The 123,158-nt window shown below is 44.2% G+C and overlaps 1 protein-coding gene across 4 annotated transcripts; it reads right to left on the bottom strand.

The window, feature by feature from the left end:
* Nucleotides 1-8,367: 8,367 nt before the first annotated feature.
* Nucleotides 8,368-71,045, bottom strand: AFAP1 (actin filament associated protein 1). 4 transcript variants are annotated; one of them, XM_056862246.1, is made up of 17 exons: nucleotides 70,919-71,045; nucleotides 63,223-63,320; nucleotides 58,343-58,451; nucleotides 56,782-56,993; nucleotides 54,980-55,159; nucleotides 38,398-38,490; nucleotides 27,439-27,523; nucleotides 24,113-24,262; nucleotides 21,719-21,930; nucleotides 18,810-18,955; nucleotides 16,543-16,678; nucleotides 15,448-15,702; nucleotides 13,730-13,844; nucleotides 12,721-12,885; nucleotides 11,582-11,772; nucleotides 11,077-11,238; nucleotides 8,368-8,497 (listed from the first exon to the last, which is right to left on the bottom strand). In XM_056862246.1, the coding sequence occupies exons 1-17, from the start codon at nucleotides 71,043-71,045 to the stop codon at nucleotides 8,471-8,473; spliced, it is 2,463 nt and encodes an 820-aa protein (XP_056718224.1). In that variant the 3' UTR covers nucleotides 8,368-8,470. The 4 variants fall into 4 exon arrangements, with proteins under 4 accessions (XP_056718224.1, XP_056718225.1, XP_056718226.1 ...); XM_056862247.1 differs by having other exon boundaries at nucleotides 16,561-16,678; XM_056862248.1 differs by lacking the exon at nucleotides 15,448-15,702.
* Between the last annotated feature and the right edge of the window lie 52,113 nt (nucleotides 71,046-123,158).

Raw genomic sequence — 123,158 nt, 5'->3', positions numbered from 1 at the left:
AGATGGGCCCCAACAGAAGCAGGCCTGCACAATATAAGAACCAATGCAGTCCCCTCTCTATTTATAGTCTAGGGTTGCCAACCTCCAGGTGGTGGCTGGAGATCTCCCACTATTACAACTCAACTCCAGGTGACAGAGAGCAGTTCACCTGGAGAAAATGGCCATTTTGGAATATAGACTGTATGGTCTTTTATGCATGGGGGTTTTACCTTGGGTTTGTCGCTCTCTTGACCCACACTTTTCAGGTCTGAATTCTAAAAATGTTATGCATGGGGTCGTTTGTCCTGAAAAAAGTCCTGGAGTATCATGAGCCGTACAGAATCACCAGCAAAAATCTGGAAGCATCTGAGTCCTCGCCCCTTCAAAATGTTGCTTTGTAATTGGCAGTAATACTTGCTGTGGTAAAAAGTCACCACCACCACCCTAGTCCCCTCTCCCACAAGAGAGTGGCCATTTTACAACCCAAGCTCTTTAAAGGGGATGGGGTGAGTGGGAGAGCCCCCCCCCCAGGTAACTCATCACCCAAATGCTGGGGGAGTGTCCAATCTAGCCTCGGCTGCCTCTCTTCAATTTTGTTTATATATTTTTATTATAAATCGATATATCATCATACGAGGAGGGGGGAAACCGGCGGAGGGTGCCAGAAAAGGAGGCAACCAGAAGGGGGGGGAGCACTTGGGTTGTAAAATGGCTTGTGAGATGGGACTTGGGTTTCTCCTGCTCACCCCATTCCCTTTAATGAGCTCCAGTTTGTAAAATGGCATTCTACTCCATTGAAGACCCTCCCTTTCCCAAACCCCACTTTCCTCAGGCTCCACCCCCAAAATCTCCAAATATTTTCCAGCATGGAGCTGGCAACCCTATTGTAGTCCCCAGGGGAATTCTAAACCTCAACTATTACAAGTACCTTTCCCCCCACCCTAGACCCACCAACGTTAAAGGACTGAGATCAGTGACAACCCGAATTAAATTCCTTCTCCCTGAACTTAAGAGGTGGGTGGTAGAGTCACATGATCACATCACATGATCACATGAAGCTGCCTTATACTGAATCGGACCCTTGGTCCATCAGTCAGTATTGTCTACTCAGACTACCAGCAGCTCTCCAGGGTCTCAGACGGAGGTCTTTTACATCACCTACCTGCCTAGTCCCTTTAACTGGAGATGTCGGGGATTGAACCGGAGACCTTCTGCATGCCAAGCAGATGCTCTACCACTGAGCTACGGCCCAACCTGTTGCTGACAACCCTGCTCTGCTGAGATACCCCCAGGTTTCCAGGAGAGTGGATGTTTTGTGTACTGTTGCCACTAAGCTCACAAAAAAAAGTCAAGATGGATAGAAAACTAAAGCAATGCAAAAAAATAGTCCTCCCCACCCCTCACTCTCATTTTACCCATATAGAGACATTTTACAGGTACACAATTGTTGCCTAGCAGGGGTAAAAACTGCTGGGTTTGATTCAGGGGTAAAGAGTGAGGGAACAGGTTTAACTATCCCACCCCCTTGATATTCAAGTCATGCCTCAGTAGCTTAATTGAATTAGGTTTTTGAGGCACACTGCACTATCAGGCTAATTCTGCCCTGTAATGCTGGCACTGCCCTGACCTGGATGGCCCAGGTTAGCCTGAGCTCATCAGTAGGGTTGCCAGGTCCCCACTTACCTTCGGCGGGAGGTTTCTGTTGTGTGTGTGCGGCTGGTCAGCGGCCAGAGGGGCACTTTACCGGGCATTTGCCTGTCACCAGCGGGCACCTGGCAACCCTATTCATCAGATCTCACAAGATAAGCAGGATTGGTCCTGGCTAGCATTTGGATGGGAGACCACCAAACAAGTTCAGGGTAGCTCTGCAGAGGAAGGTGATGGCAAACCACCTCTGTTAGTTCTTGCCTTGAAAACCCTATGGGGTCACTCACTATGAGTCATCTGCGACTTGACATCACTTTTTAGACACACAATGCTGGCACTGCCATAATGACCCACCTCTACACAAAGCCACCTGTGACTTGAGTTTTGGAGCTTGCATGACGTTGGCAACGGGGATAGTGCCAAAAATAGCCTCCCATCAGTAAGTTCACATTCTGGTAGTACTTACCACTGGGATAATTGCCATCATGTATTTATTAATTCAATCAGAGGATTGGACTAGGATCTAGGAGACCCAAGTTCAAATCCCCACACCGCCCTGGAAGTTTGCTGGGTGCCTGTGACAGCCTTTTCTGCCAACTGAGGGGACCCTCACAGCCTGTGATTTGGGGGAACCATTTTTTTAAACTGTGAACCTTCCTCTCAGTTACCAGATGTTCTTCAGGTAGCAAGTGTAAAAGTTCTGGGTTCGCTGCAAAGCTTAGTGCTGAGCAAGTGGGAACGGAAGCAGCCGTTGTATATATACAAGTAACAAAAATATTTATTTATTTACAGGTTGGTTTCCAGGGACAGATCAGCAGCACAGGTTTCCAGATAGTCAGAGGAGAAACCTAGTTGATGGATATAAATTTAAGCTGGTTATGGCTTCAGTGGTGTAAATTCTTTTGAATGCACACGCAGGATTCCACCCACACCAGCCTGCCCTTTCCCAAGTCAGACTACATGATACAAGGTCTGCTCAGCACCAGAGACAAGCCTAACAATCAGGTACTCTAGTTTCTCCCAGAGGCAGGGCTGATCCCATTGCCACGCTACCAGACAGAGCTACCCTTCAAACTGTTGCCTCTTTTGCTGCGGCAGACCCAAAACGATCCCTGCCCTCTCCTTGAGGTAGACCTGACCTGATCTATCTGCTGCGGCGCTTCCCTCCAACATCCCATTCCCCTTCTGAATTATTAGATGCTGGAGCAGCACTCCCATAGGCTCAGCTGAGTGGCTGTTTTCCCTTCAGGAGCAGAACCGTGACCTCGGACTAGTCACCCACTATTAGGCCAGCGTGGTGTAGTGGTTAAGAGTAGTGGGCTTTAATCTGGAGAACCAGCTTTGATTCCCCACTCCTCCACATAAGTGGCGGACTGAACCAGGTTGATTTCCCCACTCCTCCACATGAAGCCAGCTGGGTGACCTTGGGCTAGTCACTGCTCTCTTAAGAGCTCTCTCAGCCCCACCTACCTCACAGGATGTCTGTTGTGGGGAGGGGAAGAAAAGGTGATTGTAAGCTAGTTTGATTCTTCCTTAAGTGGTAGAGAAAGTCGGCATATAAAAGCCAACTCCTCTTCTTCTGCATGACTGTTCCCTCGCGGTCACCCCACCGACTACTTCAGGGCTTTGCTTTGATTATGCATGCATTTTCCGACCGTCAGAGGTCGCTTCACTCTCTCCGCGTGTTTTGCCCGGGTTTTCTGGGAGCTGGCTAAACACAACTCCAGAAAATGTGGGTAAAACACGCAGAAACGCAAGGGGAGTGTGAGGTGACCTCTGACAGTCGGGAAATGCAGGAATAATCAAGGCAAAGCCCTGAAGTAGATGGCGAGGTTACTGTGAGGAAACAGCCATGCATAAATGGTCTTAGCCTAACTTACCTCACAGGACATAAAATGGAGAAGGGGAGAATGTTGTGGGCCGTTTGCATCCCCATAGGGGAGAAATGGGGCGTGTGAATGAAAATAAATGAGGAAAGAAGTGGGTTGGGAGAGGCAGGAGGAGTAGGAACATCTTGTCTCTGGGTCTGTTTTACTGGGCCCACTGAAAGCTGACAGGTAGCCCAGCCACTTAAAAAGGCTTCTGGACAAAGGAATGTTTGAAGGTGACATGAGAAACACTCATACCAATCTGAACAGCAAATAATACAATGCAAAATCCATGTTTTCACACGTTATCTTTATTAATAATGTGAATTAATGTTACACCAACCAGGTGCCAGTCATATTTCACTCTCTTCAGGACTTTCTAGAGTAGAAAGGTGAAAAGTTAATCATGTGTCTTGTAGGATTAAAAAAAAAAATCATGAATGCCTTTCTAAGAATGTAAGAATTGCTGGACTGGCCAAAAATTAATCTAATCCAGCATTTTCTTTTGAACAGCAGCCATTATACTGAGAAATACAAAAGTTGTAAAATGAAACATTAAACACATGAAATAACATCAAAACATCATAAAGTAAAACAAAAGGGCTTTCTTGGGTTTGTGTCCCTTTTTCATAGCCAGTTTTAAATACAAAATTGTTTTGAAAAACAGTAAGAAAATAATTAATCTTAATATGAGAGTATTATTCAATGTCAGTTTCATTGATAAGTGCAGTAATAATGGAAGACTGATACAAAATTCTTAATACATTGCAGGTTTAAAAAAACACCACCAAAAACACCCTTTTTGTTCCCCAAATTAAAACCTGATATCTAAACAGTACCCTCAATGATATTGAGTACTTGTATAAAAATGTTTTAAAAAAGTAAAAATCGATTATTTTTTCCGGATGCTTAGACCTGTAAAAGTTTCTCACAAACATACACATTTGATGTATATAAAACAGTTTTAAAAGTAGCTGGGCGTGTAAATTATTTCATAAAAACCCTCGATTTTTACCCGAGACTTACTAAAGGCCTGAGACAGATGTGATGGGCAGGGGAAAGGGAGAGATGTTTACCCCAGCAATACTCAGTTCCACCCTACACACTTACTCCCACACAAAGTGAAGGTGCCCTGACTTTGCCCCCGATGCAGCTGGAGTGATAACGGGGTAAGGTAGAAGGTAAAGGGGGGTATAGCACACTGTGGATATCCCCTGCCCTGGTTTAGGAAGGCTCAGAGCTTAGAGATCACACCGGTCAGGAGAACTACATCTAGAAAAGTAGATGATGCCTAGAAATCCAAAGGAAAGGGTAACAGTTGCATTGCCAGAATGGTGTAGTGGTTATGAGCGGTGGTTCAGAGTGGCAGACTCTAATCTGGAGAACCGGGTTTGACAGGGTGTCTGTTATGGGGAGGGGAAAGGAAGGGGATTTAAGCCAGTTTGATTCTTCCTTAAGTGATAGAGAAAGTCGGCATATAAAAAACAACTCTTCTTCTCCGCCAAACCTTGCCTGTTCCCCTGAACCCAGGTCCTGGAAATCACTGCCTTCTCAAGCCAGAGGTTTTTCCCCCTTCCCAACTCTGCCTCCTGGATTATTGTTTAACCAGGTTCCAGGTGAATGAATGAACCAGAAAATATAACCCCCCTCCCTTCCAACTCTGGAGCTCCTTTCAGGAGGACACAGGGATGATTTTGCTTTGGCTCTCCTGGTTGGCAGTTACTGGACCACCCAAATTTTGCCCTGATTCCAGCATTGTTCCCAAATGCAGTCCTTGATTTCCCCCAATGAGTGAACAGCAGTAACTTACACAGGAGAAAGAAAAGGGTGCATTTAGGGACAAGGGTGGTGGGGTTCAGAGTCAACCTTTTCTCTGGCCCTGACTGACTCCAGTAATTGGGAACAAAGCCCGTACTTCATTTTCGGTTCTGTTTCTTGTCTGTGCTAACGGCTTTATGTGGGCAACTGCTTTATTTTTTTAATCTACATAAAAGTTTGTGCTAAGTTTCCATGACAAGCAAATCCTTCTCCTTGTGCTAAATCAATGAAGCCATTCCCCAAGGAGGTTTGTAAAACGTTTTTTATGGGATCTGGGCTGGATACTTTCATATCATGAGCCTTATACTGCCTCCTTAAAAGGGGGCGGGTGGGTGTATTTCGCAGGGTTGAATGTTATCGATAAACAGTTCACTTCTAGTTTTTTAAATCTCTGTATCCATGCCCAACAATGCAGTCAGCATTTAGCACAGACCCAGAGCGCTTAAATTGCTTTGGGAAAACCGAGTCACAGCCGAACCATCCAAAGAGTTCCGCAAGGGAAGAGACAGCAGGTGGGGTGTAGGTGTTTTGTTGCTGCGCCTGCTTTTGGCAAGTATCTTAATTAACTCTCCCACAGATCAACATGTTGTAATGCAGTGACAAAGAGGCTTGCTATGAAGTCACACAAGTAATCAGGATAACAGAAACACTGACCCCCCCACACACACACACAGTCTACGGTGTGTGTATGTGTGACTTCCCTCTTCATTTCGTGAAACTTGCCAATCTAGGCCAGGACGATGCAGCAACTGCAGCCTCAAATGCACCTCCCTCTTCTCAAAATATTTTTCATAAAGAAAAACTGAAATTGCACATCTCAGGAAAATTTCTTCCAATTAGCAAGTCTATTCAATAGTTACATGATGCGTTTAGAAGAGACTAGAGGAAGCGGCTTCCTCATTAAAATGGGGGGGGGGTTGTTGATCGGCATACATCATAAATAGGTACATATATAAATTAAAACATTTAATGAACTATACAAATAAATTAATTTAAAATAATTTGCCTAAACAAAAATAACCTTTTTTCATAAAAGTTCCTTGCAGTGAATTCATGGGATTTATCTGAGATTTCTGCACATTCCCATTGGCCCAACTACCATAAAACCCAAACAGCAAATGGAGGAAATATAAAGTCTTGATTAGGATGAGGAAAAGGCTGGTGTTCTCCCCCCATGTATGCCCTCAGGAAAAAAATTGGAAATTAACACAGCCACCTTAGTATACGACCAAGTTACGACAGATGTGTGTATAGCACTGTTTGATTTGCCGTACCAGAGAAAGCTACGCTGGGGACAGAGCTGCCCCCTACGACTCCCTGGACGAGAGATTTGGGTGCATCCTCTCCACAAACAGAAGATTCAAAACAGCTGGACAGTAGGGTGCCCCTCCACTAACAGACAGATTCCAGAGTCCAAAGTTAAGAGAAGCAAAACCAGCTAGATTTTTCTTGAAAGGTACAGAGACCTCTCTCGTACACACATACACACACAGTAGTTTCCATTGACAGAGTACAGTAGTGAACATTAGTGTGGCACACAAACCTGGCTGGGCCCATACCTTCTCTGGCTTCCCTCATGCATACTGTTCATGCAATGGGAAGCCACAATGACGCAGGGGAGAACATTTCTCTGCCGTAATCTGGGCATATCTGGATTTCAAGGTTACACAACTAAGCAATGGAGGATTCCAAGTTCTACCTGGTGGCTTTTGTCAGAGCTTGTTCAAAGATCAGGCTGCAGTTTTCAGTCCTGATGGGACTGTCTTCTCTGGTTGGGGTGGGGGGGACAGAGGTGGGCTACAGCTTGCGTTTGCGGAACGGAAGGTTCAAAACAGGAATGATGCACAAGGCATTTCCGTCTTAGAAAGACCAGGAGGCAGTTTTTCCACCCCAATTAGCACAATTCTAAGTACCTTATATCAATTTAGCTCTTCTGGACTCCGTGACAAAGATCCTGCCAGTACTGCAGATCATTCAATCATTCAAAGCACTTCACATATTGGTTGCCTCAGTAATCCTTACAACCCTGCAAGGTAGGCCATTTATTTCCAATGCTGCTGATTAGGCGCCGGAGCTGGCCTAGAGGCCACCTACTGAGTTAATGACAAGAGGTGAGATTCATAGCTCAGTTGCTTAGCCACTGTGCTACAGCGGAAAAGATAAACAAAAGAAAAAGACACTTTATAAAAAATTATAAAAATAAATGTTCCCTTAAAAAAAACACACACATGGGGAACTGTATATTTTACAGTACAGACCACTGACAATAATAGGTGCTTAGGAATAATAAAAATAAAAACTCAAATAGTCATTGCCGATTGGTAGAGCTCTGCCTTTCAGCCGTCAGAAAAAAGGCAGTGTTCTCAAAAAGTGGAAGGTCAGATGTTTTCAAGCAGATTTCAAACTTTTTTCAAATATATTTGAATACATTTGTTGTTTTAAGCTTGAGTCCCTTCAACTTCCAGAGTTAGGAAGGTGAGTTTGTAGTTGTTTGCCTTAATAAGTATGTATTTCCTGCAATTGTGTGGCATCTGTATCTATTGGTTAAAAAAAAAGAAGAAATACGTTTGGAAAAATAATAATAAATAATTTCTTTTAAAGTACAGTCAAAAACCATGGCAGCAACTGGAAGCTGCCTCGGTCCAAAGGCATTTCCCAGCTGCGTTTCCTCTTCCCTGGCTCGGAGGACAAGAGAAAGGTCCCCGACTTCGGCTGAGCATCATTCAGCATTTCAATCTTCTACCATGAAAAATGCACAAGCACTGAATGGAAGCTGCACACTTGTGAATCTCCACATCTATCCAGCAAGGCATGTAGGAGTTCCACATTATACGTCATACCAAATGATTAAAAGCTACCTAAAACTATTTCAAATGGGTACTGAAACATGCCAATTTCCATTTCCCATACAACCTCTAGTGCTAGTTTAACCCAATCCTGCTAAGAAATCATTTAAATTGCTCCCTTCATATTACTGATATTCCAGATGAAGACTCGTAATGAAAACATCACATTCTCTCGGATGCATTCTTTTGCATGGACCACTTGACTGAACGGGAATGACCAATCCTTAATATTGCTGTATAGATAAATCCAGTCCATCTTCAGCCACACCAGACAGAGCCATAAAGCAGAGGGCTAGAAATGATTCTGTTCCTTTATGTTCCGTTTTTCAACTCCCATTCCTGGAGGAAGGCATGAGAGAGAGACAGAGACAGAGAAATCAGATTTACAGAATACATTTAGAAGTGGGGACCTGCTCCAAAGCAAGAGATAGTAGCAAAGGTATTTGGCTGATACCAATCCTTGTCATAGCAAACATTTTATCTATGGCTTTTAATGATATTTTCTTTTATCTGTATATTCTGGATTTTGTATTTCTTTATGTTTGATTATCTCAGTATTACTGAGCTTATTGAATTTGTTTTGCTCGTGACCTGTTGGTCCGTGAGCATAAAGGACAGAAATAAAGAAAAATAAAAGATTAGATTTAATTATCTATTGAAAAAACTGGATTTCAGTATATCTCAACGCAATATTGTTTCAGTGTTTACTCTGACCCTCCCCCGCAACAATACAACAGTAAAAGAGTTGTGCTGCATTCTCCACCCTACCACCCGGTGTTCAACATATAAAATGCAGACGTTCCTTTTCCCATACCTGGAGAAAGTAAAATAACAAATCCTGGAAAGAAAACACTGCAACAGAGAAACACCTCTGCAACAGACAAAGGACTACATAAGCAGAAGGAAATTGTATGCTCCCATCAGTAGCTATTTTTTAAAAAATCAGAACATGTATCTAAAAGTAGAGTAAGAAGATTCATCATGAACTCCAAGCTATGTTAAGAACTAATTTTGAGCTAGAACCAGAATGTGTGCGTGTGTAAAGTGCCTTCTAGTCACAGCCGACTTATGGCGACCTCTTTTGGGGTTTTCAAGGCAAGAGACTAACAGAGGTGGTTTGCCAGTGCCTTCCTCTGCACAGCAACCCTGGTATTCCTTGGTGGTCTCCCATCTAAATACTAACCAGGGCTGACTCTGCTTAGCTTCTGAGATCTGACGAGATCAGGCTAACCTGGGCCATCCAGGTCAGGGCAGAACCAGAATAAATGTTGTTAAATATGATTCCACCTCAAATTGACAACTTACAGAAATAACTTTATCTACATGCAATTTCAGCTGCCAGAATTATCTTTGCCAGAAACTGGAAACTTTCAACAACACCAAAAATATCAGAGTGGAAGGACAAACTTTATGAATTTGCTTTAATGGCCAAACTTACAAATCAAGTAAACATGAAACCTTCTGATTTATTCCAAGAGAGATGGAAACTGTTCTATCAATATTATTGATTTCATTATGTTTATCTTAAAATGATATCAGAGCTTATAGTAATATACAGTAATATATCTAGTAAGTCATATCTTACATAAATTATATTGTAAATCTCCACTTGCAACTTTACATATATAGATATGTCTCACTGTGTTATTATGTTTATCACAATCTAATCTGGATCATAACTAAGTTTGTGTAATAAGAAATGAAGAGAAGAAGAGACAAAAAGAAGACAGGACAAGAAATGTTGAAAACATCTGATATTATTTTTCAGGCAGTTTTTAATGTATTAATGAATTTATTACAATATATTCTAGGTGCCAAGGAAGGGGAAAAAAACAAGAAGAAAATTTGAATGTATTGTATAAAATTATTTTTTATCTTTTCCTAATTTCCCCTTCCCCTTTTATTTTTGAATGATCTTTTAAAAAAATAAAAATATATATTAAAAAAAAAGTAGAGTAAAGGGGCAATCCCTGACTCATGTGAAGTCTATGAACAGCACCAGACACGTAAGCCAAGCTGGTTAGATTTATTAATGTTTTTTTAATTTGCTTTGTTTATACCCCACCTTTATGCCCAACGGGGGACCCCAAAGCAACTTGAATCGTTCTCCTCAACTCCGTTTTATCCTCACAACAACTCTGTAAAGTAGGTTGGGCTGAGTGTGAGGGTGACCGGCTTGGGTCACCCAACAAGCTTTCATGGCAGAACGGGGACCCGAACCAGGTGCTCCCAGATCCTGATTCGACACTCTAACCCAGGGGTCCCCAATGTGGTGCCCATGGGTGCCATGATGGTGCCCACTGAGACCTTTCCTGGTGCCCAGAAAGTGGGTGGGGTGAGGCTGGGCACTTGCCCAACGGGGATCCTGACTGGCCACTGGAGAGCCGATTGGCTGGGCAGATTAAAATGACGTTGTTTCAGGGGCAGCTGCCCCCACAGTGTTGCTTTTATTCTCTCTTACTCCTCTTTTCCAGTGTATTTTTAAATTATCTCCCTTTCCCCCTTCACTTGAGCTTCCTGTGTGTGTGGCTCTGCCTCCTGCAACACCCCTTTTCTGGTTTGCTCCACCCCCTGTGGCAGCCATTTTGTGGTTACGCCCACCGCCCTGTGTCAGAATTCCAAAGGTGCCTGCAAGTACAAATAGGCTGAGGACCCCTCCTCTAACCATGGGCACCCCTCTTTCCTCCTCTATATTTTAACTCTTGTTTTTAATCTTTGGTACTTATTTTAAACTTTGGTTTTAATTTGTTTTAATGGTGTATTTGTGTGTTGGTTTTAATGGCTTTTAAGATGATATTTTAATTTGTTAGCCGCATTGGTGGCCCTTTAGGGGCAGAAAGGTGAGGTAAAAATCTTAATTAATAAATAAAACACCCCACGCTGGCACCTTGCTGGCTAGGCCGAACATCAGATCTTACCTTGGCCTTCTGAAGTACGTGGCCTCTACAGGGGGATGTGCTGGAGGAAGAATGTCTTTTAAGGACCACCGCACTGTTCACAGGCACTGAACATTCAGTATCGCTTGTATCACAACTGGAGATTGGTGAGTTTTCCAGTGTCTGATGCTTAAGTACCGGAGACTGAATAAGAACACAGATAAAATAATGAAAATTCCAGCCCAGAGTGAAGCATGTACATTTATTCCCAACACATACCTTAAATTAAAGGAGATTCATCTCTTTTATGTTTTGTGACATCACCTTTTACCGGGGGGGGGGGGGATCTGGCCTCCCTAGCTGTATTCAAGAGAGGGGGTGGGTGGGATTTGTTAATGTCATTAAGGGCTCCCCTTCCCAATATTGCAAGCAATTCCTGCACATGGCGTCTCAAATCCCTCCTGGTTTATAAAGGGATGGAACTGTACAGCTTAAGTGACCCACCCATATTTGATAACAAGACCAAAAGCAGAATGGGTCGAAGTACCTGGGCGCTGGATGTCCCTGATTTAGGCTCTATTGCTAGTCCCAGTGTGATGCCTCCAGCCAAGGCCTTCTTCAGGTTTTCTTTCACCTCAGTCAACTCTAATTCCAGAGTAACACGTTCGGACTCCTTCAGCTTACACTCCTCTTCCAGCTTCTTTAATTTATCTTCAAGAATAACTAGGGTTTTCTTGCCTGAAATCCAGAAGCGAAAGTGTTTTTTTTTTTTAAGGCGGGGTAGACTTTGACATACCTATTTGACATCAATGGAGCTCCTGCTCCACAGTAGATAACTTCACCATTGCAACATTAGTTCAAAATAAGAGTCAGTGCAATTGGTGGCTGGGATGGGGCCATGGCTCAGTGGTAGAGCATATGCTTGCCATGCAGAAGATTCCAGACTCAATCCACAGCATCTCCAGTTAAAAGGGTCAGATGGTAGGTGATGTGAAAAATCTCAACCTGAGATCCTGGAGAGCTGCTGCCAGTCAGAGAAGAGAATACTGGCCTTAGCCCAAGAGTCTGATTCAGTAGACAGTAGCTTCATGTGACCCTAACTCGATTAGCTGCACCAGTAAATCGCTTACAGGAAAACCCATATATTGTGTGAAGTCTCCCCCATGCCAGCCTTCATTAATGTCTAGTCCAACTTCTCCCAGCATGATTTTACCTTGCAGTGCTTTTCACAGGGCGCACATCCTGAGGGGAGATATAAAACTATACCCCACCAACACAAAACAATTTATTTTTGCTGTATTTCCCCCCCCTCAATACGGCAGTTGGGATCTACAGCTCTGATGCTCAGCAGCACAAAAGGGGGTTTGTGGAGATCAGTCCCTGCCTGTCCCTTAAAATGCTGCCAGAACACTGCAGAAGCACCCGCCCAACTCCAACGTGGAGGAGGGATCAGAAAGGGTAGTGGAGGTACTGGCAGGTGACTGGTAACTCAGAGCCACCATTTTTGGTTTCTTGTAATGGAAGGTTCTGCCTTCTCCAAACTTCACAAAACCTCACACAGGAGCTGACTTCTGCTGTTGTGTGTCAGTTCTTGCTATAAATACCCGCACAAAAGCCTTCTCCTTCTGCTGGAAGTCACTTCCTTGGGATTTTGACCGTTCCAACACCTAAAGAAACCCAACATACCAGTGTTCACTTCAAGTGCTGCTCTGAGGTCTTTCCTTTCTTTTCGGAGCTGAGCCAGGCGATTCCGCAGGGCTTCTTTTCTCCTTAAGAGCTCCTCCTCTTTGGTCTGCAGCCTCTTTGCATCGGCTTCTACGCGGTTCTTGCCATACTTGTACTGATCAGCATCTGCACAGGAAGACTGACCATTAGATCAAAACACATTTGAGACGGGACTGTCACAGATCAGGAAGGGGAGGACTAGAGGGGACTTTTAACAGTTCAATCCTATCCAGTTACTCCAGTCTAAGCCACTTGGTTTCAGTGGAATAACTCTGCATAGGATGCCACTGCAAGGCATTCAGCAATTAATCAGTAGCAAAACGTAACTGTCCAATCTAAGAAATATCCCTGCTTAAATAATCATGTTGTTATATTAATAGAAATAACAATTCTGAAGGGAAACCAGTTATTACAACACCTCCAGAAAGAAAAAAAACACCTAAATCTCGTCTGAAATGAGGCACTGGCCTGAATATCTTTTCAGCATCAGAGTTAACATATTTTTTCCACACTGCAGGTGAACAAAGCACTATTTTTACAAGATAGTTTCAGAGGGCAGCCGTGTTGGTTTGCAGTAGAGCAGCTAGAAGAAGAGTTGGTTTTTATACCCCGATTTTGTCTACCTTAAGGAGTCTCAAACCAGCTTACAATCTCCTTCCCCTCCTCTCCCCACAACAGGCACCTTGTGAGGTAGGTGGGGCTGAGGGAGTTCGGAGAGAACTGTGACCGGCCCAAGGTCACCCAGCAGGCTTCATGTGGAGGAGTCGGGAAACCAACCTGGTTCACCAGATTAGAGTCCGCCTCTCTTAACCACTACACCATGCTGGCTCTAACAAAGGGAGCTCTTGACTCTCAAAAGCTTATACCCTGAAAACCTTGTTGGTCTCCAAGAAGTGCTACTGAACTCGAATCTAGCTATTTTTACAGACACTTCCAAAGGTATGGCCTTCCACAGATGGGGTACACTTACTGGAGGTATTACGTTTCACATTTGAAGCAAATTCTGATTTCTTTTGTGGACTGCCCAAAGTTCTCCCTTTCCCCACAATTCCATTTGCAGCCAGAGGAGCCTTCTTTCCTTTAAACTGACAAGAAAATCAAATATTTGTTTAGCTATTATTAGTAGGTGGCAGAAATTTCCTGTTTTGACTAGGTCAAAGCATCCACGACTGCCCAACTGAGAGCAGGTCATTTCTTACAAGTTGAAAAATTGTGATTCTTTTCAAGCAATGCAGATGGAATCAAAGTCTTTACAACTGCTTACCAAGAAACATGCAAAAGGGAGACCCACATATTGCTTGGGCCACAGGTTACTTCAAACAATATTTCAAAATAATGGCATGAAAATGCACTAGGCCTTGGGCAGCTGAGGCTGGCCCCTTAAACTAGGTGTTCACCTGCTCATATGACAGGAGCTGAGTATCTTTGACCACTACTAGACCTGTAAAATATTTAAAATGGATTTATAGTTTCAAACATGGATGGCTCAATATGAAATTTTGTAAAAAAACCAATGCCAAAAGCAGAGTATCAGCATTACTTTTGTTAGCCAGAAAATTTATGGGGTTTTGTAACCACCCAAGAACAGTGTTCAATGCATTTTGGTTTATATTTAACATTTAATCCCCAAACACTTATATTTGAAATGTTATATAATATTCAGCGGTACTTTATAACTCCTGCCAAACTAGTCGCCAGTGGAACTGCCTGAAAAATGGATCTACCAGCATCCTGCTTAGTGGTGTTGAGAAGAATTAACAAAAACATAAGAGTTGATGAAGCCACCACAAGGAAGACAGTTTTGAAGAGGTGTTGGTTGTCTGAATGCTCTTTCACATCCCAGCAATGTAGTGAGATGGGAGACTGAGGCTCAGTGGTAGAGCATCTGCTTGCCATGCAGGTGGTCCCAGGTTCAATCCCCGACATCTCCAGTTAAAGGGACGAGGCCGGTAGGTGATATGAAAGACGTCTGCCTGAGACTCTGGAGAGCAGCTGCCAGTCCGAGTAGGCAATACTGACTTTGATGGACCAAGGGCCTGATTCAGCATAAGGCAGCTCCATGTGTTCATGTGTGACATCCCATTTACCAAAGGTATTACTGAAGGTAGCAAGTGTAGACCTGAAATAGGTCGGCACAAACCAACAAGACCCCCCTCCCCAACCCATATTACCTGTAGGGGCTCGACCATCTCTTATGTTTGTCTTAAATGCTACGCATGGAGCTCAGAGCCCATTCTGAGCTTCTGAAAGGATAAGCATCCAGGAAAGCATGTGAAAAAAGGAGACTGAGGCACATTTGGCGATACAGCTGCCATATTCCTTATGTACAAACGAAGAATGCCTATAGTATAGTACACAATGGAAGGGTGCAGAGTAGCAACAATGACTCACGACAGCTACTAATAACTATTACTAATGCGTGTGTGTGCATGCTCTACCTTCAAATAAACAGATGCTGGGAGGTCAGTCCCAGCTATTGAGACAGCTGCAGAGACTTTACACTCTGCTAAAGTATTTCCCACTCCGAATCCATTGAAGAAACATTGCTGACAACCCCACTTTTTTGAGAATTAATAGTCCAAGAAACAGTACAGAATGTGGCCATGAGGATGTGAGTGGTCAGTGAATTCTCTTAGGACATACACAGCGACATGCAAAGAAAGCTTGATTAACAAAGCACTGCAGTACCTGTGGCACCGATCCCCTCCCCACAGCAGAGGTATTAGTGAGAGACGGAGCAGAAGATAGATTGGATGAGAGAGGATATTTATAATGGTTAGAGGACAGTTTGTCAGTAGATAACCTATTTGCTTTTCGGTCTGCTGGTGGGTAGCGTGCAAAGATTTTCGGAGACGGCAAGTTATCGTACAGGCCCATGTTATCATAAAGCCCATCTTCTGTGCTTCTGCTACGAGAGTTAGGAAAGCCGTCTTCTGGTTCCCACTGCAACACACATACTTAGTAAGTCAGCACAGAGTTCATGCATTGGAGGAAAAAAATGAAATCTTTAGAAAGTTAACAACAAGTAAGCCCTCTCAGAGTACACTGCTTCCTTAATGAACTTATTTTATTCTAAAAATCAAAATAGCCTGCTCTTATTTTACAGATATACATCATCCTTAGAGGAATTATATGAATTCTTGGGTTATGTCAGGAGGTCACAGTGGTCTAGACTGAAAGGAGAGAGCGTGGAGCTGCTGCCTTGGATATTTCCCCCACATATTTATAATACATGGATGTTTAACTTACAAAGGTTTCAATGAGCTGCACTCAAAAAATACATGAAACCATGCGAGAAACAAGCTAGATTATCTGGGTTTATTCTATACTAGGACTATGCTTCCACGTTTAAGATTGGCAAATGCTCAGCATATAACTATATGACAATAACTTTACCCTGGAGAATGAACTAAGAGGATCAAAGGCAACAGCCACAATTCGATAAAAGAAAAATATTAACATGAAGTTACAGACATTGCAGTTAACATAATTAGAAGTAATTTCTGCAACTCTTCCCTATCTGAGAACACCCTCAAAACTGCCTTCCTTATTCTGGACATTCTTATTTTTGAATCTCTCTCACAACATGTCTGGATAAATAAAAAGGTCTGTTGTCATGAACTCATTATTTGCAACCAAGAGCACTGGACTGCCTATATTCACATGCATTATACAGTAAGGAGATGTGTCCACAGACAATGCTCTAGAACTCTGCTCAGTGGCGCTCAATTAAAGGGTGTCCTAGGTTACGAGAGCTCGACATGTATAAATGATTTGACCTACACAAAAATCAATTCTTACTGATCCATTTATGCAAGGAACATCGTCATAATGAAGTGCCATTCCGCTGGGACACGCGTAGCCATTGGTAGGATTTCCTCGATACGGATTAGTAGAGAGAATCCGTCTGTTCATAAAGCTAAAACAATGGGGAAAACCAAAATCAATGCTTCGTTTACTAAGAAAGCACCAAAAGGGTGCATGCATGATTTTCCCATACTGACTTCTTTCTTGCATTAACCCCACCACCTTCTAAAGTGCTTTACATCATCAGTAGCAACAATAAAAAGAAACCACATCATGGTATTTCACTTTGAAGTTTCAATCAGAAAGCCAAAGGGAAATGTAACACTGGAAATAAAATTGCAATAAAAACGATTTACAGATTTTTATCATCACAAAGGAATTAACTAATTTCTTGAGCTATGGAAGAAGGTGAAGAATCTCTGCCCAGCACCCTGGCACTTCCAAAGTCTGCTTAATTCTGCAAGTGGGCACAGATCAGAAGGCACAGGATCATAGCCTCAGGATCCTTCTTCTCTCCCTCCCCCAACTTTTATTTTTTGCATCCAGCTTGAAGTGTTCTGGGTGATGTTGAAAGTTGTACGTGGCTTTACATCATTTGGTTGGTCTTAAAAAAAGGAATCACATTTTGTTCTTTGGACCAACATGGCAACCTGGAACTTCTATATCTTGTAAGAGGAAATTACTCATGAAGGACCAGGTGCTTTCTGGAAATGAATGCATGTTCTGGCAGGTAGCATAATAAACAAAAGCGCTCTCTACCTTTCCTGATCATATGCTGCAGATTCAAGAGAACAAGAGAAGGAGGAAATTGGCTTCAATTAATTAGGAAGCACAGAAACACGTTCTTTAATCATCCCTGTGCGGCCTGGTTTGTGACTGACACACCTAATTGTCTAGGTGAGAACACAAAAGCTACATTTGATCTGAGAGGGAGGGACGCCATGTGAAGTGGGCAGAAAGGAAGTTTGGGGCTGACTAGTAGGGGGTTGCAGGGCTGTTCTGTTGGTTCAGGACAGGCGCTGCCTCATCTGAGTGAGTACACACTACCCATAGAAAGAAGGAGAGGGCCAGAGTGGTGTAGTGGTTAAGGTGTCAGACTAGGATCTAGGAAACCCAGGTTTGAATCCCCACGCTGCCACGGAAACTTGCTGGGTGACCTTGGGCCAGTCACACTCTCTCAGCCTCAACCCTGGCGAGTATTTGGATGGGAGACCTCCACGGAATAACAGGGTTGTCATGTGGAGGCAGGCAATGGCAAACCACCTCTGAACGTCTCTTGCCTTGAAAACCCCACCAGGGGTCGCCATAAGTCAGCAGTGACTTGATGGCAAAAAAGAAGAAGAAAAAGAAGGATAAATTACACCTTAAATCAGAATCTTTCTCTTTTAGGATTGTCCTCCACTCAGAATCACAGTTCACTTTCTCATTTAATGCTGCTTTAGAGAAGTGTGGGGTATATTTGTACACAAGTTGTACAGCTGTACACAAGTTTGTTTTGAGTTATCTAGGAACGGGTCAGAGCTTCCAATACATCTGGGAGCAACTCTGGTAAGGACTACAAGGAATTCTGAACATGCTAAATACCAACTAGTAATTGTGAAGGGGGAAAATACTTATGCCGTTATTTAATAGCTAAAAAATCAGCAGTGACATCTTTTGGAGGCAAGCTTCCCAGAAGTTACTCTGGCATTAGTAATGATCTCAAATTATTCACGTAGCTTAATCCTAAAAGAGACAGAATATGTGTGTTTTGACAAAAGGCTTCCAAAGCATTCCTTATTTATACAGATTGTGCCGAGAGTTGCTAAATAGAACTCTTCGCATGATTACGCCTACACACGGCTTGAAAATTGCCACAAGAGATTACTATAGTTTGTTATTCAATACATTATGTTGAGAATTGGGAACAATATACCTCATCTGGTATTTCAGACTTTTAAAGAGGCAATGAGATGACAGTCATGGTTTGCAAACCATTGTGACAAACATAAGAGTTCAACGCGTAGGTGTTTTGTGAATTAGTGAGGGATACATTTTGCCCCCATTCACTACTTCGTGCTAATGCAGGCAATCCTAGGCCATTGAGTGCTGCCGGCTGAGAATTCCAGGAGCTTCCCCTGTCAAGATTTCACAGGTTTTCAGAGTAACGTTTAGTAAAGAGTGGGAGACAACAAAGCTTCTTTGACAGCAAAACTGAAAACCAGAGTTCCTGAAAATTGGCTCTGAATTGGCTGAGCACCTACCAGAAGGTCTGCTTTGCGGCCTGGATGACGCTTGCGGTCACGTCTACATCGATGTAGTCATAGTGCAAAGTGCCTGGATCAGCAGAGGAGCCGCTCTCAGCCAGCAAGATCCCAATCCACCGGCCCATGTCTTCAGAAGAGGATGCCTATGCAAAGCGGGGGGGAGGGGGGAGCAAATAACAGACACACATCTAGCTTTTATTTCAAATACGCCTATGTTGTAGATTTAACAAAACAAATAACTTTCTGAAATCGACAGTCTGTTTATTTATGTTAGTTGTTTAAACTTTGGGACTTATCACTTTTTCTTTAATAGCACTGGGGTCTTCATAAGACCATAAGAAAAGCCATGCTGGATCAGACCAAGGCCCATCAAGCCCAGCAGTCTGTCCTCACAGTGACCAACCAGGTCCCTCTAGGAAGCCCCACAAACAAGACGGCTGCAGCAGCACCATCCTGCCTGTGTTCCACAGCACCTCATATAATGGGCATGCTCCTCTGATACTGGAGAGAACAGATATGCATCACCTATGTCTTCAAAGCATGGAATCCTAGCCCAGTCGGGGTCACTTGCTGGTGAGCTCTGGTGGCATGTAAAAATGTTTTCAGTTCAACAAGCTGTACAAATTATATCTGTTTTTAATATTCTGAGGATTTCTCCTGCTGTTTCATTATTTTTGTTGTTTTTTTAGTCATTATTTTACATGTCTTTTAACTAGATACATTTTGTATACCACTTTGAGTGTTCTGGGTTTTTCCAGTTTTAACTAGACAGCAATTCAGAAATACACCAATTGAAATAGCAAGTATGAAAAAAACCTAAGCTAAGCAGGGTCAGCCCTGGTTAGAATTTGGATGGGCAAACTCCAAGGAATACCAGGGGCGTGACACAGAGGCAGGCAATGGCAAACCACCTCTGAACATCTCTTGACTTGAAAACCCTACGGGGTCTCTGTAAATAAGATGTGTCTTCACAGCACACACACACAAAAATCGAAGAAGCTGTTTGCTTTCATCGGCAGACATAAAGGAAGAAAATATACTCAGACAAACTCCTGGCTTAACTCAACTATGAATTTAATTAATTATGGTTTCTTCCTAATAGACATATCCCTGGTAGGAATATCTGCCTTTATTTCTGAAACTTCCAAGCAAGTCCAAGTTTACTGTTATTATAGAAGCACCTTTCCCTTTTGGGGAAATGATGGTGTGGGTGTGTATAAAGTGCTGTCAAATCACAGACAACTTATGGTAAGCCCAGCAAGGGGCTTTCAAGGCAAATGATTAAGCAGAGGTGGTTTGTCATGGCCTTCCTCTGCAGAGTCTTCCTAGGAGATCTTCCTTCCAAGTACTGACCCTGCTTAGCTTATGAGATCAGACGAGATCGGACTATACCATGCTGCCTTCCCCCCCGCTGCTTTAAGTACAAGGTTTTAATGAGCCCTCAACTTTTAAAACTCACACAATTTCATCTATTTAGGGGAATCCTATGTTGTATTCCAGGGGTGTCAAACATAAGGCCTGTGGGCCAGATCCGGTAACTTGAGAGCTCTTATCCGGCCTGCAAGACAGCCACCCCCATGCCCCAGTCCCAATCTGGACTGGCAAGGCATGGCCTGGCCCGACCAAGTGACATTTATGTTACATCTGGCTCTTGTAACAAATGAGTTCGACACCCCAGTTGTATATAACATGGTGGTTCTCAAACTGTGTGCCAAGATCCCAAAGTGGGCTGCAACTTTTTCACAGGTAGGTTGAGAGGCCAGGAGGGAGAAAGACCACGGGGAGCGGGGGGAGGGGAGAGGCTTGTCGGCAAATTTGGGTTTCCCTCTGCATGATGTGTGGAACGGCCATGAAATACAGCTTCTGGCCCAGTAATACTAACACATTTATAAATGTTAAAACTTGAAAAAGGGGAATGTACTCTGGATGAATGTTAACTGATACTCTGGATGAACGTTAACTGGATGTGAGTCCTGAAAGGTACAGCCAGTTTAGATGTGGATCCAAAAATCTGAGAACCATATAAAGAGAAATCCTTCATTTTGGGAAAAATATTTTTAAAGGAGTTCAGTAATTAAAGATATAATAAACATCTAGGACGTTTCATGAGTGCCAACAGGACAAAGGCTGCAATTTTAATCACACTTACCCAGAAGTAAAACCTGCTGAGCACATTGGTTATTTCTAAATAAAACATTCACAAGATTAGAGTCTGGGTTTCTGCTTCCAATACAGGGGATTAGGCAATGTGGGGCCTGAGCCATGCTCCCTTTCCAGAGGTTACCAGAAGAGGTTTTGGGGTGTGTGATCTTACTGACTGTGTGTGTCATTGGTGTAAGTTTTTTTAAAATGGATTGTGTGTGTGTTTTATTTGTGTTGATTTGCTTCTTTCTCATTTTTAATAATGTATCTTTCATAACCTTATGTTCTGTCCCATAGATATATTTAATCGCCGTAGGATTCGGTTTGGAGATTTTTCAGGGAGCTTTAAAAACCTGTGGCTTTCTATATGTTTGTACCTATAAAACATGTGTCATTTGTATTTTAACTTGTCCATTTTAGGATATTTTATTCAACTTTCTATCACTTCAGTTATTGGTGTGGGTGTGTGTGTGGGTGTGTGTGTGTGTACACACACACCTGTACTGTTTTGTAATTTTATGCTGGCCATTGGCCGTAACAAATAAACAAACAAATGTGTCGTTTGTAGCCCACTGAGTCACCAAACGTGCCTTCCCAAGCGCTGCTTCTGTTCAGCTGTCTTTGCCAACAGAGGCAGAAACAAAAGAAACACTCTGCTTTGAATAACAGAATCTGGTATTTTCTTAGGTATGGAAGCTATAGGGAATAGTGCGGATTCGGCTTTTGTCTGTCTCTGCGACACAGATGCTCACAAAGTGATGTACCTCTAACACAGCAACCTCCTGTGCATTTCGAAGCAGACGGAACGTCAAAGGATGCTTGGAATCCAACCCCGGAATAACTTCACAGCCATGCAGGGGAATAGAGACAATATGGTTCTTCAGGTCTGTTCTATCTTTGTGGAAAATGAGTTTATTATCTTTCACTCTGCACCAGCGCTCACGCCAACGGTTATTTGAGAGCACATTCAGATAGCCTGCAAACAGACCAAAAAAAACCACTGTCACTTTTTACTTCCAATGTTCTTTCAAGCCAAAAAATTTTTTTGCATCAAGTCACAGCTGACTTATGGCGACCGCCCTGGCATTTTCAAGGCAAGAGATGTTCAGAGTTGATTTGCCATTGCCTGCCTCTGCATAGCGACCCTGGTATTCCTTGGAGGTCTCCCATCCAAATACTTACCAGGGTCTACTCTGCTTAGCTTCTGATGTCTGACAAGATCAGGCTAGCCTGGGCCATCTAGGTCAGCTTGGTAGTTAGGGGACATGATTGCTCTTCTTTAAGTATTTGAAGGGCTGTCACTTAGAGGAGGGCAGGGAGCTGTTCCTGTTGGCAGCAGAGGATAGGGCAATAATGGGTTTAAATTACAGGAAGAAAGGTACCAGCTGGATATTACGAAAAAAATTAACAGTAAGAGTTGTTCAGCAGTGGAATTGGCTGCCTAGGGAGGTAGTGAGCTTCTCCTCTCTGGCAGTCTTCAAGCAGTGACTGGACAAACACTTGTTGGGGATGCTCTAGGCTGATCCTGCATTGAGCAGGGGGTTGGACTAGGAGGCCTGTGTGGCCCCTTCCAACTCTATGATTCTAAATGCCTGCACCTGAAGAATTAAGTCCTGAGCTAACCCATGAGTAGAAGTGTGTTTTTCTGAATATTTCTCAAGTGGTTCTTGGGAAAGGGGCACCAAACCAGGCCCAAGAGACACAGCCTTTGCCTCAGCCCTTCCCTTCCATGGTAGTGGTGGGGGGTGGGGGTTTTGTGGCTCCTACTTTGGTGCCACTTCTTCTTTCAAATCAGACCTTCTAGGAAGATGTAATGCTGGCAAGGATCCAATCAGATGTGACGACATGACAGCATGGCTAAACAGCCTCACTCTGATTGGGTTTGGACTGTGATAATGTCACTCTTAAGATAAGAGACACCTAGTCCAAAAAAAACCCACATCAAAAAACTTCTAATTGACTAGTAAGGGGTTTGAGGGGATTCTGAACCATGTCAGGGTCTCCTAACACCCTCTTTTTTTTTTTGCCACCAAGTCACATCTGATTTGTGCGATGGTGACTGTGTAGGGCTTTCGAGGCAAGAGAAGGGCAGAGGTGGTTTGCCACTGCCTGCCTTTGCGTCACACCCCTGGTATTCCTTGGAGGGCTCCCATCCAAATGCTTGCCAGGGTTGATACTGCTTAGCTTTTCAGATCTGACAAGATCAGGGTAGCCTACACCAAAATTGCTAGGCAGCGAACCATCAGCTCATAAAATACTTTTTAAAATACCCTGTTAAAGATAGTTAAATACATGAGGCTGCTTAAGTTTGAGAAAAAAGAAGGGGGAGAAACCTCTGACAGAAGACAGGGGGAAAATGTGCAAAGCACCAGAGGTTACAAGGTGTTTATCTAATAACTTGTAGCTACTCCAAAGTTTTACAAAATAGTAATAACAACAAAGATTCAAATAAATTACAAAACATGTATTACAGTATACAAATACTGAGCAAAGGCAAAAAGCTGAAGTCTTGTTAATATAACACAAAACCACAACAGTGACAGGTTTGCTGGCTAGTATCCCGTTTCAATATCCTTCTTCGGACTGTAACTGTAGCTATTATCAGAAATGAAGTAAGTAATATGAGACAATAAAGCCATAAATTCAATTAACGCGTGCAGCCTAGATGGCTATGGGATACTAGCTGGCAAACCTGTGTGCAACTCTCCATGTCTCAAGTGGAAAAGCATACAGATGTGTTTTGCGGCGCAAGGAGAGGGTGTTCATCAACCCAATCAATAGGAAACTGCATTGCTGGGAGGTGGGGGAGGGCTTAGGGATGGCTAATTGGCTGTTAATTGGCTGATTCATTAGTGCATGGTTGGATACACAGAAGCAGCAGCTGCAGTCATTGGTTTTGCTGGTCAGATCAGGAAAAAAAGATCCAGAAGTTTGAACAGAATTTCACACTGGGACGTGGATTGGGGGGGGGGGGATATTACGAAGGCAAAGAAATAATTGGAGTGTAAATTCAAGAGACAAAAGTTCCCAGCAGTATATAATAGTGGGCCAGGAAGATTTAGAATACCATGAAATCCAAATGTGGCTGATCTTTATCTAGCTGTTGCTTTATTAGTTTATTTGCAGGTAACAAGAGGAGAACGTGAGGGGCCACTCACCACATGTGGGGATGTCTTCTTCAGCTGATGAGGTTTGTTCATCTGTGGAGGGCTTCTTCTTCCCTAAACCAATAATCTTGGTGATCTTTTTCCCCGTCACTTTAGTCACCGTACCCTTGGAGTCTGTCTTCGTGCTCTTTTTTCTCTTTACTATCAAGGGAAACACAAGAAGAAATGGTTTTTTTTTTTTACTTAGATTACATAAAGTAGAGATCGTAATTCAGTAAAGAAGGGTGGCGGCATATCAGTGTATAATAGAACAGTAATATAAAGTGACAGTAATATAAAAACAGTAATAGAACAGTAATATAAAGACATTATAAAGACAGTAGATTTATTACATATATGAAATAGTTTAGCTGAAGCAATTGACAGAGAATAAAATTAAAGCACAGATTAAAAGAATTGGTGCAAATGTGAGATAAGGATTGTATTATGAACTGAATCGATAGACAGTTTGAAGGGCAGTGGGAATATAAAGGATTTAGCGATCATCAATTAAACAAATTTCCAGTAGGAAATGTAAGAATAGTTCAAAATGAGTCTCCTGGAAGATTGATTATACCGTATGTATGTGAAGGAATAAATATGTTGTGTTTTTATGGAAATTTTTAAATAAAAAATATTTGTTTAAAAAAGGGAAACACAAATTGTCAAGTTGCAGCCAATTTATGGCAACCCCAATAAGGGGTTTTCAAGACAAGTGAGAAGCAGAGGGGGTTTGCCACTGCCTTCCTCTGCAGAGCCTTCCTTGATGATCTCTCCCTTTCAAGTACCGACCCTGCTTAGCTTCCGAGAAATTCTGGCCATACTCTGCCACCTTCCTGCCCACACAAGTTTTACACCATTTCAAAAGACCTGGTTATGCAAGAGAATTAGTTGCACCACAGATGTTTTATCTTAATATAAGCAAGTGAGAAAGGTAAAGGAATGAAAGCCAAATATAGCTAAAAGAGGACCAATTAATTAATTAACTGAGGGATTTGTATGCCACCTCTCCTCAAAGAGGTTAAAAACAAAATAAGTAAAAACAGTAAAACAATGGAAAACTCTACCCCACAAGCAGTAAAACCATCCCAATCACACAGTCATAGAACTGCCATCCAGTGGAAAGAAGCATAAAAACCGCACACAAAAACATTCAGGCATAGTTGTGTGTGTGTGTAAAGTGCCGTCAAATCGCAGCCGACTTATAGCGACCCCTTTTTGGGGTTTTCATGGCAAGAGACTAACAGAGGTGGTTTGCCAGTGCCTTCCTCTGCACAAGGTGTAAAAGCAAAACAACTTAAAAATGGGGGATAAAACTTCAGTTGAAAGGCTAGGTTTAGCCTAAATGACAATAAGGCACGCCAGGTAAGCCTCAAGGGGGAAGGCATTTCAAAGCTGGGGTGCCACCAATGAAAAAGCCCTGTCTCTGGTTACCTCACCTCCACAGGCAGTAGGGCCAGAAGGTACTGGAGGAGGTGGTCCTTCAGGTCCACCAAGCTCCCAAAAGGTCTTAAAAGTAAGTATCAGAACTTTGAGCTGTGCCCAGAAACAAGATGGACAGCCAGTGCAGATCTTTCAACACAGGGGTGATACAACCCTGGTATCCAGCCCCCCACCCCAAATCGCTAGCTTGGTTGCTACCTTTTGTTCCAGTTGAAGTTTCTGCACAGTTTTCAAAGGCAGCCCCATGTAAAGTCCATTACAGTAATCTAATCTGGATGTGATCAGAGTATGGCTCACTGTGGCCAAAGATCTCTCTGATTGGATCCAAGTGAGGTTACTTCAACACAGTTTACAAAGCGATGCCTCTAAAAACCGTCCAAAAGCTACAAGGAATCCAAAATGCAGTGGCCAGATTGTTGGTAGAGGCTGGGCCCAAGCTGAAATCCCTCATGGTTACTGGATGGCTCTGAATATCACTCTTCTCCACATCCATTCCCAGACACACAATAAGAACCTCCCATAGCTGTTAGAATACAGATGGTTTTTAAAAAAGTAGAAATTATTACAGTTTACTTCAGCTTATGATGCTGGACTGCTGTGAATATTCTACTGCTGGTACATTTCCTCAGCAATTTGTCTGACATCACATCTCCACAGCCAAAGGATACCAGGCTATTATGGCCTAGGCTGAAAGAAGGAAAAGCCTAAAGTAGAGCAGAACTCTGATTCCTTCTTATATCTTTCCAGTCTTCCTCAGCAACTATGGCACCTTAGCCACTTAGAAGGCACAGATGCTGTCACCAATGGAAGGAGGGGGACAAGAAAAACCTGGTGCTATCATTGACCAAGTTAGTCTTCCATTCCCCTGCATCTTGGTCTTGCCCAAGCTTTTCCTTGTTTGGTTTCCTCAACAGCAAATTTGGCTGACTGATCCAAATTCACCTATGAACTGCATTGTCGGCTGACCTTGCCACCTTGAGGTTTCCAATGGAGCTCACAAGAATCAAGGGAGTTCAGAAAGACCTGTGGCTTGTTGTGCTGTGTTTAAAGGCACCTTGGTAAATGATGAGGAAAGGATAATTCACTGTTCTAGCTCAGCGGTGAGCACAGAATTGGCACACGGCAAGGGACTGGTGAGGAAGGTGATGCGGGGGTTGGGAGGCAGCTGCTGCCCACCCCCAAAATTTGCCACCTCAGGACACCACCTCACACCACTTCATTATAGAGCTGGTCCTATGGCCGGCAGTGATCACAATCACATCCTAATATTTCCCCACTCTCATTATTGTGTATGTGTGCTGTCAAGTCACAGCTGACTTATGGCAACCGTGTAGGGTTTTCATGACAAGAGATGTTCGGAGGTGGTTTGCCATTGCCTGCCTCCATGTGGGCTGAGAGAGTTCTGAGAGAACTGTGACTGGCCCAAGGTCACCCAGCAGGCTTCATGTGGAGGAGAGGGGAATTAAACCTGGTTCTCCAGATTAGAGTCTGCCACTCTTAACCACTACACCATGCTGGCTCTATTACCAAGTCCTGCCTTAACCTTTTAAAAAATTGTTCCTCATTGTCCTCTCCCCTCTCCTACTTCTTTGCCTGCCTTTCCCCCTTCTATCTAATTTTCCCTCAGGTTCCTGTATATCAGGCCTCTCTTACTCCCCCCCTTTTTGCTATCCTCTGAGCTCCTCGCCTCTTTACTTCCCTTCCCCCTGGGCCCTGGATAACACAGTTCATGCAGCCCTACTGAGAAATGTTTGCATCCAGTAAGACAGACTTTTCATTTCCCTTAGAGAAGAATGCTTGTAAAAATTGAGAGCTGCTTCTTTTCTCTCATTTTCCCAGAAGTTCTGTGAACATTCAACAGCACAGCTCAAGCGCCATTAACACAGTCCTCCTACCTTGTTCTTTTCCATTACAGATGGTGGCAGTTCCATTTTCTACAACACCCTCTCCATCAGAACTCGGCCTCTCTGAGGACAATTTCTGCAAGGACAAAAGAATCGCTATCAATGTGGTGACATTGGAAAATGAAGTGTCACAAATTAAATTATGTGCCGAACTCTCATATGTCCACAGAACAAATGCGAGGCTGCCGAGAATTAAGAGGAAAGATGAGACTGAGGGTGAAATCAGGGATCCTCATCTTTCATTGCGAAAAAGACTAATTTGTTCTCAAAGTTGTTCGGCAATCAAATATGCCCATTCAAAAAAATTCCACCGAAGTCCAAAAACATTTAAATTTGAATTTTTGGTTTTATATTTTTAATATATTTTATCTGATATGTTTTATCTTGTAAGGAAGAAAGGTGGCTGATACATGTTTTAAATAAATAAATAAATAAATAAATAAATAAATAAATAAATAAATAAATAAAAAGAATTCATTTTTTCAACCTCTTCACACAAGCATTACAAAACACATTACGTGCCTGTCTATCAGATGTCACAATTCCTCCACTTCACTGATTTTTCATATAGTGCTTCTTTTCCTGTCACCTAAGTGTTTTGGCTGTTTGGATATAATTCAGTCTGGTCTTTTAGCACTCAAACAGCACTTTCAGGACTGACAGTCCAGAGGTATTCTTTCCCCACAATCGTTTTTGGGTTTTCCACATGCTGTCAAACAAAGGAGAGTATTTAGGCCTTTCGGAAATCCAGTCAATTCAGCATCATCCCTCTCCACTAAGGATGCTCAACTGTCTGTACGGCCTCTTTGTCCAGTCTCCATTCTCATATTTCTGCTGTTCTCAAATATCATAATATCCAGAGCAAATTCCTTGACCTTATCTTTCAACCTCTTCAACATTCACTAACTCTTTCCATTTTACCTTTGTTGCTCATAATATCTCTAACTGTGACCTTCACGTGTCCATTTCAACCTCTCTTGGCCCATACTCCCTTGGTCCTCACACCTATGCCTGGAATGTTCACCCTGTATTTTCTGTCTCTCTCATTTCCTTCAAATTCCTTCTCCAAACCCTCCTTTCCCTCACACTCCTTGGTCCACACCCTTGAAAAGAATGCCCAAGTACATTCATTCCCATTCATCCTTCATTTGCCTCACCTCTCCAACCCCAACCTTCAAGTGCAGGCAGGATTTGCTGATGAAATTCAAAGATTGACAGTGTTATATAAAACAACAACCGTGAAATTCATTTCTCCACACACAAATCTAAAAGAGATCTCAACCTCCTCCAGAATCCAGTCTGGTCTCTCTCTTTTCAGTTCACTGCCTGGAAATGTATGTCTGCTTTTCCATCTTTGTTGCTTATCTTTCCCCCAATCCTTGATCTCTCCAGGCACCAAAATGTAAGCCCTCTTTCATTGTGCTGATGTTCCTGAAAATATTTGACCAATGAAGCTGGAATCCTGCCTGCTCTTGTAACTCTTGTGCTCACAAACAGCCAGAGCCCCTCTTAGCAAACACTGGGCCAGAAATAACATTCACTGCAGCGGCTGAGGGAGATGGCTTTTATTCCTGTCAAGAAAAACTTGGCTTGAGGCAGTTTTTGAGCACAGTTTTTTGCCCTCATGCATGAATGGAAAAATAAACCTGATGTGTAGCCAGCTTGAAGTGAGAGAAAATACCTCTCCAATTATAAATATATGACCAATGAATTAAAGCAGAAAGTAATTCCCTCTACCTGCAGAAATTGTGAATTTAGGGATGGGGGGGGAAGCCATACAATTTTAAAAAATTGAACAGGGATAACTAGAAAAGCAATACATCTTGACGAAAAAGTCACTTCAGCAGCTTAAAACAAAAAACAACAGCAACAAAGAACAGTACAGAAATGTAGAAGATGAAATAAGAAACTTTGGTTTGGCTCCTATGGTGTACACACATACAAACATGCTTTTTTCCCTTCACCTAGCAGCCTCCTGAGACCTCCAAAACACAGACGCTGGAAGTTGTAGGACTTGAGTGAACCAAAAGCCATGGGGCCTGTGGGGACAACAGCGAGGAGAAAAACCCAAGCAAAATCACCCTCCCCTTCCACTTCCATCAGCAGAAATTCCATCAGCAGAGGAGTTAGAGCCAGCCTGGCTCCCCTTCCTCTGTATAGCCTTGTGGACTTTCTGTTCTGCGGCTACCAGTACGATCATTTTGGAAGTTTTAGGTTGTTACTGATGGAAGGCAGGAAAGAATCACGTCATGCTCTGGAGGATCCAAGCCACTGAATGCTTGCCCACAGAATTACAGTCTCATTGGGCATTAACGCATGGGCAGAATGTTCCTGGTTCGCTCCTCTGTTATCCCACAATATTTTAATCCCACAATATTTAAGTCTGGATAATCAAACGCATGACGCCAGCCTATCCCACATTAAGTCTGAAACAAGTAGCTGCTGGAGGCTCCCCGTGCGTTTGAACCAACCATATAATGTGGGATAGTTCGCAATGCGGGATAGCAGGGGAGTGACATCGCCCAAGGATTGGCTGAGGAGTTATCCAATCAAAGGGCGATTCTCCCCCTTTTTTTTTTCTTTGAACGCCAGCGTTCCGGTATACCATCGTCTCAACCTGTCAATTAAAAAAAGGCGGGACGGGAGACCGGAAGCAGCAATTGCTCGCACAGGAAAGGGGGCGGGACGGGGGACGGGAAGCGGCAATTGCTCGCGCAGGGAAGGGGGCGGGACGGAGGAGACCGGTAAGGAGCATTAGTAGCGAGCTAGCCGAGTAATTACACGCACGTCGGCGTTCCGGTAATGTAGCGGAATTAAAAAAAAGTAGCGGATTAGAACCGAAAAGATCGCTATAAACCAGGGATTGATTAACCCGGGGTTTTTTGCCTTAATTCGCGACTAAGGTGGGTCCGATGCGCAGCCCTTGGACGGTCGTGCGTGTGGATCATGGAGATTCGCTACTATTAAGGCACAAAAGCGAGACAAATTGGCCGTGCGTTAAGCCCCATTGTGTGTGTGTGTAAAGTGCCTTCAAGTCGCAGCCGACTTATGGCGACCCCTTTTGGGGTTTTCATGGCAAGAGACTAACAGAGGTGGTTTGCCAGTGTCTTCCTCTGCACAGCAACCCTGGTATTCCTTGGTGGTCTCCCATCCAAATACTAACCAGGGCCAACCCTGCTTAGCTTCTGAGATCTGACGAGACCAGGCTAGCCTGGGCCATCCAGGTCAGGGCACAATCTCATTAAGTACATTCAATAAATGTGAGTTGATCAACTGTTTAAGTTTTGCTTGATTAATCAGTTGTATCTGCATACTGCTCTAAAGAAAAAAACATTCTTCCTTTGTTTAAATGCCCCATGACAGAGAGATAAAGGCATACCTCTTCTAACATGTAATGAAATCTGCTGGTCAATTTATTAACAGGCACCATTTTACTTCATTAAAATGAGTGCCAGCATGGTGCAGTGGTTAAGGTGCTGGCCTAGGATCTGGGAAACCCAGGTTCTTTTTTTTATATATAAATTTTATTGGGTTTTATGATAGAAATTTTCCATTGCATTAAACAACATCTATAACAATATCGAATTTCAATTCTAACCTAAAGTTGTTATAATTCCATATCATATAATAAAAAAGAGAAAAGAAAAAAGAAAAAAAAGAAATGGAAAATTTTTTGACTTCCCCATCACCTCTATCTGCCTCTTAATAAAAAGTTCCTCCCGTCATAGGTAATCTAATCTTGATAAAATATCAATACCATATATAAAAAACCATAATCTGTTAGTAAATATAATTATGCTTATTCAATATAAAAAAAAATCAAAAATAATCCTCTGGATCAGATTAGAAAATATTCTTCCATTCTTCCCAATTTTAACTCATATTCACAATAATGCATCCACGCCCCCCATTCCCCCAAAAACCGAACGTCATTTTCTTCATTTAGAATAGCTGTGAGTTTTGCCATTTCTGCCACTTCAAACATTTTAACAATCCAGTCTTTTTTCTCTGGAGTTTCTAGCCCTTTCCATTTCGCTGCATAAAGCAGTCTCGCAGCTGTTGTGGCATATATCAAAAAGGTCCTTTGTGTTGCTAAGTCGTCTGGAATCATACTCAATAACATCATTTCTGGTGTTTTGGATATATTCTTTTGTAGTATTAATCTCAGTTCGTTATAAATCATGTCCCAGAAGTCTTTGGCTTTGTCACAGGTCCACCACATGTGATAAAAGGAACCAATTTCTTTGTTACATTTCCAACAAGTAGGGGACATCGTTTTATAAATCTTTGCAATTTTCTTGGGTGTTAGATACCATCTATACATCATTTTATAGATGTTTTCTCGCACTGACTGTGCTTTTATTCCTTTTAAATCTTTAGACCATAATCTTTCCCATTTATTTAAAACAATATCATGTCCCACATTTTGAGCCCAATCGATCATAGTTGGTTTAATCGTGTCCTGCTCACAGTATATTGTTAAAAGGAGATTATACATTTTAGAAATCAGCTTTGTATTATTGTCTAGTAGAATCCTTTGAAAAGGAGATTTTTCTTTAGAGAAACCTTTTTTTGCATCTTGTACAAAAACTGATTTGATTTGGTAATATTGAAGCCATTGTAAATCATCCTTAAGCAGTTGAAAGTCTTTTAGTGAGCATTTCTTTCCTTCCCAATTAGTTAGATCTTGATAAGTAATAAATTTGTCTGGTCTAAGTGGGCGCAAAGTTAGCATTTCTTGGGGCGATATCCACATCGGTGTTTCTGGTTCCAAAATGTGTTTATATCTCATCCAAATACGAAGTAGAGAGGACCTGATTATATGATTACGGAATGTTGCTTGTAGTTTAATTTTATCATACCACAAATAACCATGCCATCCACTTAAGTTATTATAACCTTCCAAGTCTAGCAAACGTACATTTGACAAATTCATCCAGTCTTTTAGCCATACTAAAGCTACCGCTTCAGCATAGAGTTGAAAGTTAGGCAATGCTAAACCTCCTCTAGTTTTTAGATCCACCAAGTATTTATAAGCAGTCCTTGGTTTTTTTCCTTGCCAGATGAAGTTTGAAATGTCTTTCCTCCAAGTTTCAAAATATTTTGTTTGTGATATTATTGGTAAATTTTGGAATAAGAAGAGCATCCTCGGTAAGACATTCATTTGGATCGTTGAAATACGTCCCATTAATGACAATTTTTTGTTTGACCATATAATCATATCAGTTTTAATCTTACCCCATAACTTGAGGTAATTGTTGGTTAACAGATCTTTATTCTTTGCAGTGATCCAAATTCCCAGGTATTTAACTTTGTTAGCTTTCTCCCAGCCAGTATATGATATAAATTCCTGTTGTTGTATTTCCGATAAATTTTTAAATATTATCTTTGTTTTTTCTTGATTCACTTTAAAGCCTGATACTTTTCCAAAATCATCCAAAGTCTCCTGAAGTATATTCATTGACTGTGTTGGGTTTTCCAAAATTAGCAGTAGGTCATCCGCGAATGCTCTCAACTTAAATTCATGTTTTTTAATTCTTAGCCCGCGGATGTCCTCCATACTTCTTAGTTTCACACATAGCGGTTCCAACACCAACAAAAATAAAAGTGGAGACAAGGGACATCCCTGTCTAGTCCCTTTCGTGATTTGGCAGTTATCTGACATTGATTCATTAACCAAAATTTTAGCTTGTTGGGAGGTATAAATAGCCGATATACCTTTCTGAAAACGATCTCCAAAATTCAATTTATCCAAAATCCGTTTCAAAAAGTTCCAAGAGACCATATCAAAGGCTTTTTCTGCATCCAAAAATACAAAAGCCGCAGTTTGTTGAATATTATGGTCATAATATTCCAGTGAATCTAGTAAAATTCTTACATTGTCTTTTATTTGCCTTCCTGGTATAAAACCTGCTTGGTCCTCATGTATAAGATCCTTAATAAATTGCTTTATCCTACATGCCAAAACCGAAGCAAAAATTTTGTAATCCACATTTAAGAGCGATATAGGTCTGTAATTAGATGTTTTTTCTGGATCTCTTCCTTCTTTGGGTATCAGTGATATAAATGCGTGTGACCAAGTCTCCGGGGATGTTCCCTCGTCCAAAATTGCATTGTAAAGTGAACCAAAAAATCCAACTAAATTGTCACTAAAAGTTCTATAAAATAGTGCAGTAATTCCATCTGGTCCAGGTGTTTTATCCGTTTTTTGTCTCAGTATTGCTTCTTGTATTTCTTCCCTTGTTACTGGAGCTTCAATACATTCTCTCTGGGTCATTGACAAAGCTTTCATCTGTATTGAGTTTAGAAATTTGTCTATTTTCTGTTTTGGAGTATTTTCTTTCTGATATAACTTAGAGTAAAATGAAACAAATTCTTTCTGAATTTCTGAAGTTGAATAAACTGGTCCTTTAGCAGTTTGGATTTTTGTTATAATCTTCTTTTGAAATGAGTCCTTCAGTTGTGTTGCTAAAAATTTTCCTGGTTTATTTGCATATTCAAAATACTTTTGTTTAGCAAGTTTCAGATTTTTATTCATTTCCTCCATTATTACCAAATTTAATTGGTGTTTAGATGCAGAAATCTGTATTTGAATTTCTCTTCTCTCCTCTTCCTGTGTTACCATTACCAATTTCTGCTCCAAATTTTGTAAATTCCAAAGTATGTTGTTTGTAAATTGCAATTGAGTCTTCTTCCAGGCCGAGTGTTTCTGTATCATAAAACCTCTCAGAACAGCTTTGAATGCGTCCCAAACTGTATTTAAAGAAGTTTCCCCATTAAGGTTAATTTCAAAAAAGTCTTTCATTAAAACCTGTAATTCCTTTTGTATCTTGTTGTCTTTTAAAAGTTTATCGTTCATTCGCCATCTAAATGCTTGTTTATTGTTCCAATCAAAGGTAACAGGATTGTGATCAGAAAAAGTTCTAGGTAAAATATGAATTTTACGTAGTTGCGTGAAAATTGATTTACTGGCCCATATCATATCGATTCTGGAGTGTGAATCGTGTCTTGCTGAATAAAAGGTGTATTCTTTAGCTGTTGTATTCATCGTTCTCCAAATGTCTTGTAATTCTAATTCTGAAGCCATGGCAAAGAAAGTTTTAGGCAAGCATCCATCATTGATATCTTTTGCTTTTGATTTTTTGTCCAGAGATGGGAGAATAATTCCATTGAAGTCGCCCATCAATAAAATTTGGTCTTGTGCGTACTGGGTTATCAGGTCATGTAATTTTTCATAGAAGGATTTTTTCCCTTCATTGGGTGCATAGATTCCAACCACTATTGTCCTTTGTCCCAATATTTTAGTTCTGATAATTACAATTCTTCCTTCATTGTCTTTATATACTAGTTCTGGACAGAGACTGGGGTGGGCATAGATTACCACTCCCTTTGTTTTAGTTTTAGCAGAAGCAATAAATGCTTGTCCAAGCATCTGTTTCTCCAAGTATTTTTTATGCTTTGAAGCTATATGGGTTTCTTGTAGGCAGATTAGGGAGTATTTATATTTCTGTAGATATTTGAAGATTCTGGCCCTTTTAGTTTTCTCATTCAGTCCATTTACATTCCAAGAAATTGCTTTTGCCATAGTGTAGTATTTTTAACAAAATAAAAAGTCTATAATTTAGTACCACCTTCTGCACCCTGTACCTCTTCTTCTTCCTCTTCTTCTTCCTCCTTCTCTCCAGGTAATTCTTTAAGGTCCATTTTATATTTTCTCAAAAATTTCCCCACATCTGCTTGGGATAGAATTGTCGTTTTCACTTCCTTATAGGTGAAAGCCAAACCTTGTGGCATAATCCAACGATATTTGATGCCATTAGCTTTCAGTATAGACACAAAGTCTTTGTAGTTATTCCTCTGTGAAAGTAGATGCCTTGGAATATCCTTCAGTAGTATAAGAGAGGAGTCTCCTGCTGACACTGGATTTTCATAATGAATCTTCATAATCTTGTCTTTAACTCTGGTGTCATAGAACACTATCATCAAATCTCTTGGCTTAGATCTTCTCATTCTAGCAGGTAGTGGTATCCTGTATATTCTATTAATGGCTTGTTTTAATTCTTGTTCATCTATCTGAAATAAGTAGGCCAAATTTGGTATTGCAGATTCTTTATTATCTCCCATCATATCTGGAAAATTGCGTATACGAAGGTTGGTCTCTTTCACTCTCATCTCCATCATTGCCATTTGATTTTTTGCCGCCATCTGATCCGCTTGTATTGTTTCAATCTGTTTTTCTTGGCTTGTTAATTTTTTCTTTGTGTCCTTGTGCTCATCCATCACTTTCTTAATTGATACATCCATCGCTTGCATATCTGTCTTCATAACAATCATTTGAGTTTTTACTTCTTTCAAGTCTCCAGTGACCACATCCAACTTCTGATTAATAGCTTGGGATGCTTGACCAAGATTTGTCATCATAGAAGTCAACTGTGCCATCTGTGCAGACATCTGTTCAAACTGTTTATTTGTTGCCTCAGTTTGTTTAGTTAGCATATCCTGTAACTTTTTTTCCATGGTCGAGGTTTGTAAAGAGTCCCTTAGTTTAGTATAGGCAGGGCTATGTAGTGAGCCAGAGCGGGGTCGAGACATTTACATTCAAAAAAAAACTGGTAAAATACATGTCCATCGACAGGGCCTTTAAGGTGCTGGTTAAAAGATGATAGTTCAAAGATCAGCCTAGTAATTTTTTCGGGTTGAAAAGAGTCGAAATTGGCTTTAAAATTGCATTTTAAAGTTTTAAAATACCAGTGAGTTTTTTCGGTCGCTCTAGATCGGATTAATCAGGAAGTAAACAGGAAGTTACTAGTGCTGCAGACCTTCTATCGCCTCTTCTCGATGGTTATTCCTTCAGGGATGATTTGAAAGTAACTCGAGTGCGACGGATATTCAGTCCCGCGGCTACTTCCTGTTGTTTTAGTTCCAATGATAGAGAGGGTGTTATAGAGAGTCTTCCGTTCCAGGCACTCCCTTACTGCAAACGTGGCAGGAATTCACCGGAAAATCAGGAAGAGAAATCACCCTCCCCTTCCTTCGGACCTCTCATTGGTGATAATTCTTGTCAGTCTAAAAGGTATCCTTCCGACTCTTTGTTATGGTTTAGGCTGATCGATCCGATAAGGCTCCTGTCGCTAATCCCGATGACTAACTCAGATCAAACTTTTTCAGTTCGGATTATGGAGGGGTGGGGGTCCCAGAAATATTCTTATCAGCCTCCCGTCTGTTCAAATTTCTAGTAAGTAGACGAAGAGTTCTTTTGTACTCACTTGGGTGTCAAGAGGTGAGGTTCTTTTCTTTATGTAATCCTTATGTTGGTAAGGGAAACCCAGGTTCTAATCCCTGCTCTGCCATGGCAGCTTGCTGGGTGACCTTGGGCCAGTCACACACTCTCAGCCTCCACCCAGGCAAGTATTTGGATGGGAGACCTCCAAGGAATACCAGGGGAGTGACATGGAGGCAGGCAATGGCAAACCACCTCTGAACATCTCTTGCCTTGAAAACCCTACGTGGTCACATAAGTCAGCTGTGCCTTGATTGCAAAAAAAATAATAATCAATTAAATCTACTATAAGACTAGAAGGACAATCCTAAACTGATAGTGGGTAGCCGTGTGTAGTAGAAAAGAGCAAGAGTCCAGTAGTAGAAAAGAGCAAGAGTCCAGTATCAGGACTCTGAAGAAGTGAGCTGTGGCTCACTAAAGCTCATACCCTGCCAGAAAATATGTTTGTTAGTCTTTAAGGTGCTACTGGACTCTTGCTCTTTTCTAATCCTAAACTGAGTTACACCCTTCTAAAAACCACTGACTTCAGTGGGACTAAGAAGGGTATAATTCTGTTTATGACTGGATTGTAAATGTTGCAGCTGCTGTGACTACAAATGTACCAAGTGCTTCCTAATGACTGGGAGGGGCTAAGTCATAGCAATGACTTGGAAGGGAGGCCAATAAATTCCAGAGAAGGTGGTGCCAAAAAGGAAAGGAAATAAGAGGTGTAAGACAACAAATGTGATCTCTGCCTTAAGGAGAATGAAGAGAGACAGTCAGGAGCAAGCAGGAAAGCATTTAAATGAAAAAGATTTTAAAATCAATATAATAATGGAAGGAAATCAGTGAAAAGGAAAAAGAGGAGAAACTTGGTCATATTAAAGGGAAAGAAGATGAGATGAACTGCTGAATAAAGACCAGATATCTGTGTGTGTGCGCGCGTGTGTGTGTGGTGGTTGTGAGATAATGGAAAAACCTTTGTGAGATAAACAAAAAAGGCAAGGGACTAATCCAGCTTAGACAAATAAAGGAAGGAGCCAGAAATTTAGTAGCATCTTCAGACATACAAACAAGCCCACCTCCAAAGCTGAGGACTGGCAACTCTTGTGGTTAAGTGCTCTCTACAGTGCTCTATAGTGGAGCCCATGGACTTCAATGGACTTAGAAGGGCATAACTCTCTTTAGGATTGCACCAATGATCTTCTTCCTCAGAGTAGGAACATGAGCACAAAGACGCAGCCATGCTGCAAAGTCTCCTCTTGCCAAGTTACAAATCTGCATCATAGTAAACGAGACCAAATTCACAAGGTATCTAGTCCTTCTTTTTGTTTTGTATCAAATGTCTACTGTGTTTAGCATTTCTGGGAAAATACCAAGCCTACTCTTTTCTTCTAGAATCAGTGAACACTGGCCAATTTCATCATACAATTGTGGCAAATAACATGGAGGAAGACTACGACGGGTAGCCATGTTAGTCTTTCTGTAGCAGTAGAAAAGAGCAAGAGTCCAGTAGCACCTTAAAGACTAACGACATTTCTGGCAGGGTATGAGCTTTCATGAGCCACAGCTCTCTAAGTGCAGCGATAACTGAGAAATTCAACCAAATCTAGCATTTGACTGAATTACTAATTAAAGAAAAACAATCACATGAAACATTTCTCACTAGTCTTTTATGGTACAAGGATTACCTTTTCTAGTTCAGTCTTGTGTATAGGAGAATTAGATGGTGGCCCATCTGAATCTGCACCTCCAACATAGTTGTTGCAAACTTCCTTTATTACCTATAAAGAAATGGGGGGGGGGAGAGAATAAAAAATAAATTACCTCATTTTGTTTGAAGCTATGTAAATGGCACTGGAGAACGTATAAGAAATCAGCATTACGGGTAGCTCCTATCTTGAAAAATGAAAATCCTCAAAGTCAAGAAAACTCCCGAGGGATGGCCGTCACTTCAGATTGTCCATCTTCATGCATGAACTAGAGGAACTACAGTGTTAGGAGGTGAAATATTTAAGCTACGGTAGAATAGTTCAGGCCAAGCCTGAGACACACAGGCTACTGGATAGAGCACTGGTTCCCAACCAGGGGTCCATGGACCCCCAGGGGTCCGCGAGAACTAAATTAAGGTCCGCAAAACAAAGTTCTAAACCCATAATAAATTAATATTTTCAATTAAAAGTTCTCTATTATAAAAATATATATTCAAATATTATTCTAAGTTTAATGTTTAACTAACAGTTATGATTAAAGTTTATTTTCAAATTCTCTGAATTTTTATTTTGAACCTTGGGGTCCCTGCACCGAACAAAAAAGTCCTAGTGGTCCCTGGTCAAAAAAAGGTTGGGAACCACTGGGAGAAATGCTTGTAAAACAGGGCCAAAGTGTTATTTATCTGTCATGCAGAACTTGGAAGATAAAACTAATTTTAATCTAAAATTAAAGTCACAAATCTAAGGGAATGGTTAAGTCACTCAGTATGGGAAAAACATACTGCATATTCCTAAAGAAAGAGAAGCCAGGGCACGGCCTGAAAACCTGCTCTTCAATTTAATCCTAAATGACTAAAGAAAAGCACCCTTCAGAAGATAATGGAAGTGGGCACAGCAGCCATTGGTGTCCTTGTCGATGCCTCTGGAATGAGAAAATGGCGGAGGTGGTTGACACGATCACTCCCAGGCACTCTCTCTCTCTCAAGTGTTAGAGCCCAGGCTTGGTTTACTGAGGGGCTGTGGGCAATCAAAAGACAAGGGAGACGGCTAGAACAACAGTGGAAGAAGACTTGGAACAAATCTGCTAAGACATGGGAAAAAGCTCAATGTAAAGGGTACTCCATGGCAGTGCTGGCAGCAAACAAAACACTTTTCTGCCACCGTTGAGTCTGCACAGTGTAGGCCGATGGAGGTCTTCCAGGTGGTCAGAGGCCTGTTGGGATCTGGCCTGCAGGAGAAGATGGGTGGTTCGGTGGCCTTCTGTGACCATTTTGCTCAGCACTTTGCAGATAAAATCTCTCGCATCCGTTCTGACTTGGACTCTATGTTAGCAGTGACAGGGTCACTGTAAAAGGTGGAAAAGCAGCGTGGACTGCGGGGGGCGTGCCCTCTAGAGCAAAGGTGTCAAAGATAAGGCCCGTGGCCCAGATCTGGCCCATGGAGCATGGTTATCCGGACAGTGATCCAATCCAAAGCAGCAACACACACACACCCCGCTCCCGAGGGCTGCAGACTTTGTTTACCTCTGCAAATGAAGAAGCCTCCATCTAAACTAGATTACAGTCCTTTTCGGTGGTGGTTGAGGGTGTGTTTGTGTGGAAGGAGCGGGGCGATGCTGAACAGTGCCTATCAGGACAGACTATGCACAAGGCGAGTCACATTTAGCAAGAGAAGCTGGAGTAAAGTCCTCTACACTGTGAGAGTTCGGCCTGCTGGTCCCTGCCCCCCCTTCCTTCCCCACCAGTTGGAAAGCCTTCCTGCCGATCAGCTGTTTGACAGGTCAGCTGCTGGGCAGGGTATTGGGATCTGCGGAGGGAGGTCAATCTCCAGTTTTTGGCAGGCTCCTCTTGCTCTTCTCATATCTGTGGTGCTTGATACCCCCCCTTCCCCAAACTTCCACCAAGAGGATCAAGTTGGATGGGGTGCAAAGCTGTTTGGTTATCGACTTGAGTGGGAGGAGAATTGGAAAGCTGAGGAGCGACAGCCGTTGCTGAGGTCCTCAGCCGTTGCTGAGGTCCAGGATGCCATGGTAAGTGAATGAGTGGAGGAAATTGGATGCTGCAGCCCAGGAGACAGAGTCTAGCGCCAGCCTTTCCTAAGCGCCAGGCTGGGTCACTCTGCGTTTAGATCCATGCTGCCTGCAGGCTCGGACCTCCATGTGGTGGTCCAAGCTGACAAGCAGCACAGATCTGAATGCAGGGTGACCCTGCGTACATCTGCATTCAGATCCGTGCTGACTGCTGGCTTGGACCTTCTTTGGAGGTCTGAGCCAACATGCAGTGCAGATCTGAACGCATCTGGCCGGGCCCAACCAAGTGACATTTATGTCATATCCAGCCCTCCTAACAAATGAGGTCGACACCTCTGCTCTAGAGTTTTGGTGCTTCAAAATCTCTCTGTGGCAGGCCTGTGGGACCGCAGTAACCCACGTGAGGCAGCACACGTACCACAACAATGAACAATTTAAAACAACAACACAATAATAAAATACAATAAAAACAAAGGTAAGAATAGGGAAGATGGGCTTGTAAAAAATTTGTAACAAGTTATTTGCAGAGCTGAATTAAGCCCAGAATAACGTGGCTAACATACACCATCTCACACAGCTTTCTGCTAATACTACACAGACCAAATTTAATTTCCCCAGCATTTTAATTTCCATTGTGGATCAATGTCGTATTGGAGAGAAGGCAGCAACCTACCATAAAATTAAGTAAAATCCAAAGCCACAAACAACCTATCATGGATCCTACACAGCAGCAACACAGGTTTTTCTGGCAGAAAATCCAGGCCTCCGACGTCCTTCTTTTTATGAGGAAGCCTGAACTAGAATATTCTGGTCTAGCATGAACATCCCAGGCACCTTGTATACCTTCAGTAAAATCTTTCTAATAGCACATGAAGGAAATCTGGTGTTAAAACCAGAAAGACTGTTTGGGAGCCATCTGTTTCTTCGCCCTGTATAGATCTCATGAGGATGCAAGGAGAACAGCTGGCTCTGTCTGCCTGCACATAATCCCAATTAGGGCTCCCTCCGTCCCAGGAGAATTCGCCCTAAAGAGGCCCTAAACATCTCTCCCCACATATCCCTGTTTAGACAGGCACTGAAGAACACTGTCCCTTTCAAATCCGCTGTTTGAAATGGTAAGCGGGGGTGCCCAAGGACAGAGAAGTATGAGGAACAAATCGAACCAAAATGCAATGAAATTAGCTGTAACTGAGCAGGGCCTGGACTAGAAACCACCCTCTTCCCATCAGCACAGCGTAAAACCAGGCATCCCTGCCTCTCCGGCCAGCCGACGCTTCCCACTTGCTTTAGCAGGGCAGTCAGATGGTGGGCAGACAGCGGTTTGCACCAGCAGCTCTAGTGCCAAATGTGGCTCGTTACAGAACCTCATGTGGTTCTTCTCAAAAGGAAATGAAATCTCTGTGTTAAGGTACACGGGAGGAGTTGGTGGGATGCTAGAAGAGCCAGTCGGCAAAGGGAAGAGCAGGAAGATTTTTATGTGATTCAAGAGCCTCTTAGAGGTGCCTTAAAGAAAGGGAAATGATGAAAGTTGAACAGATGCCAGGAATTCAAGTGTGAACCATGCACAGATTTATGCCATTTTGCTAAAACAAACTGAGTGCTCCTGTGTGTATTTACACCTCACTGTGAGATCTCAGATGTACCCCTTCCTAATAAAGGACTCGCAACAGCAAGTGTTTGGGGCTGTAGATTAATCAACATGTCGATTATCAATAATGTATAATATAATAATGAATATTTTCAGTTATGCAAATACGCTCCTGTATACTGGCTCTTTCTTGATCCCTCGCTCTGAATTCTGAGGTAGTTTGGCTCTTTGATTCTAAAACGCTGCCAATTCCCGGCGCGTGGCTTTCCTCCTCTGCCCCACTGGAATACAAGCTGATGGACTTTTAACAACGTTCTCCTTTTCGTTTCCGCCTCCCACCTTAACCAGACCCTGAAAAAATTAACGTGTACCTTTGGAGGGAGCTTAAGAGGAAGAGCGGAAGCAAAATCCATACATCGTAGAACACAACAGGCCGCTTTAAAAAGTACAGTGCTTTGGTTTAGCGAGAACCTACTTAACATTGTACTTGAACGCTGCATTTCTGTTCCTGCCTCTTTGCTGACCTTGATAGAACAGCTCATATTTTCAGCCTCTGCTCATACCACAGTGGTAATTAGTTTTGGCCAGGCAGGACGGCTAAGGAAGTCAGACAGAGGTCAGGAGGAGGAATTTGGCACCGATCAGGGAGCTGGAGCTGTAAAGACCGATTTCATCACCACAGGAGGAGAGGATCCAGGCCTCCTTATGCCTGGCAAAGCTGTCTCTCTTTTATCTCCTAGGCGCAATTCAAGGCGCTGGTTTTGACTGATGAAGGCCTAGAAGACTTTCTGCGACCTACTTCTGCCAAACATTGCCTCATGATCCTTAAGAGCAGCCCACAACACCCTCTTGATGACAACATCTACCTCCAAAGGCAAAAAGAAAGACCCTGTCCCCTAGCTGCCCCACAGCTGTGGGCTATTTGGGTTCAAGGGTGCTGTGAGATAAGATATTCCATTTGTTTCTGGGAATACCCCTTGTTATGAAGAGAGCCTGGAGAAAGGAATATATGACTTGAATGGCAAAGCAAGCACCCACCAAATTCTTCAGTTCTCTCATGACTGCTCTGAGATCTTACAGCAATCCGTGAAGACCCTACTGAGTAGAAAGTGAGTGGGAAACATTAATGTCCGACTCAGCGCAGGGACAGAGTCAGAGGCTGTGGCGGCCTCCGGCATTCCCTTTCTCCCCAGAGGGGTCTTTGAAGAGCCTCTGCTGCCAATAGGAAGGGGGTTATTTTGCACCTGGTTCCCACTCTTCCAACTGCTACTGTTCTCTCCCATAACCTGGAGAGTGGCCTGGCGCTTCCTCCTGGCCCACCTCTCAAAGGGTTTCCTGGGGGGGGGGGCATTCCTGGACTCTCCCAGTCCTCTGGCCAGGGGTGAGACCTGACTCCCTGATAGCAGCCAGAGCCAAAAGGGCTTCCCATGGGGTTGCCACCCTTCTTGCCTCCTCATCCATCTATTCCCAGAGTCCTGCTTTCTTCCTGAGAAAGAACAGGGAAGCTGCAACCACCTTCCCTCCCTCCCTCCCTCCCTCCCTCCCTCCCTCCCTCCCGGAGGTGTATTTTGGACACGGGTGGGCTGCCCTTGGTCGGCCAGCTCACCCAACTCCTGACAGTCTCCCTCCCCTGGCCATGGGCCTGCCCAAGAGGACAGACACAACAGGATGGCTCCAGGAGAGCTCTGAGGGTCTCTCAAGCTTACCACTACCAGAAGACCTCCAAAAAGAGCCGTATTCAAAAGAGGGCTCCAACACACAAAAGTGGATGCATAGCAGGAGATCTCATCAAAGCAGGTTCCAGAAAGGACAAGGTGACCCAAGGTGAGGCAGACCTGAGAAGAAGGGCTGCTCCAGCCAGGTCTGTGGACAGATAAGGGAGAGCCTGCTTCTAGCTGAAGGGAGACATGGAGTAGAACCCGAGCCCATATAAAAGGGGAAGGGATGGAGCTATATTTGCACTGCAGCTTCCAAAGGGCAAGCACCTTGGTCCCTAAACGACCGCACTTCCATGAACATTAAGAAAAAGGTACCGTTCTTGCACCGGAAACAGCTCTCCCACAGAAGCTGAGTTAATGGAGGGAGAAAACAATACAAAACACATTTCCACGGAAGCTGGTTGTTTTCCCCCAGGGAGAGCGTAAATAACACACTTGTCCTTTCAGTACAGCTGCCACACTGTGCAAACTGGCATGAAACTAAGGCATCAACTTGCGAACAGAAAGGGCACACAAAAGCAAAGAAGAATTCTTTTTAAGATGCCTCATAAACTCCAACGAACCACTGGAGGAAGGTTATTCTGCCTGAGGAGAGCCATTCTGAAATAGATTAGGCTTCATCAGCTCTCCAAGGAAGTGATACTTTCAGCAAGATAACAGTGTTAGGACGTTGCAACCACAAAACACACAAAAACAGAAGTCGTGTGGGTTCTGTTCTAGCATAATCTTTCATTGAGGAGATCCCACTTAGTGCCAAATTAGATGATACAGCTTCCATGAGACTGCCCCAGGAATGTAGTGACATTTTAGAGCCTTTTTTTTTTTTTTTTTTTTTTTTTTTTTTACAAAAAAACCCTTTTAAAATGGCCAAGGGAACCCAATCCAGTTGGGGACTGTGGCACAGGGGATGAGGGGCTCCTCTCCCCCCACCCGAATACAAATACGAAGCCTTTATTGGCATTAGTTATACAACATCTATATAAACATGATAAAAACAATTTAGAATCATCGGCATAAAATTGACTCTAAAACAGGTTTAAATACATTAGAAGTTACTCACTTCACAGCCCTAAAATTACCTTATGAGTTGCACAAGCTTTCACGCACTTTAATTGCCCTCAGTAAAAATCTTGCCACCACATCAATTATTAATGGATCCTGTGCATTTATAACGAGGGCGACCTTAATGCTTACAGGTAGCCATTCTTTGTCCGCGAAGATTGGGTCTATCTCTTCCCCCACCCTGCACTGGCTGCTTCAGCTGTTAAAAAGGTCTGTGGGGAATGATCTGTCCTCAGCATGATCAGGTCTCACAGCAATTTTAAAAGTTAAAAAAAGGCTCTAAAATGGTCCTAGTTCTCTTTGACAGACTTGGGGATGTGGTATCATCTAGTCTGACCCTCAGTCAAATGCTTCTTACTGTTAGATAAGCTACTCCAGTTTGGTACACTGGCCATATAGACCATCTCGATAGTCTTCAAGTTAAATCTTTTGGAAGCTTGCTGGGTATTCCGCGATGTATCTCCTCCTCCACTATACGGTTAGAACTGGGGCTCCCAAACTTATCATCTATTATATATCAATCTGTCATTAAATTTTGATACTCCTTCTTTGAGGTAACAGCTCCTGACATGTTTCAGTTGTTAATCTCAGTATCTCTGTGTCCATCTGGACTAGTAGGTTAGACAAAAGATTTTCTCTTCCAATAGAGCAACTGAAAGCTGCAAGGAATAGTACTCGGAAAGCAAGCTATAAACAATTATAAAATAAGATCTTAAATGAGGACTGGTCCTTAGTGTTTAAGGACACAGATTGTAAATGTTCACCTCACTTCTTCCAGATACCCTTCAACTTTCTCCTTGCCAGACTATTTCTGCTGGCTAGAAATTCGTAAGTTTCGACGAGCTTTCTTATTGGTGAGATGTAATGCCCTAGACTCAGCCAAGACACAAGGGGGATACCATACAATAAAATTACTGCAGAAGAACGAAAATGCCAATTTTGTCTGGATCAAATAGACCCCCCTAGACCACAATGTTTTAGCATGTTCACAATATAATATTGCACAAAATAAATATATCACTCCCTGGATAAAACAGCTCAAGACACTTTCTGAGAAGGGGATACTGTGTTATCTGCTGTCAGATAGATTGGTCAATTGTGTGAAAGATGTGGCATTTTTTCTCTTTATAGTGTCAAGGAAATGCTTCTTATAGAGTGAGCTCTATTCTGGAAATAATCATAGAATCATAGAGTTGCAAGGGATCATCTAGTCCAACCTCCTGCACAATGCAGGAAATTCACAACTACCTCCCCTCACACTCCCAGTGACACCTACTCCATGCCCAAAAGATGGCAAAAAAACCCAAAAACCCTCCAGGATCCCTAGGCAATCTGGCCTGGAGGAAAATTGCTTCCTGGCGATCGGCACTAACCTGGACATGCAAGAAAGGGCCACGAGAGCCAAACATTGACACAACCCTTCCTGCCCTCCCTTCCATGATCTGCCTAAGTTCACAGAATTAGCATTACTGACAGACAGCCATTTAGCCTCCTGACGAAGCCTGTTCCACTGAGGAACCGCTCTGTCTGTCAGAAAGTTCTTCTTAATGTTTAACCGAAAACTCTTTTGATTTAATTTCAACCCATTGGTTCTGGTCTGACCTTCTGGGGCAACAGAAAACCACACTGAACCATCCTCTATACAACAGCCCTTCAAATACTTGAAGATAGTTATATCACCTCAGTTGTCTCCTCTCCAAGCTAAACATACCGAGCTCTTTCAATCTTTCCTCATAGGGCTTTGTCTCCAGACCCCTCACCATCTTCGTTGCCCTCCTCTGGACACGTTCCAGCTTATCTACGTACTTCTTAAATTGTGGTGCCCAAAACTGAACACAACACCCTAGGTGAGGTCTAACCAGAGCAAAGAGATACCATCACTTTGAGCAATCTGGACACAATACTTCCGTTGATACAGCCAAAAAGGTACATTGTTTACTCACCGAGAAGGTCCTTTCCACTCTGAAATAGAAGGGCATCTTGATTTTGGGGTGTTTCTCGCCCATTGCTAGGGGTAGGCAGGACTTAACTAACAACTTCCTGTCTCCTGGGCGAGGAATGCCTCCACTTCCAGTTATTCTACATCGAGCTCGAGAGACAGGGAAAGTGCACTCACAAACAAGGAGTACAACAAACAACAGTCAACTGAACAAGAAACATAGAACTAGTCAATGATGACTCTAGAATACTATGAGGTCAATCGGATCTGTATGTCAGACTGGTGTGCGTCCGTCCACCCTCGGAAGATGATGCTTCCATCTCTGGGTGGGCAAGATGCCCTTCTACTTCAGAGCGGAAAGGACCTTCTCGGTGAGTAAACAATGTACCTTTCCCACTCTGAAGGAAGGGCATTTTGATCTTTGGGATATCCAAGAGAAATGATGTTAACGGGTGGGAATTTAATCCTCATCATCTTCCACCATGTATTGTAGGACGCGTCTGCCAAATGCCGCCTCAGCAGAGGCCAAGGTGTTGATCCGATGTCTAATGAAGGTGGTCACATTGGACCAGGTGGCAGCCTTGAACATCTCTTCAGACGAGGCTTGTTTGAAAAAGGCAGCCGAGGTGGCTGTGCTCCGCAATGAATGGGCCGTGATACCATTCGGGACCTGGAGGCCACTGGCTAGGTAAGCCTCCCTGATACATAGTCTAATTGATGTACTTATGGCCTGTCGGGACATGCGAAGACCTTTGTTGGGTGCTGAAATGGATATAAACATAAATTCTGTTTTCCTAATAGATTCAGTTCTAGAAATATAAATGCGAATGGCCCTGCGCAAGTCCAATGAGTGCCAATTCCATTCCTTAGGAGTGGAAGGATTGGGACAAAAGGAAGGGAGGTGAATCTCCTGAGTCTGATGAAATCTAGAATTCACTTTGGGAACAAAGGAAGGGTCAGTCCGTAAAACAATCTTGTCCTTATGGAACACGCATAAATCCTTGCGGATAGAAAGGGCACTCAATTCGGATATCCTCCTGGCAGAGGTTATGGCAACTAAAAATAAGGTTTTCATCCTCACCATCCGTAAGGGGATTTCCCTCATAGGTTCAAAGGGACTTTTGGTTAGAGCCGACAGCACCGTGTTCAGTCTCCACGTGGGAAAACGGTGTAACACAGGATGGGTAGATTGAGCCACTCCTTTAATAAAGGCCTTAATCTGGGGGTGAGATGACAGGGGAGTCCCGTCAAATCTTGGGTAAAACGTGGCAATTGCTGACACCTGTTTCCATAAGGTAGCTGCTCTAAGACCCTGTTGTACACTATCCTGAAGAAACTCCAGCAACTGAGGGAGCTTGGGAGAGATGGGATTGATCGCCTTCCGGTGGCACCATCGGGCAAAAGTTTTCCAGGTATATTGATATATACGTACAGTGGAAGGACGTCTGGCTTTTAATATGGTTTCCACAGCCTCCTCGGAAAGGCCGAGGGCTAAGAGCCTTGTCCTCTCAACATCCATGCGGTCAATTGAAACCATCCTGAGTCTGGATGAGTCATCGGTCCCTGCTGAAGGAGATTGGAGGATACTGGGAGAGGCCAGGGCGTCCAAATGGAGAGTTCCAAGAGCGCCGGGAACCACGGCTGACGTGGCCAAATGGGAGCAATCAGAATTACCTCCACCCTCTCTGATCTGATCTTCCTGATTACCTTCGGAAGAATCGGAAGCGGTGGAAATGCATACATGAGCCCCTGAGGCCACTGAGTCAGAAGGGCATCCACTTGTTCTGCTTCCGGATGGTAAAATCGGAAGAAGAACCTCTCCACCTGTTAATTCTGGAACGAGGCGAACAGATCCACCAAGGGAGTTCTAAACTGGTTGGTGATGGCTTGGAGGACATGTGGATCCAGCATCCATTCCCCTTCCTGAAGAGTCTGCCGGCTTAGCCAGTCCACCTGGGTGTTGAGGATGCCCCTGACATGTTCTGCCCTCAGAGACAGAAGGTGTTTTTCAGCCCAGAGCAAAATGACCACAGACTCCTGATGTAGGCGAGAGGAGCGAGACCCACCCTGCTTATTGATGTGGGCCTTGGTCGCCACGTTGTCTGTCCTTATGAGGACATGTTTGTTTCGAAGCAGGTTGTGGAATTTGAAGAGAGCTAGGCACACTGCCCTGAGTTCGAGGAGATTGATGTGGAGGGAAGATTCTGGCTGATTCCATACCCCTTGAGTGAAGAAGCCTTTCACAGTGGCTCCCCAGCCCTCGAGACTGGCGTCTGTGAACACCTGAACTGGCTGATCGTGTAGACCTGCAGTTAGATTGATGATGTTGGTCCACCAGGAAAGACTCGCCCTGGCCATTGGGTCCAAGGAGAAGGTCTTGTCTATCTTGTGTGTGATGAACAGTTGAAAGTGATGCAGCGCTGCTTGAAGAGGTCGGGAGTGAAATCGCGCCCAGGTAATCAGGCCTAGACAAGACACCATAAGGCCTAGAAGCCTTGACAGAGTCATGAGTTGATGTCAAGATGATTTTATTGCAGATTTGGCTACGACTGCAATCTTGCGAGCCTTGTCTGTCGGAAGATACACTGAGTTGGTAGTGGAGTCTATGAGCACTCCCAGGTGCTTGATCCTCTGTGTCGGGATTAAAAGGCTTTTGGTCTGGTTTATAAGGTAACCATGCATCTCGAGTGTCGAGATGACCCGACTGGTGTGCTGTAGGGCCAATTTGTATGAGGGAGTACAGATGAGAAGATCGTCTAGGTAGGGATGCAATTGGATCCCCTCCTTTCTCAGCAACGCCACGATGGCCACCATTATTTTGGAAAACACTCTGGGGGTAGATGTCAGGCTGAAGGGCATTGCCCTGAACTGTAAATGAAAGTCCATATAACTGAAGCGCAGGAAGCTGCGGTGCGATGGATGAATGGGGATGTGCATGTAGGCCTCGGTAAGGTCTATGGAAGTCATAAAGGAGTTCAGACACAATGCCTCTACAATGGTTCTCAGAGTCTCCATATGGAAGTGTTTGGCCTGAACAAAGCGATTGAGGAATTTGAGGTCCAGGATCGCTCTCCAGTCCCCATTCTTTTTGGGGACCGTGAAAAAGGCGGAATAAACCCCTTGGAGACATTCCAGTACAGGAACTTCCTCTATGGCCCCAATTTGGAGCAGATAAGAGATGGCTTCCATAGTTCTTTGATGTTTCACGGTACTGCGGTAGCCTGGAGAGGCGATGAATCGATTTGGGGGCTTGCGATGAAATTCTATTAGATATCCCTGTTGAATCAGTTGTAGTACCCAGGCATCCGTCTGGGAGTGGCGCCATTGTGGAAGGAAAAGTTGTAATCTTCCTCCCACCACTGGGGCCCTGGCATCACTGTTTGTTCCCATTGGAGAACTTGTCGGATTTGTCTGCCCGAAAGGGCTGTGGTTGGGATGAGCGATTGAACCGGTTAAAGCATCGAAAGGACCCTCTCTGGGAAAACCAGTGTGGGTGTCTCTGATCCTGTCTGAATCTAGATGAGGTATGGTAGGATCGAAAGGGCTGAGAGTAATGACCAAAACGGGGTTCCTTTCTATGGGACTTAAGAATCACCTTATTCTTATCCTTAAGTTCAGAAAGCATCTTATTCAGCCTCTCTCCAAATAGCTTTCTGCCTTTGAAGGGATGAGCCATTAACATGGTCTTGGACCTGTACTCGGCCTTCCATGGTCTTACCCATAAGGCCCTGTGTATGGCTGTATTAGAGAGCAGTGCTCTAGCAGTGAAAATCACCGCGTCTAAAGATGCATCCGCCATGAAGGAAGACGCCTTTAACACCCAAGAGAGGCCCTCTGCTATTTTTTTTATCTGCAGTGGGGAGAAGCTGAGTGAGCTTCTTAATCCAAGCATTCGAAGCCCTAGCCATGAGAGCTAGAGAGGTTTTGGCCTGAATAGACAGTGCCGTTGCCTCATGCACCTTTTTGGAAAGAAACTCCATTTTCCTATCCAGTTGATCTTTAATAAATCCCACTCCATCCTCTGCTAGGAGGTCAGAGGATTGAAGGGCGGAGATAGGAGCATTTACCATGGGCAACTCCAGCATATCCATAGCATATGAAGCCATCTCATACAGTTTCTTGGCACTGCCAGATAACTGCTTATTATGGAGGGCTTTATCCCATTCCGCCCTAATAACCTTCTCAAAGTATTCCGGTAAGGGAATCTTAATAGTTTGAACATCACATTGGGGAAAGTATTCCTTAGAACCTTTGCGTCTGGATTTAGGTTTAGATTCTTCCGAAGCATCAGCTTCCTCAGATAAGTCTAACGCAAACAGAGCCTTGGCTAGAAGACCTTGAAAATCATCAGGACAGAACAGCCTGGGCTGCTGTTCCTGCATAACAGGGAGTTCTTCGTCTGACACGAATTCTCCCTCCTCTTTATCATCGGCTACAGAGGCCCTATCTGCAAGGGAGCAGTCATCCCTATTGAACTGCACTTGAGTAAATGGCCCTGCTTTCATGGCTGCCTTAGTAAGCCACTGCCTAGAGGGGGTGCTTTGGCTGCAGCCAGGCTCCTCCTGGATGGGTTCAGAAATGGTCAAGGACCTAGGGGAAGAAGCCAAACTGAGTGGGCACCCCTGTGAATAAGGTTGGAACAAGCCTTGATGAGGGTAACTCTGTTGGAGGGCAAGGATAAGAGCCTGCAGCCTCTGGAATTGCCTTTCCATGGATCCCTCAATCATATCATGCACTTGGCTCAAAGGTAGGGTTCTTAGAGGGCCCCCCTCTTCAGAAGGAGGAAATACGTTACCCTCCAACGACTTCTTGGGCTCCCCATTCGAAGGCGCCGCAGAGGATCCGGCGGGGACCTTAGAGGTCGAAGCGGAACTCTGCTTAAACGGGCGCTTGCGGCTGCCGTTTTTCTTCCCGCCATTAGTTTTATTTCTTAGACGTTTTTCCGGCTGTGCCAGAAGGCGGCAAAGTCTTCCCTGACTCCCTCTCCGATAGCCCGCCATGGCGGCTAGCGGCGGGAGCCGATTTAAGGGACAACTCTTGGTCTGCATCGGAAAGGAGCTCAATCTCCTCCGATGCATCTGTTCCGGCAGCCATTTTGTTTGCCACGGTTTCTCCCGCGTCTCAGCTGTTAGTCAGCCGAGCCGGGAGCTAAAAATAGCTACAAATGTACCCAGACAAGAGGGAGGGAAGGAGGGAGAACGGCTGGATATGAAAATAGGGTAAAGGAAAACCTAATCCACTTCTCTATCTATGCTAGATTGCAGCTATGGCTGCACGCGCTCTACCCCAGCGAAAGCAGGAGAAGAACTGGAAGTGGAGGCGTTCCTCGCCCAGAAGACAGGAAGTTGTTAGTTAAGTCCTGCCTACCCCTAGCAATGGGCGAGAAACACCCAAAGATCAAGATGCCCTTCCTTCAGAGCGGGAAATCGCATTTGTCTTTTTAGAAGAAAAAAACTGCTGGTGCCACAAGACTCCTGCTTAGTGAGAAACCAGTCTGAAGCGCAACCTTACCAATTAGCAGCAAACTGACTACAGCAGTGCAAAAAGAGCTTGAATGGATTAGAACCACAGACTTCATCCCTCCAAAATTCAGGTAAATTTCAAGTACCTGAAATTTAACTCCCAGTCCATTGTATTTGGTCAGCCTGGAACTGGTTTTCAGAATTTTGGACTCCACAGAGGACTGCCTGCATTAGGCAGGAACCAGCGTGGTGTCGTGGTCACACTGCTGAATTGGAACTAGAGAGACCTGAGTTCAAATCCCCACTCATCAAGATACTTACTGGGTGACCTGGGGCCAGTCATTCTCACTCACCCTAACCTACTTCACAGGACTCTTGTGAGGATACAATACAGGAGTGAAGAACCGCGGAGGAAAAGAGAACCATGTAAGCCGCTTCGGCTTCCCACTGGCGAGAAAGATGGAGGAGTACAAATGAAATAAATACAATAAATAAACCATGTCTACCACCCTGAGGTCCTTGGATGAAGGACATGATAAAAATGCAATAAATAATTAAATATAATGCCGGTGGGTACCACTGCCTCAGTACAGATGTATGAAGTACCAGACAACAGCACCGTACAACATATTGGTCCTGATGTAGTTGAACTTAGTCATGCATAAGTCCCACTGAAAGGAATGGATTAGTTGCCATGAAGTCTCCGTTGCTTTCAATGGGTCTCAAATGATTTATTCATTTATAGTATGTCTATGCTACCAATTCAGAGTGCCGCTCAAGGTGGCTTACAATTAAAAACCACAGTAATACAAGCCATTAAAAAAGCACAAGACATTAGAAATATGCAACATAAAAACTACCCATAAAACAGAGCAGACCATTAAAATGCTGATAAGATAAAAGTCCCTAATTAAAAGCCTGGGTGAACAGAAGCATTTTCGTCTGGTGCCTAAAAGAAAGCAACACAGGGACCAGGGGAGCCTCATGGGGAACACCATTCCACAAGCAAGGGGCCACTACAAAAAAAGCCCCATCACTGGTTGCCATCCACCTCTCCCCTGAAAGCAGAGGCACAGAGAGCAGGGCTTGTTAATCGGCAGCTGGGAGGAGACAGTCCTTCAGGTTTACTTTACTTTAGCTGAACTAGATTCACGGTGTTTACATTCATTGAAATACAAATAATTTTACCTTTTATTTTATAAAGAAACTTGTTTTACTTTAATGAAAAGATCTGAAAATGGGGGAGGAGGTGAAGCTGGAAACGAAAAGTAAATGAAAAGGAAGGAAAAAAGAAGATACAGGACCCAGAACCACCAGTGACATCTCATACCGCTTAGAAGAGCGGGGCTGATTAGAGGCCTAAATTCTGAAACATCGTTCTATGATTTGGGGGACAGTGATCAAAACTGCATACAAGTCATCAAAATTTAAGATTTCGTGGTCGTGCAAGAAGTTGAAAGAAATTCTAGAGTGAAGTCCATAATGAAATGCAAAAGATTCTAAAAATTAAATTTGCCATGGACTCAAAAACTATGCTGTTAGGAATTTTATCACCAGTTATTGAAAAATCCATGGAAGAATTGTTCAGGTATATTATTACGGCTGCAGGAGTGGTGACTGCCTCAAAATAGAAAACAGAAGATTGTCCAGACACTGAAGACTGGAAGGAAAATTTAGCAGAGTACGCAGTGATGGCCAAGTTGACAAATTATGTAAACAGACGACCCAGTGAAGAGTTTTTAAAAAACCCTGAAATTATATAGCGCATATATCTTTTAAAAATGAAATGAAAACGTTTAGTCACAAGGTTATATCAAGCAAAAAGAGTATATTGAAACTCAGTTATTGTTACTGATTAATTAATAATAGACTATAAATGAGACAGCATATTTAAGCTTAATTATTGTGTCAGAATAACAGCCCAATCCTAAGTCAAAAGGACGAAAGTCTTTAGGAGGCCAGGAAGGGGCTGTGCCAGTGTTTGGGTCCCCTGTACCAGCACCAGTGCCACTTACGCCGCCCAGGGTGGCATGGATAATGGCAGTGGAGAGCACATGCCATCCTCCTGGTGCTGCCGTGGCAGCGCCACCCAGGGACACTGACATAGCCTCACGCCAGTGTCCTCCCCAGGGGCGTTCCCGGGTTGGTCCAGGGGAGAAGCAGTGTTTAGGTGGCCTCCTAAGCCCTTTTGGCCCGGGAATGCCCTCTTTGCCCTTACCGGCACTTATGTCACCTTTTGCGGTGGTGTAGCCCAGTGGAACCCTATGGAGCAGTTCCACGGGTCATGCAAGTAAGGGCAAGGTTTTGGCTTCAGTGTGTGGGGGGGTGCGAAACCTCCTTTGGAGGCAGCGTGGCTGCGCTGCCTCCAGCCACGGGCCTAGAACTCCCCCTCAGGAATGGGCTGCCAGTTATATAATCATGTGAGTGAAGAATCTTATATTAAGCAGTATATGTATAATGTGACTAAACTAGTACAGTCAATTATATGGAAGACTATATGATGGGAACAAAATTGGTTACGTCCACCCAGAGAAAAGTCTATTATCAATTTGTTGTAGATTTCAAGTCTGCCTATGTAGTGTTTATGTATTGTATTATGTATACGTATTATGTGTTGTAATACGTTTTGGTTTGTATTGTACGTATGATTAAAATAAAAAATATTTTTTAAAATTTAAGGTTCCATTTTTTTAAAAAATCATTGTTTCCCCGATGGTAAGCAGGTTCAGAAAGGGCACCCAACCAGAACGGCAGGGGCTATACCTTCAGCCATTGGTCAGCCTGTTCTTTGCTTTGTACCGCGAGAACTAGAGCATCCTGGCCTTGGTGAGTGATTTTCAGCTCATGCTTCTTCTTTTTGCTGTCCTTGGGGATATATGTAATACTGCAGCCATTCAACAACAGTTCCATTTGGGGTTGCTGATCCTTGGAACTCTTATAGCACTAAAGGGAAAAAAAGTACAGACAGCTCTGAGAACCTTGAAGAAAATTTCCTAGTTTTAAACCAACAAAACCTACCTGTATCCATCATCATCATCATCACCTTTCTAGTGATCAAAAATCACTGGTGTTAGTGTTGATAAAACTGTGAGACGATATTACGGTATTTTAAAATAACAATACAATAACAAAAATGGAGGCTACAGACTTCATAATTAATTAATCAAACAGGACACTAACTTAGCCTCACACAAACCGAAACAGATGGGAAGCCTATCTTTCAATGATTCAGGGAGGAATTTTAATTTTTTGCACATAACATCTATTTCCCACAAAATATCTTATAGAGAAAACTAGAAGCAGCCATCATTTATTCCAAGGGGTGGTGTGAGGGATTGCTTGGTGGGGAAGAAGACATTGCTGACTCATGTAATTTGCTGTACCTATTTCCCATGATGATTCAGACAGAAAGGAAGTATTTCTTCACACAACGCATAGTTGAATTGTGGAACTCCGTGCCCCAGGATGTGATGATGACTACCAACTTGGAAGGCTTTAAGAGGGGAGTGGACATGGAGTGGTTCATGGAGGAGAGGTCTATCCATGGCTACACTAGTCAAAATGAATACTAGTCATGATGCTTACCTATTCTCTCCAGTATGAGAGGAGCATGCCTATTTTATTAGGTGCTGTGGAGCACAGGCAGGATAATGCTGCTGCAGTCGTCTTGTTTGTGGGCTTCCTAGAAGCACCTGGTTGGCCACTATGTGAACAGACTGCTGGACTTGATGGCCCTTGGTCTGATCCAAGAAAACTACAACATTCCTATTCCATTTCGCTGGGACTTGAACAGCCAGCTTACTTTCTGGTGAGTTCTAACCCTGTTGAGCTGTGAAAGCTGAGGCAAATCGGGGGGGGGGGGATTTTGGTAAGAACGTATTTCACAAATGTTTCCTCTATCAAACATAGGGGGGGGGGCATTGGAAAGAGGAAGAGGATGAACATATCTGAGTACAATTCCATTTTGAGCTGCCATTTGTTTAGCATCTACTCTGCCGCCAAAGAGCTACCTCTTCCCATACTGAGTACCTTCAGAGCAGTAGCAAAAACACTCTAAATTGAGCCTTTTTGCAGGTGAAATGGGTTGCTGAACTGACATCCTTTGTTGTTTCAAATCTTCTTTCCGTTGATTGGCAAAAACATACCCTTTTCACACCACCAATGAACCACTGGCTTCATATGCCTCAAGTGACATCAGCACACAGGCAAATCTTAGTGGCTCTGTGATGGGGGGGGGCACTTTTTGCCAGAACACCGGCAAGACCAACTATTTCAAACAAATAAGATGCTGATTCAACAGTCTACCAAGCCTATGATCCAGCACAAAAAGAACTAAGAATTGTGGGAGGGTTCAAAAAACATTTCAGCGCATCCCAGAGATGTTTGCTCTTGAACCTTCAGCGCAGACCATTCATGACCAGAAGCAAATCAACCCAGTCAAAATGCAGCAATTCAGCAAGACAGGTGGAGTGACTCAACCTCCACTGTGGTCTTCCAAGTGCAGATCTGGCCCTGATTAGGTTACGAACAGCATTACCATAAAAAGTATCGGAAAGAGCAGTTACCAGGAGTTTGTTTTCCTTGATCACACACAGAAGTTTAGTCCACTGTCCGAATCGCTTCTTTCTTAAAAGGAAGGCACAGATTTTCGCATCCTTCACCAGGTCCATAGATGCCTCCTCGGATGGCCATTGGTGTCTCATTTTTTTCCCTTTCCCATCCTCATCCTCTTCATCATAAGATTCGTAAGAGCTGCTCATAGCATCTGAATCATAATCTTGAGGCAAAACAAGATAAAAAGTACTATTAAGATACTAGGTCTTAGAGAACACACACACACCACAAAACTTTTTTTTGAAACAAAATGATTACACATGAAGCTGCCTTATCCTGAATCAGACCATCGGTCCATAAAGATCAGAATTGTTTACTCAGAATGGCAGCAGCTCTCCACATCACCTACTAACAGATCCTTTCAACAGGAGATGCTGGGGATTGAACCAGGAAACTTTCGCATACCAAATAGATGCTCCACCCCTAGGGTTGCCAGCTCTGGGCTGGGAAATACCTGGAGATTTTGGGGGCAAAGCCTGAGGAGGGCAGGGCTTGGAGAGGGGAGGGACTTCAATGCCATGGAGTCCAATTGCCAAAGCGGCCATTTTCTCAAGGGGAACTGATCCCCATCAGCTGGAGATCAGTTGTAATAGCAGGAGATCTCCAGCTACCACCTGGAGGTTGGCAACTCTATCATCCCCTGAGTTACAGCCCCTCCCTTATACGTGTTCTAAGTTATCCTATGTCTACTGGAAACAAAGGAATTACTTCCTAATTAATACCAGCAGACTAACTGATCAATAGCATTAACTCCATTAGTTCATTATATATTATAATACAGTATTACAAGTATTGCAGCAAATTTTTACACTACAAATAATCTAATATGATTCCATGGTCAGAAATAACAACTGAAGTCATGAACAAAAACCACAAAGCCACTTTGGCCTAAACACAAATCCCATTTACTCGGAAAAGAGTTGGTTCAAATGTTTAGATAGCCATCTGTCCTCACTAAAAATTGTAGCTTCCCAAAAAGTGTGCAGGAAACTGCTTGCTTGAAAGTATCCTGTGCCAAAATCATTCTGTACATGAAAAGGTGTGGCATGCCCAGGGTAAGGTACATTTAAAAAAAAATCTGTTTACCCAGCCTTACAACCCAAACCTGGGCATGTTTTTTGAGGATTAAGTCCCTAGTTCATTCCGTGATGCTTATTCCCAAGAACATGTGCATAGGACTCCATCCTAGATCTTACTAATTTAAACTATGCTGTACTTGTGTTTAGAATGCATCAGCCAATTTATAAAAGCAATAGATTTGCCCTTTTTCTTTTCAACGAGCAGAAATCTATCACTATTCCCACCAAGATCAATCTTAATTTCTCATTTTGTAAGAGTTCCGTGTTCTGTTACGACCAACCACAAATACATGACAGAGTCAACTTGGCAAGACCAAGACAGGCCTGAAGAAATAATTTGAGCCAAAGATTTAAACTTGTGATTTCCCAATTGTACTGTAAGAGCCATAAAAGTCAACTTTATTTGCACTCTCTTAATATATATTTAACTTACTGGATGTGATGTACTCAGGAGCCTTTCCCGGACTGAGGGGCACGGCCTCCTCATAGTAACCTTCAGGAAGGGATGAAGAAGGTAATGGTGGAGGACCACTATCTGGCGGCTAAATACAAAGGAGGGGGAGTCATTAAACCCAACAGACAAAAATAAAAGTATAATAAGAAATACTGTTTTATTCTGCATTCAGGTCTTGTTTAAGGAAACCCTAAAGGGACATTAACTCTTCTGTGCCTGCTTTTGTTACTGTGATGGACAACAACGCATCCTCGAGATTAAATTATGCAGCAGTCCAGCAGAACCTTCAAGATCAACAAAATTTATTCCAGCACAAGCATCAGTAAGTCAGAGTTCACTTCATCGAATGCCTGAAGTGTCAACTCAATGTAGCTAAGTTAATACTGAGAGTTCAAGCAACGGAAAAGGAGGGATGGTGTTGGGGAAAGCTTTCAAGGAAAGAACCAATCAAAAAGTCATCAATCCATTCAGAAAGGATGATTGGATTGATAACTGAAAAGGATAACTCAACTTCTTGCATACAACCATGGACCATTTCATTTATTTATTTATCGACTTATAGCCCGCCCTCCCCAGCAAGCTGGCTCAGGGCGGGTGACATCATTTTAAAATAGAACAGCCAATATAAATCCAACCAATATAAAATTCGATAATAAAACCAGCAATAACATTCTAAAACCTAAAGTGATGGCGCACCAGATCTAAAAAACGTAGGGACCGTGCAGGTGGCAACCCTGCCATCTGACAGTCACAAACTCAAGAACCAGACTGGGTACCACACCGAGACCACAACTTTGTCCTTCCGCTCTGCCACTTCTGGCTCATCCACTCGCTCTTCCTCCAATGTAGTATGTGCCCTCTTGTGCCAACAATGTCTGTCTACCTCTACAGTGGACAAACAGGTCCAGTCTGAATAAATGGACACAAGCTTGACATCAAAAATCACAATATCCAGAAGCCAGTGGGTAGTCTTCCAAGGCATTCTGTTGCTGATCTAAAAGTTACTGTTCTCAGAACTTCAAAGGAAGATTCTAGTGCTAAACTGCTGAATTAGAATTCATTAACAAGTTCAAGACTATTTCTCTATCTCTCAAACACACACCAGTTCTTAAGAGGAATTTGGGATTCCTCACTCACTAAAAAATGCTTATATCTTGCATAACCGCCTGTGACTTCCTACTGCATCCGCTTATCTTGGCTGAAATTTTATGTTAATCCTCTTTTGCTCATGTAGTAATGGTTGGGGGCGCTGCTCACCTACTCGGAGTGAACTGACTGCTCTTTTTATTAGGTCTGGTTTTAAAGTGCCCTCTGTTTGTAACATCTTCCCTCCTCCGCTCCCCCCATCCTGCTGTTCTGTTTTGAAGATAAAAGCTTCAGCCTAATTGATGTATGTTCCCATGAATCTGATGAAGTTTGTGCCAACTTACAAAAGCTTATGCTGGAATAAATTTTGTAAATCTTTATGGTCCCATTTGATTTTTGTTTTATTTTGGATAAACACAAGGTTCTTTAAACCCTTAAATTATGTCAACAGAAGGTTGACCAGTTTCACATCAGCTCTGATGAGTTTAAGCAAATTATTTGTAATTTAAAGAGTAACAAAGTTCTAGGAACAGAGAGATTAAAGTTTTTCCTGTAATGTCTATAAATGTGACACTGAACTGCTTCTAAATCATTTAATTGCAGATATAAATGATCAGAACTGGAAGAAGTTTAGGAAATTGGTGTTGCAGGGTCTGGGGTATTACTATTATGAATAAATGGATTAATTATGTTCACTTAAAAGAACAGCATCTAGAGGAGAATACCGTATGTATTTTGGAAAGGAATTTTTAGGCACTGGAATGCAACATTCCAAGATAATGTAGCTTTACACGTTTTGTGTATTTTGTTAATGTTTGTAAAACAAGCTGCACTTGACTTTGGTTAGATCACATCGTTTGTTTGTAAATAATTTCACCGGTTCCAAAAAGACTCTTCCAGAGTAATGAATACAAATAACTGTGAAGAGCTGTCTTCCCCCAGAGAAATACCATGTTTAACATAAACATTAACTACACAGAGGCCCATCAGCAGAACTCGTAGGCCACCAAACCATCTGCTATGATCCAAGATGGTGCTTGAAGGTTATCCGGCAAAATATCTTGGAAAGATGAATGGTGACCCCAAATATATCACCATCTAGCTGCTTTAACAGCATTACTACAATGGATAAAATCTACTAAAGCCTACTAAAAACAACTGATTTCTCAGTAGTATTACAGCATTCTAAAGATTAGGCTGGCATTGGATAGAAAGAAAAAACGGATTATTTCCACATGTGATGGCACATGTGATTTTTTTTGGTAAGCTTCCAAGACTGAATTTCAGGTTGCCAACTTTTAAATATTAATTATCATGGCATCTATGAATGGCTATGAACGGCTTCAGAGATTTTATAAAATCATTACTTGTGAACTATCAAATCTATCTAACATTAGATACTATTGGATGCCTGCCAATACATTAAGTATGATATGCATTTTCACACTATTTTCTGGAGAATTTCAGAATTTTTGGAAGCTTATCAAGAGCGCTTTCATGGGAAAAACACCTCAAAGAACGTCTACCCACTCCAGGGGAGATTAAACATGTTCTAGGGCATGTTCTTAGTTTACAGTGGGTATCAGCAAGTTTTAAGACTTCCAAGCATCCAAGAACATGCTGTGGAATTCTCTGCAATAAGCAGAAACACAGAGGTACCTTGGCAGATATTAATGTGCAAAATGTTACCTGAGGGTAGAACATTTGAAAATAATGATGATCTATCAACATTATTGTCAAATATCACACACTATTGCACTTCAAGTATCAAATGCCACAAAAGATCAAGCACTGGAACCAAGTAGCACTGAGTATAATCAAATACACATATAAAATATTCAAAGAACACTCAAGCATAAGCTGGAGACCATTCAACATGCCATTTCAGTTCTAGTTAAGCATGAACCTGGTGTGTGATTCTTTAAAGTCGAAGAGTCAAATTATTACATCAAACAAAGAAGTGTGGAAGAAAAAATATGGCTCATAATATAATGAACAGGCTTTTGTGGGGAAAGCACTACTTAGTTACCCGGTACAGAAACAGTTGTCGTTCACAAATGCTGGATCACAGTTAAACCTCAAGGAAATTTTAGACTAACATACGTTATGAATTATAGAGTTGGAAGGGACCACCAGGGCCATCTAGTCCAACCCCTGCACAATGCAGGAAATTCACAACTACCTCCTCCCCACACCCCAAGTGACCCCTACTCCATGGCCAGATGATGGCCAAAATGCCCTCCCTCTCATCATCTGCTTAAGGTCCTAGAATCAGTATTGCTGACAGATGGCCATCTAATCTCTTCTTAAAACCTCCAGGGAAGGAGTGCTTACCACCTCCCGAGGAAGCCTGTTCCACTGAGGAATCGCTCTAACTGTTAGAAAATTCTTCCTAATGTCTAGACAGAAACTCTTTCGATTTAATTTCAACCCACTGGTTTTGGTCCGACCTTCAGGGGCAACAGAAAACAACTCGGCACCCTCCTCTATATGACAGCCCTTCAAGTACTGGAAGATGGTTATCATATCACCTCTCAGTCTTCTCCTCTTCAGGCTAAATGTACACAGCTTCTTCAATCTTTCCTCATAGGACTTGGTCTCCTGAACCCTCACTGTCTTTGTTGCCCTCCTCTGGACACGTTCCAGCTTGTCTACATCCTTCTTAAATTGCAGTGCACAAAACTGAACACAATACTCTAGGTGAGGTCTAATCAGAGCAGAGTAAAGCGATATCATCACTTCGTGTGATCTGGATAATTTATTTGTGGCACTTAGCCAGTCAAAACATGATAAAACGGAAAGTGATCTGGACATTATACCTCTGTTGATACAGCCCAAGATTGCATTTGCATGATCATTGTAAAGATGAAACAAAGGGGTCTGTAGACATATCCAGTACAAGGACAATGGTATCAAGATTCAGAACCCAGATTTTAATCTTTAATTATTTGTATTTGATGTGTTTTATTTTCTGGCTTTGTTTTTGGAAACTGGCTTTTTTATATATATATATATAATGGGTGTGATTTTAATAGTACTTTAACAACACACTGTGGGATTTAAACATTATGTACTTCAGTCTTTTTGATGAGGCAAGCTACAAATTTAAATACATAAACTGGTTACCGTATATACTCGGGTATAAGCCGACCCGAGTATCAGCCAAGATGCCTAATTTCACCCCAAAAATGGGGAAAAATTAGGCACCCACGTATAAGCCGAGGGGGAAATGCACCCCCTCCCCCCCCTGCGGGTTTACCTGACCGGGCTCCAGGCGCGCAGGCAGGCGGTGGCCCCCTCCCTGAGCGCAGGAGGTCCCGCAGGGTCAGCTGGCAAGCGGGAGGACCGGCCCGGGGGAGGTGGGGGGGTGGGGGAGGTGGGGGGGCAGAAACCGCCGCCGCCTCGCAGAAGGTGGGGTGGGGGGTGAAGAAACCGCCGCCGCGCAGAAGGCGCGACTATCACGCAAAAGGCGCGATTGGGTGGGGTGGAGTGGGAAGAAGCCGCCGCCGCCACGCAGAAAGTGCGATCGGGTGGGGTGGGGGGAGAAGGCGGGACAGCCCGCCCATCAGCTGGCCGGCGGGAGCACGCTGGGAGAGGGCCCGACAGGCGAATTACCATATTGACCCAAGTATAAGCTGAGGTGAGTTTTTAAAGCCAAAAATCATGGCAAAAAACTCAGCTTATACTCGAGTATATACGGTAAGTGGTTTTCCGAACTCTAGACTGAAGAAAGTGGGGAAAGAGATCTAGGTTCATAGTTAGAAGACACTCACCAGCCATTGCTGAGGGATCTCTGGCAGAGGCATCTGAGGAGGGGCAGGTAAGTTATTAGTCACCTCTTGTTTCTGGACATTTTCTTTTATTTCAAAATCTAAAGAAAATGAAACCAAGTTATTTAACCTAGAGAGCACTCAACAGAAAGAGCATTCTCCGCCACAATATCAGCTCACAAGTCTGACAACCTCTGAACTTTTTCAGAATTCAGAAAAGAAGAAGAGTTGATTTTTATACCCTGCTTTTCTCTACTGTAAGGAGTCTCAAAACAGCTCACAATCCATCACCTTCCCACCCCCTCACAGGCACCTTGAGAGGTAGGTGAGGCTGAGAGAGCTCTGTGGGAACTGTGACTAGCCCAAGGTCACTCAGCAGGCTTCATGTGGAGGAATGGGGAATCGAACCCAGTTCACCAGATTAGAGTCCGCCGCTCATATGGAGGAGTGGGGAATCAAACCCGGTTCTTAAGAGTGGCGGACTCAAACGTAGTTCTGGGTGTGGTTACACTATCCCAAGAGAAGCAGGTTTGTAACCCAGGGGAGGACTGCCAGACCCAAGCCAACAGCTGGAAAAGCAGCTGGCACCAGTGGCCAGGAGCTCCTTTTGCCAGTTTTGGCTGGTGAGCCCACTTCATCCTTTCCTGTGCAAAAAAGAACAGCGGTGCATGTTCTGGTACCATCTAGATTACATTAGTGTAAGGCACTCTGCAGAGGATTGCCCTTGAAGAGTGTTCAGAAGCTATAACTGGTGCAGAATGCTGTAGCTGGAACTGGTTGGAAGGGGTTATAGGGACCACATTACTTGTCCCACCTACAATGATGCCCAATTTGCTTCCAGACCAAAAATCAAGGTGCTGGTACAGTTTGGGGCACACATACATTAAGGGCTACATACTCCCATATGACTCTACCCAACCACTACGGTCATCTTTGAAGGCCCTCCTGCCATCTGAGGTTACTTGGGTGGCAACCTGGGAACAGGGCCTTCTCGGTCATGGCACCAAAATAATGGAATTATCTCCCCAGGGAGATTCATCTGTCCCCTTATTATCACTCTCCTCCACCAGTTGGTGAAGCCTTTTTTTGTCTAACATTCCCTTGTTGATTCTAATTGACCCTTCTCTTGTTCACATGTTTATTTATGAGTTTTGTTTTTACATATTTATAATTGTTTTAATCTTGTTTTGATGTTTTTATTGTTCGCCACCTTGGGGATCCCAAATTGGGTGGAAAGGTGGATTAAAATTTTTTTAAAAATGGTGGAGGAGAGTACGGCCAAGGAGGAACAGCCCCTCCAAAGCCCAGTTTACCTTTGCGTCATGGCACAGTAGTCACAGATCTCAAATAGGGGGAGACTGGAACAGTGGGGAAGTTCTAGTTTGGCTGCATCCTAAAGACTGCTCACCTGGAAGACCAACCAGCTCACCAGACCTGAGAAGAGTCTGGGCAAGAGGACTCTCTTTGCTCAGAGGAGAGGACTGGGGAGCGAGGCCAGGTGAGTGCTGTTCTCACTGAAGTGAGAGGAAATGGGCGGCACCGGTGGCCAGGTTCAAAGAGAGTGGTAAGCTGCAGTACTGCAGTCCAAAGCTCTGCTCATGACCTGAGTTCGATTCCGACGGAAGTCGGTTTCAGGTAGCCGGCTCAAGGTTGACTCAGCCTTCCATCCTTCTGAGGTCGGAAAAATGAGTACCCAGCTTGCTGGTGGTAAAGTGTAGATGACTGGGGAAGGCAATGACACCACCCTGTAAACATAGTCTTGTCTGTGGGGCTTCCTAGAGGCACCTGGTTGGCCAGTGTGAACAGACCGCTGGACTTGATGGGACTTGGTCTGATCCAGCAGGGATTTTCTTATGTTCTTAAGACACATGTCTCCAAGATTCTGAGTCTTGTACCTGTGAGGTTCATACTGCTATGTGATACTACTTCTTGTGTGCTCTATAGCAAGACTATTAAGGCAGATGTGTCCCCCAGGGTGATGACTTTACAGGCACAATGGCAGCTTCTCCTTAATGTGTGTTGGTTGCTAGGCATGCAAAAAGGTCTGAGATGACGATGGAGATTGGTGTAATGGCTGCAAATGTAACAGTGGGCTTGAAAGCTCCCTGAAGCAGCCCTTGGCTGACACAATTCTTTGGGGGAGGGGGCATCACAGGGGCCTCTCTCTGAGGCGAAAGGCTGTAGTTTCCCAGTAATCTCTTGTCCTTGCAAGCCGAGATATAGGATGTGAACTGAAAGCACTCAAATCTTTTACAAAACAAAGCACAGCTACTCCTACAAATAGGCTAGGGTGGTTAAATGAGGTCTACTCAACTCCCAGAGGAAGTCCAAGAAGACAGCTGACTCAATAACTAGAAAGAGAAATTCTCCAAAGAGGTCAACAACCTCACGTTTACTAGGCTGAGAAAATAGTTGGGAAATGCAAGTCCAGAGAGCAGAGGGGATAAAACTAGCTCCAAAGAAAGAAAAAGAGACTCAGGACAGGGAAGTGTAACACTTTCACGGAGACATTCCTGTCCGGCAACAGGAGATTTTCAGAGTTAAAGACACTTGATCAAGCAGACTCAGGATTACAATTTTTTTCAACATAATTATTATGATTAAAAGGGACAGAAATACTTTATTTCACAGATGGGAGAGAACTGTCTCATATTGCAAAGTCTCTTCGTGAGTAAAGGTACTAATTTTAACAACTGGTGATTTTCAAACTTCCTTTCCTATTTCATTTCCAAATTTGGCAATGAATTTGAGGCAGGGATACAAGGAACAAACGTGGAGAACAATATGGCTTTTGAGATTTCAAGACAACATTAGTTTTAAAGACAGAGTCAGCTACAAAATGCAAAAAAAATCATAATTATTACAAACTCAGATAATTAGAACAACTGTTCCAATATATGCTGAAAATACTGTACTTGACAATCAGGAATTGGTACACACCATACATAAAAACAACAAAGTCTGTGGTCAATTAAATTCTAACAAATTTAGGATTGGTGGGCTAGAGCCCGCCCTTTGATGATGTCAACTCTGGCCTATGAAATCTTATGCCCCAGTCTTGTCTCTTGATGGCTCTTGATGTGGTCAGACAAACAGTGCTACCCATCAAGAATTTGGAAGTACATTGTATATTCCAGGAGCTATTCAGGTTTTTAACCTGAAAATTACCCCAATTATCCTCTTTGGTGTTGCCATCTGGATAACTGTCATCAATGAATCTATAGATCGTCCACTGCTTCAGTTCTTACGAAAACTCCTAAATGCCCCTCGATGTGTTGCTGGCGTTACTCTTCGTTCCGAGTTTGGCCAAATGTCACCTGAAGCTAGGGCGTGGTTGGCCGCCTTTAAACTACACCTTAAACTGTGCTTTAGCACTGAGGGGTTCCTAGCGTCTCTGAAGCATGACCCTTTTAAATCCTCATGGCAAAAAAATCTTAGATGAGAAACTGTCATTGTTGGGCTTCTCGCAGGATATTTTATTAGATCTTGGGAAAACTGAAGCTTTTACCAAAATTAAAAAGTGCATTAAAGAGCTCGATTATAACAGCACTACTTTTCGTGCTCGTCGCGTTTGTTCATCCCAGTTCTTCAGAATACCCCCTCCACGTGGTCTGCCTGCCTGTACATATTATCTGACAACTCCTCGTCTTTGTAGAGCTTTTTGCTTGGCTAGATTGAATGCTAACCCTTCTATGGCAATGCAGGGCAGAATTCTGAATATACCATACTCAGACAGGATCTGCCCTTGCTCTTCTGGCTCTATTGACTCATTAGCCCATGCCCTTTTGGAATGCCGCTTTTACGAGGAACTTCGATCGCACTATATTTCCCCCCTTTTAATATACAAATCCAATGCCTCTGTGACTGACATAATGCCTTTTTTACTAAGCGACAGGGACCCCAAGGCTACATTGTCAGTGGCAAGATTTGTTTCAGTCCTTATATCCCTCCAACACTAGATATATGCTGCTCAAGATCAATTGATCAAGGAGCTTCTAAGGGATAAAAGGAAAGGGGGAAAAAAGGTTTCTTAGAGAGCCAGCATGGTGTTGTGGTTAAGAGCGGCAGACTCTAATCTAGAGAACTGGGTTTGATTTGTTTTTGTACTCCTCCACATGAAGTCTGCTGGGTGACCTTGGGCTAGTCACAGTTCTGTCTGAATTCTCTCAGCCCCACCTACCTCACAAAGTGCCTGTTGTAGAGGGAGAAAGGAAGGTGATTGTAAGCTGCTTTGAGAGACTCCTTAAGGTAGAGAAAAGCAGTGCATAAAAACTAATTCTTCTTCTGCTTTTCTTCTAGACGTTGCTAAATGCTAACATAGTTACTGACTTTCACCTGAAGAGCTTATTTGATCTTCTAGATCCCTACGCATTTCACTATATGTTTCGTCAAAGGATCTTACATAGACATTTCTTTGGCTCCCACCTTGAACACGGTGCAGCCTTATCTTCTACCTAAAGAGGTTGCCAGCTGGGTGGAGTTCTAGGCCCGGTTCAAAGTGCTGGACCTCCAAAGATCCCAACAGTCTCAGTCCTAGATGTCTTAGGGGTCACCGCCTCCTGTATAAACCTACCTGACCATCATCATTCACTGGGCACATGCCCCCACATCTAATGTATGGAGGACAGCTACAAGAGACGGTGCAATGTGTGGTCAACAGATGTGCTGTGTCTCCCTTCCAAGAGAGATTCACAATGCACCATCTTTGTCAGCATTCTACAAGAGTTGAAAACTGTCCTGTTCAGCAGAATGAAACAGTCCACTGGCACCTTAGAGATTAACAACATTTACTCCAGCATAGCTTTCCTGAGACAGAGGTGACCTTCATGAAGACAGCTCTGACTCACAAAAGCTTAAGCTGGAATAAATTCTATTAAGCTAACTTGACAGAGATAACCCAACAATGCAAACTCATGAAGGACTAAGGGTATTCACAAATGTTACCTCTGTCAACCTTACTAACAAACCCTGCAGTTTTACTCCCATAATGCACATGGGAAACTGAGGCTAGAAGTGGCTCGCCTAAACGAGTTTGTGGTGCTGCGATCTGGGAAAACTCCCAGTTCTGTTCTCTGAACCACTATGCTACACTCACTCTTCATAGGGGCCGATGCAAGGTATTATGTCACCTGGAGCAAGGTACACCTGTCCCCTTCTGGGCTCACACAGCCACCACTTCAGGAGGCAATAGGTGCACCTGTCTTGGGGTGACGGAATACCTTGGTCCATTTCTACTCAGGGGACAGCTACAGCACACACACCCCACCCCCACTGTCCTACCAGTCCCTCCCCTCATGTTTGGGAGGAGACAAGACTAGAATGAAAAGCCCTATATAGTTTGGGTCCAACATACCTTGAGGACCACCAAATCCTGTATGAACCTACCTGGCCACTGTAGTCCTTAAGGGGCCCTTCTTTAGGTGCCCTCACCCTCTGAGGCTAGATGGATGGCAACCCGAGAGTCTTCTCAGTTGTGGTACCAAAATTGTGGCAGTCACTCCACAGGGAGATCCTCTGCCCCCCTCAATCATTGTCTTCCACCAGCAGTTGAACACTTACCATATATACTCGAGGAGTATATACGGTAATCTGAAACTGAGGAAGTTTCTTTTGGGAACGCGGCAGAAGTCTCGCGTGGCTGGGCACGATCCGAGGAGAAGTCTCTACGGCTTCTCCCCCCCCCCCCCCATACACACACACGCAAGCACCCAGCTGCTGGGGCGGCCGGGCGCAATCCGGGGAGAAGTCTCCATGGCTTCTCCCCCCCCCCCATACACACAAATGCAAGCACCTGGGCACGATCCAGGGAGAAGTCTCCACGGCTTCTCCCCCCCCCCCCCATACACACACACGCAAGCACCCGGCTGCTGGGGCGGCCGGGCGCAATCCGGGGAGAAGTCTCCATGGCTTCTCCCCCCCCCTACACACACACACGCAAACACCCGGGCACGATCCAGGGAGAAGTCTCCGCGGCTTCTCCCCGGCATCTCCCCCCCACACACAGAGAAAGGAGGGCGCCTCTGAGGGGGGGGAAGGAGGAGGAGAAGTGGCATGGCAGACGGAGCACCCTGTTCTGCGCCGGGCAGCAGCCGCAGCGCCAGCCCAGTGTCCAGCCTGCTGCCGGCCAGGGGCAGCAAGAGCCGTTCGCTGCCCACCCCATCATCCGCCAAGCCGCCACAGACGGCGCCGCCGCCACGTGGGAGCGCGCCCGGCCACGGCATCAGGCAGGTCACCCTCACCAAGCCCACCTTCTGCCACTACTCCACCGACTTCATCTGGGGGCTGGCTGGATACCTATGCGAAGGTAATGCGTGTGTGTGTGTGAGAGAGAGACAGACCATCCAGTGCAGTGGTCCTCAACCCTTTTTTTTTTTTGCTCCATTCCCCCCCCCCCTTTCACCATTGCTCAGAATATAATTCCCCCCCTTTCCCCACCCTCGGCTTATACTCGAGTCATTCAATTTTCCCAGTTTGTTGGGGTAAAATTAGGTGCCTCGGCTTATATTCGGGTCGGCTTATACTCGAGTATATACGGTACCTGTTTCATATGGTGTTAATTCCAAGATCCTACTTCTTTTTTTTATATAAATATTTTTTATTGATTTTGAATTATAAGCGGAATACAGAAGGAAAGGGGTGGGGAAGTAAACGTAGGGAAAATGTAGAAATAAATAAATACATAAATATTGTGCAGTTTTAGTATATCTAGCACTACCACCTTGTAGAGTGAAGGGAAAAATAGGGAAAGGAAAAATGATATTATTTACATATCATTATGTTAATATCTAACATTCACTACCCCTGTTTGTAACATCCTCCATATTTTTAACCTTGTAATGGTTTAATTCGATTGGATCTTTTGTCTGGTGTTTTTCATAAATTCATAAAAGGGTCTCCACCTCTCGTGATTCTGTTCTCGTGTAGTATCTTTCAAATAATCTGTTAAGTGCGCCATAGTGATATATTCCAGGGACTTATCTAACCGTGCTTGAAGTGTTGGGATCTTGTTCGTTCTCCAACCAAGATCCTACTTCTTGTAAACGCGTTTTAATTGTATACGTCAAGGGTTCCCAACGTGGTGCCCAAGGCCCCATGGCACCCACCAACATCTTTTCTGGTGCCCGCCAGGAGATTTTAGGAAGTGGGTGGGGCCAGGTAAGGCATTTGCCCAGCAAGGCTTCTGATTGGCTATGCAGATTTTTAAAACTGTTGCTTTGGCAACAGCTGCCACCACAGCACAAGGATCTACTCTGTGTTACTGAAGTTAAGCCGTAGCAATCATTTCGTGGCTGGCTCCGCCTCCTGAGGCAGCCATTTTGTGGCAGCCATTTTGTCGTTGATCCCACCATGCCGGGTCAGAATTCCAAACGCGCCCACAAGCTGAGAATGAGTGGGGACCCCGGTGTATGCTGTTGTTTTTAATTGCTTTTGTATTATGTATTTTAAAATCTTGTCTTAATTCTTTAAAATGGTTTGTTGCCTCGGGGACCCTCAGATGGGTAGAAAGGCGGCATAAAAATGTTTTAAATAAATAAAATCAATACCACAGCTTGCTATGACACAACGGAGTGATAGGTGGACAAGTACCAAGGAAGACCAAGCAGCCCTGAACGAAGCAAAAAATAAGAACTGTGCAAAAAGAAAGAACATTTCCCCTTCGTTCCATGCTACATGCAAATAATATCCATCTCACACTGACCTTTGGACGATTGTATCCTCAGAAGGATGTTTGTTAAAACTGCCTTTTTCTCCCTGACTGTGGAGGTTAGGTATTCGTGGTCCAGAAGTTCAAGGAACAGTTGCAGTTCGACTATTAACTCTTCCATGTCTGAAATAATTAAACCAAATAATTAATTAAACCAAAATAAGTAATTAAACCAAATCTAAAAGTATAGTTCAAAACAGATAGCCCAGCCAGAAGTAGAAAAGGAAGCGGCTTTCGCTTATTAAAACTGTGCTTTTTAACATCTGACAAGCCTGTTGCCTTTTAGAGCCATTTTGGACTTCTGCTTCCCCCTTGAGTAGGGATGGTGCTCCGATCGAACTCGTGTTTGGGAGGGGAGGATATTCACGCCCATATGAACAGGGCTTGGATAGCCAACTGGGGATCTCAGGACCAAATCTAAGCGCTCAAAGCACTTCTATCTCCTGTCAGCCCTGCCCAGCTTTAACTGAGATATGGCAAGAAGGTTTGCCCACACTTTCATTCTTATGAAAAATATTTTTGTAGTAGTAAGGGATATTCCACACTCCATTGCTGTATCTGCCTTTGCATTTTGCGATCCTGAGACTACGTGATCCCTGACTGCTAGATAACAGTACAGATTGAGCATCCCTTATCCAGACATTTGATATCTGGACTGACCTGAAAACCAGACTTTCTGAGCTGGCCTGTGGGCATTATTCACAGGCCCTCAGCAGCACGCCAATTTGCTTTCGGATGGTTCAATGTACACAAAATTATTAAAAATATTGTTTAAAATTACATTCAGGCTGTGCGTATAAAGAGTATATAAAACATACATGAAGATTGTGTTTAGACATGGATCTCAACCCCAAGTTATCTTATTATGTATATGCAAATATTCCTCAAAAATCTGACATTCGGACCACTTCTGCTCCCAAGCAGTCCGGATAAGGGATACTCAACCTGTGCTTCATAGTTTCCAATAGTTAAATGACATATTCAAATGCATCGTTCACCTTTTCCTGTGGACCCTGTACATCTGGGGCCAGAATGGTCCCTCCAGGGGTAACTCACATCTTTGGGAATTTTAGGTAGGCCATTCTCCCCAGTTGCAATAGCCTGACAGTATACCGAGTAAAGATGTTTTATTCTGTCCATCCCACTCAGAGTATATTTGTATTTATCTGCTTCATTTATTCCCTGCCTTCTCCCCACCAGGGACCCAAAACAATTTACTTTGTTCTCCTCTCCTCCATTTCCTCCTCACGACATCACCGTGAGGTAGGCTAGGCTGAGAGCCCAAGATCACCAAATAAGCTTCCATGGCAGAGGGAGGATTTGAACCTGGGTGTCTCAGATCTTAGTTCGACAGCCTGACCACGCGATTTCTCACCCAGGCCATTAAAAAACTAGCACACCACAAACAGAAATCAAACCAAACATCTAGGAATTGGAAGATGGCCATCAGGCACAAGGGTTGAATGGATGCCCGAGATCTGAGTGTTGCATGTAGAGCATAAACATACCTACATAAATACAGCTGCCTTGCGCAGGGAACTGTTTTCATGTGCTTATTTTTTCACATGGTGGGGGAAAGGAGGAAACCAACGATAAAGTTGCATACTAGGCAGGGAGTAGTAGATTAAAGATAAAGAACAACTACAGCAATACGTCTAGTAGATTAAAGATAAAGTAGTAGTTTAAAGATAACAAACATCTACAGAAATACTTCTAGAATCTAAAAAAAAGTCTAATTAAAGTGAGTCTGGCTTACCTGTTTAGATGTCATCAGTCAAAAGAAAAAACGTTGTATGTATAGGTAGATGTAAGTGCACAAATACTGGAACAACTACAGGCTGAGTATCCCTTATCCGGACATCCAATACCTGGACTGAGCCAAAAACCAGACCTTTTGAGACGGCATAAAGGCATTACTAACAGGCCTTCAGCAGAGCCACTGATGGTTCAATGTACACAAAATTATTAAAAATATTGTTTAAAATTACATTCAGGCTATGTGTATAAAGTATACCGTATATAAAACATAACTGAATGTTTAGACTTGGGTCCCATCCCAAAGATAAATCATTATGTATATGCAAAAATTCCAAAATATTCCAAAATACGGAAAGATCCAAAATATGGACCACTTCTGGTCCCAACCAGTCCAGCTAAGGGTTACTCAACCTGTACTAAAGACAGGCACAAACTTAGTTGGCTTTTAAAAAGAAAATGACTAATCCATAGAGGTCAACTGGCCATCAATTGATATTAGCCATATTAACTACATAAAACTTCCATGTTCAGAAGCTGTATACTAGCTGCTGGAGTTTGACTTTCAAGCCCTGCTTTAGAGCATATAGAAGACTCTGGCTGGCACCTCCTATAAAAGAAGAATGCTAGCTAGAGGGACCTATAGTCCAAAACAGGCAGTTTACATGAAAATGAAGACTCGATTGGAGCAACTGTGCGCCCAACTGGGAAGTTTAAACAAAGCCTGGATAAAATGCCTATTCCCCTTTGTACACTAGTCTTTTCCATTCACCCACAGCCTCATTAATACACCCTCGCCTGAACCACAGGGCTCAGCTGGGCACAGGCTTGATGACATTTGGAACTAATGGCCAGCCACAGGGCGCAAAAAAACAAAGCTGTCAGCAAAAAACCCAAAAAAGGAACACTTTTCTCAACTTGCCAGATGCAGACTTGAAAATTTATAAGGCTTACAGGGGAAAAAACTACATCTATTTTCCTTAAAAATCATACTTGAAGGGAGATTAAAAAGGGAAAGAAAAAGGGACCACCTTGGATTAAACAGTATTTGTGTTTTGTTTGTAAGGGCAAATTTATTTGGTTGAAAACAAAGAACTCCCTGCCCCAGGATGTGGTGGTGGCTGCCAACTTGGAAGGCTTTAACAGGGGACATGTTCATGGAGGAGAGGGCTATTCATGGCTACTAGTCAAAATGGATCCTAGGCATGATGCATACCTACACTCTCCAGTTTCACAGGCAGGATAATGTTGCTGCAGTCGTGCAACATTAATTTTTCCTACAATTTTTCCTACAATACAATTGCTAACCTTTGCAAACAACAAAGATTTCCAACTTTTAGTGTAGAAGCCCAAATTAACCTTTAAAACCCAAAGAACCCTTCATAAATAAAAACAAAAGAATCTGCCCTTCCCATTTCTCCATTTGAAATGTCGACTATCAGATCCTTTAATGTGACTGGTTCACCCAAGCTTTCCACAAAATATCACATACTTGTCTCCCTTCTTAAATATTTTGGTGTTAGTATGTTCCTGGACAACAAAGTGGAAGTCAGTTAACCATTTCAGGATGATGGAGAGGGGGAGAGAGAATTCACATTAATTTCCCCAACTGCCACCATTATCCAGGAAGCGTGCGACTGAAAATGGTCACTCTGGGATTTGGCATGTCTAGGGACGCAGCTGCCAAATGTCTAGGAAACAGTTGTGATAAAGAAAAGTAACTAGGAGAGGCCTTGCTTCAAATATCATGTTACAGCACATTTCACATCCACACACCCCATGTAAAACAAATGTTTGGGGAAGTCAACGTGGCACTTGAATTAGGTCATAACAAACTTACTACTGCACAGATTAGACTGGAGATCCACAACTGGATCTTCTGTCTTGACTAGATTCTACTTTTTCTTATGGGCAGCCACTGGGAGAGGCTGGATTTGACTGGGACCACAGGAAGGGGATTAACCCTTTCCACTTGTACAGTTTCCCCCAATGCTATCTACCCCCCTAGGAAAACATGGGGCTATCAGGAAGTTCTTTGGAGTAAAGTATAGGGCAGAATTAGGGGCACGGCTATCTTTTCCTCCTCCCTCTTCTCGGCTGCAAAGTACCCCCCCCCCCCGACATTACTTTGCCCAGAGAGAAAAATAATAATTGCAACCCCGTTATACTCTGAGACTTGATGGAAAGTCTTTTTCCCACTGCCCCACCAACTAAGCCAATCTAAAGTGTGTGTTATGCATGATATTCACATATGTGGTAGGTGCATGTGCTCACAAGTATGAATTTGTGTGCATGTGTGTATATGTATTTTTATAACAGAGAGAAGCTGATCAGTCCCTCGATTGCCTTCCCCAGAAGCAGAATTAGCATGAATTCCTATTGATTGTTGCCTGAGAAAAGCAAAGCCTTTGGTTTGTTTCCCTCATTTGGCATTATGCCTTCTCTTTTGTTAACAGTACAATGAGTCCACTATTTATCAACAACAATTACCACTGATCTAGCCAAATTTAGTACATATATTCAAGACACAATTCTATGCCATGTGTTCTTACACCAGCTGAACTCTGATGTCTGTTTTTAAGGTAGGGTGAAAATCTACCAATGCCGTTCAGAACCCGCCTCCACAGAGACAGAGGTTAGAATTAAAACTGGTGTACACAATCTTCTTTGTTTAAAGCATTTGCTCAATCTCCGCATAAAGGGGCCAGGAAGGCTGTGAAACACATATGCAGTGTAATTCAATATCCCTTCTGAGTACCAATATATCCAAATGAAAACAGATAGGGATATTTGTGACATAATTCTCCCTCCATTGTTCAAACACCTTCTCCATATGCATTTTCAGGGTGGGGAAAGGAAGTGAGAAAATGCAGCATCTCAAGTAACCTTTCTCTCAAGCACTGCTTATTCTGGAAACAAGTTTATCAATATAGGCAGCCCATTTCTGGGGTGGGGAGAGAAATGTGGTGGTCAGGAGTGGGGCCGCCGCACCGACTCCTCAGCTGGCGTAGTAACGCCACAGTGTGAAGGGGCATTCCCGGGATAAAAGGGGTTTGGAAGCTGACTAACGTCTGCTCCACCCCTGGAATGCCCCCTGAACACTGATGGGGGCTTTTCCTTCCAGGATTTTGCTGCCAACATGGCAGCACCAGCAGTGGAAACCTGCGAAGCTCCATCGCTCGCTGGTGTGTTTGCTTTGCACCAGCATCCGTGTACTTTGCGCCATGATAAAGTGGCATGGATTGCAGCCTTAGGCTAGCTATTTAACTAGATAATTCTGTTTAATAATAATTCTTGACTATGCACGCTCTTCATTAGAGAAGCTCATGTGATCAATGGATTAGACATACTACATGGATGTCAACAAGCAAAAAATTCATTAGGGTACATTCTTAACCAAAAATGATAAGCGTTGTTACTTCACAGCACTCTGTTCACGGTAACCCCATAGGGTTTTCAAGGGAAGAAATGTTCAGAGGTGGTTTGCCATTCCCTGCCTCCACATCACGACCCTGGTATTCCTTGGAGGTCTCCTACCCAAATACTTGCCAGGGTCGGGGCTGAGAGTGTGTGACTGGCCCAAAATCGCCCATCAACCTTCCATGGCGCAACTGGGGATTTGAACATAGGTTTGTTTCCCAGGTTCTAGTTCGACCCCTTAACCACCACACCACGCTGACTCACACCTCACAGCTGAATACCCTGTTTGTTGGCTGTCTGCAATTTCCTTTTCTTAAATGTATGTAGCGGCTCTAAAACAAACACCTTTTGAGGCAACAGCACAAATTCAACAGGTCTGTTCTATTGAACAGAAATTCAACAGTAACGTTTTTATTAGCCAAACCATTCAAGAGAACACAGAACAAACGTATTTCACAATCCAGTAGGGTTAGACGTTGTTTCTTCTCAATCTTTGTCCACTCTGGAAGCGGCACTATGTCCCAACAAATGCAAGACATCAGATATCGAGAGTATGCGTGGCACAGCACTCTAGATACAAGAACCGCACCTAACTGAAGAAAGCTGCGCATGTGTGCCAAATGCAGAGGGGTGTAGCAGAGACACAAATCTCAGCAGAACATTACATCAGCCACCAGTTTGCCAGAAGGATCAAACTGAGCCCCCTTCCCTGTCCACAAGAAATATTCGGAAGAGGGAATGCCTGTTCTGTTACTGTTGTTAACAAAGCTCTTTGTACATGAGGGATCTTAATGAGCCCAGTTTTATTTGCTACAGGCTACTCACGGTCTAGACCAAAGCTTCTTAAACATATGGGATCGCGTAACCCCACAGAAAATATAGTGCAAATTAATCTCGTAGAGCAACACGTCACAGCGGAGTAAGGAAAAGCAGAGTATGCCTGTGTTACAAAGGCCACCAGTCCTCCAAGATCATGCATGCATGACCATTCAAGTAGAGTCAAATTTTACTTCTACTACAGTTCATTCTTTTTTCAATTTATTTTTTTAAATATACAAGATGCAAAAGTGTTGTGTGCTACATGTCAGGCAAGTCGCAGCTAATTTATGGCAACCCTATGAACTAATGACATCCAAAACAGCCTTGCTCAGATCTTGCAAACTGAATGTTGTGGAGTCCCTGATTGAGTCAATCCATCTCATGTTGGATCTTCCTCTTTTCCTGCTGCCTTCAACTTCTCCTACTTCGGTGGAACTCCAAGCAGGCATGATTGCATAAGATGCGCCCGCAGGATTAGACCAGCGCTCCTTCTAGTGCAGCAACCCATTTTGCACAGTGGCCAGCCAGCTGCCCTGAAGGGCCAAACAAGCCAGCTGCTCTGAAGGGCCAAACAACACCCCCGGTGTTGCCTTCTGGCACTGGGTTTTCTGCTTCTGGATATGGAGGCTCCCTTCAGCCACCATGGCTAGTAGCCATTAATGGACCCCTCCTCCATGAATCTGTCTAAAGTAAAAGGTAAAGGTCCCCTGTGCAAGCACCAGGTTATTCCTGACCCATGGGCTGACGTCACATCCTGACATTTACTAGGCAGACATTGTTTTACTGGGTGGTTTGCCAGTGCCTTCCCCAGTCGTCTTCCTTTTACTCCCAGCAAGTTGGGTCCTCATTTTACTGACCTCAGAAAGATGGAAGGCTGAGTCAACTTTGAGTCGGCTACCTGAAACCAACTTCCATTGGGATCGAACTCAGGTCGTGAGCAGAGCTTGGACTGCAGTACTGCAGCTTAACACTCTGCGCCACGTGGCTCCTATTAATCTGTCTACCCCCCCTTTTAAAGTCACCTGTGCTCCTTGCCGTCACTACCTCCACCTGCAGTAAATTCCACCGTTTAGTTACCTGCTGAGTAAAGAAATGATTTTGCGAGCATCGCCAGCTTTCCAGGAACAAAGCTGGTCATTTCGTACATCTTAATGCCCATGAATCACCACTGAGGCAAAGCATCACCAGCATTCAAAATAACAGTGTGCAAGGTGTGCATCTTTATAAACACCCTACTTGTATTGGGCCACAAGGCAGAGCAGCTCCTAATGGGCCAGTGCTTTCTCTCCTCTCCCATGGCAGGATCTAGTGTTGCACCTTATATAAGGACGCTGCAACATTGGGGCAGGGGGGGGGATGAGACTCAAAACAATCTCTGGATCTTCCCACCAGTACAGCAGTGATCTGGATCAGGCCAGTGGAGAAAGGTGTGTGTGTGGACCGTCTAATCACCCCTAGATCTGGGCTGTGAAGAAAGGCATGTGTGTACATGGTTTTAACCACCCCTGCCCCACACCATTTTACAGATCCACACCTGGGACCTTATGCTGTTCTAGCCCTTAAAGGAAAAAAAACCCCAGGCAAAGATAGATGACTTAACCTTCTTCCTTTAAATGGTTGACAACAGCACCGTGGGAAGTGGTCCTGATTTATGAAACTGAGCAGGGGAAGGGCTGTCACACCCACCCCTCCTCTCTGTGTGTGGCCTCAATCAGAATTGGGGCAGAGAGACCCGTTTCTTCCATCACGTCTAGCTTGACCTCAAGACTTGTGTAGGGTCGGTGAGAAGCAGAGGATTTAACAGCACTGGAGACCACAAAGGGTTCAAGTGTCAATAATCTAAATATTTTGACAAAACAATTAATGTGGGCTCTCACACTCCCCAGCCTCCTCTGGAAGCACCATGGGGATGGTGGGATCCATTCCTGCCTCTGCTCTGCAAGTTAAGGGCAGAGAAAAGACAGCTGCTTGCTGCTTGCTTTCACAGTTGTTTCCTTCGAACTGACATATATCAGAGACCAACACTCTTTAAACCCCAGAGGAAGATAAAGTACAGACTAACAATGCAATCCTAAACACAGTTGCTCCAGTCTATGAGTCAATTTAGACTGGAGTAACTCTCTTTAGGATCGCACTATAAATAACCCAAAAGAAGAAGAGTTGGTTTTTATATTCCAATTTTCTCTACCTTTTAAGGAGAATCAAACCGGCTTACAATCTCCTTCCCTTCCTCTCCCCACAACAGACACCTTGTGAGGTAGGTGAGGCTGAGAGAGTTCGGAGAGAACTGTGACTAGCCCAAGGTCACCCAGCAGGCTTCATGTGGAGGAGTGGGAAATCGAACCAGGTTCACTAGATTAGAGTCCACCGCTCTTAACCACTACACCACGCTGGTGGAAAGAACAAATACATGTAGCTCTGAAGAAAGAGAAGGCTGAAGTTATTTTGCAGGACAGCTGAAAGAGCAGAGCTGAAAGGGGCTTAGAACGAAGCACTGCTCCACTCACACAACACCCCTTTATGATTTTACACAAGGAAAACAGCAAAGAAAACTTTGATGCAATCCAAGCCAGAGATTAAGCTATCTGATTCCCTCCTCTTCACGCATTCAGCTGGAAATTACTGAACAGCCTCAAGAAACAAGTTTCCACTCTAGATCACTTGTCTATTGTCCATATCCAGTGAATATTAATTTTTACTTCTCTGATTAGAGCAGATAGCTTGCAGTGTTGTTAATTCCAACAGCCACTCAAACGAGCATCCAGTACATCAGTAAAGAAGAGTGCCCGAATCTCTTTTCTAATGTAATTCCAGACAAGCTTCAAAGTTTTCCCTTGTACTTTATCTGCAGATCTTCATGTAACATGTAATATGGCTTCCCAACGTGATCACAGGTGTATACAAGGCTCAGAAGGGGCCACAGGAAAGTAAAAACAGTACACCGATAGAATTCATTCATTTGCTTAAAATCACAGGCCATCACAACATGAGAAAAAGCACCACAAAGCATGACAACCTAGCCATAAAATGATGATGGTGATAATGAAGAAAAGTTTGTTTTTATATGCCGACTTTCTCTACCACTTAAGGAAGAATCAAACCGGCTTACAATCATCTTCCCTTCCCCTCCCCACAACAGACACCCTTTGAGGTAGGTGGGGCTGAGAGAGAGTGACTAGCCCAAGGTCAGCCAGCTGGCTTCGTGTGGAGGAGTGGGGAAACCAATCCAGTTCACCAGATTAGCCTCCACGGCTCATGGGGAGGAGTGGGGAATCAAACCCGGTTCTCCAGATCAGACTCCACCACTTCCAAACCACCACTTCCAAACCACTACACCACGCTGGCTCTCCTTGCCTTCCTCTCCCCACAACAGACACCTTGTGAGGTATGTGGGGCTGAGAGAGTTCGGAGAGAACTGTGACTAGCCCAAGGTCACCCGGCTGGCTTCATGTGGAGGAGTGGGAAAACAAACCCTGCTTGCAATCAATGTTACACTGGACAAATTTTAGTTATGTGCAACTACTACATATAATACAACTTTGTATGTTTACAAATACATCATTACCAGATAAAAGATGACAGATTTTCTTAAGGTAAGTATAATCCTAGCTAAGATTCCTTACAAAACCAATTCCTGAAGAAGCTGTTGCCAACAAATATGTGACATGTGACCCACTCCCAAGAGGTGAGTAGGTCTAGGGCAGTGGTGGGTTGTGGGAGGAAGGAGAACGGGCTGAATTTAGAAAGAAGCTTCTGGAAGCTTTGCATAATGTGTGAAATGGCTGTGAAACACAGTCTGTTGCTCAGTAACGCTATATACTATAAATGTTAAAAAAGCATGAGCCCGTACACAAACAGAATACACGCTGGTTCAGCAACTGATGTGGAATTCCTGCACGTTTGGGGAGGAAGGAAAGTAGAGGAGGGTGGGATATAAATAAATTATTGTTGTTGTTATAGCATGCAGTTACTTTCCAAAATGGGCCCACTTGAAGTATGAAAAACAGTTTCCTAGGACAATGGTACCAAGCTTGGTTTTCGTTGGATGAGTGAGAACGGGAGACTTGAAAATAATATTAGCTTTATGTATAAATATACAAACTACAGCACAGCAGAGGCAAGTTCACACCTGTACGCAGGTAGTATGACCACTTGTTCTGCATCAGATTCCTAGAGAACAGCTTTGGCAGAAAACTCCAACACTATATTGCAATTCAGTTAATGCCAGCTAGACTCCAAGCCAGGGGTGGGGAACGTCAGGTCCGGGGGCCGTTTAAGGCCCGCGAAATCATTTGGTCTGGCCCTTCGTGGATCCTGGATTCCTAGCAGATCTCTAACTAAGAAGAATGTAAGACTGGTGATCTGCCCCCTCCTGTGGACAGGAACAGCCTCTATTCAAGGCAGATGTGAGTTTGTTTTGCTGAGAAAAGGAACCATTTTTTCCCCTTGCAGAAGAGTCTTTAGCTATGGAGCTGCTAGGAATGCCCAAGAAACTGTTAACCCTTTCCCACCTGGGCCACGGAGAAACGTATTCCCTCTGTACTACAAGAGGGCTGGGGGTGGAAGTGGCGACAATGGATGGGGTTAAAGGGGGCAGGGCCAGAATGTGCGGGGGGGGGAGCAAGTTCTTAGCCAATGTGTCCTCATTTCATCCCTGCAGGTGGAGTAGCAGGAGTCGGCTGTAGAATCCGGCCCTGACCATGCGGAGCAGGAGCAACTCCGGCATGCGGCTGGACGGCTGCGCCCAGCTGGTGCAACAGACCATCCTGTGCCACCAGGTAGGCGAGTACGCCACTGGTTGGATGCCTGCCTGCTTGCCCGCACCGGGGGGGGGGGTCATCTGGGGCAGCTGCCTGCTTGGGGCTTGGTTGGCTAATTTTTAAGTTGATAGTTTTGTATGGCCCGTGAATGATGCTATAAATATCCAAATGGCCCTTGGCGGAAAAAAGGTTCCCCACCCCTGCTCTTGAAGTGCCCACAATAAAGGTATTTTACCTGTGGCACTATGAACTGCCCTGTGTACATAAGCAGATGCAGGAATCCTTCTTTTAGACATGAGACCCGTGTAGATAAACGGGCGTCAAGAATCACCTCCCTCTCTCTGTCTTCTCTTGCTTTACTTCTTCAAAGTGAGTTTGCAGAAGCACACAAACATTCCTTAGTTGCAACAAGTAGAAGCTGCCGGCATTGTAGCTTGTTATGTAGTTTAAAAGATTCTAACGTGCCTTGCAAGAAACTCTCTGTGTTCGGATCTAATGCAGCGCTGACTTGTTGATTCCAGTAGCCAAGAAATGACAGCTTATAGGGTGATTCAGAAAAGTATCCATTGTCAGAAAATGTATAAAAGCTGTTCAATGGAGAGCAGCAAGGTGATTTATTTTTGCAGTCTGAATCCTTGTGTTTGGGCTGGAGAGACTTCATCCCAGCTTTGTACGGTTTAAAACTTGGTACCATTAAGCGGCATAGCTGTAAAACTAACTTCTGATCTCCAGTGTGCTATCTTTGACCTGACCTAATCTGGATAGCGTTTCTAGGCACAACACTCTAAGCTTTCTTGCCTCCTGTTTCAGACAATACGAAATGGTGATCTTCACTCTCCCCTGCTCACACCCATGGCAATTCATAGGTCTGAGACTCGCATGCACACATGCATGGGGTGGGGCACACACAGCCAATAAAAGAATATACTTTTGTCAAAGGCACTGATTAGGTTGGCCACAAATCAAACCTTCCTTCCAGAAAGCGCCATGCACATGAGGTCAGAGGGAAATAGTCCCATCTCCAAACAGAACTGGACATCAGTTTTGGGAGGGGGCTCCCCCTCTCTGGGGTCAAATGGAAACAGCCCCTGGCTTTTCTCCTGGGGCAGTTGATGCAAAGACCCTACCTTTGATTTAAAAGGTGATACCAGCAAGCACATTCTTGCTAGGGCCTGTTCTTCTATCTATTTTTAACATTTCCACTTTTTTAAAAAAAAGGAAGCCCTTTTGCCTTTTACAGCTTCATTGATGGTACTCATCAACCTCTCTGGCATCCTCTTAAGTTTTATTTGTACATTTTCTAATCTGCCACACACTCCAACACAGCTTCTAGTATCGTGGTTTTAAATAAACTCCAAGTGTGCTGAAGAGATAAGACCCTCTTGATTCTATCATTTAATTTCATATTAACTAACGCCCCCCAGAAGAAGTTTCTTCTTTTGAAGTTAATGTGACCATACTGGATTATCTGACTTTTTCACTAACGTATATGTTAAACTTGATAGCCCTGTTGTCAGCGCCACACAACCCTTACATCTCTAACCAATGCCTAGGTACTCCTCTCATTACACAGATCCACAACCATCCAAGGCACAGTGATGTATTTTACTGAGAAATTACATTGCTTTAATGCAAAGCCCCGTGGCGCAGAGTGGTAAGCTGCAGTACTGCAGTCCAAGCTCTGCTCACGACCTGAGTTCGATCCCAACGGAAGTCGGTTTCAGGTAGCCGGCTCAAGGTTGACTCAGCCTTCCATCCTTCCGAGGTCGGTCAAATGAGTACCCAGCTTGCTGGGGGTAAAGGGAAGATGACTGGGGAAGGCAACGGCAAACCACCCCACAAACAAAGTCTGCCTAGAAAACGTCGGGATGTGACGTCTCCCCTTGGGTCAGGAATGACCCGGTGCTTGCACAGGGGACCTTTACCTTTACCTTTAATGCAAAGCCAGTCAATAGGTGGGGTAGTTCATCAACCATTATTACAATGGCTCCTATAGGCAATACTCTTTTTTCATAAAATCCCTTACACTCATTGAGTCATCATCGCCTCATCCCAAACTATGAGACAAAAGTGAATGTCACATAATCAATAAATAATAGCCCAAAGGACTTAAAGACTAGCTGAAAAATATTATGGGCCCCTGATGTTAATGACATAAAACTAACTATACAGGAAGCAAAAAAAAAAAAAAAAACCCAACAAATGTATTCCTACCCATGGATGCAGATACAAAAATTCTGGAAAGCCATGTGAAAAAACTTTTTAAATTAAAAAAAACAAACAATATACTCTAACAACATAAAATGCATCACTTACAGCCCATTCCTGAAGGGGGGTGGATGCATGGTGGCCGAGAGCGGCCCCACAGAGGCTTCCTGGCCGCCGCGGAGAAAATAAAAGCAATATAAATTGAAAATGGGCAAAATGCCCCCATAGAAAACAGTGAGGCTGTGCCACCAAAAAAGATGGTGTAGCACACTGCAACGTCAGGGGGTGTTCCCAGGGCGAAAGAGGTTAGGATGCTGCCTAAAGGCAGCCCCACCCCTCAGAACGCCCCACGAACGCCTCCCAGGATACCAACACAGGGACTTGCACCGCTGCAATGCTGCCAGGAGGCAGTGCTGGCGGCAGAACACCACACAGCGACATGGTGTCCCGGGGCCAGCATGAATGCCCCCCTCCCGTACCAGTGCAAGTGCCCCTTATCCCGGGATATATGGGCACTTACGCTGGGCTGGGTCACGCCAGCTCCTATGCCGATTTGGCCCACTCCTTCAGGATTGCACTCTAATAGCACAGCTGGCATATGCAATTGTAGTGTCTCGCACATTTACGGAATTTAGAAGGATAAATGCCTTAATTTTCAAAAGCAAAACTGCGAACATAACCAATACTTCAGCATGAGAGAGAGAGCTGCAAACTGCCACACCCTATGCTACTTTAGCACATAGGTTTGCCATCAGAGAGGTAGGAAAAATAGAAGGTGAAAATACAGAACACTAATTGTGTAGTAAACAAAAGGAAGTGTATAATTTGGCAGACGTGTACTATTTCACACAGGCACAAAAGGACTAGCAGAACTCTAAAATAGTGTATTACCATTCATATTATAGAATATTACCGTATATACTAGAGTATAAGCCGAGTTTTTTAGCCATGATTTTTGGCTTAAAAAACTCACCTCGGCTTATACTCGGGTCAATACGGTAATTCGCCTGCCGGGCCCTCTCCCAGCGCGCTCCCGCCGGCCAGCTGATGGGCGGGCTGTCCCGCCTTCTCCCCCCCACACCCAATCGCGCCTTCTGTGCGGTGGCGGCTTCTCCCCCCCCACCGGGCCTTTTGCGGAGGTTTCTTCACCCCCACCCCACCCACCCCACCTCATCCGGGCCGTTCCTCCCGCTTGTCAGCTGACCCTGTGGGGCCTCCTGCGCGCAGGGAGGAGGCCGCCGCCGCCGCCACCGCCTGCTTGCGCGCCTGGAGCCCGGTCAGGTAAGCCTGCGAGGGGGGGAGGGGGTGCTTTTCCCCCTCAGCTTATACGTGGGTGCCTAATTTCCCCCCATTTTTGGGGTGAAATTAGGCACCTCGGCTTATACTCGGGTCGGCTTATACCTGAGTATATACGGTAATTGTGGGCAAAATTAGTCAGATTTAAACAATGGAACATCCTTTAAAATATGTTGCATATCTATCTAGCCAGTATATTTTCTGTTGTCCTTCCTCCAAGATCAGAGCCGCATACATCATTTTCCTTTCCTCATTTTATCCTCACAACAACCCTGTGAGGTATGTGAGGCTCAGATCGTGTGCCTGGGCACAAGGCCACGCAGCAAGCTTCTAAGCAGAGTGGGGGGTTTTAAACAGAGTCCTCAGGATCCTACCCTAACACTCTAAACCAGGGGTTCCCAACATGATGCCCATGGGTGCCCTGGCATCCGCAGGCACCTTTTCTGGCACCCACCAAGTGTTTTTAGAAAGTGGGCAGGACCATGTGGGGCTTTTGCCCAGCAAGGCTTCTGATTGAACATCGGAGATTTGATTGACTGCAGATTTTTCAATATGTTGTTTTGGCAGCAGCTGCCACCACAGAACAAGGACCTTCACCGTGTGACTGAAGTTAAGGTGCAGCAGCCATTTTGTGGCTGGCTCCACCTCTTGCAGCAGCCATTTTGTGGCTGGCTCCACCTCCTGCAGCAGCCATTTTGTGGCTGGCTCCACCTCCTGCAGCAGCCATTTTGTGGCTGCACCCACCACACCGTATCAAAATCCCTAAGGTGCCTGCAGGCTCAAAAAGGTTGGGTACCCCTTCTTTAAACTTGACTTCGCTGCGGACATGGACATGTCTACAGTGTACCCTGGAAATATCACACTTCTAAAATACATATCATATATGCTGATCCGGACCTCAGTGGACGGATTATTAAATTCACCCGCTGGGGTCAGGTACACACTTAGGAGATGCTTGCACAAACCTGGTCAGCCACTGGGTTTGCACAAAACTCCCTAAATAAATAAATAATTTAGACTAAAACATTTACTCTGGTGGAAAAAACCACCACCATTTTGAGGACGGCAGGGGAGAAGGAGCAGGAGTCATCCCCACCCACCCTTTGCCACGCAGGTTGGAGGCAGGGGAGGAGGGAGCGCAAGCAGCCAAGGGGAAGAGCTGACGAAGGACAATGGGCTGCCACCACAGCAAGCAAGTGGGGAGGGGGCGTAGGAGGTGCTCCGCCATCCCATCATCGGGGTAGAGGCAAAGCAGTGCCGGGGGGGGCTGAGCCGCAGCAACAGCTGCTGCCTCTGCATCAAGCAGGCTGGGCAGTGAGTGGCCAACATGGCTAAGTGAGCGTGGGGGTGGGGGGAATGGGATCCCCTCAGAGTCCACTACTGAAGACTGTCTGACATACTACATATTTTGATTGAGTAAAACCTGGGTTTGAAAATCTTTTTATTCAATCCAAAAGAAAAACGTGATTTTTTCATGGCTCTCCAAAAATTTCTTTGGAAAAATATGGGGGGGGGGGTGTTCTCCCAGGTTTTCATGGCTCTAGTAATTGTGAAACTACTGATAAAAGTTGACCACGTATTCCTATTCAAACTTCAGGACGGGCAGGGATACATACAACTGCCTCTTAATATAAGCAACAATAAACACGATGTGTACTGATATGAGGTATGCAATCCTAAAGGAAATAATACTCAGTACACCAACTGTTGGTAATAACAGTGTTTTCTGATTCCAGGATCAACGTGAACTGAATTGACAACCAAAGATAGGTTATTGAATGTAAAGTTGGTAACTTGTATACACATTGATGTTTATGTTGTAATTACAGTAGTGAATATATTTGTAATTAGCAGTGGCTGTGTACTGAGTATTATTTTCTTAATATAAGCAGGCAACCGTTTTCACTTAAGTTAGTCATTGTTTATGAAGCTCAACCAATCAAGTTTTATTTCGATACAATAGCAGCTCTATACGATATCAGCTCGTGTTAAATCAATACAGCAAAATAATAATAATCTTAGTTTAATTTGAAGAAGAAGAGTTGGTTTTTATATGCTGACTTTCTCTACCACCTAATGGAGACCCAAACCGGCTTACAAGCACCTTCCCTTCCCCTCCCCACAACAGACATCCTGTGAGGTAGGTGGGGCTGAGAGAGCTGTGACTAGCCCAAGGTCACCCAGCTGGCTTCGTGTGTAGGAGTGGGGAAACCAATCCAGTTCACCAGATTAGCCTCCGCTGCTCACGTGGAGGAGTGGGGAATCAAACCCGGTTCTCCAGATCAGACTCCACCGCTCTTAACCACTACACCACGCTGTATCCCTCCTGTCCAAATCTGAGCAGATTTCCAAGTACTGGTCAAATCTAGGCCCAACCATACATGAAAATCATGTAATTCAATTCTGTGTTAAGGCCTCAACTAGCCTGGAGAAGGTAAAACTGTTCCACAGAACACATGAAGCTGCCTTATACTGAATCAGGTCATTGGTCAATCAGTATTGCCTACTCAGATTAGCAGGCTTTTCTAAACTCTTGAGAAGAGGCCTTTCAGTCACCTGTCACCTCATCCTTTCGAGATGCGAGGGATTGCACCTGGGACCTTCTGCATGCCAACCAGGACTGCTGGATTGACCTATATTTGTGCAGGGATATATGACTCCATTAGAGGACATCTTGCCTCCAGAGGAAAATGACAGGTCCCAGATCTTTCTATTAAGGACTCTCGCCATTGACATGTATACTTTTTTGTTTGGTGAAAGCCCCCATCCTTCTCACAGAGAAGCGTAGGACCTTTCTCTGACCTGGTACTGATCCAAGAGACACACAGACACAGCAAGAAATATTACTGCTTTCCACACATGAAGCTGCCTTGTACTGAATCAGACCCTTGGTCCATCAAAGTCAGTATTGTCTACTTAGACTGGCAGCAGATCTCCTGGGACTCAGGCAGAGGTCTTTCACATCACCTACTACCTGGTCCTTTCAACTGGAGATGCTGGGGGCTGAACCTGGGACCTTCTGCATGCCAAGCAGAGGCTCCACCACTGAGCCACAGCCCCTCTCCCAAGCGTCTGGAAAAGGGCAAGGGATGTTCTTGACTTCACGCCTAGCCTCCCTTAACAAATCCTTGCTTTGCCTTCCCCCCTTTCTTTTTCAGCAGCTTCTTATAACTGAGACATAGAAGCAATTGTACAACATCATTCCCGGAAGGCAGAAAAATGGAGCAGAAGCTGAGGTTACTGAAAAGCGGCAGATGCGGATCTAGTTTTACAGGACTGGTTGAGTATCCCTGGCAATTGCCAAGAAATCAGGACATCATTCCTATCATTGCCAAAAAAATTGTTCCATCTTCTCTTGCTTCTTACTGGTTGAAACTACTCAAGTGAATATAAAGAAACAAGCCCCTCCTTTTAGGTGCCAATACTTAGCCACTAGCGCTACCCCAGTGGTATTCAGTCTGTAGCTCACAAAGAGCCACATCAACAGTGGCCATCAACCAAAAAAGCCACATTTCCTTCCATCCCTGGCATGAGGTTTGCTATCAGCTTATACTAGGGGTCCCCATTGTGGTCCTGGTGGGCGCTGGGACACCCGCCGACCTTTTCTGGGGTCCACATTTAAACTAACAGAAAAGCGATTCCACCTAAACATTAGGAAGAACCTCCTGACTATGAGGGCTGTTCGACGGTGGAATGTGCTGCCTCGGCGGGTGGTGGAGTTCCCGTCTTCGGAGGTCTTTAAGCAGAGGCTAGATGGCCATCTGTCGGGAGTGCTTTGATTGTGGGATCCTGCATGGCGGGGGGAGGGTTGGGGTCTCTGGGGATGTGGGGGGAGGTAGTTGTTAATTTCCTGCATTGTGCAGGGGGTTGGACTGGATGACCCTGGTGGTCCCTTCCAACTCTATGATTCTAAGTGTGTTTACAAAATGAGCAGGGCCAGTTGGGGCTTTTGACCAGCAAGGCTTTTGTTTGGCCACTGGGGATCTTACTGACTGTAAGGATTTTTAACAGCATTGTTCTAGCAGCAGCTGCCACCACAGTAAAAGGGGTTTTCACAGTAGCTGCCATTTTCTGGCTAGCTCCACCTCCTGTGGCAGCCATTTGGTGGCTGTTTTCTCCATGCTGTGTAAGAATTTCAAATGTGCCCACAGGCTCAAAAAGATTGGGGACCCCTGGCTTACACATTAGGGGAGGGGCCGTGGCTCAGTGATAGAGCATCTGCTTGGCATGCAGAAGGTCCCACGTTCAATCCCCGGCATCTCCAGTTAAAGGGACGAGGCAGATAGGTGAAATTCATTATGACAGGACAGGAGCAATTTCAGTGGTGTTTATCCTGAGGACAATCTGTGGCTGAATCATAATTCTCTTCCTCTGGAAATGGCATTTTCGAATAAACCTCATATTAATTTTTGGGCAAGATTCTGTCTTTTCAAGAACAGTAGTTTCCATGCGGACAAGGTCTTGTCCCAGAAGTGGCCTCCCGATGAGAGTGAAATCTTCTGCACCGACCAGCAATACCTTCTCCATTCGGATTCTGTCTCCACATTCAGCTGATATGTGGCCTTCAATTAAAATCAAGTCTTCATTTGTGATGTGGAAGACCCCCTGCCTGAGATCCTGGCTGCCAGTCTGAGTAGACAATACTGACTTTGATGGACCTTGATGGTCTGATTCAGTATAAGGCAGCTTCATGTGCTCATGCGTGTTCATCCGACAGCAGCCACTTCAAGGGGGAAAGCACTTACCCGCCGTGAGCCACGCCAGACCTGCACACTTTCCTGCAGAGGAGGGGCCATATTGGGGAACAGTACTCTGAAGAGCCACAATTGACATGCCAAAGGGCCATGCAGGGTTCACCGAGCGATAAAATCTGCCCCACAGCTTTGAAAATACTCAGAACTCAAGTACGCTCTTGCATTTGAAGGGTGGAGATAGATTCCTGGAAAGTCCAGAACGTTTTTAAAAAACGGATCATTTGGCAGCAAAAGAATTGTATGTGAAACAGTGTTGTGGAGAACAAATTTATAGAACAGACTGAGAAAACGGAAGTGATTTCCCAGTATGTTGGGGGGAAATCCAAAAACAAATGATAACATAAAATGTAATTTTTCAAAGAATCGCTCAGACATACAATTATCATGTTTGGTGATGCAGTCCAAGGAGTGTTTCCTTTTGAAAGAACCAATGTTAATAATAAAATAAATCACGGGACAAGAGGTCCCACTAAATCCTCAGGCCATTTTGCTAACATATATTTAAGATGATATAAAGAAGGATAATGGTGACTAATAATAATCACAGAAGGAATTGAGAGAGCATCCAAGTGAAAAACAGATGCTTCATCTACTGAAGAATGGCGGGCAGCCCATTCCTGAAGGGGGGGGCACGAAACTCCTTAGGAGCCAGTGTGACCCCTGTGCCAATGTGTGTGTGTGTAAAGTGCCGTTAAGTCACAGCCGACTTATGGTGACCCCTTTGTAGGTGCCACCTTATCACAGAATAAGGTGACATCTACGCCAGCGCAGGGGCAAACACACCGGCGTTTAGAAACCTCCATCCCACGCCACCAGCGCAGCCATGCTAGAAGGGCTTTCCCAGATGGGAAAGGCCGTGCCAACCAGGAGGGTGCATTCCGGGGGGCAGAGCTGCCTTTTGGCAGTTTCCTAACCTCGTACACCTCAGGAACACCCTCTTGAACTGCAGTGTTCAACAGGGCATTTCCCCCTTTTTTAGGTATTTTTCTTTTTTTAAACCTCCCTTTTTTGTCTCTGCAACGGCAGGGAAGCCTCTGAGGAGGAGGCACAGCTGCGCCACTCCCGGCCCCCATGGATCTACCCCCCCCTTTAGGATTGCGCTCTTAGAGTGCTATGCACTTATGGTAAAACCGACACATTTAACACAATTTAAAGGGAGAGAAACCAGGATCAGTCTTTTTGTGGAAACCAAACTTTTGAAACTGAAGATATGCCCCAAACTTAAACTTAACTTATATGTGTGTGTGTGTGTGTGTAAAGTGCTGTCAAGTCGCAGCCGACTCATGGCGACTCCTTTTGGGGTTTTCATGGCAAGAGACTAACAGAGGTAGTTGCCTTCCTCTGCACAGCAACCCTGGTATTTCTTGGTGATCTCCCATCCAAATACTAACCAGGGCTGACCCTACTTAGCTTCTGAGATCTGACGAGATCAGGCTAGCCTGGGCTATCCAGGTCAGGGACAAGCTTATCTTACACATCACGCTAAAGATCTAACCTCTTCTCTCTTACTTTCCTGTATGATGCAGGTTATTGTTGTTTTGATATAAAACCCCAAAATTAAAAAGTCCTTTTTAAAAAGAGGGGATCAGTGCTAGCACCACCCTCAGCGTTTGCCCTACTTCTCTTTTTCCATTTCCCCAAACCTGGACATCATTTGGTTTCCTGCACCTGATGTACCGCACACCACACCAGTAAGGTTGTCAGACATCCACACTGTCTGATGAACATTTTTGCCGAAAGCAACAGACTTCAAACTGCTTTACTGATAGGTTTCAGGAGAGTAGTTGTGTTGGTCTGCAGTAAAAGAGCCAGGCTCGAGTCCAGGAGCACCCTAATGGCCAAACAAGACTTCCAGGGGACAGCAGAGCACCTTAATGAGAGCCAGTGTGGTGTAGTGGTTAAGAGCGGTGGCTTGGAGAAGCAGCCTCTATAATCTGGAGAACTGGGTTTGATTCCCCACTCCTCCACATGAGCGGCGGTCTGTAATCTGGTGAACCGGTTGGTTTCCCCTCTCCTACACATGAACCAGCTGGGTGACCTTGGGCTAGTCACACTCTCTCAGCCTCACCTACCTCACAGGGTGTTTGTTGTGGGGAGGGGAAAGGAAGGTGATTGTAAGCCCGTTTGATTCTCCCTTAAACTGTAGAGAAAGCAGGCATATAAAAACCAACTCTTCTTCTTCTTAATGGCCAACAAGACTTACAGAAGATAAGGGAGCCTTGACTGTCCGAAGCTTATACCCTGGAAATCTCCTTGGTGTTCATGGTGCTGCTGGACCTACCTGCATTACTGATGTGATCTGCTTTCTTGCTACTTGGGCACAACCATTCTATGAGTTACGCTGCCGGGCACCACCACCAGACGTGATGGGAGTCACCCTCAGTTGAGTCACAAGTCAGCCGTTACTTTCATGCTGGCCCCTTTCCATCCCGCCCGGATTCATGCAAATGCACTGGGGACGAACCTTGGAAGCAGCAGCAGCCCCCACCACGGTGTACTGAGAAGTAAGACCAGTGGAATAGCTGGGGAGCTGCTTCTGAGCCAACACGCTGGGGGAGAGGGCCCTGCTGCTGCAACGAGGAGGAGGAGGAGGTTGGTTTTTATATGCTGACTTTCTCTGCCATTTAAGGAAGAATCAAACTGGCTTATAATCACCTTCCCTTCCCCTCAACAGACACCCTGTGAGGTAGGTGGGGGCTGAGAGAGCTCTCAAGAGAGCTGTGACTGGCCCAATGTCACCCAGCTGGCTTCAAGTGAAGGGGTGGGGAAACCAACCCGGTTCACCAGATTAGAGTCTGCCACTCATGTGGAGGAGTTGGGACTCAAACCCGGCTCTCCAGATCAGAGTCCACCGCTCCCAACCACCACCACGCTGGGTTTTATACGGCCGGCTTTCTCTACCACTTAATTCACAGCGGGTAGCCGTGTTAGTCCGTCTGCAGTAGTAGACAAGGGCAAGAGTCCAGTAGCACCTTAAAGACTAACAAATTTTTCTTTAGTAGACAAGGGCAAGAGTCCAGTAGCACCTTAAAGACTAACAAATTTTTCTTTAGAAGAAAAGAGCAAGAGTCCAGTAGCACCTTAAAGACTAACCAATTTTTCTTTAGTAGACAAGGGCAAGAGTCCAGTAGCACCTTAAAGACTAACAAATTTTTCTTTAGTAGAAAAGGGCGAGAGTCCAGTAGCACCTTAAAGACTAACACAAATATTTTCTGGCAGGGTAGGAGCTATCGTGAGCCACAGCTCACTTTGTGATTCTACAGTACTTTGGAAAACCCAGGACTTTCTCCAGGGCAAACAACAACATGCATAGCATTTTTAGGATCCGGAACAGAAAAGTGGGTCAAGAGCCTCAAGCTCCTACCCTGCCAGAAAATATTTTCGTTAGTCTTTAAGGGGCTCCTGGACTCTCGCCCTTTTCTTCCACCGCTTAAGGCCGACTCAACCCGGCTTGCAGTCGCTTTCCCCTCCCCACAGCGGACACCCTGCGAGGTAGGTGGGGCTGAGAGCGCTCGGAGAGAGCTGCGCCCAGCCCGGCCCTCCAGATCCGGCTCCACGCTGGCTGGCTCGCTCTCCGGAGTCCGTGAGCATGACTCAGCCCCGCCGGCTGGCCGGCCAACTCTGGCCGGATCCCAGGCGAGCCCGGGCAGGAGCCGCCGCCCCAGGAGCGCCGCCGGAGCGCAGCAGCAGCAGCAGCAGCAGCCCCGTTCCTCCGCGCGCCCTGGCTGCTCCGGAGCCCCGCGGCAGGAATGGGTTGGGGGGAGAGGAGGGGAGCGCCCGGCCCGGCCTCGCCTGCGCCCCGGGGACGGGCCGGCCGGCCTCTCCACCCACCCGGCGGCGGAGCGCACCGCCTGCCTCGCCTGCGCCCTGGCGCGCCTTGGCGCCGGACGCACGGACGGAGGGGCCGGCCTCTCCCCTCCGCCCGTGGGCCAGAGCGGGCAGTGCCAGCCTCCGAGGCCGAGAGGGAGGAGAGGGAGGCGCCGGCCGGCGGGGCTGACCCGGAGCCGCCTTTTGTCCCCTGCTCGCCCGGCGGCCTCCTGCGCCCTCGGCCGCCGCGGGGCACGGCAAGGGGGGAGAGAGAGAGGGAGGGAGGGAGCCACCCAGCTAGCCCCCTACCCACCCAGCTAGCCCCCTACCCACCCAGCTAGCCCCCTACCCACCCAGCTAGCCCCCTTGCCCGGCCAGCCGCCCTTACCTGGCGCCTGCCGAGCCCCGGTGCCGAGGAAGGGATGGAGAGGCGCGCGCGCGCTCTCCAGCTGGCGCTCCTTTGCGCGCCGGGGAGCGGGGCCAAGAGAGCCCCCCCTCGCCCCGGAGTGGCGGCGGCGCGAGCCAATGGGCGAGCCCGGGGGAGCGGCGGGGTGGGGCTGGGGAGAACAAAGGAGGGAGGGGGCCGCCCTGGGGGCGTCACCCCCGGCAGGGAAAGGGCCGCCGAGGCTCGGCGCCGCCTCCTCTCCAAGGGCGCGCGTGGCGCGCCCTTGGAGAGGAGGCGGCGCCGAGCCTCGGGGGTCCTCGGAGCGCAGCCTGGGCCGCCTGGCGCGCTCCTCAGGGGCTCTCGCTCTCCCCCCCCCCCGCAGGGCGACCCCCGGGAGGAATTTTCATTAGAATCGCCGTTGATGGCAGCATCCTTCGGTGGTCAAGGGGCGAACCTGCTGGAAGTGTCAAGGCACGGATGGCTCCTCCTGCCATGTTTGGTGGACATGTCCGAAATTACAACGATACTGGGGAAAAATTCCTCTTGAACTCCAGCTGATGTTAGATGCCAAGATAACATTTGGATCTAAATTTTACCTCCTGAGTATAGTGCCACCAAACCTGCCTTTAAAGTTCCGGGACGTTTTCAAATATGAATAGTTCTGGCAAGAACCTGGAAACAAACTCTCATACCCGAAACAGAAGACTGGAAAAAAAACAACTGTTGGAATATGCCGCCCTGACCTGGATGGCCCAGGCTAGCCTGATCTCATCAGATCTCAGAAGCTAAGCAGGGTCAGCCCTGGTTAGTATTTGGATGGGAGACCACCAAGGAAGCCCAGGGGTGCTGTGCAGAGGAAGGCACTGGCAATCCACCTCTGTTAGTCTCTTGCCATGAAAACCCCAAAAGGGGTCGCCATAAGTCGGCTGCAACTTGAAGACACTTCACACATTTGGAATATGCCAGTATGGCTAAGATGACTTTCGTGTTAAATTTAAAGTTTAGTGAATCTACAGAGCAGTTTGATGATAAGTGGGCGTCGTTCTGTACTTGTATGAATTGCAACTAACTGAACGAAGTACGCTGGCTTAACCTTTTATAATAGGCTAAGTTTTATCTTCTATGTTTTAACTAACTGTTCAGTAAATTCCGGATTTTTGCATAACAGAACATTAATATGACACAAGTAGAATAACTGAACGATATTTTGCAGTTATTTTTAACGCAGAAAATGTTTTATAATATATCACAAACGACCAATAATTTTTTGTTGTTTACAACTGAGTTTATTTTATAATGTTGAATTGTTTTTATAAATATAACGCTTTTTATAAATATAACGCTACCTTTTTTCCCCCTGTACCCCTCCAACTATATAAATAAAAATCTTATAAAAAAATAAAAAATAATAAAAAAATTTTTTAAAAGGGGCGAACCACTGAACTGCTTGTTCCTTAACTGGCATTTGTAGTCAGGGAAAAGATGTCACATCAAATCTATTTTTTTTACTTTGTTCATGCCCCTCGTCTCTCCCCAAAGTGGTTGACAACAGTCCCCTCTTCTCTATTTTGTCCTCATCATAATCCTTCGAGGTAGGTTAAGCCGACAGGGTGTGATTGGCCCAAGGTCACCTAGCGGCTCCACGGCAGAAGGGGGATTGGAATCTGGGTCTCCCAGATCCTAGACAACACTATGACCTCTACAACATAAAGTGAATCTACACCTGAATGTACAAGAAGTTCAATAGATTTGGGGGTTTGCCAATCGGGGGGTTTGCCAAGGTTGCCAACTGTGAAACTGGCCCCTGTAACTGTCCTTCTAATAGATAGATAGATAGATAGACAGACAGACAACGGAATGATTTCATTTGCATATAGCCTTAGGCCGGGGAGACGGGCACATGGCGCATGGCTGCCCGGGAAGCCTCTGCCGTCGCCCGGGTCGCTCCCCTTGGCCCCCTGATTTAGCACGAGCCACTCCAGGTCGGAGGAGAGTGGGGCTTGGAGGAGAGGGTTACAGGTGCCCACAAAACCAATTGGTGGGCTCCGGGTCAAACCAAGCCTGGACTGACCCGAGAAGCTCGAATGACTCGACTGAGGCTGTCGTGTTTTGGTCACTGCGTGAGACGGCTGGGAAAGACCGTCGTGCTAGGAAAAGTGGAGGGCAGCAGGAAAAGAGGAAGACCCAGCAAGAGGTGGATTTGACTCCATAAAGGAAGCCAGGGCCTTCAATTTGCAAGATCTCAACAAGGCTGTCAAAGATAGGATGTTTTGGAGGACTTTCCTTCATAGGGTCGCCGTGAGTCGGAAGCGACTTGACGGCATTTACCACACACACTCCAGGTTCCCCACTTTACTTTGGAGGCTTCGAGCGCTGGCATACGAGCATTTGAATGTTGTGTCCCTCTCCAAATAGCCTTTGCGTGTGCAAAAACGTTTCCTTTCTTCCATCTCGCTCTCCATCACACGTGATGAGCAGAATGCCTCTCGTTTTGGCACCTCTCACTTCAGGCCTCCACTACCCACCTGGCTCCCTTATCTTTCATTCAAGAGGAAGCCCCGTGTACCTCTATCCTCTTCCATCTGTCAGTTCCTCACCAAATTGAAATCTATCTCCAGTTAGATGGCCTTGAAGATTTACTCACCCCTTGAGTCACCCCAGAGTAGATACTTCCCCACTGGTGTACAATTTCATCTTGTATGTACTTTAAAATCTGCTTTGTGACATTTTGGATGACACGTTCTAGCAGCCCATTACAGTTTCAGTGAAGTGCCCCCCCACCACCACTATCAACCAGCTTCTCTGCATGACATTTGATGGCTGCAGCCCTCAAACCAGTAGAAAAGATCAAGAGTCCAGTAACACCTTAAAGACTAACAAAATTTCTGGCAGGGTAGGAGCTTTCGTGAGCCACAGCGCACTTCTTCAGATACAGAGGTCACTTCTTATCTGAAGAAGTGAGCTGTGGCTCACAAAAGCTCATACCCTGCCAGAAAACCTGTTAGTCTTTAAGGTGCTACTGGACTCTTGCCTTTTTCTCCTACTGTTGACAGACTAACACAGCTACCCATTGGGATCGATCGCCCTCAAACCAGGTGGGCAAATGACAAGCTCATCTCTTCATGTTCCTAATCTCTCACTACCTTCATCCCCCAAAATGTGAGAGATTAGTTCATCACCTGTGCAGTCTTGAAGGGTCATTTCCCTCCGAACGATGCCTGCCAGCCCCCAAGAAACCTCCTTTTCCATGACAGATGATGAGCAGAACATCTCTAGCTCTGGCACCTCTCTTAAGGCCTCTGCTGTGAGCCTCTGCTTCCTTTATCTTCTTTGAGCCAGCTGTCTTGGCCACAGTGGCACAAACTTCATCCCTAAGAGCCAAGATGTCAGCTAAGGCTTCCTGTCGTCTCCGGATAAAACAAAATGGTTCCTCACAGAAACTAAATGGAGTATTGTCGAAGGCTTTCACGGTCAGAGTTCATTGGTTCTTGTAGGTTATCCGGGCTGTGTAACCGTGGTCTTGGAATTTTCTTTCCTGACGTTTCGCCAGCAACTGTGGCAGGCATCTTCAGAGTAGTAACACTGAAGGACAGTGTCTCTCAGTGTCAAGGGTGTAGAAAGAGTAATATATAGTCAGAAAGGGGTTGGGTTTGAGCTGAGTATTGTCCTGCAAAAGTATTGTCCTGTAAGTATCAAGATAATGTGCTAATGAGGGTATGGTATGTTAATATGGAACCATTGTATCCTGAAGTGATCTGTTAATGTGTGTAATCCAAAACTAATCTGTATGGCTATTGTTGAATGTTGTCTTTGTCTGGAGGTTTTTCAGGGCAGGAAGCCAAGCCTTATTCATTCTTAAACTCTCCTCTTTTCTGTTAAAGTTGTGCTGATGTTTGTGAATTTCAATGGCTTCTCTGTGCAATCTGACAAAATAGTTGGTAGAATTGTCCAGTCTTTCAGTGTTTTGGAATAAGACCCTGTGTCCTGTTTGTGTCAGTCCATGTTCAGCCACTGCTGATTTCTCAGGTTGGCCAAGTCTGCAGTATCTTTCATGTTCTTTTATCCTTGTTTGTATGCTGCGTTTTGTGGTCCCGATGTAAACTTCTCCACAGCTGCAAGGTATACGATATACTCCTGCAGAGGTGAGGGGGTCTCTTTTGTCTTTTGCTGATCGTAGCATTTGTTGTATTTTCTTGGTGGGTTTAAACACTGTTTGTAGGTTATGTTTTTTCAAAAGTTTCTCCATCCTATCAGTGACTCCTTTAATAAATGGCAAGAATACCTTTCCTATGGGAGACTGTTTTTCTTGAGTTTTCTGATTTTTGTTTGGTTCAATGGCCCTTCTGATTTCATTCTTGGAGTAGCCGTTTGCTAGCAGTGCGTGATTTAGATGGTTAGTTTCTTCCTTGAGAAACTGTGGTTCACAGATCCGTCTTGCACGGTCCATTAATGTTTTGATTATTCCTCTTTTCTGTCGGGGGTGGTGGTTGGAGTTTTTGTGTAAGTAGCGATCTGTGTGAGTTGGTTTCCGGTAGACCTTGTGACCTAACTGAAGGTTTGATTTACGGATGACAAGGGTATCAAGAAATGGGAGTTTACCCTCAATTTCCTTTTCCATGGTAAACTGAATGTTTGGATGGATATTATTAAGATGGTTTAGAAAGTCCATTAATTTTTCTTCACCATGGCTCCAAATGGTAAATGTATCATCTACGAACCTGAACCAGACTGTAGGTTTGTAAGGTGCTGATTCTAATGCTGTCTTTTCAAAATATTCCATGTAAAAGTTTGCTATTACTGGACTGAGTGGACTTCCCATAGCTACTCCATCAATCTGTTCATAAAATTCTTGATCCCATAGGAAATAACTTGTTGTCAAACAATGGTGAAATAAGGCTGTTATATCTTCTGGAAAAATCTGGTTAATCAATGAGATTGTGTCTTTAACTGGAACCTTGGTAAAGAGGGATACAACATCAAAACTGATTAATATATCCTTTGGATTGAGTCTTAACGGACTGATTTTGTTGATGAAGTGAGTTGAATCTTTGATGTAAGAAGTGGTTTTTCCAATGTGGTCCTGTAGGAGGGTGGTCAAATATTTAGCTAATTCATATGTTGGGGAACCAATGGCACTCACGATGGGTCGGAGTGGAACGGAATCCTTATGAATTTTAGGTAGTCCATATAATCGTGGTGGTTGTGCTTCAGTCTTGCATAGTTTTCTGTGTGTGTCGGGATGAAGAGTGGAATTCTTGATCAGAATGCTAGTTTTCCTGGTAATTTTGCAAGTTGGATCTCGTTTTAGTTTTTTGTATGTGGCAGGGTCCAGAAGTTCCTCAATCTTCTTTTTGTATTCTTCTGTTTTCATGATCACTGTGGCATTGCCTTTGTCAGCTGGTAGAATAATGATTTCTGGATCTGCATTGAGGGTCTTGATGGCGTTTCTCTCCTTGCGTGTTATATTGCTAGCAGGGGGCTTTGCTTTTCGTAGAATTCTTGCTGTCTCTCCTCTTATTTCCTCAGCATCTTCTTCAGGTAGATTACGAATGGCAGATTCTACATTTGCAATGATGTCTTCCACTGGAATTTGGGTGGGAGTGACTGCAAAGTTTCCTCCCTTAGCTAAAATGGAAGTTTCTTCAGGTGAGAGTTGTCGGTCTGTCAGATTGAAGATAATCCGTTTGTTGTCAAGGTCACAAGGTCTACCGGAAACCAACTCACACAGATCGCTACTTACACAAAAACTCCAACCACCACCCCCGACAGAAAAGAGGAATAATCAAAACATTAATGGACCGTGCAAGACGGATCTGTGAACCACAGTTTCTCAAGGAAGAAACTAACCATCTAAATCACGCACTGCTAGCAAACGGCTACTCCAAGAATGAAATCAGAAGGGCCATTGAACCAAACAAAAATCAGAAAACTCAAGAAAAACAGTCTCCCATAGGAAAGGTATTCTTGCCATTTATTAAAGGAGTCACTGATAGGATGGAGAAACTTTTGAAAAAACATAACCTACAAACAGTGTTTAAACCCACCAAGAAAATACAACAAATGCTACGATCAGCAAAAGACAAAAGAGACCCCCTCACCTCTGCAGGAGTATATCGTATACCTTGCAGCTGTGGAGAAGTTTACATCGGGACCACAAAACGCAGCATACAAACAAGGATAAAAGAACATGAAAGATACTGCAGACTTGGCCAACCTGAGAAATCAGCAGTGGCTGAACATGGACTGACACAAACAGGACACAGGGTCTTATTCCAAAACACTGAAAGACTGGACAATTCTACCAACTATTTTGTCAGATTGCACAGAGAAGCCATTGAAATTCACAAACATCAGCACAACTTTAACAGAAAAGAGGAGAGTTTAAGAATGAATAAGGCTTGGCTTCCTGCCCTGAAAAACCTCCAGACAAAGACAACATTCAACAATAGCCATACAGATTAGTTTTGGATTACACACATTAACAGATCACTTCAGGATACAATGGTTCCATATTAACATACCATACCCTCATTAGCACATTATCTTGATACTTACAGGACAATACTTTTGCAGGACAATACTCAGCTCAAACCCAACCCCTTTCTGACTATATATTACTCTTTCTACACCCTTGACACTGAGAGACACTGTCCTTCAGTGTTACTACTCTGAAGATGCCTGCCACAGTTGCTGGCGAAACGTCAGGAAAGAAAATTCCAAGACCACGGTTACACAGCCCGGATAACCTACAAGAACCACTAAATGGAGTGTTAGTTCGCTCCGTTCCCCCCCCCCCCCGTTTGCACTCTGTCTCCCTCCCGGCATCTGCACCACAATGGAGACCCGCCCGAGTAATCGCTAGTATGATACCAGGTCCCGCGGAACAATGCCGGGGAGCTCTGGAAGATCATCTAGCTATTGCACGCGTTAATTTCTTGTATGCGTTTTCTTAAGTCGTTACCGGCAGTTAACTTCTGTATTGTTTCTTTGTATCTAAACTTAATCAACCTCATTGTATGTACCCTATATATGTACCAGTATTTCCCCATGCCTGTATTCTAGCCTTAAGTTTCTATGACTTGCTGAACTCGCTGGCTTTCTTAATAAAACTTTAAACTTGCGACTACGTCTGGAGTGAAGTCCCTTATGCAAGGAACGCAACGAGGTACTGAGGTCTGACCCAAGAGCTCATAAAGCCAGCTCACACCCACAACATTGGTTCAGCAGGCAGATCTGTGAGTCTGTGCGATCCACTGGGTAGCCTCCATGCACCCGCGGTCTTGCTGCCTTCATAAATCTCTGGGGATTTTGTCCTTTTACAAAGTTTGAGTTATTTAAATTAATGAAGGTCTTTTATGCATGGGCACTTTGAGTTATTTTCTCTGTCAGCCTGACTCGGTTTTTCATTGGGGTTATGCATGAGTTTTCTGTACCTTAGAGATGACCTCGTGCCCAGCTCGTGCATGTCCAGGTCTTCCCAATCTTGTTGTAATGTGATTCTTTGATTTCCCCTGAGATCAGCCCTGGTCAAATAATCCCCATTTCCATGCATAAGCCAAAGTGTGGGAGAGGGGAGCTGGGAGCTGGTGGTGACGTTTTTCTCACAATAAGAACTACAACCAATTACAAAGCAGTAAGCACTACAGCCAATTACACTACAGTAAGCACTGCAGCCAATTACAAAGCACCGTTTTCAAGGGGTGGGGACTCAGACGCTTCCGGATTCTTGCTGGTGATTCTACAGTACTCTGGAAAACCCAGGACTTTCTCCAGGGCAAATAACAACATGCATAGCATTTTTAGGATTCGGAACAGAAAAGTGGGTCGAGAGCCTCAAACCTCTGGTAAATCTCCCATGCATAAAAGACCGAAGTTGGTTTCTGAGCTTGCTGTAGCCAGGGGAGGAATGCCCTGACCCCCTTACCTGTGGTACTAACTCATCAGCTGCCTAGTTCACTGGGCGCCCTTGGCTTTCTCCTCAATGCTTTTGTGGTTTTCTGGGGTTCCTTTATGGTTATGGTATAGTGGGTCCCTTTCCAGCTACCCCCACAATGCCAGTGTAAGGCAAGCCATTCCCAAATAAATTACACAAAAGGGTTTGTGACTCGGTGGTGGAAAGGGCTGTCAAGTTGCATCCGACTTACAATGACCCCATAGAGTTTTTAAGGCAAGAGACGAACAGAGGTGGTTTGCCATTGCCTGCCTCTGCATAGAGACCCTGGACTTCCTTGGAGGTCTCTCATCCAAGTACTAAATAGGGCTGACCCTGCTTAGTTTCACAGATCTAACCAGCTCAGGCTAGCCTGGTCCATCCAGGGCAGGGCTATGTGATACAGTAAGGGTTCTTTATTCTTCCCACTCACTCTCACACACACACACACACGAATGCACACTCCCTCCATGGATGGAAAATACTAGCAGCTGAGTCTTGTCTCTTATCAGAAGCAGATAAATCAGTGGGGTTGGGGGAAAAGGATCCATCAGAAAAAATAGTTGGACAAACTCAAGCTTGCAAAACTAAGTCCATTTATCGAATCAGCTCAAATGAAATTTTTACTGGGGGTGCTCCTTTCCAACACCAAAACCAGCTGTGGCTTACTTAGAAGGGGAAATGCTCAGGTGGACGGGATGCATGAGGGCTCTTTCCATTCGTTACTGGGCTAGAATTGATGCACCAGAACTAATGACCTTCGTCGATGTGTTCTCTTTTGTCTGATAATAAATAAGAAGTTTTTCTTCTACAGCCTAATACAGAGAATTATACAGGAGATCTACACTTCTAGTATACTGTTTATGACCGTCCCTAATTAGACAATCGTTAAAATTATCACAGTGACATTTTTCAAATTGGGAAGTGAGATATTAAGGCTAAAATGATTATAACAGAATGAAAATCCCTCTAAGGCGGGTGTTGAACTCATTTGTTACAAGGGCTGGATATGACATAAATGTGACTGGGTCGGGTTATGGCTGAGCCATGCCTTGCTAGCCCAGATTGGGATTGGGGGGCAGGGGGCTGCCTCAGCTGGTGAGCCTGCAGCAAGCTTGCCAGCACAGATTGAGAGAAGGGGGGGTGGCTGCTGTGGCTGGCTCGCGGGCAGCATAAGAGCTCTCAAGGGGCCAGATCTGGCCCCCGGGCCTTATGTCTGACACCCCTGCTCTAAGATGTGATGGTAGTGGAAGCTTACATCCCATTTTTCACTGGAGATGAATATTTTATGGTCTTCACAGAATGTATACTTGAATGAGATTCAGATGACACCTTGTGGAAACATGACTGAACTCCAGCATTTCCTTCTCTGTGCATTTCTTCATTACTCTTTGTTCTCTTGGACAAAAAACATACATTGTGAAAGGGAGTCCACTTTGCATGCAGTCATTAGATAAGTTCCAACTGCAGCTGTGCTTGTCAAAACTGCAGCTGAGATACAAATACTTCAAAATATATGTTTGTGTTAGTGTACCGGGTATTATATCCAAACTGGTATTGCATGCGTAAAGTGCCGTCAAATCTCAGCTGAATTATGGTAACCCCAGCAAGGGGCTTTCAAGGCATGGGAGTCAGCAGAGGTGGTTTGCTGTTGCCTTCCTTGGAGGCCTCCCTCCTTCCTGCTGACGAGATCGGGCTATACCATGCAGCCGGTCAAATATTATGTGCAAATTTTAATATAAAATGTGCAAATTTTAATATGAACAATATGAACACAAAATAATGTGATTCATTTCCCCCCACCCCAGACTAACAGTGCCATACAAAACAGAGTTGTGCCCTTCTAAACTCATTACCTTCAGTGGATTTAGAAGGCATAACTCTGTTTAGGATTGCACTGTAAATATAGGGAATATGCGAATGCTTAAATTTACGCTGTAGCAAAACAGACCAAGGAATAAATGTCACACCATTCTAAAGTGAGATTAACAAACAAACAAACAAAAAGTGGAAATCACTGTGGTACAAGTTGGAGACCTACATGGAATTGGTCGGGGGGGAGGAGATACAAAACTTAAAACTGACATGAAGTCCAATCCTCTACAATACATAGTAATTTGGAATCAAGCCACACTGAGCTCACTGAGCGTTCTCCAAAGTAAGTGAGCATAGGATTGCAGTCTCAATCTCTTTCTTAACAATAGTTTAAATCCCAATAAATTCTACTGAACTGTGCCTCTGTTTTCTACAAAAACAGTTTATCATTTCTATACTTCTAATATAGCATAGACCCTTTAAATCAAATCAAATCAAAGGAACATATAGGTGTATATAGTCATGTCATATTGTGAAAACTGAGGCGTGTGTATACCAGCGGCTGTCACACGCACGGGTATTTTTTATTTGTTTATTTTTATTTATTATTTATTTTATTTTTTAAAATGTTATGCCGCCTTTCCACCCAATCATGGCCCACAAGGCAGCAAACATTAAAACGGTAAAAAAAAAAAACCCAGTTACAATTATACATTAAATTTAAAACACATAAATAGGCAGCACTAGAAGCACGATACTGCTATTGGGGGTATGCCAAATGAAACAAAAAAGTCTCCGCCCTGTGGCAGAAGACACCAGTGGAGGGAGACAGATTAATCTCCCTGGGGAAGGAGTTCCAAAACTTTGGTGCTATGACAAAGAAGGCCCTTCTCAAGGTTGCCACCTGTCTAGCCTCAGATGGTGGGGGCAACCGAAGCAGGGCCTTCAAGGATGACCAAAGTGAGTGGCTAGGTTCATTTGGAGAAGGCATGTTGGTCCCAGGCCGCACAGCACTTTAAAGGGCAATCCCAACACCTGGAATTAAGCATAGAAGCAAATTGGAAGCCAGTGTAGATGGAACAAGACTGGAGTGGTATGGTTTCTACATCCCACTCCGGTCAACACCCTGGCCACAGCATTCTGCACCAGCTGTAGTTTTCTGATCCTTTTCAGAGGCAGCCCCCACATAGAGTGCATTGCTGTAAACTGATCTGGATGTTACCAGGGCATGCACCACAGTGGCAAGAACCTTTCCTCCCAGGGAGGACCAAAACTGGTGAGAGGTACCCCTGACCTCTACTGCCACTTGTTTATCCAATAGGAGGGAAAGGTCCGGTAGCACCCCACAAGCTACGAACGTGCTCCTTTAGGGGAAGCGCAGCCTCATCCAGAAGAGGAGATAACCCATTTCCTGGGCTGACCTTTCCCCCCATCAGTAGCACCTCCGTTTTGTTGGATTAAGTTTCAGCTTGTTCGCCCTCATCCTTCCCAAAACTGCCGCCAGGAAACTGTTCACTGTTTCCACAGCCTCACTGGGATCTGCTGGTAGGGCGAGACAGATCTGAGTGTCACCGGTATATCGCTGGCAACTCAATCCATATCTCCGGATGACCTCTCCCAGTGGCTTTACATAGAGGTTGCAAAGCATGGGGGAGAAGATGGAACCTTGGGGAACCCGCAGGTGACAGGCCAAGGGGCAGAGCAGCAGTCCCCCGGCACCACACTCTGAAACCTACCCTCGAGGTAGGACTGGAACCACCACAGAACAGTTCCTCCCAGTCCCAAGAGGTGATCCAGAAGGATATTACGATAGATTGTACCAAAGGCTGCCGAGAGGTCCGGGAGAATTAACCGGGTTGCGCTCCCCCTGTCCATTTCCTGGCAAATGTCATCCACCAGGGCTAGGGTTGCCAACCTCCAGGTAGTAGCTGGAGATCTCCCGCTATTACAACTGATCTCCAGCCGATAGAGATCAGTTCACCTGGAGAAAATGGTTGCTTTGGCAATTGGACTCTATGACATTGAAGTCACTCCCCTCCCCAAACCCCACCCTCCCCAGGCTCTGCCAGTGGTGAAGAGGGACCTGGCAACCCTAACCAGGGCGACTGTCAGCGAGGGCACCCAGTCGGGCCCCAGATAAGCAAGCTCCATGTTCTCCCCCCCCCCCGTCTCGTGGGAAAGTCTCTTCTGTTTGGGAGGAAGGGGCGAAGGCCGGAGGCACTAATCCTTCCACTTCAAAGCCTTCCTATTGTAAATCAACTATCTCTTCTCAAGGTGTCAATTCTGCCAGAAACCTGGCACCTCTACAAGCTTGAAAGAACCCTGATGTTTTGCATTTCAAAGATTACTTGTAATCAATTCTAGTGTGTGTCCCCTATAAAGATAGCCTGTATTTTCCCCATCTGTATTCTGACCTTAAGGTTGTATAGACCTACTGAACCCGTTTGCTTTCTTAATAAAACTTTAAACTCTCTGCAACTTCTGGAGTGAAGTTACGATTGCTGAGATGCAATGAAGTACTGAAGTCTGACAGTGACCAAGGCTTTTGCAGTCCCATAACCAGGCTTGAAACCAGATTGGAATGGATCCAAACAACCCAGTTCATTCAGGAAACCCTGAAGTTGTCCAGCCCCCACTCGTTCAGTCTCCTTGTTCAAGAATGGTACATTTGGAGCTGGAAGGTAATTATTCAACTCTCCTGAGTCCAGAGTAGGTTTCTTTAGGACTGGACGCACCACTGCTTGCTTCAAGGTGGGAGCGACCACCCTGTTTCTCAGGGAGACATTTCCTGGGTCCCGTCCACCAGGCCCTCCCTGGCAGATTTAAGCAGCCAGGAGGGGCAGGGGTCATTCAATCAGGTGGTAGGTCTCAAACTTTCCAGCATCTTGTCCACATCCTTAGACTACAGAAGCAGAAAGGTGTCCCACACAACTGGACAAACTGGCACCCTGGGAACATCCGATCCTGTTGCTGCTAATGTAAAGTCCAAATCAGAACAGATGCAAGAGATTTTATCGGCCAAGGGCTTAGCAAAATGATCACAGGGGGCTGTAGATCAGTCCACCTCTTCCCTTTGGACAGAACCCAATTGGTCGCTGACCACTCAGAAAAATTCTGCAGATCTCCACTGTGGATGTAATGGTGGCAGAAAAGTATTGCTTCTTTGCTGTTAGGCCATGTATGCATGGTCGATTTTAAAGCTCGTTCAAAGCTCTTTTTTAAAACCCGACCTTTAAAATGATTACTCATGGCCCCGAATTAGAAGGAAAAGTCCGCGGTTGTCTGGAGCTTGGAATTATGCTTTGGATCCCAACGCGCAGAAATCTGACCCAAGAGGGTTGGGTTATTTTTACAGTTCCTCCCACACAGCCATATGTCCTCCTTTGGGGCAGGCCCTACCCCTTTATCCTCCTTCCTGGACATGTGGACTTTGTTCCCCTGCCCCTTCCCACATACCCACGAATAAACTTGTTCTTAGATGGTGGTGAGGGGAGCCGTATCCATTTCGCCCAGCTGTTATTTCCCCTTTATTTCTCTGCCCTCCGCCTTCCCGGATATGTTCTCTCTCTCCCCCCCCCTTTCCCCATTACTGCAAATAAACTGTTTTTTTGCATTTTGGTGAGGGGAACCATATTCCTGTCCTCCCCCCCCCCTTATTTTGAGCTAAAATAGCGATATATCGCTATATCACTTTTTCAAGCCAAAGGTTATATTTCCCCGTGTTTTGATTAATGGAATTGGGGTCCCTGCCTCTAAAGATCGTTGGTGGTTTACCTACTTCTATCAACTCCCCCCCTCCTTCCCTCCTTAATTTTCATCTCTGTAACAGATAACAGCCACAATTACTCCTTAACCATGTCCCGTAGTCACTGTACAGGTGTCCTTTCTTTGATTTATCACACCATTCTTTTATTTATTTTTTTATTTTATAATTTTTATTAGATTTTTTTTCTTTAAGAAAACCTAAAAACAAACAAATACAATAAGAAAAAATAAAAAATAACATAAAAATAAAATTACAAAAAAGAATACAAGAAATTGTAAAAGGGTATTCATGTACCATAATTAATACATTCATAATTACTAATTTATAATGTTAAGCAAAGATACCCTTTCCCCTCCACCCACCTAAAGAGTGACCCTTCACCCGACTTCCGCAGAAGTGTCTTAACAGTTTTATTTTATCCATTAATATTATAAATCACATTTGTTAAAAAATTGATTTCTATATCTCATTAATTAATAAAGTAAAGTCCATTTTTGCCAACTTATCCCAATATGAGGTGGCCTTAACCCATGTTTTTTTAAATTCTCCCATATCCTTTCCATGCAGAAATTCTGTTAACCTGGCCATCCTCATATACATCCATAATTTCTCTCTCCAGTCAATGATTGAAGGTTTATTTACTTGTTTCCATACTTTGGCTATCACAATTCTTGCAGCAGCAAAACTGTATTGACAGATAATCCTATCCTGGTCAGATATATTTTTTGGTGGGATTCCCAATAAGCAAAATGATGGTTTCCTTTTTACTCTACTATTAATCAAATTATTTGTTTCCCTTAATATTTTTTTCCAATTTTTTTAAATTTTTTTGCATAACCACCATACATGCATATATGTTCCTCTTTCCTTTCCACATTTCCAACAGATTCCCTTGTCTCCACTATTCATCTTGGATATCATAATTGGGGTTATATGCCATCTATAAAACATTTTATATAAATTTTCTCTGATTTCATTAGTTATTGTAAATTTAAATTCTCTCTTCCATAAATTTTCCCATATATCCAAATCGATATTAAATCCTAAGTCCTTCATCCATTTAATCATAACTGGTTTGATTCTTTCTTGTTCTAGATTGGTCGTAATTAGTAATTTATACATTCTACCTATCAGTCCTTTATTTCCTTTACTTAATACTTTCTCTAACTCAGATTTATTTTTGTTAAATCCAAGCTGATTATCTTTATTAAATATATCTCTTAACCTATAATACACAAACCAATCCTTTATATCTAATTCTTCCCTACTTTTTAAAACCCATTTCTCTTCTTTCCAGTCAATAATATTTCTATACATATCTAAGTTCAGCTGTAATCCTCTTCTCATATGGGCTTCTGTTGGATTAACCCATCCCGGAGTCCTTTTTTCTAAAATCCTTCTATATTTTTTCCAAATTTGTAATAACCCTGCTCTAATTATATGAATATTAAAATCCCTATTTACCTTTTCCTTCTCATACCACAAATATGCATGCCAGCCAAAGCGGAGATTATAACCTTCTAATTCTAATATTTTGGGATTCTCTAGCATAATCCAGGACTTTAACCAAACAAAACAAGATGCCTCGTAATACATTTTTAAATCTGGCAACCCCAATCCTCCTGTTTCTCTTAACTGAATCAAATTATTATATGCTATTCTATGTTTTGCTTTACCCCACAAAAAGTTTAAAATATCTTTTTTCCAGATTTTAAATATTTTAGATCCATTAATAATTGGTAAATTTTGAAATAAAAAAAGCATTTTAGGTAATACCATCATTTTAATTACCGAAATTCTACCCCATAATGATAAAGGTATTTTTTCCCAATTCTTCAGATCTATATTGATTTGCTGCCAAGTTTTAATATAATTATTTTTAAATAGATTAAAATTATTTGAGGTTAACCAAATACCCAAATATTTTACCCGATGTTCAATACAAAAACCAGTACATTTTGATAATTCTTGCTGCTGCAAAGATGTGATATTTTTAACCAAAATTTTTGTTTTATTTTTATTTATTTTAAAACCTCAACCATTTTATTCCATTCCACAATCTGAGTAATAGGATTAGTTAAAAAACAAACTAAATAATCTGCATATGCTTTAACCTTAAAATGATTTCTCCCTATTTTATAACCTACGATATCTACATTATTTCTAATCTTTCTCAACAATACTTCTAACGTAATAATAAACAATAAAGGTGAAAGAGGGCAACCTTGCCTGGTGCCTTTTTGAATTTCAAATTGTGAAGTTAATTCCCCATTAATCAACAACCTAGCAGTTTGATAAGTATAAATATTAACAGTAGCCGATTGAAATTTCCCCCCGAAATCCATATATTCCAACACTTTTCTCATGAATTTCCAGTTTATGTTGTCAAACGCTTTCTCTGCATGCAAAAATATCATTGCAAAAGGTGTAGTATCAAATTCTGCGTATTCTAAAAGATCTAGCACTACTCTAACATTCTGGCTAATCAATCTTCCTGGAAGGAATCCTGCTTGGTCTTCATGTATAATATTATTTAATACATTTTTCAATCTATTTGCTAAATTTGCTACAAAAAGTTTATAATCGTTATTTAGTAATGATATTGGTCTATAATTTTTAGTTTCTAATAAATCAGAATTTGGTTTAGGAATTAAAACTATGTTTGCTTTTTTCCAAGTATCAGGAATAGATCCGTTCTGTAAACAACTATTCATTACTTTTAATAAATATGGCGAAAGTTCTGAAAACTTTATAATAAAATGCTGTGAATCCATCTTCGCCTGGTGCCTTATCTAATTTACTTTTACCTATTACTGCAGCTAGTTCCTCCTTTGTTATGTCAGCATCTAATAGGTCTTTATGTTCTTGTAAAATTCCTTCCCATTCAAATTGGTTTAAGTATACTTCTATTTCTTTTTCAGAAACCGCTCCTTGTCTATAAAGATTTGAATAATAATCAATAAAAGTTTCTTTAATTTTTTGTTTATCTGTTATAACTTTACCATCCTTCCTTATTTTCAAAATTGGTAATTTTTTCTCTTTATGTTTAAGTTGCCATTTTAACATTTTACCTGGTTTATTTGAACGTTCGAAATTTTTTTGCCTATTATACATGATTCTTTTTTCTATTTCTGAGGTTATTAAAAATTCATATTGATGTTGTAGATTTTTTATTTTATCCATCTGTTCTTTTTTAAGTAATTTATTTTGTATTTTCCTTAACTGTATCTCTCCCTGTTTAATTTCCTCCAATATCTTCTTCTTTTTCCACTCTCTCTTTATACCACCTTGAATTTTGTTGTATTAATAAACCTCTTATTACAGCTTTCCCTGCATCCCATACAATCTCATCAGAAATCCCTTTATCTACATTTTCCAAAAAATAGTTTTGTATTTCTATTTTTAATTTATCTACAATCTTCTTATTTTTTTTAATAAATATTCATTAATAATCCAAGGTTTATTTCTCTTATTCCCCGTGTTAATTTGAAGTAACAATGCATTATGATCTGATAACACCTTGGGCAAAATTTCAAGACCTTCTGACTGATTCACAGTATCTTTAGACAACCAAAACATATCTATTCTTGAATGAGAACAGTGTCTTGAGGAGTAAAAAGTATATCCTTTTTTTGTTACCATTTATCAATCTCCATGCATCAAACATTTCCCATTGATCTTATTTGATTAAAAATACCAGGTAATTTACCCTCAGATTTCCCCGTTTTCTTCTTTGTTGATCTGTCTAATCTTGGTTCCATTACCCCATTGAAATCTCCCATCCAGATCATTTTTTCATTGGCATATTCAGCTAATATTGATGCAATATTAGTATAGAACAGTTTCTGATTATCATTAGGTGCATCAATACCAACTAATATTATTTTTTGAGAACCACACAATATCTCTACCATCAAAATCCTTCCTTCTGTATCTTTATACAAAGTTCTAGGTTCATATATTGGAGGAATGTACATAGCTATTCCATTAATTTTTTTCTTTTCATTACAAGATGTACATAATTTACCCAATTTAATTTGCTCCAACCTTGTAGCTTCTTTTATTAAAGGGGGATGCAATCCCGCACTTGTGATCCGCCTTTCCCCAAGTGTATATTTTTCACCATGTGGTGATTCAGCAATTGGAAGACCTCTACAGATCATCGGTGGTTTGAAAAGTCCTTCAACGCATAGAGAGAAAACCACATTGACATATTGCTGAATTTTGCACTCATCATTGTGGCCTTGTATTCCTGGGAGGTTTTGCCTTGGATTTGCTGCTCTCAAGATGCACATTTCCCCCATCCAAACTCTTAAAACTCAAAAATAAGCCCCCGTGTAGAGTTTTTTGAGAATTCAGATGGGAGAAATGTGCATCTAGAGAGCGGCAAATCCATGGCAAAACTTTCCAGGCATAAATGGCCTTGTGAAATGGGGGGACGCCTCCATAGGACAAACTCCAGATTCAGCGCCATGGGTATGCTAAAAAGCACAACAGTTTCCCCCGCTTCTCGGGGGAACTTAAAAATTGAGGGCGAGAGGACTTCCCAGGGTCGGGAAAACTGGCTTTTAGACAGTGAACCGTTTTATTGGATCACTATATAGGCACTGAGATATATTGAAATAGTAAGCTATAAAAACAAAAAAAAGGAGGGGGAACGCAAATTGCTTCCTCAAAAAAAGTGTCGCACGGTGTCTGCTATAGTATCGATGAAATGGCTAGGAAGGTCGGCTAGGAAATGGAAGAGGGCGGGGAGACCAGGGTGGGCGGTAGGGTGGGTGGAAAGTAGGCGGGGGGGGGAGAGGCGTGATCACGGGAACCCGCAGCAGTGATTATTCACCCGACCAGGAGGAGATGCTTCGCAGCGGCAACTGAGCTGACCCAAAAGGTCGCGTTAAATGGACTTCCAAATAATGCGAGGCTTGTGCACTCCAGCTGCACAGTGGCATCTGAATAATCGATTCCTCGTGCAAAACTCAAAAAAATATGCGGGGCAATTCAGACTGGAATGCGCTGCTAATTGCCATGCATAAATGGCCTTAGACACCGGCTTTCAGGAAATAAGAGTAAACCTTTCCTGAGAGACAGCCCACCTTCCAACCCTCCCACTAACCAACTAATCCAACAAGCACCAACAGGAAGGGAATATATGCATTAGATTGGGGAGCACAGGAAACAGTTGATACCCCAGTGGTTCAATCCTGTGAGCCAAAATTGATCGAAACCTACCCAAGGTGCTTTGCAGTGCCCTGCTTCCTGGCCACCTCTTTTTCCTGTTGGCCCTTCGTTTCCCCCTGAGGCCTGCTCCAGTATCTTAATTAAAATATGCTCAGCCTGGCTTTAGCTGAACGCCCTTCAGGCAAGATTAATAGGCACTGCAATTAGCCAAATCCCATTGAAAATCTTTTCCTTTGGTCGAGCATACACATTGCCATATCGAGTGCATGCAAATAAATTCAAGATCAACACAGTCCAAAAGCATCAATTTGTATGATGGTTTCAATCCCTATGGAAACTAAAGGGCTTTTAATAATAATTCATAAGGCAGAGAACAAAATTAAAGAAAATCTGTTATCTCTCATATTAAAGTGGAGTTTAAGCAATTCACTAAGTATAGTTTCAGCTTGCTGGGGGTAAAGGGAAGATGACTGGGGAAGGCACTGGCAAACCACCCCGTAAACAAAGTCTGCCTAGGAAACGTCGGGATGTGACGTCACCCCATGGGTCAGGAATGACCCCGTGCTTGCACAGGGGACCTTTACCTTTACCTTTTTTCTGAGCGATATATGGTCAGGGGCATTCACCTGGTGGTATTAGAATGCTGCTTAGAATTCATCATGTTGATCACAAATCTGTATGCGATTCCCATCCCCAGTGAAAGTACGATATGTGACTGAATGGGATATGGACATAAAGCTACAAACCGTGGCCCTCTTTCATGACTGAGATGTGTTACTGACTACCCAGAGGCAGGTTAAAAACTCAGAGAAAAGGAATTGTTAATCCTGGGAAATATAGCCCATCCCTGGTTTAAAGTCCAAAACATTTTCCTGACTGACAAGTAGCCATAGCCATGCACACATGTACCCCCTGGCTGCATTTTCCCTAGATCAAGGGCTCCCATTGGGCTCTGTCATGGACGTGTGCCCCAATTCTGTCTCCCTGCAGACTCACACAGTTTACGAAATAGATTCCTGCAGCAGCCAGCACTCTGCGGTGTAAACACTGAGCCCACCCCAAGGGCAGGGTGCCAAACTGGGGCAGGCAAGAAGCGATTTTCCTCTGTTCAGGTGCTGGCTTCACATCCCCCTATTCACCTGGGATGGTCCAGAGGTTATCCCAATATGGTTACTTCCCCTGTTTTTTATTTTGGGGATGCAGCCTTAGTTTGCTTTTCTTGTATGTCTATTTTATATTGTGATCTTATTGTTTTTACAGCTTCTGATCTGAGTTTATGGCTGCTGTCTATTTTATAGTGTGTTTTTTTATTGCTTCATATATTTTTTATTCTATTCTGTCATTGCAAACCATATCAGGTGCTTTTGGGAACAGTAAGGTGAGGTATGCATCACTTAAACAAATACATTGGTCCTTTTAGTGTAGGTATCCATGTCGGTCTCCAGGGCTCAACTCGCTTCGCCTTCTCTGGAAATGGAACCCCTGAGGGCAGGGGCTTCCTGCCTCTAGTGCTCATGCGTTGGAATGCATGCGCATGAACACCAAGCTAGCATGTAGTGAGCAGCCTGTCCAAGCAGCTGCTGAGGTCTGTTTTGAACAGTCAATAACTCTGCATGAGTGTTAGGAAACGGCATTGCAGTCTTGCCTGTTCTTCTTTGTCCTGTGTGTCCCTGCACCCAGCAAGACACCCCTTTCTCTTACTCCTGGGGTACCAACTTTTCTCTGGGTAATATTTCCTGCTCAAAGGATTAATAGAAGAAGAGTTGGTTTTTATACCCCAATTTTCTCTACCTTTAAGGAGTCTCAAAGTGGCTTAAAATTGCCTTCCCTTCCTCTCCCCACAACAGACACATTGAGGTCACCCAGCCGGCTTCATGTGTAGGAGTGGAGAAACCAACCCCGTTCACCAGAGTAGAGTCCACCGCTCATGTGGAGGCGTGGGGAATCCTCTAAATGAGGACAGGCTTGTCTCTCTTACAGTTGTAGTATTGAAAATCCTCCTTTACCTTAGTTCTCAGAGTCCGGGACTTAGAATCATAGAATCATAGAATTGGAAGGGACCACCAGGGTCATCTAGTCCAACCCCCTGCACAATGCAGGAAATTAACAACTACCTCCCCCCACATCCCCAGTGACCCCAACCCTCCCTCCGCCATGCAGGATCCCACAATCAAAGCACTCCCGACAGATGGCCATCTAGCCTCTGCTTAAAGATCTCCAAAGACAGGGACTCCACCACCCTCCAAGGCTGCACATTCCACCGTCGAATAGCCCTCACCGTCAGAAAGTTCTTCCTAATATTTAGGTGGAATCACTTTTCTCTTAGTTTAAATCTCCATTGTTCTTCAACACATGGACAGAGATGGAGTGTCATTGTAAATGCTCAGTCCATCATGGCTGGAACACAGAAGAACCCAAGAGATTAAAAGAACAAAAGCATACGTCTCTCCCTCATGTCCAGAGATTTTATAATCTCACCATGGGACCCAAAAGAAAGAAAATGTAGTCTAGCCTTCTGGCTTTCCCAGTCTCTGTCCTTTAGGTGTGACCATCTAGTTGAGGTGTTAGCTGATAAACCTTTTGTCTCACTCCAGACAGAGCCATTTTTATCTCTAAGCACTGAAGAACTCTGAAATGGGGTGTTGGAGGAGAGGGTTACGGATTCCATGGACTGCCAGAAAAACAAATCAGTGGGTTATAGATCAAATCAGGCCTGAACTGACCCTAGAAGCTAAAATGACTAAACTGAGGCTGTCGTATTTTGGTCACGTCATGAGACGACAAGAGCCACTGGAAAAGACCGTCATGATAGGAAAAGTTGAGGGCAGCAGGAAAAGAGGAAGACCCAACAAGAGATGGATTGACTCTATAAAGGAAGCCACGCCCTTCAATTTGCAGGATCTGAGCAGGGCTGTCAAAGATAGGACATTTTGGAGGACTTTCATTCATAGGGTCGCCAGGAGTCGGAAGCGACTTGATGGCACTTAACACACCCACACACTGAAGCACTCCATGCTTGGGGGCGAGAGGGGGGGGAGATCAGTGAGGCATCTCCTGTACTTTTCCTCTTTCCCAGCTGCTAGCTTGTAGTCAGGCTCTTGGGCATGGACAGAGTGCAAACCCTCTTTGTTTCTGTGATCTTTAGAGAGGAAGTCATTTGTCCACAAGGAGAATAATGTTTTTTAAAATATCTTAGAAGTGCATCTCCTTTTTGTTCTCAAACTAGCACAGGACGGGCGATAGCAAAATAAAGATAGTGTATGACAGGGGACAGCCTTTGGCAATGCATAGCAGTATTCCCTCAGCTCAGTCTAGAATCTAAACCTCTAACAGTGCATTCCTAAGGAGAGTTACTCCAGTCTAAGCCCATTGAAATGAATGGTCTTCGACTGGAGCAACTCTTCTTAGGAATGCACTGTAAGAGTCCAATCAGAAATGTTTATTTATTTATTTATTTTCTTTATTTATAGTCCCCCATTCTCACTGAAATTGAAGACGGATTACAGGATATAAAGCCGTGTAATCAGACAGCATAAACAGCCGATGAACAATGCAATAGGACGAGGATTATGGAATTAGGGAACAATGTGTCCAACAAACTATCTAAGGCAAAGGGAAGCTATAACAACACAAAAGTGGATTACAAGGTATAAGATAATGCAGTAAAAGCAGGTCACTGCTGAATGTGAGTTGTAGTGATCCTGAAAAAAGCACCATCAAATCCATGGCGAAAGGAAGCATTCTGTTAGACATGCCGTTTATTTCAAAAAGTCAACAATTACAGTCACTTTTGTTACACCAGCTAGTTCATTACCATCCCAATTGTTTAAGGTCGCACACCACCTGCTGACTCCTAAAGATGAGCCTTCCTTGTTTTAGTGATGATACCAGCAAAGTTTTTTGCTGATAAAATATCAAGAAAATGCTCTGATTTAGATGCTGGCTGTACCATAGGTAAAGATCCCCGTGGCACAGAGTGGTAAGCTGCAGTACTGCAGTCCAAGCTCTGCTCACGACCTGAGTTTGATCCCAACAGAAGTTGGTTTCAGGTCGCCGGCTCAAGGTTCACTCAGCCTTCCATCCTTCCGAGGTCGGTAGAATGAGTACCCAGCTTGCTGGGGGTAAAGGGAAGATAACTGGGGAAGGCACTGGCAAACCACCCCGTAAACAAAGTCTGCCTAGGAAACGTCGGGATGTGATGTCACCCCATGGGTCAGGAATGACTCGGTGCTTGCACAGGGGACCTTTACCTTTACCTTTTGTCCCACAGGTTTACCTACTGGAAGGACTGCCGAATAAACCGTCTGTTCTATTGACGGACAGCTTTGACCCAGTTTCTATGGTGGATTTAGACAAGTTCCTGGGATCTGTGATGGCCACTACTTGTGCCCCTGGACCCTTGCCCATCCAGGCTTGTAAAATCCTGTAAAGACTGGATCAGCGAATCCTTAGTATCTATTATAAATCAATCACTAACTCAGGGCACCTTCCCTCACCTACTCAAAGAGGCAGTTATCTATCCACTACTAAGAAAACCTTTCCTATAGGAAAATGATGTAGCCAATTATTTTTCTAATCTGCCCTTCCTAGGCAAAGTGATTGAGAGACCAGTAGCAGACCAACTGAAGGTCATCTTGGATAACTCATCTGCTCTAGACCCTTTTCAGTAGGATTGCCAACCTCCAGGTACTAGCTGGAAATCTCCTGCTATTACAACTGATCTCCAGCTGATAGAGATCAGTTCACCTGGAGAAAATGGCTGCTTTGGCAATTGAACTCTATGGCATTGAAGCCCCTCCCCTCCCCAAACCCTGCCCTTCTCAGGCTCCACCCCAAAAAACTCCCGCCATTGGCGAAGAGGGACCTGGCAACCCTACTTTTCAGCCTGGTTTCAGACCGGGCTATGGGATGGAGATGGCTCTGCTGGCTTGAGTTGATGACCCCTGTCTAAATGTAGACAAAGGTCAGGCCTTGTTGTTGCTCCTACTGGGTTTATCTGCTGTCTTTGACACAGAGGACCAGGCCATCCTGTTGAGGCACCTGGAAGCAGAAATAGGCATCAGGGGTTGTACATTGGACTGGTTCAAATAATTCCTCACAAACCAGACCCATTGGAGACCAGTTATCATTAGTGTGGGCCTATCCTGTAAGGTCTCACAGGGCACAATCCTATCCCCCATGTTCTTCAATTTCTATGTAAAGCCCTTAGGCCAAATCAGTAATAGTTCGGGGTTGGCGGCCATCAATATGCACATGTAGATATAGATATTATCAAAATCTCCTGGTGATGCAGCAGAGGTCCTAAATCGCTACCTGGTTGCTGTGGTTAAATGGCTAATAGTAAACAAATTGAAGCTAAACCCTAGAAAGAGAGAAGTAATGTTGGCTGGGAATGTCTTGAAGGACATTATGCTTCCCACTTTCGATGGGGTTCAGCTGACCTTTGCCAACTCAGTTAAGAGCCTCGGGGTTATATTGGACCCAACATAATTGCTGGAGAAGCAAGTTAATGCAGTTGCAAAACAGGCTTTCTTCCAACTCAAGCCAAGCTCAAAAAGTGGCCCCTTACCTTGATACAGCTGACCTGGCCACCTGGATCCATGCCACGGTAACATCGAAACTAGACGACTGTAATGTACTGTACATTGGTCCACTCTCAGTATCAATTTAGAAACTCCACTTTGTTCAGAATGCCACAGCTCGGCAGTTATCGGGAGCTAGATGGATAGGGTTCCCAAGTGCCCGCTTATGGCGGGTAATCTACCAGCCATTGCTTCTCTTGCCTGCCTGCTCTCAGCTGTGGAAGTAGGGTGGAAGTAGGTGGGGAAAGGGAGGGGGAGCCATCCTCAGGAGCCCAACTGGGACTGCAGATAAAAAAGCAGCCCGAGACGACCACCCCAACGCGTGAGCAAGGAAGGCAAAACAGGCTGGGAAACTGCACCCGGCCTCCTGCCTGGCACGAAACAGCTGATCGGGAAAAACAGCGGATAGAGGCGATGTTCTGGGAGAAGCAGGGAGCATAGCCTTATTTCCTCCCCTTGGTCTGATCAGCTGTTTCGCGCCAGGCAGGAGGCCGGGGCGCAGTTTCCCAGCCTGTTTTGCCTTCCTTGCTCACGCGTTGGGGTGGTCATCACGGGCTGCTTTTTTATCCGCAGTCCCAGTTGGTGGCGGATAGATGTCATCACGTAGATGAAGCTGATCTCTGCCCCCAACCCCGCCTCCCTAAACCTCCCGCAGGTGGCAAAGAGGGACCTGGCAACCGTATAGACGGAGCATGCACATCACTCCCTTTCTGCAGTCCCTCCACTGGCTGCCCATCAGTTACCAGGCTCAATTTAAAGTATCGGCTCACGTGCAAAGCCCTTCATGGCCTTGGACCCTCATTTCTACCAGACTGTCTCTCCCCCATGGTCTGCTACAACAGTGTCACTCATTCGAGCAGGGTGCCAACCTGCAAATGGGCAAATGCAACAACTGCCCGTACATGTGCCTTCTCCATTGTGGCCCCTGCCTTGTGGAATGGCCTGCTTGAGGAGGTCGGGAAGGCTCCCACTGTCATGGCTTTCCTCAAACTATGTAAAACTGAATTATTCAAGAGGGCTTTTCTACACAGGCAACAGGGCAGCACCGCACAAAATAATTCACAAAGTTACTTGGATAAATTATTAGGGGCCGTGGTCTATCCTACTGTGTATGTGTGTGTGTGTGTGTGTGTGTAAAGTGCCGTCAAGTCGCAGCCGACTCATAGCTTGGTATAAGTTGGATCCTACTATGTAATTTTGCATCATTTCATTTTAACTTGTTGTTATACTGTTTTAGATTGTAACGGCATATGGCCTTATACAATTAACTTGATCTGATCATTTCATAATGTGTCCTGTTAATACTTCTGCTTTGCTTCAATGTTGCAAGGGAGGGAAGGGGGAAATTTGTATTGGAAGAAGGAAAGTGTAAATTGTAATTACGGTATAAAGGTATGGAGATGTAAAATGACCTCCAATGCAATAAAAAATATATATTTTAAAAAATGTTGCTTTTCAGATTTCTGGTTGGTTCTGCAACCCAGCTCCTATTTCATTGTTTATTGAATGTCTCACTGTGTTGCTTATATTAACTCACTCTATGCAATCCACCTGGAGCCCCAGTGCGAAAGGCAGACTATAAATAACATTTATTAAGGCAGCCTGATTCAGAAGCCAGTAGAGGAGAGGCAGGGTTATCAACAGACCTGGAGAAGAATGCCCTGTCCCTTCAATAGAGGCTTAACGTCAGGGAAAAGGGAAAAGGCAGGAGAAGCTTTTCATGGTATGGGGGGGGGGGTCAATAACAGCCCAGCAAACCTCTATTAAAGGTAGGGAACATTTTTCCTCCAGTCTGTTGGTAATTCCAAGGAGATACTATTTTGGGGTTGCCAACCTCCAGGTACTAGCTGGGGATCTCCTGCTATTACAACTGATCTCCAGCCGATAGAGTTCAGTTCACCTGGATAAAATGGCTGCTTTGGCAACTGGACTCTATGGCATTGAAGTCCCTCCCCTCTCCAAGCCCCACCCTCCTTAGGCCCACCCCAAAAACCTCCCACTGGTGGCGAAGAGGGACTTGGCAACCCTACACTATTGGCAGAGTGCTTCCCCTAGATCAGAAGTGTCAAACTCAGTTGTTACAAGGGCCGGATATGACATAAATGCCACTTGGTGGGGCCGGGCCATGCCTCACTAGCCCAGATCGAGGGTGGGTGGCTGCCTTGGCTGGCTCATGGGCTGGATAAGAGCTCTCAAGGGGCTGGATCCGGCCCATGGTCCTTATGTTTGACACCCCTGCCCTAGATATTTTAGTTATTTTTAAGTAATCCTAGGCCAGCAAATATTATTTTCTTAACTAAATTCCTTGTTCAGACCATGGGAGTTTGGCCAGCTTGTGACAAGACATCTTCTCTAATATGGTACAGCCTGTCTTCTCTGGCTTGAATTCTTCCTTCCTTTTATTCCTAGTTTGGATTGAGTGATACTTCTCAAGAAGGTCAGAGGAGAAGAGGGAGAGAGAGATTGGTAGAGTTAATGAATGCATCTTTCCAGGGTGGAGAAGCACCTTCAGCTGCGTGTAATGGGAGGGGAGCAGCCAGGATACAAGTTAGTTCCTATGTTCATCTGCACAAATGTGGGAGATATGTGACCTTCCATCCTAACTGTCTGTGATGCATTTACTTATATTTATTTACTTACAGAGTTTATACCCTGACTTTCTGCCCTCATCAGAGCCAGCAAGGCAACCGATTAAAACACCCACATAATAACAACACTGTTGTGTATGTATATAGTTGGGGAGTAAGCAAAGGAGACTTAGGAGCTTGAGTTCTGCACAAAGGATCCTAAACCCTGCTCACCCTATTGGTCAAGCAAATGGACCCCATTGGCTCTAAGCCAATATGTACCATTGGTCACCAGGAAGTTATGTCCCCCTATCACGGATCAAGGGGGGAGTGGCCGCAGGCGGCCAAGGAGGCAGGGGTTGCTCATTGTGTTAACCAGTTCTGTTCCTGTAATCAATAAACGCGGTTGTTGTTTGAACTCCATCTCCGACCTCGTGAATCCTTCCCACGCGGACTTAACAAACACGTTGTCGTGAGTCAGCCTGAGAATTACTCTTCAGAAGAAGAGGAGGCAGAACAAGCCCTCACTCGCTCTGAAGAGATAACACCGGAACAGCAAGACGGGGCCTCTGAGCCAGAAGACCGGCCGGCTGAAACAAGAGAACAGGGAAGAGAAAGCCTTTCACCTTCAGGGTCTCCTCCACCAGTGGAGAGAAGAAGTGTAAAAGGTAGAATGGCATTGCAGCAAAGGAGAAAGTCAGCCCGGCTTTTGGACAAAAGACGTAAGTTGGCACAGGAGGAATTAGAGTCTGAAGCCGACAGTTGAGCTGAAACACCTGGAGAGTCACGAAGGCAATATAAGCAAGGCTGACCGTTAAGTGCCTTGTGGGAGCAAATGTTATTGCATGCTGCCTGTCTCTTATCTTGAGAAGCTTCATTTAGGAGTCCGGTTTGCCGTGGTGTTGAACTTGGAAGAAAGCTGTGCCTGCAGCCAAGACCGTAAGGGCGAGGAGCTTGTATCTGCTGTGATCTTGTTCCTGTATTGTGATCTTATTCCTGTATACTGTTCCTGTCCTTATTAAAGAGCTGCCGGCCCCTCCTGGCAAGAGTAAAATACGCGTCAGGCTCTGCTTCCTTCAGCATTGATACGTTGCTGTGTGGAAAGCAGAGACTCAGACCTGCCTGTACGCAACACACGTCTTATAAACAAAACCCAAACAAAAAGACAACATTCCAACAATTAAAACCAAGTTAAGGTACACATGCAATACAATAAAATACACATACAGAACAACAATTAGAAATGACCCGCTCCAGCCAACATCCTGGCTGCAGCATTCTACAGCAATTGATATTTTTGAACACTTTTCAAGGGTAGGCCCCACGTAGAGTGCAGCGCTGTAATCTAAATGTAACCAGGGCCCACACCACAGTGTATGTATGTGGCTGTAGTTTTCAGTGAGCTTGCAACGGTCAGCGTCTCCCCTGCAGACACTCGGGGCCTGTTTGGGAGGGTCCCCATATTTGACTTGTCTTTGATACTAACTCGGAGGGCACTTTCTCCCTGAGCGCTTGTTAGAGTCCTCCAAGTCTCAGAGTGTCCTCACATTAAGAAGCAACAGAGAGACCCTTTGCTGAAGATACCCGAGTCCCCTGTGTGTTGGCCGCAGAAGAAGCAACAGCGAAAAGCCCATGCAAGCGGGTTTGGGTAAACTCAACCTGTGCGCCTGCCGTCGCCATGAGACAAGAACTGCAGGCTTAAGCACTTACTTATCTCACCATTTGCCCACCAGAGGGCAGAACTGAGTAAAGAGGCTGGGAAAGGGTTGCAATTACACCACCTGTCCACCTGATGGCTGCAAAGAGTGCTTCACTTTATAATTCCTTAGTTGGAAGACTTCATGTCTGAAGAAGGGCGCTTGGACTCTTACAAGCTCGTGCCTTGACATTCTTGTTGGTCTCTGACGGTGCTACTTGACTCGAATATAACTAGTTATTTTTGATCTCACATTTTTCTCATTAGAGGGATTAAACGGACCGAGGGTGGGTTAGAGAGAATCCAAGATTTTCACTGTAGTAATTTGGTAGTACCCAGCTTGCTGAGGGTAAAGTGTAGATCACTGGGGAAGGCAATGGCAAACCACCCCATATATACACACACACACACACATATATATATTAAAGAGTCTGCCTAGTAAATGTCAGGATGTGATATCACCCCAGGGGTCAGTAATGTCCCGTGCTTGCACAAG

The sequence above is a fragment of the Euleptes europaea genome, chromosome 17 (genome assembly GCF_029931775.1).
Source record: "Euleptes europaea isolate rEulEur1 chromosome 17, rEulEur1.hap1, whole genome shotgun sequence".
Taxonomy (NCBI): Eukaryota; Metazoa; Chordata; class Lepidosauria; order Squamata; family Sphaerodactylidae; genus Euleptes; species Euleptes europaea.
The sequence above is the reverse complement of the archived record's forward strand: the minus strand, read 5'-3'. Positions and strand labels throughout refer to the sequence as shown.

Coding starts and splice junctions, on each gene's coding strand:
- AFAP1 (XM_056862246.1), bottom strand. CDS start 71,045: ATGGAAGAGTTAATAGTCGAACTGCAACTGTTCCTTGAACTTCTGGAC. Junction 21,931..24,112: donor AGAAGACATCCCCACATGTG/GTGAGTGGCCCC, acceptor GTCTGTTTGCAG/GCTATCTGAATGTGCTCTCA. Junction 13,845..15,447: donor GGAGGGGATCGGTGCCACAG/GTACTGCAGTGC, acceptor TTTTCTTGTCAG/TTTAAAGGAAAGAAGGCTCC.